The sequence below is a fragment of the Hyperoodon ampullatus genome, assembly GCF_949752795.1.
Source record: "Hyperoodon ampullatus genome assembly, chromosome: 11".
NCBI classification, from domain to species: Eukaryota; Metazoa; Chordata; class Mammalia; order Artiodactyla; family Ziphiidae; genus Hyperoodon; species Hyperoodon ampullatus.
Window position 1 is genome coordinate 46037999 of NC_136924.1, and position 116545 is coordinate 46154543.

The 116545-nt window shown below is 34.9% G+C and overlaps 1 protein-coding gene across 5 annotated transcripts; it reads right to left on the minus strand.

Moving 5' to 3' along the window:
- Nucleotides 1-5717: 5717 nt before the first annotated feature.
- ABCD2 (ATP binding cassette subfamily D member 2) lies at nucleotides 5718-84792 on the minus strand (the record flags this gene model as incomplete). 5 transcript variants are annotated; one of them, XM_079714436.1, is made up of 10 exons in its annotated part: nucleotides 5718-5937; nucleotides 15524-15649; nucleotides 32510-32594; nucleotides 42613-42758; nucleotides 65613-65758; nucleotides 69446-69540; nucleotides 70274-70442; nucleotides 73265-73386; nucleotides 82169-82346; nucleotides 83857-84792. In XM_079714436.1, the coding sequence occupies 10 exons, from the start codon at nucleotides 84790-84792 to the stop codon at nucleotides 5718-5720; spliced, it is 2223 nt and encodes a 740-aa protein (XP_079570562.1). The 5 variants fall into 5 exon arrangements, with proteins under 5 accessions (XP_079570562.1, XP_079570563.1, XP_079570561.1 ...); XM_079714437.1 differs by having other exon boundaries at nucleotides 73265-73380; nucleotides 82166-82346; XM_079714435.1 differs by having other exon boundaries at nucleotides 82166-82346.
- Nucleotides 84793-116545: the final 31753 nt, after the last annotated feature.

Here is a 116545-nt window from a genome sequence, read left to right on the forward strand (position 1 = left end):
TCAACCATTTTTATTACTCTTGAATTGTCAATATCTGTATTGCAAAAGTTCCCATTACATTAGTTTCCCAATAAAATGTCATCTGATTATAGGACTTCTTTTGCCTCACCCTGTGTGAGTTCTGACACATTTCTAGTGTAAACTTGGCTAACTTTATACATCTGCATAATGTCTAGACCCAATACATTTTAAGTATTAAGCTTAATATATTCAATATGTAAAAATTAAATAATATATTTGATATATAAAGTTGTCTCCTCTTTTATACAGATCAAGCTGTAATTAAATGATAGAGCCAAGTGAATATCATTTAGTGTTTAATATTTCATTGCCTCATTGATGCCTTATCTATTTTATAGGCATTAAATTTCATAAAAATACATAAGGTGAATACTTAATCACCGTATCACCTACATTAGAACACAAGTACAGAGATAAAGCATATAATTTTAAATATGTTTAACTCTGGAATCCTTGTCTATTTACTTTTATAATTATTGGGGATTTTTTGGTTGTTTTTGTTTTGCTTTGTGTTTTGCTTTTTAGAACTTTTCTGCTATAGTTATCTTCATTTTGTGTTAACACGAGAGAGATGCTTTTCATTGTACAAAACTGGCTCACTTTACATGGTTTGAACTTGAGAAGCTCATATTTCTCAGGTTTCAAGACAACATGCTAAATGTATGGGAGCACCTACTGGTGAAGGATGATATAGTCCTACAGACTGGTTTTATTGGACCTTGTAATTTAGACCAAGTTGGAGGGCATGAGGCTTATGAAGCCCTTAAGTGTATAATCAAGGGAATTCTGTTGCCAAAAAATGCTTATTGCTTAAATATTGCAAGAGAGTGGTCTTAGGCAGAAATATAAGAACTGAGAAGACACTATAAAACAAATATACCATTTAGATGGGACAACAGTATCTAACAGGCATAAACTTGTTTAGTATTGAGGTTCTAAAATGTTTCATGAGGGTTGAGATAAGGTTTGTCTCCTTCACTTCTGAATCCCTAGCATGGTAACTGGTACCTTGAATGTGTCAATAAATATTTACTGAATTAATAAATGTTAACCGATTTGGAATTTCTTCCTCAAAATATCTGAAAATTTGCCTTCTGCTCTCCTTCTCCCATAGGACCATATCCATCGTTCATAATAAAAACAAGGAAAAATATAATTTGTGTGACAAATTTCCTTTTTAGATGAAAAAAAAAAAAGCTTCTTTTTTGGTTAACCAGAAACCCTGAGACAGTTAAAAAATATACTACAACTTTAGAGTTAAAAACTGTAATAATGAAAAATGACCTAAACTAATTAAAAGGAAGATGATGGGGAGTTGCAAAGGCTTTGTAATCAAATATTTCTAGGTTCAAATTTCAGCTGTATAGCTTAGTAGCTGCATTAGGTTGGATGAATTGCTTAACTTCTCTGTTCTCACTTTCCTTTTTTATTAGAGTTTTGTGAAGATTTAATGAGTCAATGTATATGCGATGCTTTGTGCCTACTTGGTAAATGATGAATAGCAGCTAATGAATTTTTCTCTGAATGAAGGTACTCATTCTCCTAATTTTCAGGGGACCGTAAGCTTCTTGGGAGAGGGACCATATTTTATTCATTCCTAGAACATAGCACAGTATCTGGCATAAGTTGGTACTTAATAAATAAATGTGTTGAATTAATAAAGAAAATAAATATTTAAACAACTATTTGGTGACTACTGTGAACAGTACTTGACAAAATTGTGCATCATACAACTTGTAACTGAAGTGTATGTAGACACCCAACAGAATCATTTAAAATATAGAAATAAGATATTTTCTATCACTGGAATAATCTGTAATTCCTTTGATTAATCAAGATTTTTTCATGATGATTTAGGAACTCACAAGTAATGCTGAGCTCAAATAACTGCATACTGGATGGAGACTATATTATAATGTATTCACACCATAACCACATTGTAGCTTAGCCACATAGTGATTTTTACCATTAAGGGCATTTTTCTCATTTGCTTTCATTAATACTACTACTCAACCCCTGCTTATAAGTATAGATAATTGGTTTTGAAAATTTCACAATAAAAACTGTAAAGCCGTTTTGTACTTGGTAATCAGGAAAGGCACCAGCAATGAAGAAGGGATGCTTTTAATAAAAATATTTTATACATCCACCTGAAAGTTCTCATGTGGCAAACATTACAACTCTTAATCATACCTAAACATAAATAATCAGACCTGTAAATACTCTGGGTTATGTGAAAGTACTTTACACTTCTAAATGAAAATAATTTTGCCCATAAAGTAGTTATATCAAAGACATCTCTTTTAATCAATGGTTTAATAACCATTACCATTTTATGCATATCTCAAAAGTGTGTAACATTCTCTGGATCAGTGTTCCAATGTGTAACAAATTTTTCTAGGCTTATGGAATCAAAAAACTATTCCAAACAGGTTTTAATAAGCTAAAACTATTGCCAAATATGAAATTATATTTGGAAGCAAAGTTTCAAAAAAAACTAACATGTTCATTTATACCTTTACTGGAAGAACAAAATTTGACACAAAAAACTAAATTACTATCAAGGGAAAACCATTCCCATTGGAAACAAATGTAAACTCGGATTGAATTTCAAGGTATATCATTCTCCTTGAGATTAATGGAGAAAGATTTTTACACATTATCTTGTCAACAAGAATGCACACTATTTTAGACTCATGCTTGGCATAACATTACATGCTGTAGAAATGTAACACAACATTTTCATAGAATGCAACTTATTTTCCAAGTTTATAAGTTAACCAAAAAAAGCACATTTAAAAATCAAGCTCTATAAACTTACAGCTTTTTTTGACCAAAACAAAACAAACGGAAGTCAAAATAATTGGGGCAAATAGATAACATGGTAAAGCTTGTTTGAAAATTGAAATATTCTTTCTTTTTTCCCTTCCTCATCTATATTCAAAGATGGCTACTTCATTTCTCAATCTTGTCACATTTTTCACAAAATATAACTATAAGAATAGTAAAATATGGTATACTCATTGGACCATTTTGTAAACAGTTAAATGAAACATAAATACAAGTTCAAATTAAAGATTTTTTTCCCCTGCAAGTTAAAGGATATTGGTCATGGAAGAAAATTCAGAAAAAAAAAAAAAAAAACAGGCACAAAAAAGCGCAAGCAAAACATGTTTCTCTTAGAACTTTAACATTTAAACTGCAGTGTGTATAGCTTTTAATACAGAATTTTAAACACCCTTGAATCCTGTACATTATAAATCATGAGTTCTTTACTTCAGCCAGTTGGTAGGATATATTAAGTAAGGGCTAATTAAAAATATAATATTTGTTTTGGCATTCTTTTCAAAGTTTCAAAACACAATATGTTGGTTCCTAAATGCTTTATTTTTCAAATTAAGAAAATTAAGGCATAAAAATTATGTACATGTTTCAAATGAGGACTTTTCATTTTCTTCTTATACCTTTAAAAATTAACTTAAGCTACTTGCTCCAGAATTTCCCCTACAGCCATATAAACTGAATAACTGCTAATATAGAACTTAGATTAATGAATAATTTTTATCAAGTTTAAGTTTTGGTTCCATGCATTTTTTTTTAAACCTTTGATGTCTGCCTCACTTTTCTAATAGGAAGTAGTAGTAACTGACAAATGAATAAATGAACAGCTAATGATACTAACAGAAAAACTTAGATGTACTGGTTTTGATTTTATATTACATTCCTTCACATAAGGTGGTTACATTTATTGATAATTAAAAATGTCTTAGCATGGAAGAACTGAAAATATGAAAATGTCATGATTCTATTACATGTTCTATTACAAGCATCATGAATGATATCCAGGTACTCTACCAACTGAAAAAGTCTGAGAATCACTGACTTAGCATCTATTATGGCTGTGTCTAAATATGCAAATAAAATCCTAAACCACTAATAACAGCATTTCCATTTTCCCTGGCCTATCAACATGGTGGCATACGCAGTAGGAGATTAAAATGGTAGTCCTGGCTTTCATACTTCCAACTCCAAGGCAATCGAATATATAAGATTTATTTCATATGACTATTCCATACAGATTCTTTCTCATTATGGTCAATAAATATTAAATTGATTTATAACACAATTCCCCTTCTGAATGCTGGCTGTAGGGGTACATTAATATTGCATATGAGTGCATAGCTGCTGAAAGATTTGCTAACTTTCCTGCCCTATTTTATTTTATTTTATTATTTTTTTGCAGTATGCAGGCCTCTCACTGTTGTGGCCTCTCCCGTTGTGGAGCACAGGCACCGGATGCGCAGGCCCAGCGGCCATGGCTTATGGGCCCAGCCGCTCTGCGGCATGTGGGATCCTCCCAGACCGGGGCACGAACCTGTGTCCCCTGCATCGGCAGGCGGACTCCCAACCACTGCGCTACCAGGGAAGCCCTCCTGACCTATTTTAAACCACAGATCAATAACCTTTCCATTTTGTACTTAAATTTCCATACCTTGTAAACAATAATCAAATAACACTAACATTACTAAATTTATTCTTTTCAACATCTCATCTAACTTTTATTGCTATTATAGCCCAGTTGAATTTCAAGGATAATACTGAAAATAGCACTGAACCAGGGAAACAGGGGAAATTCATTTGACCGCTGGATCTGCCCCTAAATAAACTGCATGATTAGGGCAAATCTGAGTGTCAATTTTCTCAAAAGCAAACTAGGAAAAAAAATATTTGCCTCAAAAGTTTGCCACAGGATTAAAATTAATTGATGTAAGTGAGGATTGTAAATTATAAAGTACTATTCCAATGCATGTTATTACTACTATGATTTTGAAAATCCCTCTATTCTATTATAGCACTGCTATTTTCAAAATGTGGTGGACTCCTCCTTTGGGGACAAAAACAAGCTAAGTATTTCTGGACAGAATTTGCGATATATAATCCTTCCAAGTAAAGTAACAGGCTGAGACAAACATTGTTTGGATACTCCTTTTCTGTATTGGCAATTCTCTTTTTAAAATGAAAGTTTATTAACAAATATGTAAGATTCTCATTAAAATGAATATATGTGCCCATGAGATGCTCAAAATCTAAAATTAAAAATAGGATATTTTGTACATATAAAAGAAGTATAGCCATGCTTCTTTCTTTCAACCACTGCCATTAAAAGAATTTCTTTCATATTGAAATTATTTGTCAAACTGTTAGAGGTTTTGTACACAGGTTTAGTTGACCACTAGCAATAAAGGAACATGAATTCTAGCTGTTAAATCTAAAAACCATAAATGGATAGAAATGTTACTCAAACTTCTAATTTTATGTACCTTGTTTCAACCCAAACACTGCTCTTAAGTTGTCAGTTCTCAAGATATGTCCCATGTTTGTTAAGAATTTCAGACACAACACATACACATTAGCAAATCTAGTATTCATCATGAAGTTGCCTAGAAAATCCTGTTTTACATGTGAATCAGGCTTTCACTAGAAATTAGTATAAGCCATAATGACTAATCTTACATAATGCATTTGTTTATTTTCTTCTGAAAAGTCAGATCTTACATTTCCTTGATGCTAAAACCTTATAAAACATTTCTTGCTGTCTTTTTTTCCTCTGTGCTTAGCTTAACACAATGCATGCCCTATAACAGTGTCTCTGAGCCTTTAACTAAAAATTAACTTTTAAAACATGTCAAAATAAATTAGGATGTCTCATCTTCATTTTTTATTGTTTTCAGCACCGAGTCTTCTCCCAAAATTTTACATAGTTCATTGAGTCTCTGCTGCATTTTGGGAATTCCAGCTAGCTGAGATTCTAGCTTTTGTTTTTCTTCACTTAGTGTTAAACGAATAGCAGTGTCCAATTGTTCAAAGCGCCAACCTCCTTCACCATCAAACTGTAATAAATGAGTGTGGTATTTCCTGCATAATCAAAATGAAATAATATTATTAGCAATAATTACAAAAAGCCATTTTAGTTATAGATTTATCATGCTAATTGATATCCAAAGGCAAATTTTAAGTAAGGTGCCTATTTTACATTTGATTTTCAAGAATCCCTCAAGAGGTAAAATATTGTGATTTTTTTACTCCAAAAGTCATTAGTCTAGCCTCTAGGAAATTTTATTGCTTGTATTAAATTAATTTTATATTGTGAATATACGTGAATTGCAAAGGAAGACATACTGTTGCATCTACTTATATTCATAGCCCAGTATGAATAAATATCAAAGCATACTTAGAATGGGAATAAGGAAAGGAAGCAGAGGGAAGAAAGTAAAAATTTTAAAGGCTATTAAAAGATAACTAAGAAAAATAAAGGAAATACAATACCAATTCATTAGTACACTATCCTTTGGGAATGAGTTAGTCAACATAAGTAAAAATTTCTCAAAAAATAAAGTTTTAAAACATTAAAAAAAATGAACTGATAGAAGTCTTCAGCTATCAATACTTCCATGCTTTCATATAATTTAATCTCTTTTCTCATGGCTCAAGTTCATAATTAGGAACTTCAGAGAGGTATAGAGATGACTTTATTGATGAGACAGAAGGCAGTTCACCTTCTCCTAAATGAAGGCTAAGGTCACCAATCTCTGACAGAGCTGTCCTTGCATGGCTGAGCCACTGCATTTTGTCACTATGCTGAAGAGGCACATGTTCTTATGTGTCCTCAGTTTTTTCTCTTACAGTTTTTCTCACTTCTTGCTCTCTTTTAAGCTCTCATCAGTCATTATTTACTATGATCAGTGGGGGTATATCAAGTAGCTTTTACCTCCATTTTTAAACTGAGATATGATTCATATACCATAAATTCATCCTTTTAAAATGTAAAATTCAATGATTTTTGGTATATTTACAAGCTCATGCAACCATCAGAACTATCCAATTCCAGAATATTTTCTTCACCTCAAAAAGAAACCTCATACACATTAGCAGTCCCTCCCAATTTCTCCTGCCAACCACCAATCTCCTTTATGACTCTATGGATTTTTCTGTTCTGGACATTTCATATATATGTACTCATATAAAATGTGGCTTTTTGTGACTGACTTCTTCCACCCAACAAAATGATTTCAAAGTTCATCTAGTTGTAGTGTTTGTACTTCATTCATTTTTATGGCTGAATAATATTCCATTGTATTACACATTTTATCCATTCACCAATTGATAGAAATTTGGGTTTCATCCCATTTTGTTTGGGTGGTTTTAACATGCTGTAAGATGGGGAAACTAAACTAAGTTAAACTATGTCTAAAAGAGTAAATATCATTCTCAAGCTGAAGGCTGAAGTTCACATGTTTGATAACATATGACAGAGATTAATCTTTTCCATATTCTTTTGAGTAACTATCTTTAGGGTTTTAAGTTTTCCAAAAATTTGACCTCACAATGGGTGGTACCTCACAAAAATTAAATTGAAAACAATGTATTCCTAAATCAGGGGAAAAAATTTAAATGTGACAAAAGTGCTATTAAAATATGAGAGCTAAAACAAAAGTAATGGAAAAACAAAAGAAGGATGGTGATAAGAGAAATAATAGTAAAAAAATCATTTTGTTTATTTCATTCTCAACTTCTCTTGGGCTTTCCTAACCTTGGGGCTACAACCAGGAACAATTTTAGAACACAGTAGTTCAGAACTTGAGCAACTTCCATCTTCAATTTATGTTGTAGGTTTGGCTCATCACTCTGGTCCTACAACATTATTTGGTTTTTACATGGGGGAAGAAACTGTATAGGTGTTTCATGACCTGATATTCAAAGGTGTGTTCTATATTATGGGCTAAAATAATATTTCAGAGTTTATCTTAGTCAGAGGAATTTAAAAGAAACTACTATTTTAACAGAGCCTCATTGGAAATAATCTGCAGACATTCTACACAAATAAGATAAAGCACTGGATAGTGATAATTATAAAATTGTAATTATATTCAGGAATCAGATAATTTAATAAGCTTCTATAATTTTTGACCTCTTCTGATACTGGTATTGATTTTCATCTTTACAATCAACAATTACCCATTTGTTGTTATGGAGGAAAATATAATACATATTTTCCTCTTCTGAAATCTTTTCAGGGAAAATAAGAATTTCATGTAGGAACAAAGGATAATCAGAAATAATAGATTTCTACAACCTAAAATGACTAAACTATTTCATAAAGCAGAACTAATGCGCTTTTCAGTTTACGGGGAAATATACTATGGGTAGCTGCAATTAAAAACATGTTTTTCTTGTTAGAAAGTATAAAATTTGATTTTATTATTTGTTTAAAAAATTGTCCACTACCTACCTATTTGAATGGACAAAATCCAGAATACTGACAACACCAAATGTAAAGCTGTGGACCAATAGGGACTCTCTTTCATTGCTGGTGGTAATGAAAAATGGTAGAGCTACTTTGGAAGACAGTTTTGCAGTTTCTTACAAAACTAAACATACTCTTAACAGTATGATCCAGTAACTGAATGCCTTGATATTTACCCAAAGGACTTGAGAGAACTCATGTCTGCACAAAAACCTGCATATGAATGTTTATAACAGCTTTATTCATAATTGCTAAAACTTGGAGGCAACCAAATGTCCTTCAGTAGGTGAATGGATAAACAAACTGTGACATCAAAACAGTGGAATATCATTCAGCACTAAAAAGAAATGAGCTAGCAAGCCTTGAAAAGACATGGAGGAAAATTAAATGACTATCATCACCAAGTTAAAGAAACCAATTTGAAAGGCCACATACTGTATGGTTCCAGGTATATGACATTCTGGAAAAGGAAAAACTGTGGAAACATTAAAGATGAGTGGTTTCTAGGTGTTGGGGAAGGAGGGATAAATAAGCAGAGCACAGAGGATTCTTAGAGCAGTGAAAATATTCTACATAATACTATAATGATAGATACATGTAATTATAAATTTGTCCAAACCCATAGACTGCACAACACTAAGTGAAGCCTAATGTAAATTATGGACTTTGGATGATAATGATATGTCAGTATAGGTTCATCAATTGTAACAATTATACCACTCTGGTGGGGGATGTTGATAATGAGGGAGGCTATGCATGTTTGGGCAGAGAGTATAAGGCATATTTCTGTTCCTTTCAATTTTTTTGTGAACCTAAAACTAAAAAAAAGTCTTAAAAACAACAACAACAACAAAAACCTCTTTGTTCTTAAATTAAGAAAAAAATGGCTGAATATGCTTCCAGTGCCTCTTTAGGCTACTTGAATAGGAAATAAATGACAGGAAGGCATAATAAACCCATTGATAGAAGTCATAAAAACACCAGGACTAAGAGCCAGAAGGGACTCAAGAGTTCTTCTGGCCTGGTTCCACAGGCATATGTCATGACTGTCTTAAACCAGTTCCTGTTGGTTTTATCCAAGGGGAAATCAGAGCAATCATACTCATTGACATGGACTCTACCTCATCCTGGACTAGATACAGACTGCCTCTGGGGAGACTGGCAAATCAGGGTCCTATCACTCCAGATGCTAATTAATTCTTTAACAACAGAGAGACAAACTACAAAATTCCATAGAAGGGGTCACTTCATGAAATCCTCTATTTTTAGGTAAACTATCTGAGGAAAGAAAAATATGAAAAATCTGAATGTTTAAATAAAGTGTGAAATAGATTATTATCTTCTCTATAGAAGTAGAATTCAGTCAAAGAAGTTTGAACAGTTAAAGCCTGATCTACATGGAATGCTCAGCTTACTCACAATTTTAGTCTAGGTTTGAAGTCATGTATATAATGACAGCTTTGGCATATATGTGATCAGCCAAAGCATATAGAGTCCATTATATAGTTACTAACATGTCAAAGGAAAAGATTTTGATTTATGAAATAGAAATGCGAATGTAGAGAGTAGAACGCAGGGTGAATGAAAAAGTGTTTTTATGATTTATACATGAGATACATTTTGAGCTCCTTATAATACATAGAGCAATATAGTAGAGTATAGGGAGTATGATCATAGTAAATTATTTTTCTCATTTTTCTAGCTCTCAGTTTCTTCATCTGTATCATGGGAGTAATTAGACTACCTATACTCTATAGTGTTGTTATTAGGCTTAAATAAAATGAGCCTGGAATAGAATAGGTGCTGAATCAGCATTAGCAACTATTATTATGATGATGAATCAATAAAAAAGTAGGGGAATGATAAAAATGTTATCATAATTTTTTAAAAAGGGAAAATACCATTAGGTTTTTTTTTTTCTCCTGCCCATTTTTGGGTTGGGTTGTTTTTTTTTTAATATTGAGCTGCATGAGCTGTTTATATATTTGGAGATTAATCCTTTGTCCATTGATTCATTTGCAAATTTTTTCACCCATTCTCAAGGTTGTCTTTTTGTCTTGTTTGTAGTTTCCTTTGGTTTACAAAAATTTTAAGTTTCATTAGGTCCCATTTGTTAATTTTTCTTTTTATTTCTATTACTCTAGGAGGTGGATCAAAAAAGATCTTGCTGTGATTTATGTCAAAGAGTGTTCTTCCTATGTTTTCCTCTAAGAGTTTTACAGTGTCTGGTCTTACATTTAGGTCTCTAATCCATTTTGAGTTTATTTTTGTGTATGGTATTAGGGAGTCTTCTAATTTCATTCTTTTACATGTAGCTGTACAGTTTTCCCAGCACCACTTATTAAAGAGACAGTCTTTTCTCCATTGTATATCCTTGCCTCCTTTGCCATAGATTAGTTGACCACGGGTGGGTGGGTTTACCTCTGGGCTTTCTATCTTGTTCCATTGATCTATATTTCTGTTTTTCTGCCAGTGTCATATTGTCTTGATTACTGTAGCTTTGAGGTATAACCTGAAGTCAGGGAGTATGATTCCTACAGCTCTGTTTTTTCCCCTCAAGACCGTCTTGGCTATTCCGGGTCTTTTGTGTCTCCATAGAAATTTTAAGATTTTTTTGTTCTAGTTCCATTAAAAATACCATTGGTAATTTGATAGGGAATGCATTGAATCTGTAGATTGCTTTGGGTAGTATAGTCATTTTCACAATATTGATTTTTCCAATCTAAGAACATGGTATATCTCTCCATCTGTTTGTATCATCTTTAATTTCTTTCAGCTGTGTCTTATAGTTTTCTGCATACAGGTCTTTTGTCTCCTTAGGTAGGTTTATTCTTAGGTATTTTATTCTTTTTGTTGCAATGGTAAATGGGAGTGTTTCCTTAATTTCTCTTTCAGATTTTTCATCGTTAGTATATAGGAATGCAAGAGATTTCTGTGAATTAATTTTGTATCCTGGTTCTTTACCAAATTCATTGATTAGCTCTAGTAATTTTCTGGTGGCATCTTTAGGATTCTCTATGTATAGTATCATGTCATCTGCAAAGAGTGACAGTTTTACTTCTTCTTTTCCAATTTGTATTACTTTTATTTCTTTTTCTTCTCTGATTGCTGTGGCTAGGACTTCCAAAACTATGTTGAAAAGTACTGGTGAGAGTGGACATCCTTGTCTTGTTTCTGATCTTACAGGAAATGCTTTCAGTTTTTCAACATTGAGGATGATGCTGGCTGTGGGTTTGTCATATATGGCCTTTATTATGTTGAGGTAGGTTCCCTCTATGCCCACTTTCTGGAGAGTTTTTATCATAAATGGATGTTGAATTTTGTCAAAAGATTTTTCTGCATCTATTGAGATAATCATATGGTTTTTCTTCTTCAATTTGTTAATATGGTATATCACATTGACTGATTTGCGTATATTGAAGAATCCTTGCATCCCTGGGATAAATCCCACTTGCTCATGGTGTATGATACTTTTAATGTGCTGTTGGACTCTGTTTGCTAGTATTTTGTTGAGGATTTTTTTTTTCTTTTTTGTGGTACACGGGCCTCTCCTGTTGTGGCCTATCCCATTGTGGAGCACAGGCTCTGGACGTGCAGGCTCAGTGGCCATGGCTCAGGGGCCCAGCCGCCCCACGGCATATGGGATCTTCCCGGACCAGGGCATGAACCCATGTCCCCTGCATCGACAGGTGGACTCTCAACCACTGTGCCACCAGGGAAGCCCTGTTGAGGATTTTTGCATCTACATTCATCAGTGATATTGGTCTGTAATTTTCTTTTTTTGTAGTATTTTTGTCTGGTTTTGGTATCAGGGTGATGGTGGCCTCATAGAAAGTGTTTGGGAGTGTTCTTTCCTCTGCAATTTTTTGGAAGAGTTTGAGAAGGATGGGTGTTAGCTCTTCTCTAAATGTTTGATAGAATTCACCTGTGACACCATCTGGTCCTGGGCTTTTGTTTGTTGGAAGATTTTTAATCACAGTCTTAATTTCAGTGCTTGTGATCAGTCTGCTCATATTTTCTATTTCTTCCTGGTTCAGTCTTGGAAGGTTATACCTTTCTAAGAATTTGTCCATTTCTTCCAGGTTGTCCATTTTATTGGCATAGAGTTGCTTATACTAGTCTTTTGGGATGCTTTGTATTTCTGCAGTGTCAGTTGTAACTTCTCCTTTTTCATTTCTAATTTTATTGATTTGAGTCCTCTCCCTCTTTTTCTTGATGAGTCTGCCTAATGGTTTATCAATTTTGTTTATCTTCTCAAGGAACCAGTTTTTAGTTTTATTGATTTTTGCTACTGTCTTCTTTGTTTCTATTTCATTTATTTCTGCTGTGATATTTATGATTTCTTTCCTTCTACTAACTTTGGGGGTTTTTTTTTGTTCTTCTGTCTCTAGTTTCTTTAGGTGTAAGGTTAGGTTGTTTATTTGAGATGTTTGCTGTTTCTTGAGGTCGGATTGTATTGTTATAAACTTCCATCTTAGAACTGCTTTTGCTGCATCCCATAGGTTTTGGATCATCGTATTTTCATTGTCATTTCACTCTAGGTATTTTATGATTTCCTCTTTGATTTCTTCAGTGATCTCTTGGTTATTTAGTAATGTATTGTTTAGCCTCTATGTGTTTGTGTTTTTTTATGGTTTTTTTCCCTGTAATTGATTTTTAATCTCACACAATTGTGGTCAGAAAAGATGCTTGATATAATTTCAATTTTCTTAAATTTACTGAGGCTTGATTTGTGACCCAAGATGTGATCTATTCTGGAGAATGTTCCGTGCACACGTGAGAAGAAAGTGTAATCTGCTGTTTTTGGATGGAATGTCCTATAAATATCAATTAAATCTATCTGGTGTATTGTGTCATTTAAAACTTCTGTTTCCTTATTTATTTTCATTTTGGATGATCTATCCATTAGTGTAAGTGAGGTGTTAAAGTCCCTCACTATTATTGTGTTACTGTCCATTTCCTCTTTTAGAGCTGTTAGTAGTTGCCTTATGTATTGAGATGCTCCTATGTTGGGTGCATATATAGTTATAATTGTTATATCTTCTTCTTGGATTGATCCCTTGATCATTATGTAGTGTCCTTACTTGTCTCTTGTACCATTCTTTATTTTAAAGTCTATTTTATCTGATATGAGTATTGCTACTCCAGCTTTCTTTTGATTTCCATTTGCATGGAATATCTTTTTACACCCCCTCACTTTCAGTCTGTATGTGTCCCTAGGTCTGAAGTGGGTCTCTTGTAGACAGCGTATATGTGGGTCTTGTTTTTGTATCCATTCAGCGAGCCTGTGTCTTTTGGTTGGAGCATTTAATCCATTCATGTTTAAGGTAATTATTGATGTATAAGTTCCTATTACCATTTTCTTAATTGTTTTGGGTTGTTTTTGTAGTTCCTTTTCCTCTCTTGTGTTTCCCACTTAGAGAAGTTCCTTTAGCATTTGTTGTAGAGCTGGTTTGGTTTGGTGGTGTTGAATTCTCTTAGCTTTTGCTTGTCTGTAAAGCTTTTGATTTCTCCATCGAATCTGAATGAGATCCTTGCCAGGTAGAGTAATCTTGGTTGTAGGTTATTCCCTTTCATCACTTTAAATATGTCATGCCACTCCCTTCTGGCTTGTAGAGTTTCTGTTGAGAAATCAGCTGTTAAACTTATGGGAGTTCCCCTGTATGTTATTTGTCGTTTTTCCCTTGCTGCTTTCAATACTTTTTCTTTGTCTTTAATTTTTTCCAATTTGATTACTATGTGTCTCAGAGTGTTTCTCATTAGGTTTATCCTGTATGGGACTCTCTCAGCTTCCTGAACTTGGGTGGCTATTTCTTTTCCCATGTTATAGAAGTTTTTGACTATAATCTCTTCAGATATTTTCTCGGGTCCTTTCACTCTCTCTTCTCCTTCTGGGACCCCTGTAATGCGAACATTGTTGCATTTAATGTTGTCCCAGAGGCCTCTTAGGCTGTCTTCATTTCTTTTCATTCTTTTTTCTTTATTCTGTTCCTCAGCAGTGAATTCCACTGTTCTGTCTTCCAGGTCACTTATCCCTTCTTCTGCCTCAGTTATTCTGCTATTGCTTCCTTCTAGTGTATTTTTCATTTCAGTTATTGTACTGGTCATCTCTGTTTGTTTGTTCTTTAATTTTTCTAGGTCTTGTGAAGCATTTCTTGCATCTTCTCGATCTTTGTCTCCATTGTTTTTCCGAGGTCCTGGATCATCTTCACTATCATTATTCTGAATTCTTTTTCTGGAATGTTGCCTATCTCCACTTCATTTCATTGTTTTTCTGGGGTTTTATCTTGTTCCTTCATCTGGTACATAGCCCTCTGCTTTTTCATCTTGTCTATCTGTCTGTGAATGTGGTTTTGTGTTCCACAGGCTGCAGGACTATAGTTCTTCTTGCCTCTGCTGTCTGCCCTCTGGTGGATGAGGCTATCTAAGAGGCTTGTGCAAGTTTCCTGATGGGAGGGCCCATTAGGTTTTATGAAATATTATTTATAAAACATTTTTGTTCATTTTTCCTTAAAACAAAGCAAAAAAACCCACACTTTTTCTTTCCTGTGCTTTCTCCAACTTAATCATTTGGAGGGATATCAAGTTGTGATATTTCTTTTTCCTGGATTTTTAAAAAAGAACTAAAAAGGTGATGTAAATTATATAAATATATTCTTTCCCAGTGTATGCTATAGAATAATGACTGTTTCAGTTTTTAAAAATCAGTGGATTTTTCTACTTCCTTTCAGAATTATTGGAGTGTGATGATAATTTTCAAAAAATTCATTGTTATAATGTTAGGTTTGGGGTACCTTTTGTTCTTCCATTACTTTTATTTTAGCTCTCATATTTTAATAGCAGTATTTTCACATTTCAATTTTTCCCTTGACATGGAAATACATTGTTTTCAATTTAATTTTGGTAAGGTCCCACCCATTGGGTGGTCAAATTTTTGGAAACCTTAAAACCCTAAACATAGTTACTCAGAAGTATACAGAAAAGATCACTAATCTCTGTCATATGTTATCAAATACATGAACTTCATCCTTTAGCTTGAGAGTGATTTTACTCTTTTAGACATAGTTTAACGTTAACAGAAATACAGGCAGAAAATAACTGAAATGTCTTATGCTCTATAGTAAAAAGTTTGGCAAAGTTATTCTTTCAGAAATATAAAAAAATCATCTATCATAAATGAGCATTGGAAACACTTACCAAAGAGAAGGCCTGTGTGTTATAGAAAGTAAGGAAATTCCAGCCCATTTTGCAGCCTGAAATATCTTTCCTTCAACATCAATGCTGACAGCGCTGGTGCATTCATCCAGCAACGCATATTTTGGTCTTAAAATAAGCACAAATACATTAAATTTTTTCATTTTGAATTGTAAATCTTTCTTTGGGCAATATGAGCTGCAATGTTAACAATTTTAAAGGAGAAAAAGATAAAAATGACAATATTAAAGGTGATATAAATAATAAAACAAAAAAGCAGTCATTACCCTTCTTCAGACTAGAATTTCATATTCTTCTTAGATTTTACTTTTTAAATTAATTTTTATTGGAGTATAGTTGCTTTACAATGTTGTGTTAGTTTCTACTGTACAGCAAAGTCAATCAGCCATATGTATACATATATCCCCTCTTTTTTGGATCTCCTTCCCGTTTAGGTCACTACAGAGCACTGAGCAGAGTTTCTTGAGCTATACAGTAGGTTCTCATTAGTTATCTATTTTATGCATAGTATCAATAATATATATATGTCAATCCCAATCTCCCAATTTATCCCATGCCCCTTTCCCCCTTGGTGTCCATATATTTGTTCTCTACATCTCTTCTTAGATTTTAAAATAGATTTTTTGATTCCTGCTCATAATACAATATGCTTTATTGCAAATGGGTGAATCGTGAATATGAGGCAGAGGAAAAATGAGACAGCTTACTGAATGCACTTTCCTGCAGCATGCAGGTTCATTCTTGGTGACAAGGTTCTGACTAATTAACACAAAAAATACATTACACATAGTAGCTAACTATCAAACAGGTCACAACCCTGTTGGCAAACATTTATTGAGAAGATAATTTTATGAACAATGTGAGTACCTAATCACAATTAATGGAATTTCATTGATCCAAGACCCTGCAAAAGTAAGTACGTTTAATCTGACAAATTTAGAGTAGGAATTTAACCTAGTAACTTTGAGACCATTTTCTTAAGGAAAAAAATCAGTAAATATTTTTCTGATTATACTCAACAATTTTTTTTTCCTAGCTCAATTTTTACTCTGGAAATGATTGTTTACTACTATCAGAGGCACCTATCATTTGCCACCATTTCCTTCTGATAACTCTCTCCCTTTCATTTTCACCCCACAGCTCTTTATCTTTTTTCCTTTCCTCTGTCTTCTTTCAAGCCTGTCTGGACTTATTTGGTACTCAGTAGCATGACTTAGTTTTGTTAATGGGACCAAAGGTCAACTCATGCACTGTCATTTATTGTTTATTTCAAGGTTGAAAATCAGTACCAAGTATTTACCAGGACAACTTCCTCTGAAGAAATTCTGATATTTTAGAATAAATGACAATGAAAGTCCAGGACCAGATGGCTTCACAGGAGAATTCTACCAAACATACAAAGAAGAACTTAAACTGATCCATCCCAAACTCTTCCAAAAAGTTGAAGAGAACACTCCCAAAGACATTCTAATGAAGCCACCATCACTGTGATACCAAAAGCAGACAAAGACATCACCAAAAAAGAAAATTACAGGCCAACAACTTTGGTGAATGTAGACACAAAAATTCGCAAAAAAATTAGCAAACCAAATCCTACAACACATAAAAAAGATCATACACCACAACCAAATGGGATTCATCCCAAGTTCACAAGGATGGTTCAACATAAGCAAATCAATCAATGAGATACACCACATCAGCAAAAGAAAAGATAAAACCACATGATCATATTGAAAAATGCAGAAAGAGCATTTGACAAAATTTAACATCCATTCATGATAAAAACTCTTACCAAAGTGGGTAAAGAGGGAACATATCTCCACATAATAGAAGCTAGTTATGACAAACCCACAGCCAATATAACACTCAACAGTGAAAAGCTGAAAGCCTTCCCACGAAAATCTGGAACAAGATAAGGATGCCCACTCTCCCTCTTCTATTCAATATAGTATTGGAAGTCCTAGCTATAGCAAGCAGGCAAGAAAAAGAAATAAAAGGTATCCAAATTGGAGGAGAAGAACTGAAATGAATTCAGCAAGGTAGCAGGTTACAAGATTAATATACAGAAATGGGTCGTATTTTTTACACTAACAATGAAATATCAGAAGGGAATGCAAAAAAACAATCCCTTTCAAAATCACAGCAAAAAATAAAATAAAATAAAATACTCAGGAATAAACTTCACCAGGAAGTGAAAGACTTATATGCTGAGAACTACAAAATACTAATAAAGGAAATTGAAGATAATTCAAAGAAATGGAAAGGTATCCCACGTTCTTTAGTGTTAAAATGGCCATAGTACACAAAGCAATCTACAGATTTAATGTGATCCCTAACAAATTACCCATGACATTTTTCACAGAACTAGATCAAATAATTCTAAAATTTATATGGAACCCTGGAAGACCCAGAATTGCCAAACAATCCTGAGGAAGAAGAACAGAGCAGGGGGCATAACCCTCTCAGACTTCAGACAATATTACAAAGCTACGGTAATCAAAACAGTGTGGTATTGGCACAAAAACAGACATATGGATCAATGGAAAAGAGAGCCCAGAAATAAACCCACATGCCTATGGACAATTAATCTTTGACAAAGGAGGCAAGTATACACAACGGGGAAAAGACAGTCTCTTCAGCAAGTGGTATTGGGACAGTTGGACAGCTGCATGTAAATAAATGTAATTAGAACACACCCTCACACCAAAAATAAACTCAAAATGGCTTAAAAACTTAAATATAAGGCAAGACACCATAAAACTACTAAAAGAGAACACAGGCAAAACATTCTCTGACATAAATTGTACCAATGTTTTCTTAGTTCAATGTCCCAAGGCAATAGAAATAAAAGCAAAAATAAACAAATGGGACCTAATCAAACTTGTAAGCTTTTGCACAGCAAAGGAAACCATAAGCAAAACGAAAAGACAACCTATAGACTGGGATAAACTATTGGAAAATGATGTGACTGACAAGGGCTTAATTTGCAAAATATACAAACAGCTCCTACAATTCAATAAAAGCAACAATAAAAAAAAACCCAATTGAAAAATGGGCAGAAGACCTAAATAGACAATTCTCCAAATAAAACATACATATAGCCAAAAGGCACATGGAAATATGCTCATCATTGCTAATTATTAGAGAAATGCAAATCAAAAATACAATGTGGTACCACCTCACACCAGTCAGAATGGCCATCATCAAAAAGTCTACAAATAATAAATGCTGGAGAGGTTGTGAAGAAAAGGGAACCATTTTACACTGTTGGTAAGAATGTAAATTGTTACAGCCATTATGGAAAAGAGTATTAAGTTTCCTCAAAAAAACTAAAAATAGAGTTGCCATATGATCCAGCAATCCCACTCCTGTGCATATACCCAGATAAAGCTATAAGTTGCAAAGATGCATGCACTCCTATGTTCATAGCAGCACTATTTACAATAGCCAAGACATGGAAGAAATCTAAATGTCCATCGACAGATGAATGGACAAAAATGAGTACACACACACACACACACACACACACACACACATACAGACTGAAATATTACTCAGCCATAAAAAAGAATGAAATAAGGTCATGTGCAGCAACATGATGCAACTAGAGCTATCATATGGATATGATATATGGAATCTAAAATATGACATAAATGAACCTATCTGTGAAACAAACAGACTCATGGACATAGAGAACAGACTTATGGTTGCCAAGGGGGAGGGGGTTGGGGGAGGGATAGAGTGGGAGGTTGGGGTTAGCAGCTGTAAGCTATTATATATGGAACGGATTAAGAAAAAGATCCTACTGTATAGCACAGAGAACTGTGTTCAGTATCCTATGACAAACCATAGGAGAGGAATTTTTAAAAAAAGAATGTGTGTGTGTATATATATATATATATATATATATATATATATATATATATGTGTAATATATTTATAACCAAATCACTTTGCTGTACAGGAATAATTAACACAACATTGTAAATCAACTATAAGTCAATAAAAAATACATTGTAAAAAATAAAATAAATGACAATGAAAAGACACAAATTGAAACCAGTATTAATTTCACATTCAGCATAATTAATTATTTAGCACTGCAAACTGTTTTTCTATGATGGACTTGCTTATCAATAAGGTCCTGTTACCTACTGGGGTGGGGGAGGTATAGTCGGGGATAATAGATACAGGAGTCAAAGCCAACTTTAACACTCCATTTTACTTTAATATCAGCTCTCTAGGCAAAGAATTAAAAGATCACTGCAGGTTCCCCTTGACAACAGAAATAGTTTTGCGGGTTAGCTTTTGGTTACTGTTGTGGTTTAAGTATTAAGCATTATTTCTGTGTCTCAGAGTTGATTTCTGTTTGTGGATTATTTTCATAAGTGGAAACGAGGGAGAAGAAAATGAAGTATAAAACAGAGAGGTTTGTAGTAAAATTTTCCTTTTTCTATAAATCCCTTTTCAGTAATTAATTTACTTATTGTATTGTATCTTATTTTTTAGAGTGCATTGAGCTAAACAGAAGAGATGCCATTTTAGAATTAGAAAAATAGTATATTTCTTACCATCCATTGTCATAGCAACCCCTAGCCTACCAGATGTAAGATGTATCAAACACTTTGTTTACTTGGTGAGACAGGCTGTGTGTGTGTGTGTCTGTGTGTGCACATATGTAAATATATTAAGCAATGGCTGTATGCTGAAACTGATATAATGAAGTAAAACATTAGATAACATTGTTTCTCAGATTTTCCTTCCATTCTCTTTTGGTGCATCATCAGAAGAGTGAGCCTTGAGAAGGATCTAGTCTATCCACCATAAGAAGGGACTTTTCTGGTGATTCTTTAAACATTAAAATTAAAATCCTCTTGGTCAAGGCCTGTTGGACCAGAGTGGCTTGGCACAACCATGTGGCTCATAGGGTCTTGGTGCTCTGGCCGGGTGTCAGGCCTGAGCGTCTGAGGTGGAAGAGCCAAGTTCAGGACATTGGACCACCAGAGACCTCCAGGCCCCACATGATATCAGTTGGTGAAAGCACTCCCAGAGATCTCCATATAAACGCTAACACCCAGCTCCACTCAAGGACCAGCAAGCTCCAGTGCTGGACACCACATGCCAAATAAATAGCAAGACAGGAACACAACCCCACCCATTAGCAGAGAGGCTGCCTAAAATCATAATAACTTCACAGACATACGAAAACACATCACTGGACGTGGTCCTGCCCACCAGAAAGACAAGATACAGCCTCATCCACCAGAACACAGGCACCAGTCCCCTCCAACAGGAAGCCTACACAATCCACTGAACAAACCTTACCCACTGGGGGAAGGCAACAAAAACAATGGAAACTATGAACCTGCAGCCTATGAAAAGGAGACACCAAACACAGTAAGTTAAGCAAAATGAGAAGACAGAGAAATATGCAGCAGATGAAGGAGCAAGGTAAAAACCCACCAGACCAAACAAATGAAGAGGAAATAGGGAGTCTACCTAAAAAAGGATTCAAACTAATGACAGTAAAGATGATGCAAAATCTTGGAAATAGAATGGAGAAAATAAATAAAAGAAACATTTAACAAGGACCTAGAAGAACTAAAGAGCAAACAAACAATGATGAGCAACACAATAAATGAAATAAAAAATTCTCTAGAAGGAATCAATAGCAGAATAACTGAGGCAGAAGAATGGATAAGTGACCTGGAATATAAAATAGTGGAAATAACTACTGCAGAGCAGAATAAAGAAAAAAGAATGAAAAGAAGAGAGGACAGTATCAGAGACCTCTGGGACAACATTAAACACACCAACATTCTAACTATAGGGGTCCCAGAAGTAGAAGAGAAGAAGAGATATTCTTCTTCAAATATTCAAAATATTTGAAGACATTAAAGTGGAAAACTACCCTAATATGGGAAAGGAAATTGTCAATCAAGTCCAGGAGGTGCAGAGAGTCCCAAAAAGGATAAATCCAATGAGAAACATGCCAAGACACATATTAATCAAACTATCAAAAACTAAATACAAAGAAAAAATATTAAAAGCAGCAAGGGACAAGCAACAAATAACATACAAGGGAATCCCCATAAGGTTAACAGCTGATCTTTCAGCATAAACTCTGCAAGCCAGAAGGGAGACGCAGGACATATTTAAAGTGATGAAAGGGAAAAACCTACAACCCAGATTACTTTACTCAGCATGGATCTCATTCAGATTTGACAGAGGAATTAAAAGCTTTACAGACAAGGAAAAGCTAGGAGAATTCAGCACCACCAAACCAGCAATACAGTAAATGTTAAAGGAAATTCTCTAGGAAGGAAACACAAGAGAAGGAAAACACCTACAAAACCCAACCCAAAACAATTAAGAAAATGGTAAGAGGAACATACATATCGATAACTACCTTAAATGTAAATGGATTAAATGCTCCAACCAAAAGACATAGACAGGTTGAATGGAAACAGAAACAAAACCCATATATATGCTGTGTACAAGAGACCCACTTGAGACCTAGGGACATGTACAGACTGAAACTGAGGGGATGGAAAGAGATATTCTATGCAAATGGAAATCAAAAGAAAGCGGGAGTAGCAATTCTCATAACAGACAAAAAAAGATTTTAAAATAAAGACAAGAGACAAAGAAGGACAATACATAATGATCACGGGATCAATCAAAGAAGAATACAACGATAGTAAATACTAAAGCACCCAACATAAGAGCACCTCAATATATAAGACAAATGCTAACAGCTGTAAAAGGGGAAATCGACAGTAACCCAATAATAGTAGGGGACTTTGACACCTCACTTTCACCTATGGACAGATCATCCAAAATGAAAATAAATAAGGAAACATAAGCTTTAAAGGACACATTAAAGAAGATGGACTTAATTGATATTTACAGGACATTCCATCCAAAACAACAGAATACACTTTCTTTTCAAGTGCTCATGGAACATTCTCCAGGATAGATCATATCTTGGGTCACAAATCAAGCCTCTGTAAAGTTAAGAAAATTGAAATAGTAGCAAATATTTTTTCTGACCACAACGTTATGAGACTACATATCAATTATAGGAAAAAAAACTGTCAAAAATACAAACATATGGAGGCTGAACAATGCATTACTAAATAACCAAGTGATCACTGAAGAAATCAAAGAGGTAATCAAAAAATACCTAGAAACAAATGACAATGAAAACACGACGGCCCACAAAAGGCCTGTATGCAGAGAATTATAAGACATTGATGAAAGAAATTAAAGATGATACAAATAGATGGAGAGATATACCATATTCTTGGATTGGAAGAATCAATATTGTGAAAATGACTCTACTACCCAAAGCAATCTACAGATTCAATGCAATCCCTATCAAACTACCTCTGGCATTTTTCACAGAACTAGAACAAAAAATTTCACAATTTGTATGGAAACATGAAAGACCCCAAATAGCCAAAGCAATCTTGAGAATGAAAAACGGAGCTGGAGCAATCAGGCTCCCTGACTTCAGACTACACTACAAAGCTACAGTAATCAAGACAGTATGGTACTGTCACAAAAACAGAAAGATAGATCAATGGAACAGGATAGAAAGACCAGAGATAAAACCACGCACTTATGGTCACCTTATCTTTGATAAAGGACACAAGAGTGTACAGTGGAGAAAGGACAGTCTCTTCAATAAGTGGTGCTGGGAAAACGGGACAGGGACATGAAAAAGTATGAGATTAGAACACTCCCCAACACCATGCACAACAAAAAGCTCAAAATGGATTAAAGACCTAAATGTAAGACTGGACACTATAAAACTCTTAGAGGAAAACATAGGCAGAACACTCTATGACATAAATCACAGCAAGATCCTTTTTGACCCACCTCCTAGAGAAATGGAAATAAAGACAAAAATAAACAAATGGGACCTAATGAAACTTCAAAGCTTTTGCACAGGAAAGGAAACCATAAACAAGACCAAAAGAAAACCCTCAGAATGGGAGAAAATATTTGCAAATGAAGCAACTGACAAAGGATTAATCTCCAAAATTTACAAGCAGCACATGCAGCTCATGCAGCTCAATAACAAAAAAACAAACAACCCAATCCAAAAATGGGCAGAAGACCTAAATAGACATTTCTCCAAAGAAGATATACAGACTGCCAACAAACACATGAAAGAATGCTCAACATCATTAATCATTAGAGAAATGCATATCAAAACTACAATGAGATATCATCTCACACCAGTCAGAATGGCCATCATCAAAAAATCTAGAAACAATAAATGCTGGAGAGGGTGTGGAGAAAAGGGAACACTCTTGCACTGCTGGTGGGAATGTGAATTGGTACAGCCACTATGGGGAACAGTATGGAGGTTCCTTAAAAAACTACAAATAGAACTACCATATGACCCAGCAATCCCACTACTGGGCATATACCCTGAGAAAACCATAATTTAAAAAGAGTCATGTACCAAAATGTTAATTGCAGCTCTATTTACAATAGCCAGGAGATGGAAGCAACCTAAGTGTCCATCATCAGATGAATGGATAAAGAAGATGTGGCACATATATAAAATGGAATATTACTCAGCCATAAAAAGAAACGAAATTGAGCTATCTGTAGTGAGGTGGATGGACGTAGAGTCTGTCATACAGATTGAAGTAAGTCAGAAAGAGAAAGACAAATACCATATGCTAACACATATACATGGATTCTAAGAAAAAAAAAAAGTCATGAAGAACCCAGGGGTAAGATGGGAATAAAGACACAGAACTACTAGAGAATGGACTTGAGGATATGGGGACAGGGAAGTGTAAGCTGTGACGAAGTGAGAGAATGGCATGGACATATATACACTACCAAACGTAAAATAGATAGCTAGTGGGAAGCAGCGCATAGCCCAGGGAGATCAGCTCGGTGCTTTGTGACCACCTAGAGGGGTGGGATAGGGAGGGTGGGAGGGAGGGAGATGCAAGAGGGAAAAGATATGGGAACATATGTATATTTATAACTGATTCACTTTGTTATAAAGCAGAAACTAACACAGCATTGTACAGCAATTATACTCCAATAAAGATTAAAAAGAAAAAAAACACGACAGCTCAAAAGCTATGGGCTGCAGCAAAAGCAGTTCTAAGAGGAAAGTGTATAGCAATACAATCCTACCTCAGGGAACAAGAAACATCTCAAATAAACAACCTAACATATCACTTAAAGGAATTAGAGAAAGAAGAACAAATAAACCCAAAAGTTAGCAGAAGGAAAGAAATCACATACATCAGATCAGAAATAAATGCAAAAGAAATGAAGGAAACAGTAGCAAAGATCAATAAAACTAAAAGATGGTTTTTGGAGAAGATAAACAAAATTGATAAACCATTAGCCAGACTCATTAAGAAAAAGAGGGATAAGACTCAAATCAATCCAGAATTGGAAATGAAACAGAGAAGTAACAACTGACACTGCAGAAATAGAAAAGGTCATGAGAAATTACTACAAGCAACTATATGCCAATAAAATGGACAACCTGTAAGAAATGAACAAGTTCTTAGGAGAGCACAACCTTCTGAGACTGAACCAGGAAGAAACAGAAAATATGAACAGCCCAATCACAAGCACTGAAATTGAAACTGTGATTAAAAATCTTCCAAGAAACAAAAGGCCGAGACCAGATGACTTCACAGGCGAATTCTATCAAACATTTAGAGAAGAGCTAACATCTATTCTCCTCAAACTCTTCCAAAATATAGCAGAGGGAGGAACACTCTCAAACTCATTCCACGAGGCCACCATCACCCTGATATCAATACCAGACAAAGATGTCGCAAAACAAGAAAACTATAGGCCAACATCACTGATGAACATAGATGCTAAAATCTTCAACAAAATACTAGCAAACAGAATCCAACAGCACATTAAAAGGATCATACACCATGATCAGGTGGGGTTTATCCCAGGGATGCAAGGATTCTTCAATATATATAATTAATCAATGTGATACACCATATTAACAAATTGAAGAAGAAAAACCATATGATCATCTCAATAGATGCAGAAAAAGCTTTCAACAAAATTCAACACCCATTTATGATTAAAACCCTTCAGAACATAGGCATAGAGGGAAATTACCTCATCATAATAAAGACCATATATGACAAACCCACAGCAAACATTGTTCCCAATGGTAGAAAAATTAAAACAATTTCCACTAATATCAGGAACAACACAAGATGCCCACTCTCACCATTATTATTCAACATAGTTTTGGAAGTATTAGCCACAGCAATCAGAGAAGAAAAAGAAATAAAAGGAATCCAAATCGGTAAAGAAGAAGTAAAGCTGTCACTGTTTTCAGATGACATGACACTATACATAGAGAATCCTAAAGATGATACCAGAAAACTAGAAGGAGTAATCAGTGAATTTGGTAAAATAGCAGGATACAAATGAATGCACAGAAATCTCTTGCATTCCTATACACTAATGATGAAAAATATGAAAGAGAAATTAAGGAAACACTCCCATTTACCATTGCAACAAAAATAATAAAATATCTAGGAATATACCTACCTAAGGAGACAGAAGACCTATATGCAGAAAACTATAAGACACTGATGAAAGGAATTAAAGATGATATGAATATATGGAGAGATATACCATGTTCTTGGATTGGAAGAGTAAACATTGTGAAAATGACTATACTACCTAAAGCAATCTACAGATTCAAGGCAATCTCTATCAAACTACCAATGGCATTTTTCACAGAACTAGAACAAAAAATTTCACAATTTGTATGGAAACACAAAAGACCCCCAATAGCCAAAGCAATCTTGAGAAAGAAAAACGAAGCTGGAGGAATCAGGCTCCCTGACTTCAGACTATACTACAAAGCTACAGTATTCAAAACCATATGGTGCTGGCACAGAACTGGAACTATAGATCAATGGAACAGGATAGAAAGCCCAGAGATAAACCCACACATGTATGGTCACCTTATCTTTGATAAAGGAGGCAGGAATGTACAGTGGAGAAAAGACAGCCTCTTCAATAAGTGGTGCTGGGAAAACTGGAAAGCCAAATGTAAAAGAATGAAATTAGAACACTCCCTAACACCAAACACAAAAATAAACTCAAAATGGATTAAAGACCTAAATGTAAGTCCAGACACTATAAAACTCTGAGAGGAAAACATAGGCAGAACACTCTATGACATAAATCACGGCAAGATACTTTTTGACCCACCACCTAGAGAAATGGAAATAAAAACAAAAATAAACAAATGGGACCTAATTAAACTTAAAAGGTTTTGCATATCAAAGGAAGCCATAAACATGACAAAAAGACAGCCCTCAGAATGGAAGAAAATATTTGCAAATGAAGCAACTGACAAAGGATGAATCTCCAAAATATACAAGCAGCTAATGTAGCTCAATATCGAAAAAAAAACCAACCCCATCCACACATGGGCAGAAGCCCTAAATAGACATTTCTCCAAAGAAGATATAAAGATTGCCAGCAAACACATGAAAGAATGCTCACCATAACTAATTATTAGGGAAATCAAAATTACAATGATGTATCACCTTACACCAGTCAGAATGGTCATCATCAAAAAATCTACAAACAGTAAGTACTGGAGAGGGTGTGTAGAAAAGGGAACCCTCTTGCACTGTTGGTGGGAATGTAAATTCATACAGCCACTATGGAGAACAGTATGGAGTTCCTTAAAAAACTAAAAATAGAACTACCATACTACCCAGCAATCCCACTACTGGGCATACACCCTGAGAAAACCATAATTCAAAAAGAGTCATGTACCACAATGTTCATTGCAGCACTATCTAGGATAGCCATGACATGGAAGCAATCTAAGTGTCCATTGACAGATGAATGGTTAAAGAAGATGTGTCATATATATACAATGAAATATTACTCAGCCATAAAATGAAATGAAGTTGTGTTATATGTAGCAAGGTGGATGGACCTAGAGTCTGTCATACAGAGTGAAGTAAGTCAGAAAGAGAAAGACAAATACCATATGCTAACACATATATATGGAATCTAAAAAAAAAAATGCAGAACAGGAATAAAGATGCAGATGTAGAGGATGGACTTGAGGACACAGGGAAGGGGTAGGGTAAGCTGGGATGAAGTGAGAGAGTGGCATGGACATATATATACTACCAACTTTAAAGTAGATAGGTAGTGGGAAGCAGCTGCATAGCACAGGGAGATCAGCTCGGTGCTTTGTGTCCACCTAGAGGGGTGGGTTAGGGAAGGTGGAAGGAGACGCAAGAGGGAGGGGATATCAGGATATATGTATACATATAACTGATTCACTTTGTTATACAGCAGAAACTAGCACAACATTGTAAAGAATTATACTCCAATGAAGTTGTTTAAAAAAAGCAAAAAGTACCCCCCAAAAATAAAAATAATAAAATTAGTAATCCTTTTAAAAAAATTAAAATCCTCTCAAAAAGAGTATACAACTTTGATACTTAATACTCCTTGCCAAAGTTCTCCATTTTAGTTAGCTCAAGTGTTCCACATTACAGCTCAAATCTTGTTATTAACCCTTTGAGAATGAGGGGAGGCACTTTCTCATTATTATACTTTTCCTTCACTCGATTTTTAAAAAATTTTACTTTAAAAAAATTTATTTATTTTTGGGTGCATTGGGTCTTTGTTGCTGTGTGTGGGCTTCCTCTAGTTGTGGTGACCTGGGGCTACTCTTTGTTGCAGTGTGCGGGCTTCTCATTGCGGTTGTTTCTCTTGTTGTGGAGCACAGGCTCTAGGCCTACAGGATTCATTAGTTGTGGCAGGTGGGCCCAGTAGTTGTGGCTTGCAGGCTCTAGAGGGCAGGCTTGTAGTGCACGGGCTTATTTGCTCCACGGCATGTGGGATCTTCCCACACCAGGGCTCGAACCCGTGTCCCCTGCATTGGCAGGTGGATTATTAACCACTGTGCCACCAGGGAAGCCCTATTTTTACTTTTTATTGAAGTATAGTTGATTTACAATGTTGTGTTGATCATTGCTGCACAGCAAAGTGATTCAGATACACACACACACACACACACACACACACTTTTTTTTTCCCCTTCAGCCACACTGCGTGGCATGTGGGATCTTAGTTCCTTGACCAGGGATCAAACCCGCACCCCGTGCATTGGAAGCATGGAGTCTTAACCACTGGACTGCCAGGGAAGTCCCTATGTACATATATATATATATTTTTTTGCAGTATGCGGGCCTCTCCCGTTGCAGAGCACAGGCTCCGGACACGTAGGCCCAGAGGCCACGGCTCACAGGCCCAGCTGCTCCGCGGCATGTGGGATCTTCCTGGACTGGGGCACAAACCTGCGTCCCCTGCATTGGCAGGCAGATTCTTAACCACTGAGCCATCAGCAAAGCCCCTATACATTCTTTTTTGATATTGTTTTTCATTATGGTTTATCACAGGATATTGAGTACAGTTCTCTGTGCTATATAGTAGGCCCTTGTTGTTTATCCATTCTATATATAAAGCTTACATCTGCTAATCCCAACTTCCCACTCCATCCCTCCCCCAAGCCCCTCCCCGTTGGCAACTATCAGTCTGTTCTTTCTGTCTGTGAGTCTGTTTCCATTTCATAGAGGAGTTCATTTGTGTGATATTTTAGATTTCACATATAAATGATATCACGTGGTACTTGTCTTTCTCTTTCTGACTTACTTCCCTTAGTATGATAATCTCTAGTTGTATCCATGTTGCTGCAAATGGCATTATTTCGTTCTTCTTTATGGCTGAGTAGTATTCCATTATATATATGTACCACATCTTCTTTATCCATTCATCTGTTGATGGACATTTAGGTTGTTTCCATGTCTTGGCTATTGTGAATAGTGCTGCTATGAACATAGGGGTTCATGTATCTTTCTGAATTATAGTTTTGTCCAGATATATGCCCAGGAGTGGGATTGCTGAATCATATGGTAATTCTATTTTTAGTTTTCTGAGGAACCTCCATACTGTTTTCCACAGTGGCTGCACCAACTTACGTTCCCACCAACAGTGCAGGTCCTTCACTGGATTTAGCATTTCTATTTCATTTTATTTTCTTCTCAATAAATTTTGCTTTTCAACTTGCTCATCTTCCCTCATCTTTCTGTGGAGCACTAAATTCTTTCCACTGTTATAACTTTATTTTTATTCAGTATCACATTATATCCAAAATATTTTAGATACAAAAGTTTCAAGTATTTAAGTTATAGGTACTTAAAATCTCTTTAGGTTAGCATCTTTTATTAATGCCTGTTGTTTTTTCTTACAGAGCTTATCTTATTAACACACTGACATAGTGAGAAATTTATGATCATACCTTACATTCCATTATATTACATTTCACCAATTATGCTGGGGATCATATTACTGAGTATTTATGGATGAGGCTCAAACAGATTCAGGGTAATAGTGGGTGACAGCTAGTCATAAATGTCGCACTGTAAAGTTTACTCTTGAATCTCACCAAATCATCTCAAAAAGGTCATTCTAAAATGCACTTCACTAAAAATTCTGAGTTCACAAATTTTGGTTCATACTTTTTTAGCTTGCCGTATTCTTGAACTAACTGTGTCGTTATTACAAATACCATGTTATTACACAATATTTTTTCACTAATAAAATCCAGGTATAACACAAAAATCATACATATTTGTATGATTTAATTTATATGAAATTGTAGAACAGGAGAAGTAATTTATGAGGATAGAAATCAGAACAGAAATTGTCTACAGAGAGATTTGCCTGGAAAGGGGCATGAGAGACTTTCTATGGTGATGGAAACATACTTTATGTTAATTGGGATATTGGTTACATAATGTATATACATTTGTCAAAAGTCATAGAATTGTATACTTAAATACATTTATGTATTTGGTACATAAATGTTATAATAATAATAACACTAATGATAATACTAATAAATAAACCCTGGCTAGCAATTACATAATAGTACACATAATAGCATACAAAATAAAAAGAGAGATATAGGGAATTCCCTGGCAGTCCAGTGGTTAGGACTCTGTGCTTTCACTGCCATGGGCCTGGGTTCGATCCTTGGTCAGGGAACTAAGATCCTTCAAGCCGTGTGGTGTGGCCAAAAAAAAAGAAGAGGGATATAAACTGCAGTATACTGTATGAAAGTAGTTACATTAAAAAATAACAACCAACTTTTGTATACCAAAATAGAGAAAAAAACTATACCAAACTTTTATGTGTTACAGGTAGTACAGGTAGTGAGACAACAGATTTTTTCTTATTTTTACTTATCTAATTTTCTACTTTTATAAAATAAACATATAATTATATTTAATAAAGTTGTTTAAATTATTTTTAATGATAAATATTTTATGTTATATTCTTACCGAAAAGGCTGACCCTAAATATAATCAAGGTTTTAGCTCTAATTTCCAGTTTACAAGACAAATAGGAGATTGAGGAAAGAGGTAAAGGGATCTCATGAGGAAGGAATCAGATCAATCTAGAAAGGACAACATTCTTACAGGACAACTGACCCAGTTTCTTTAACAAGTCAATGGCATAAAAGATGGGGGAAGGGGACAGAGGCAGGGAGAAGAAGAGACTCTTTAAATTAAAAAATAATTAAGAGATATATAACAACAAAATTCAGTATATAAAATTTGTTTGTATCTTGGTTTGAACAAACCAAGTATAAAAAGATATTTTTGAGACAATCAGGGAAAATGAATATGAACCAGGTATTAAATGATTTTAAATGATTATAATCAAATTTTTAGTTATGATTATGACATATTATATAAGAAAATATCCCAATATTTCAGAGACTGATGCCAAAGTATTTAATGAAAAAATTCCATGATTTTGGATTTGCTTTAAAATGCTTCATAAATAAAAAATAGATAAATCAAGTGCTGTATTAAATCAGTGTGATGAGAATACGGGGTTCATCTTACAATTTTCTCTTCTTTGATGAAGTTGTAATGGTTTTTCCATAATAAAAGATTTTTAAAAAAATTGGTAGCCATCTTGTTGCTAAGTGTTTAATGAAGCTTACTTGATAATTTTTTTGTGTGTGGTTTTTATCAGCTTTTAAATGTTCCCTATGAAGTTATTATTGCTTCCACTGGAGCTTCTTCAAGAGTATGGCATATGCCCCAGCTTATGGTCTATTCAGGCATTCATGTACATAACTCTTGGGCTTTTTTGCCCAAGATATAAGTATTAAAAGTGAGTAACAACTCAGGTTTTCATTACCAGAGGCCTAATGTAAAAAAAAAAAAAAAAAAAGGGGGAATTTATTTTTCACAGAAGAATAGGACAAAAAAGAAGAATAAATCAGAAGAGCTTTAATACTTATTTCCAATGTCTTATGTTTGGTACCTTGAATTCAAAAGGCTATGAAGCTGGTTGCAAATAGAAAAGTTTTATCAAGAGAAATTTTTTCCTGCATCTCTTTATTTCTGAGTCCATGAAGACTTAGGCTGGCTAGTTCCTTTTTCCATTGGATATGCCTCTGATTTTCAAAGAGGAGAGCACTACTAAGTTTTATAGGCTAGTGAGTGGTTAGAAAGTTAATTTAGCTTGAATTTAATAATTTAATTGAGAAGTATTACTGAATGTCTACCTCCTGTGTTCACAACAGTATAACAGTGGTTATGTATTCTTCACATTTTAAAATTAGTAATAATCCTACTTTCAAACTTAGGACATATAAAAATTTAATTTTGTCATCTAACATTACTCAACAAAAAAATTTTAAAAATACTTGGAGATTTCTGTCACATTAAAAAATAACCTAGGAAATTAGAAAACTGTAAATTCTAAGCACTAGTTTTTCAGAAAAATATTTTCAGACTAAAGATGAGGGCACGGAATCCTATCCAAACATTTTTTGGTTACAACAATGGAATAGTCATTACTTGAGTATAATATACTTACCTATGATAAAACATGCGAGCCATGCCCATTCTTTGCTTTTCCCCTCCTGACAGGACATCTTTCCAGTCCATAACAGCATCCCATCCTTTAAAATATATATAAGTATATATTTTATAAAGCATCTTTTAACTAAAGAGAGCATCTTTTACAGTTTTTATCTAGACAAGTGATTCCTAGCAAGTTTAAGTTATTAACACAAAGAACCTGATATTTCTCAGAAATGCTTGGATAAGCTAGAGAGTCTTATTTTTAAGCATTTTATTTTAGATTTGATATTTTTTACCAGTAATAATTACTTACATTGACAAAACGTCTTCTAAGAATTCCAAATACTGACACTGAAAATGTGTTTGTTCCTGAATATCTCCAAAGAGTTGATAGACTTATTTTGGAGGGTGGTGGGAGAAAAGATCAACAGATTTGCATAGGCTTACTGCAAAGTCTACAAAGGGTATGACAGGAGCTAACTTAAATGGTTTCCATCTGCCTGGCACTTTATATGAGTTTTCTCATTATATATCTCACAACGTTATTAGGTAGCTATTATTAGTTTTATTTTATAGGTCGATAAGCTGAAATTCATGGAGAAATTGATATATCAAATTTTACACAGCTATATATTAGAGCTACGATTTATATGCAGGTCTATTTATATGCAGGACTTTCTGTTGGCTATTTATTTAAAAAGCAAGCCTTCTATTTTTTTTTTAAATAGGTTAGATCAATACATACTGATATAGAAACGTACTTAAGAGTATTTTTTATATGGAAAACCAAATTGCAGAATTGTGTGTGTTTGTATACAGTTGACCCTTGAACAACACAGATTGAACTGTGAAATACTTATATAGGTATTTTTTTCAATAGTAAATACTACAGTACTATACAATTTGCAGTTGGTTTAATCCACAAATGCAGAATGGCAGATATGGAGGAACCTTGGTTAGAGACAGCCTACTATAAGTTATATGCAGATTTTTCGATTGCCTTGTAAAACTTTTGAGTTTAGTGGAACAAAGGACATGATTTATATAAAATTAAAGTTTCCTTTGACTCAAATACTTTTCTCTTTTGCCTTCTCAGTTGGCAGGGGGGAAATTTTTTAAGCCCAGAACACTTCTCTACTGTATAGCAATCTGAATCTATTTTTCAAATCCTCACTTATGTTTCATAAATGCTATACAATTAAGTCATAGAGAAAATTTTCTTTCTAGAAGCAAGAATTTTCACTAGAAGCAAGAACACATATACATATATAAATTATGATTGCATTTCTGTAAATAAATACACATACACAACCTCTCTGGGAATAGAATTATGAGACTTTTACTTTCTAAGCTATACATTTTTATAATATTTGAAAATTTTATTATTTAAAAATTATTTTATGGCCTTTCTTAATTTTGTAATAAGAAGAAAACGTTACTTAGAAACAAAACCATGGGGCCTATTAGGAAGACAGCCATATCAAGTATTTTTCTGAAGTGGGAATATCATAAAATGGAGCAGACTAGGCAAAACCTGATTTTCAAAGAGGAAAATGACTGTCAAAACTTCACACACACACACACACACACACACACACATATTTCCAAATTCCAGAGTATTCAAGGCTTAATTTTTCCATTTGGAAAAAATCCAGGCTCTTTGCTTTCTTTATTCTTCCTCAGATGAACTTTCATCTTTATTAAATTTTCTAAATAAACTTGGTCAAAGGGAAAGGAAATAAGAAGTAGAGTTTCATTGTTTCTTGTGCCCTGGATTGAAAATAAGATTTTCCCTGTTTCCCAATGATACTCCCCAGTAGGGACCAATGTTCATTCTTGGGCAAACTTCCAGGAATTTTCTATCTATTTAAAACCATAGTTTTATATTAGGAAAAAACAATCTCTAAATGCCATGTGGTTCAAAGTTCTTGCTTCTAGTGAAAACTGTTGAAATAAAATTTTCTCTATGACTTAACTTTATAGCATTTATGAAACATAAATGAGGATTTGACAAATAGGTTCAGATTGCTACACAGTGGAGAAAAATTCTGGGCTTTAAAAAATTTCCCCCCTCAACTGAGAATGCACAAGACAAAAGTATTTGGGTCAAAGGAAGCTTTAATTTCATGTATTTAAATAAATCATGTCCTTTGTTCCACTAAACCCAAAAGTTTTAGTAGGCAATATTTCATGATCAGAGAACATATAAATCAAAACTCTAAGTCATAATATCATCTTTGATGTTGAAATGGTGAGAATAAGTCAGCTAAGAAGTGAACAGTTTTCCTGCTTCCTAAAGATGAACAAACTGCTTTAGTTCACGTCTATTCATTAACACTTTTACTCCTTTCTATCTTGTAATATCTTTGATGAAATAAAACATAGTTTTAAAATCCATCTTTTACTAAAGCAAAGAATATCTCTAAGCAAAGTGTTAGCTAATCTTACTAGAACTTCAGCAGGCTTCTTCCAGAGTAAGTGATGCCCTTGCAAATTTAAATGCTTTCCTGCTTTGCTTTAAAACACGTTTCATGTTTTAAGGACTAGGCAAGTAAAGTGGGTTTCCTTAGCGTTTGTTTTTTTTATGTGTAAGGATATAGCAAGTCTTATTAGCATCTAAGAAGCTAAGATAGCATAACGCAGTAGCATAGCCTAATATAGAATATTGACTTTCAAGTCCCATCTGTGTTTGAATCCCTGTCCCACCACTTGCTGAGGGCCCTGGGTAAACTACTAAACTTCTGAATTTCATCTGTAAAAGGAAGTTGGTAAAACCCACATCATCAGGCAGTCACAAATATTAAACAGGATGACACTGTAAATTGCTTAATATGTTATATTCTGCAGAGTAAGTACTCAATAAACCATAACAATTACTATTACATTATTAAGGTTAGAAAATTATTAAAAACAGTTCCAGAATTTCTTTTGACTTCTAAAAGGATAGAATATCTCATGTTTATTATAAATTTCTATTCAGATTGTTCGATTTCAAACTTACCCAAAATAACTTACCCAAAATTAACAGGCAGCTGTTATTCAGCCACAGTGTTTTAAAACTGGGGAAAAGTTGACCATATGAAACAAAAAGAAAACCTTCTTTCCATATTTACAGCACTTATGAATTATGATATTATAAACACAATAAAATAAATAGAATAATGCCTCTTTTACCTAACTCATTTGCTTATTGTAAGGATCAATAAAGTAATACATGTGAACTTTCTATATAAAATATCAAGTACCATCACACAAAGACAAAATATCATGGTATCAATATCAACTAGTTCTATTACCTTTAGCAACTGATTCTTACACATTTACTATGTGCCACTGTTCTAAATACTTTACATACAGTCTAATTTAATCTTCACAGAATCTTTATAAGGTAGATATTTATTCCCACTTTAGAGGTGAAGATACAGAGAACAGAGCTATTTAAGATTTTATTTCAACATCTTTATTAGAGTATAATTGCTTTACAATGTGTTAGTTTCTGCTGTATAAGAAAGTGAATCAGCTATACGTATACATTCATCTCCATATCTCCTCCCTCTTGCGTCTCACCCCCCACCCTCACTATCCCACCCCTCTAGGTGGACACAAAGCAGTGAGCTGATCTCACTGGGCTATGTGGCTACTTCCCACTAGCTATCTATTTTACATTTGGTAGTGTATATATGTCCATGCCACACTCTAACTTCATTCCCAGCTTACCCTTCCCCCTCCCCATGGGCTCAAGTCCATTCTCTAGGTCTGTGTCTTTATTCCTGTCTGGCCCCTAGGTTCTTCAGAACCAATTTTTTTTTTTTTTTGGATTTCATATATACGTGTTAGCATTCGGTATTTTTTTTTTTTCTCTTTCTGACTTACTTCACTATGTATGACACTTTCTAGGTCTATCCACCTCACTATAAATAACTCAATTTCACTTCTTTATATGGCTGAGTAATATTCCATTGTATATATGTGCCACATCTTCTTAATCCATTCAACTGTCGATGGACACTTAGGTTGCTTCCCTGTCCTGGCTATTGTAAAGAGTGATGCAATGAACATTGTGGTACATGACTCTTTCTGAATTATGGATTTCTCAGGGTATATGCCCAGTAGTGGCATTGCTGGGTCATCTGGTAGTTCTATTTGTAGTTTTTTAAGGAACCTCCATACTGTTCTCCATAGTGGTTGTAACAAGTTACATTCCCACCAACAGTGCAAGAGGGTTCCCTTTTCTCCACACCTTTTCCAGCATTTACAGTTTATAGAATTTTTGATGATGGCCATTCTGACCAGTGTGAGGTGATACCTCATTGGAGTTTTGATTTGCATTTCTCTAATGATTAGTGATGTTGAGCATCTATTCATGTGTTTGTTGGCAAACTGTATGTCTTCTTTGGAGAAATGTCTATTTGGGTATTCTGCCCATTTTTGGATTGGGTTGTTTATTTTTGATATTGACTGCATGATCTGCTTGTATATTTTGGAGATTAATCCTTAGCAAATATTTTCTCCCATTCTGAGGGTTGTCTTATCATCATGTTTATGGTTTCCTTTGCTGTGCAAAAGCTTTTAAGTTTCATTAGGTTCCATTTGTTTATTTTCGCTTTTATTTCCACTTCTCTAGGAGGTGGGTCAACAAAACCTTGCTGTGATTTATGTCATAGAGTGTTCTGCCTATGCTTTCCTCTCAGAGTTTCATAGTGTCTGGCCTTACATTTAGGTCTTAAATCCATTTTGAGTTTATTTTTGTGTATGGTGTTAGGAGAGTTCTAATTTCATTCTTTTACATGTAACTGTCCAGCATTCCCAGCACCACTTATTGAAGAGGCTGTCTTTTCTCCATTAGATATTCTTGCCTCCTTTATCGAAGATAAGGTGACCATATGAGTGTGGGTTTATCCCTCGGCTTTCTATCCTGTTCCGTTAATCTATATTTCTATTTTTCTGCCAGCACCATACTGTATTGATTACTGTAGCTTTGTAGTATAGTCTGAAATCAGGGTGCCTGATTCCTCCAGCTCCATTTTTCTTTCTCAAGATTGTTTTGGCTACTAGGGATCTTTTGTGTTTCCATAAAATTGTGAATTTTTTTGTTCTAGTTCTGTAAAAAATGCCATTGGTAATTTGATAGTGATTGCATTGAATCTGTAGATTGCTTTGGGTAGTATAGTCATTTTCACAATGTTGATTCTTCCAAACTAAGAACATGGTGTATTTCTCCACCTGTTTGTAGCATCTTTAATTTCTTTCTTCAGTGTCTTATAGTTTTCTGCATACAGGTCTTTTGTCTCCTTAGGTAGGTTTATTCCTAGATATTTTATTCTTTTTGTTGCAGTGGTAAATGGGAGTGTTTTCTTAATTTCACTTTCAGGTTTTTCATCATTAGTGTATAGGAATGCAGGAGATTTCTGTGCATTAATTTTGTATCCTGGTACTTTACCAAATTCATTGATTAGCTCTAGTAGTTTTCTGGTAGCATCTTTAGGATTCTCTATATATAGTATCATGTCATCTGCAAACAGTGACAGTTTTACTTCTTATTTTCCAATTTGGATTCCTTTTATTTCTTTTTCTTCTCTGATTGCTGTGGCTAAAACTATTCTGAATAATAGTGATGAGAGTGGACAACATTGTCTTGCTCCTGATCTTAGTGGAAATGGTTTCATTTTTTCACCATTAGACAATGTTGGCTGTGGGTTTGTCACATATGGCCATTATTATTTTGAGGTAAGTTCCCTCTATGTCTACTTTCTGGAGGGTTTTTATCACAAATGGGTATTGAATTTTGTCGAAAGATTTTTCTGCATCTATTGAGATGACCATATGGTTTTTCTCCTTCAATTTGTTAATATGGTGTATCACATTGATTAATTGCATATATTGAAGAATCCTTGCATCCCTGGGATAAACCCCACTTGATCATGGTGTATGATGCTTTTAATGTGCTGTTGGATTCTGTTTGCTAGTATTTTGCTGAAAATTTTGCATCTATGTTCATCAGTGATATCGGCCTGCAGTTTTCTTTCTTTGTGACATCTTTGTCTGGTTTTGGTGTCAGGGTGATGGTGGTCTCCTAGAATGAGTTTGGGAGTGTTCCACCCTCTGCTATATTCTGGAAAAGTTTGAGAAGGATCGGTGTTAGCTCTTTCATAAATATTTGATAGAATTCACCTGTAAAGCCATCTGGTCCTGGACTTTTGTTTGTTGGAAGATTTTTTTAAATTTAATTTTATTTATTTTTTTATACAGCAGGTTCTTATCATTTATCTATTTTATACATATTAATGTATATATGTCAATTCCAATCTCCCAATTCATCACACCATCCCCACCCACCACTTTCTCCCTGTGGTGTCCATACGTGTTGGAAGATATTTAATCACAATTTCAATTCCAGGGCTTGTGATTGGTCTGTTTATATTTTCTATTTCTTTCTAGTTCAGTCTTGAAAGGTTGTGCTTTTCTAAGAATTTGTCCATTACTTTCAGGTTGTCCATTTTATTGGCATATTGTTGCTTGTAGTAATCTCTCATGATCCTTTGTATTTCTGCAGTGTCAGTTGTTACTTCTCTTTTTTCATTTCCAATCCTGTTGATTTGAGTCTTATCCCTCTTTTTCTTGATGAGTCTGGCTAATGGTTTATCAGTTTTGTTTATCTTCTCCAAGAACCAGCTTTTAGCTTTATTGATCTTTGCTACTGTTTCTTTCATTTCCTTTGCATTTACTTCTGATCTGATGTGTATGATTTCTTTCCTTCTGCTAACTTGGGTTTTTTTTGTTCTTCTTTCTCTAATTGCTTTAGGTGTAAGGTTAGGTTGTTTATTTGAGATGTTTCTTGTTTCTTGAGGTAGGATTGTATTGCTATAAACTTCCCTCTTAGAACTACTTTTGCTGCATCCCATAGGTTTTGGGTCGTTGTGTCTCCATTGTCATTTGTTTCTAGGCATTTTTTGATTTCCTCTTTGATTTTTTCAGTGATCTCTTGGTTATTTAGTAGTGCATTGTTTAGCCTCCATATGTTTGTATTTTTGACAGTTTTTTTCCTGTAATTGATATCTAGTCTCATAGCATTGTGGTCAGAAAAAATATTTGCTATGATTTCAATTTTCTTAAGTTTACGAAGGCTTGATTTTTGACCCAAGATATGATCTATCCTGGAGAATGTTCCATAGCACTTGAGAAGAAAGTGTATTCTGTTGTTTTGGATGGAATACTATAAATATCAATTAAGTCCATCTTCTTTAATGTGTCCTTTAAAGCTTATGTTTCCTTATTTATTTTCATTTTGGATGATCTGTCCATAGGTGAAAGTGGGGTGTCAAAACCCCCTACTAATATTGTGTTACTGTGTATTTCCCCTTTTATTGCTGTTAGCATTTGCCTTATATATTGAGGTGCTCCTATGTTGGGTGCATTAATATTTACAATCATTGTATTCTTCTTGGATTGATCCCTTGATCATTATGTAGCGTCCTTCTTGTCTCATCTTTATTTTCAAGTCTTTTTTGTCTGTTACAAGAGTTGCTACTCCAGCTTTCTTTTGATTTCCATTTGCATGGAATATCTCTTTCTGTCCCCTCAGTGTCAGTCTGTATGTGTCCCTAGGTCTGAAGTGGGTCTGTTGTACACAGCATATATGCAGGTTTTGTTTCTGTTTCCATTCAACCAATCTATGTCTTTTGGTTGGAGGATTTAATCCATTTACATTTAAGGTAGTTATCGATATGTATGTTCCTCTTACCATTTTCTTAATTGTTTTGGGTTGGGTTTTGTAGGTCTTTTCCATCTCTTGTGTTTCCTGCCTAGAAAATTTCCTTTAGCATTTGTTGTATACCTGGTTTGTGGTGCTGAATTCTCTTAGCTTTTCCTTGTCTGTAAAGCTTTTAATTCCTCTGTCAAATCTGAATGAGATCCATGCTGGGTAAAGTAATCTGGGTTGTAGGTTTTTCCCTTTCATCACTTTAAATATGTCCTGCCTCTCCCTTCTGGCTTGCAGAGTTTGTGCTGGGAGATCAGCTGTTAACCTTATGGGGATTCCCTTGTATGTTATTTGTTGCTTGTCCCTTGCTGCTTTTAATATTTTTTCTTTGTATTTAATTTTTGATAGTTTGATTAATATGTATCTTGGCATGTTCCTCATTGGATTTATCCTGTATGGGACTCTCTGCATTTCCTGGACTTGATTGACAATTTTCTTTCCCATATTAGGGAAGTTTTCAACTGTAATCTCTTCAAATATTTTCTGTCTCTTTTTCTCTTCTTCTTCTGGGACCCCTATAATTAGAATGTTGGTGTGTTTAATGTTGTCCCAGAGGTCTCTGATACTGTCCTCAATTCTTTTCATTCTTTTTTCTTTATTCTGCTCTGCAGTAGTTATTTCCACTATTTTACATTCCAGGTCACTTATCCATTCTTCTGCCTCAGTTATTCTGCTATTGATTCCTTCTAGAGAATTTTTTTTTCATTTATTGTGTTGTTTGTCATTGTTTGTTCACTCCTTAGGTCTTCTAGGTCCTTGTTAAACGTTTCTTGTATTTTCTCCATTCTATTTCCAAGATTTTGGATCATCTTTACTCTCATTACTCTGAATTCTTTTTTAGGTCCACTCCATATTTCCTTTTCATTTGTTTGTTCTGGTGGGTTTTTTAGCTTGTTCCTTCATCTGCTGTATATTTCTCTGTCTTCTCATTTTGCTTAACTTACTGTGTTTGGGGTCTCCTTTTCACAGGCTGCAGGTTCATAGTTCCCATTGCTTTTTATTGTCTGCCCCCAGTGGGTAAGTTTGGTTCAGTGGGTTGTGTAGGCTTACTGGTGGAGGGGACTGGTGCCTGTGTCCTGGTGGATGAGGCTGCATCTTGTCTTTCTGGTGGGCAGGTCCTGTGTCCAGTGGTGTGCTTTGGGGTGCCTGTGAACTTATGATTTTAGGCAGCCTCTCTGCTAATGGGTGGGGTTGTGTTCCTCTCTTGCTAGTTATTTGGCATGTGGTGTCCAGCACTGGAGCTTGCTGGTCCTTGAGTAGAGCTGGGTCTTAGCGTTTATATGGAGATCTCTGGGATCGCTTTCACTGCCTGATATTACGTGGGACCGGGAGGTCTCTGTTGGTCCAATGTCCTGAACTCAGCTCTCCTACCTCAGAGGCTCAGGCCTGACACCCAACAGGCACACTGAGACCCTGTCAGCCACACAGCCAGGTACGTGGGAAGTTTCTTGCCTTTTGGGAAGTCTGAGGTCTTCTGCCAGTGTTCAGTAGGTGTTCTGTAGGAGTTGTTCCACATGTAGATGTATTTTTGATGTATTTGTGGAGAAGAAGGTGACCTCCACGTCTTACTCTTCCACCATCTTGAAGGTCCCCCAGCTATTTAAGACTTGATTCTAGAACTCTGACTTTGAAGCTTACATTCTTAATTACTGTACTACCCTGTTTCTTTTCATAATGTAAATGGGTTAAAAAATAAAACATTAAACCCATGCAAAATTTAACCTAGAATTCTAGCTTGCTATTTCATTAGTTTTTTTAGGCTATCAAATTATATTTTTCATCAAGTTATTTGAAAGTAATTCTGTTTTTTGAAAGTAATTCTTTTTTGAGCTAATATGTATAACTGTTATTCCTACTTTTTCAAATGTATGTTTTATGTTGAAATACTACAGTACAGAAGTTTCTATGTTTTATCTAATTCTCTATGTGTTGCTTTAGAGAAAAAAGTGTATTGGTAAGACTGTGGGTCTGAAAATAAATAAGTTTGTGATACCTACTTCTCAAATTATTACATTTAATGTAAGCTGAGAGCTTGACAGGAGAATATTTCTGTCATGAACTTTACATAGATTTAGATTGACTATGGCCTCAGGGACACATGTACATTAAAATATGACCCCCTCAAAAAAACTGTTTTCAAATGCTAGCAGCAGACTTAGTAAAAAGCTTAGTGTGCTGCATGAAATATAACATAAGCAGAAAAGAGCATGTCAATAATGGAAAAGCAACAAAAGCTGTAAACTCCATCTTTACTTATGTGCTATGTTCCAACAACAGCATACGTTCAAATTAAACCCAAGTTTATTTTTTAAAAATTAATTTAAATACATGAAAAAAACACAAATTATAGACCTTACCTCCTTCTCTTTGAACTATATGATAGAGGTGAACATTATGTAGAATACAATCTAGATCGTGGTCTGTATAGCCTTTATCATGCATGTCATCTACTGAATCTGGATAAATGACTTGATCCCGAAGACTTCCAAGAGACATGTACGGCCTGTAAAACACCAAGAACACAAGAATCTTAGTACAAAATCAGTTTAGTTTACTCAATGTGACATTCTGGTGGTCTGAAAACTCCAGAGCAGACTTTAAATACCATATTTCTAGGATTATATTTATTACCTGGTGATGAGTATTTCTCTCTCAGGTGTGGCAGGATAAAACACTGTTATATTCATGTAAAAACATATAGAGACATAGCCACAAGAAAAGTTTCTACAAGAAATACTTGGATGTTTTCAGCAGAGAAATACATACTTGTTCTGTTGTATTTTATAAATGTTGCTTCTGTATTTCATCTAAAACTACTTGGGTTAAACATAAAATTTGAGGTTTTGACCCAGCAATGTGAACAAACAAAACTTAAAAAGTATCATTCACAATAAGAGAAATGCAAATTAAAACTATACTGAGGTTCTTACTTATCACATTGGTAGAAGTTCAAAAGTTTGACAACTCACTCAATTGGCAAGTCTATGGAGACACAAGGAACTTTCATACAATGTGGAAATGCAAAATGGTACAACCCTTTGGAGAGAATTCTACAAACAAATATATCATGTGGTCTTTGACCCACTTCTAGGAATTTATTTTAAAGATATACTTCCAAAAATACACAACCATTCACAAAAAAATTTGTAAAGTTATCCATTACAGCATTCTTTGTAATTGCAAAATATTGAGAACAACCTAAATGTGCATACGAAGGAGACTGACTGAATAAACTATAGAACCTGAACTATGCAGCTATAAAACAGGATGTAGAAGATCTCTATGAATTGATATAGGGTGATTTACATAATATATCGTTAAGTTGAAAAGCAAAGTGCAAAATAGATATACAGCTGGGTTTCTCAACAGTGGTATTATGGAGATATTAAATCAGATATTAAATCAGATAATTCTTTGTCACTGAGGTATATCCTGTGTATTATAGGATGTTTAGTGGAACACTTGATCTCTACGCACCAGATGCTACTAGCATCCACTGCAGCAGTGACAAAAAAAAAAAGTCTCCAAATATTATGTTGTCCCTTTAGGGGACAAAACCACCCCCATTTGATAGAACCACTAATATGTAGTATACCACTTCTATGTAAAATGAAAGCAAAATAAGAAAATATACATCTGTCTGCTTATATTTACAAAAGGAAACAGTAAACCAGAAACTGACGAAATCAGTTACCTATAGGAGATGGGAGGAACAAGGCAGAATAGATAAGGGAGTGAAAAGACCTCTTTAAGAATACATTCTATATAGTTTTTACTCTTAGAATCATGTTAAAGTGTTATTATTTTTTTTAATTTAACCAGTAAAATGAAGGAAGAAACCCTAAAATTGAATACAAACAGAAACAAATGAACTGAAAAGTATATCAAATGAATAACATAACCACATAAAATGGGGAGGAGGGACTGATTCAAGTAACTTTCAAATTTGGTTACATAATTTCAGTTGAAAACCAAAAGAACCACAAAGAAACCTTAAAACTAATTGTTCATGTTTCTTGTTGCTATAGGCGTAGCAATTCTGAAACTGTGTTGTAGGATTGACCAAGTAAGTAAATATTTTAATAACGTTAGGAGGTAAGGTTCTCCCTGTGGAAGAAGGAAGATACAAATATGAAATGTGGGAAGGTGAGAAAAATATACTGTAATGTTTAATTTGAATTAGAGTATCAGCATGAATTCATAATTTTTTGAACAAAAATCTATTTCCTCGTTCTGTGTACATTTGCTGCATCCTGATACTATCCTTTGAGAAGGTCACAACAGCATTTAGGAAGTATAGAGGGTTGAATTGTGGACCTCAAAGATATGTCCAAGTCCTAACCCCTATTATTTTTGAATGTGATCTTATTTAGGAAAAAAAAAAGGTGTTTGCAGATGTAATTAAGTTAAGGATCTTGAGATAAGATTATCCTGGATTAACCAGATGGGTCTTAAACCCAATAAATACCTTTAAAGAAGAGGAAAAACACAGGGCGGAAAGTCATATGAAGACAGAGGCAGAGATTGGAGTTATGCTGTCACAAGCCTGGCATCACTGGAAGCTGGAAGAGGTAAGAAAAAAATCTCCCCTTGAGCTTCCAGAAGGAGGGTGGCCCTGCCAACACCTTGATTTTGGACTCCTGGTCTCTAGACCTGTGAGAAAATAAATTTCTGTTGTTTCAGACCAGCAAGTTTTTGGTTTCAGTAGATCTTGGAAACTAATGCAGGTAGTATTATTGCAAAAAAAAATGTGTAAACTGTATTGTATCATTAGGAAGCTATCAGATAAACCCAAATTGTGGGACTTTATGAATATACAACAACAACAACAGTCCTGCACTCATTACAAATATCAATGTCATAAAAAACAAAGAAAGGCTAAGGAATTCTTTCACATTAAAAGAAACTAGAGCAACATGGCAACTAAAATATAATGTATGATGATGGACTGAGAAAAACAAGTTATTATAAAGAATAGTATTATGACAATTGGCAAAATTTGAATGTGGAAAGTTGTTGGAGGAGGTAATCAAGAGGACTTCACTGCCAGTTGACCTGTGAGCTGGACCCAGGCAATCTGACGCTCCAACCCCCTTCCCTGACCTTGGAATGTATGCTCAACCCACAGTTCCCACAGCCGCTAACTATTTTCAAGGACACAGAGTTGAGGGAGCAATGTGGTGTTGAGACCATATGGATGGTATACATGACCAAACCCCATTAAGGCCTCTATATAAACATTTAAGATTCTGGTGGATAGAAGTGGAGAGGCTCATCTTGAGGCTGCCCATGACAAGTCTCAAATGTAAATTCCCTTGCTTATTAAACCTGCCATCCACCAATCTGGAGTGGTCTGCCTCTTTCTTCTGTCTCTTCTTGCCCTCTGTGTACAAGGGCCGGTTTGAGAACCAAAAAAATTATGTTCAGATAATATTATATCAGTGTTAATTTTCATGAATTTGATCATCACACTATGTCTATGTTAGAGGCTATTCTTGCTCTTTGAAAATACTGTTCCTCATTGAGCAACATGGGTTTGAACTGCATGGGTCCACTTATACATGGTTTTTTTTCAATAGGAAATATTACAGTACTTTACAATCTGTGGTTGGTTGAATCTGCAGATGTGGAACCGTAGATATAAAGGGCCGACTATAAATTATACATGGATTTTCAACTGTGCTGGGGTCAGCGCCTCTAACCCCTGCATTGCTCAAGGGTCATACACCCTAAAGAAGTTAGGGGTGAAGATTTATTTATAGCAACTTACTTAAAAAAAAAACAATGTGTGTGTGTGTGTGTGTGTGTGTGTGTGTGTGTGTGTGTGTACAGAGAGAGAATTAAAGGTTTTAAATACAAACTGTGTTTGTAGATCAATTTTCTACCTGTTTTCCCATAACATGCAAATGATTTAGTTGAAGGATAGATAGCACAAAAATTTATTTTATAAGAGATTTAACTAATATTTGAAAATCAAAATATTTATATTTCAATTATACATATATTCATTCATGTAATAAGATTTTCAATGGAGTCTTCGCAAATATAAGGAATCTCTAGTCATATTTTTTAAATTGAGATATAATTCACAGTATAAAATGCACCCTTTTAAAGTGTAAAATTCAATGATTTTCAGTATATTTACAAGCTCATGTAAATATCACCAGTATCTAATTCCAGAACATTTTCTTCACCCCCAAAAGAAACTCCATACCTAAGAGCAGGCACTCCTAGTTCTTCCCTCCTACCAACAACTGGCAATCACTAATTTACTTTCTGTATCTGTGGATTTGCCTATTCTGGAAATTTCACATATTTTCATATGTATGAATCACACAATCTGTGGTCTTCTTTCTGTCAGCATAATATTTTCAGGTTCACTCATGTTGTAGCATGTAGCAGTATTTCATTCCTTTTAATATCTGAATTAAATTCCATTGTATGGATACACCATATTTTGTTAATCTGGATATTTCAGTTGTTTCCACTATTTGGCTATTATGAATAGTGGGCATACACCTAGGAGTGGGGCATATGGTAACTCTGTTTAGCTTTTTGAGGAACTGACCAATTGTTTTCCCAAGTGGCTGCATCATTTCTAGTCACTTTTCTTCTACCATATTCCATATGTCTTCTCCTGCTCTCTGATTTTCTTCCCTCTCCAGTCTAACCATATATTTTTTAAAAACAGAATTAGGACAAAAACTTATTTGTTTATTTCCATCATTTTAAGCATTTATATAATATGATGTTATCTTAAATTAATATCTGGTAATAATTACAGTAGCATAAAATAGATACTGACCATCAGGGCCAGTGAACAATTTTTTAGTCGGTATCCTGAGACTACTAAGAAGAAATACAAGGAAATATTAGGAGTCAATACTTTAGCTAACTTACAAAGTGATGCCAGTTCCAACTTAATGTAAATCAGAAGTATAGATACCCTTAGCATAAACCCCAAATATAATTCAATCCACAGAACAGCCATGACACAATACATAACTGAGACTGCAATGATTAAAATACATCTGAACATTCGTTTCAATGGTGTTTCTACAGGATTCCACCATAAGACTTGATTAACTGGAACTATTTGATGAAATTATATTTTATATCTACATTTCAGGGAAGACAGTATAGAGTCATGGTTGTGATAATAAGCTTTGGAGAGGTGGTTCTGGACTGGAATCCCAATCTCACCATTTACTAGCAATGTGACCCAAATTCTGAGCTATAGTTACATCATTTGTAAAGTAATTCACTTTACTGCATTTGTTATGAGGATTAAATGAAGCAGTAGGTTTTTTTTTGTTGTTTTTTTTTTTTTTTTTTGCTGTACATGGGCCTCTCACTGTTGTGGCCTCTCCCGTTGTGGAGCACAGGCTCCGGAGCGCAGGCTCAGCAGCCATGGCTCGAGACCAGCCGCTCCACGGCATGTGGGATCCTCCCGGACCAGGGCACGAACCCCTATCCCCTGCATCAGCAGGCAGACTCACAACCACTGCACCACCAGGGAAGCCCTGAAGCAGTAGGTTTTTATAAAGCAATGTAGAGCACTTGGTACAGTACTACAGGCATGTAGTAGGCATTCATTAAACCATTATGGAGACAAAAAAGTTCATTTCAACTTAATTATCTACCTATGTGAAAGGGCAATATCTTAAAAGAGAGCATAAGTTTGTTTTCTATGTCTGTGTGTCTGTTTGTATTTTGTAAATAAGTTCATTTGAAAACAAACTTATGGTTACCAAAGGGGGAAGGGGAAAGTGAGGGATAAATTAGGAGTTTGGGATTAGCAGATACAAGCTACTATATATAAAATAAATAAACAGTAAGGTCTTACCATACAGTACAGGGAACTATATTCAACATCTTGTAATAACCTATACTGGAAAAGAAAATGCCACACACCTATAGTCAATTTATCTTTGATGAAGGAGGCAAGAATATACAATGGGAAAATGACAGTCTTTCAGCAAGTCGTATTGGGAAAGTTGGACAGCCACATGTAAATAAATGAAGTTAGGACACACCCTCTCACTGTACACAAAAATAAACTCAAAATGGTTTAAAGATTTAAACATAAGACATGACACCATAAAACTCCTAAAAGAGAACATAGGCAAAACATTCTCTGACATAAATTGTACCAATGTTTTCTAAGGTCAGTCTCCCAAGGCAATAAAAATAAAAACAAAAATAAACAAATGGGACCTAATCAAACTTACAAGCTTTTGCATAGCAAAGGAAACAATAAACAAAATGAAAAGACAACCAACAGAATGGCAGAACATATTTGCAAATGATGTGACTGACAAGGGCTTAATTTCCAAAATATGCAAAGAGCTCATTGAACTCAAATACAAAACCAAACAAACCCTAGCCAAAAATGGCCAGAAGACCTAAATAGACATTTCTCCAAAGAAGACATACAGATGGCCAATAGGCACATGAAAAGATGCTCAAAGTCACTAATTATTAGAGAAATGCAAATCAAAACTACAATGGGGTACCCCCTCACACCAATCAGAATGGCCATCATTAAAAAGTCTACAAATAACAAGGGCTGAAGAGGATGTGGAGAAAAGGGAACCCTCCTACACTGTTGGTGAGAATGTAATTTGGTGCAGCCACTGTGGAAAACAGTATGGATGTTCCTTAAAAAACTAAAAATAGAATTACCATATGACCCAGCAATCCCACTACTGGTCATATACCCTGAGAACACCGTAATTCAAAAAGACACATGCACCCCAATATTCATTGCAGCACTATTTACAATAGCCAGGTCATGGAAGCAACCTAAATGCCCATCGACAGATGAATGGATAAAGAAGATGTGGTACATATATACAATGGAATATTACTCAGCCATAAAAAGGAACAAAATTGGGTCAATAGAGACGTGGATGGATCTAGAGACTGTCATACAGAGTGAAGTAAATCAGAAAGAGAAAAACAAATAACGTATATTAACTCATATATGTGGAACCTAGAAAAATGCTACAATGAACCGGTTTGCAGGGCAGAAATAGAGACACAGATTTAGAGAACAAACGTATGGACACCAATGGGGGAAAGTGGCAAGGGGGGTGGGCGTGGTGGTGGTGGTGGTGTGATGAATTGGGAGATTGAGATTGACATATATAAATTAATATGTATAAAATGGATAACTAATAAGAAACTGCTGTATAAAAAAAATAAAATTCAAAAATTCAAAAAAAAAAAAAAAGATACATGAACCCCTATGTTCATAGCAGCACTATTCACAATAGCCAAGACTTGGAAACACCCTAAATGTCCATTGACAGATGAATGGATAAAGATGTGGTTTATTTATTCCATGGAATACTACTCAGCTATAAAAAAAATAATGAAATAATGCCATTTGCAGCAACATGGATGCAACTAGAGATTATCATACTAAGTGAAGTAAGTCAGAAAGAGAAAGACAAATACCATATGATGTCATTTATATGTGGAATCTAAAATATGACACAAATGAACCCCTCTATGAAATGGAAACAGACTCACAGACATAGAGAACAGGCTGGTGGTTGCCAAGGGGGAGGGGTTTGGGGGAGGGATGGAGTGGGAGGTTGGGATTAGCAGATGTAAGCTTTTACATAAAGAATGGATAAACAACAAGGTCCTACTGTATAGCACAGAGAACTATATTCAATATCTTATGAAAAACCATAATGGGAAAGAAATAAAAAGAATGTATAGATATGTATGAATGTGTGTGTGTGTGTGTATATATATATATATATATATATATACATATATATACATATATATATATATCTGAATCACTTCAATGTACAGCAGTAATTAACGTTGTAAATCAACTATAGGTCAATTTAAAAAAGAATATATATGTAACTGAATCACTTTGCTATAACCAGAAACTAACATAACATTGTAAATCAACTATACTTCAATTTAAAAAAAAAAGAAAAAAGCAGATACAGAAGAATTTCTATTTAGCCAGCTAAAAGTCATGTGGTTTTATTCCCATAGTAAATTTTTATTATTCTCAACATGATTAATAAATAATACATAATTACCTAGATTTTAGAGAGTATATTCTGTTAAACACTTAAGTATCTCGTTTACCCAGAAATATTTCTTTTAGTAACTGGAGCACCACTTAGTTCACTGCAGCAATTTATGGGACCTCAAAGGTATCAATATGCATAAGGCTGCCAAATGTTTTCTTTGTAAAAGGAATTTGAAGAAGCAAAACTTTGTAACTTCTAATTGGGAGATTGGGATTGATACATATACACTATTGATACTATGTATAAAATATACAACTAATGAGAACATACTCTATAGCACAGTGAACTCTATTTAATCCACTCTGGTGACCTAAATGGGAAGGGAATCCAAAAAAGAGGGGATACGTGCATAGGTATAGCTGATTCATTTTGCTGTACAGTAGAAACTAACACAACATTGTAAAGCAACTATACTCCAAAAAAATTTAATTTAAAAAACTTTGTAACTTCGGGACTTCCCTGGTGGTGCAGTGGTTAAGAATCCACCTGCCAATGAAGGGGACATGGGTTCCAGCCCTGGTCTGGGAAGATCCCACATGCCGTGGAGCAACTAAACCCGTGTGCCACAACTACTGAGTCTGCGCTCTAGAGCCCGCGAGTCACGACTTCTGAAGCCCGCGTGACACAACTACTGAAGCCCGCGCACCTAGAGCTGGTGCTCCGCAACAAGAGAAGCCACCGCACTGAGAAGCCTGCGCACTGCAACGAAGAGTAGCCCCGCTTGCTGCAACTAGAGAAAGCCCACACACAGCAGCGAAGACCCAACGCGACCAAAAATAAATAAATAAGTAAGTAAATAAATAAACAAATAAAATTGATTTTTAAAACTTTGTAACTTCTTTAAAAGATTCATTTAATATTATTTATGACTTCTTTATGACTTCTGAAATCTGTTAATTCTCTTTGATGAACAGATATGAAAATTTATCTCATAAAAACTCTTAATTATAATTAAGTTTTGCTTTGCAATGCTTAATTTCTTATTGTGTTTATAAGCCTAATAATATGTAGAATATGCATTCTCAAAATTTTAAAAATAAAAACAGAACTAAAAGGAAGACACTCTTAGCTACTAAGTTTTAAAAAATTGAATCAGGAAGAGATTTAAATTAAATGTCTACATAATTTGTTATTTGATTTACTGTTACTCAAAATGATTTAATAGAATATGAAAATTGCTATTTTGAAAATTTATGTGAACGGAATATTGATGAAATTATATAAAAATATTTCATAAAAGTATATATTCATTAAGGAGCCAAAAATATTGCTTTATTAAAGTTCCTTTTTTTCTCAATTGTTTTATGATCATGTGAAATGGTAAAAATAACATGTTCTATATGTGTTTATTGAGGTACATAGCAACTAAGGATACTCTAATAATAGATTTTATTAATATAATTATTTAAAAATACTACTATAAAGTTACAACTGAATTCTCTGGAAAGGCTATATCAAGGAAATTTGGGTTGATGTTGAATCTATTTGAAAGCACAAAAAAAATGGAGGACCCTATATCCCATGTTTATATGATTAGTTTGCTTGTGATCCTTTCTCCTGCTCATAGGCCTGGAATTTAACATTTTAAGTTAGCTCAAGTTTCTCTAGTGCTACCACAGTTATACATAATTGATAAGGACTTAAAGTACTCTTTACTAAACTTTCCTTTCTAGATATATAGACCTATTCAGATTATCTTCTAAATATTTCAGGTAGATCAATTACCATGTCACTTGCTCTGGCCCATCAGAAAGTATAAACGTAGTCCAAACAACAAAAGAAATAGATTGCTTACAATTAGTAGATATCAAAAAGATAATGTTATCTAGTTTCAATTTATTTTCTCTAAGTAAAATCCAGAATTACCTGTATTTGTTGTGGAAAAGATATTGGAATAAAGCTACAGGTGTCATACTATAATTTAGATTATCATTATTTGAGCAATTATCAAAATTTCCTTTGTAATCTGAAATTACTTTGAATGCATCTATATTTAAAACTGTTAATTATAATAGTAAAATTAAAGTAAAATTATTAGAGATCAAATCCACTCCCAGGGATTATGGCTTTTTACAGTTATATTACAATGTCTCAGGGTACTTCTATAATTTGTATTATACTGCCTACTTTTCTATATTAAATATCTGACAATATATGATTCTTGGCAAAATGTATTGACATTTATTAGGGTTTATACTATTCTCTCTTTTCCTCTTTAATAGAGACAAAGGAGGAAGAAGAAAGCACTGAGAAATGTTAGCTCTGTACTTGAAGTCTTTGGAATGATCACCCAAAATGCTAAATATTTCACAGTCATCTAGAATTTAATTGTGAACAATATTGATAAAAATTTTACAGCAATACTCATGTATTTAAGGCATGAGATGTGTTAAGTTTAAGAATAAGGTACAGCTAAGTACTGCTGTGTTACCATAGTAATAAGTTAGCAATCTGAAAGCCATAAAATCTAGCTATTAATAATTCATATAAATGTACATTCTGGAACCAATCATGTCATCAGAATTTTTTCATGAACAGCAACAATTAGATTTGAGTCCTCAATGCATAAGTCACTCATAATAGTCTTAAAATAAATATGTAGCAAAAAAGAAGAAATTCCCAACTGAAAAGATATACTTACCATTACTGAAATTACATTTCTAAGATAAGATATTTCTAGGTACCAAAGGAGATATGTGCACAGCCTTTTAAGAGCAGGGACTGTGTTTATTTCCAAGTAGTAATAAAAATACTGTTAGTGTAATAATCAAAGTACTCCCAAACTGGGAAGAGTGCAAACTTTTTAAAAGTCAACTTTGTTGTATTTATCATTATATTAGATTACTGTATGAAATTCCTGATATTTGACCTACAAAAATTGCAATTCCATTTGGTTTAACCTAATAATTGACTCATAAAATAATGAAAACTTTTATATGCAAAGGAAGATTTTTCCATTATCATTTTTATAAATTAGCCTATAAAAGAGTTAAATATGAAAAAAATGTATCCTTAACATTTTTCCAAGTGATAAATAAAAATTAAAGCAAAAAATAAAAAGCTATGGGAAATCATTTTTATATTTATAGATCTTTTAGAGATTTTTAAAAACTGAACTGTACCAATTAATACACAGGAGGTACTAAAATGTATAGTTTATCATTCTGAGCCAATTGTCCAAAGATATTTATGCAAAGTTTACTTGATTTGAATCTAATAGAAAGCAAAGGAATAGAAGTGAATTAGCTATAGCAATACTACTGAGCCTTATTCGTGGCTAAAATAATTTCTTTTAAAAAAGATATGTTAAGTGACACATATTTATTGCCATCACAAAGAAGATTCTGTGACATACCTAGTGCAAGCAAGAAAATAAATAGTTTGCTTCCTAATTAGTATAAGCCAGACCAATTTGGCAGTAGAAACCAAATCAGTGGAGATGTTCATTCACTCATTTATTAAATCATTCATCAGACATTCATTGCACAGTTACAGTATGCCAATAGGTATAATACAAACTTAGTAGAATACCCCCAGTGCTGTACAGAGTGCTGTACAGAGATATGCCCTTTCTAACTTATATTCTATAAAGATTTATTCAACAGTGACTCAAAAAGGGCAAAATCTGTTCCAGTGACAACTCCCTCTCCTCAAGTCCAGATTTGTCTAATTTGGGGGCAACAAGATCAGTGTATGTATAAACTTTTAGGTATGGGGCTCCATGAGTATGCCTGGATTAAGCCATATTACATTTTTCCTTTACTACAGTGCCCTTTCAGATCAACATTCCACTCAGGCTAGCCTGCATCTTACTTAAGTAAATACACTCCTTGTCCTTCAGAGGCTCTCCCTATCTCGTTTTGGCACCTAGAGATTCATCAAAAAGTCCGAAAGCTAGAGACTCAATAGAAAACAGTCATCAAGATATCTAAAGTAGCACGACCCCATATTCTCATGTACGTCCTTTTCCAGATCACACCCTCATTTTTTAATCTGAGATCTCAGGCAAAAAGAAGAAAAGTAAGTATCACACCAAAAATTCTTTACTGACTATGAGGGCACCCTCTCTTCCATGGAGAAAGGAGGCAAATTAGGTCTTCTAGCCACCTTTCTGGTCTCATGTGCTTTCTGGTTCCTTAATAGTCATTATCTAGTTTTAAATGTGTGGATTAAAAAATGCTGTTGTACAACATAGTTCTCTTATCCCTCCTAAGAGGAAATCCTGGATTTGGAAGGCATTCATAAAGAAACAATTCAAAAGAAAGTTCATATTTTAAAATATCTACAGAACTTATTTGACGCAGGCACATCTTAGCATGCAGTACAGTTGTGGCAATGCTGCTGTTACCAGTGTTATTTAAGTATTCTGTCCATTCTGCTGAACTTCCTAACACAAAATACAGTCTTTGTTGCAAAAGATAATCTCTTCTTTTGACAACTTAAAGGGTAAATAATAATTTTTTATGCCATAATGCATCATGAAAATTAAGATTTGCTTATTTTACATTTCTGCAAGAAGTCTGATTTAAAACTATGGGTATATTTTTGAAAGATTATTTTATATTTTATAGAGAAATAGATTTTAGAAGAATAGGAAAGAACAGAGAACATATTCTAATTTGAAAGTGATTTTAACATAGTTTAATTTAAATGAATTTCACTTTTACACAAGAATATAGCTTGTTTCACATTAACATAAATGAATGACAGCCAAGTATCTGTGCTAAACTTTATGCTAAAATTGGCTTGGATTGCCCTATACCCCAAGAATTATAAGGACCTCTGCTTCCAAACAATAGCTTGATATTAGTACAGATTCAGCATACCAACCAAACAAACTTAACTGGTGATACTCACTTTCAAGGGCAGGCAGGAGAGTAGTAATTTTTCAGGAACATGTACCCTGCTGCTAGCAATAAGCAAGACAAAGTGACTTTAGAGTCAGACACACCAAAGTTTAAGTGCTGGCTCCAAAATTTATCAGTGGAATGACTTCAACCTCTCCAAGTGTTCTCATCTATAAAATAGGGATACTAACACCAACTTTATGAGTTGTCATACAGAAAAATCAGAAACATGTAATATATGTAAGCAGTGACTAATATATAGTAATTGCTTGTGTTAGTAGTACTAGACCAGAGATGCTCAGCCTTTGCTCAAGATGCCCTAGGATCCACCAATTATCTCAAGAGGTCATAAGACTGTCAAAATAAAAATCAATATTAATTCACCTTATTTAAAAAATACATAACCTATATCGTTAAAGGGATGTGTGGAAATGCCATCAAAGAAAACAATGGATTACATGTTGGCACTTCTAAAAGATGAGATTTCATGTCATAAGCTCTTCTAAGAGAAACAGTTGAAGGATATAGAAATTTTTGGAAGTGAATGCAAACTATAAAAGAATGATAGTTTGTTATTCCCCATATATTTGGGACAGTGTTAGTGAATCTTTTTATTTTATTAATTTAGATTAAGACTGTCTGAGAAAAGATTTTAAGGTCAAACTGTAGGGCTTTTTTTTTTCTACCTGAGGTAGATGTTTTTAATAAGATTATTTTATTAACCTGCAATGAGAGGCAGTGAATACAGAGGATTTGTATCCCAAGATTTGGTGAACTCTGACCCTGGCTTTAAACTGGTGTGCAACTCTAAGTGTTAAAGTTTATAATCCCTTTGAACTCAAATTTAATCATTTAAAATAATCTATTTAGCATGACATGCAGAGAGTGATCAATAGGTACTGTTCATATGTTAAAAGATAGAAGTAATGTTATCTATATTTAATTCTCTGTACAATCTAATTAGTCATGCTATTATTCCTGTGTACAACCAAATTTAGGATTTTAATGTTGTATTTAATTTAAAACTATGATTCATAGCTACTTTATCTATTAAGCAGCATTTACACTTAGTCTAGAAGATTAAGTAACATGATACTTGAATATAATATCTTGTGAATGAAGTAGTTAGTAAATAAATACTGAGCTGATAATATGTTATTTATAATTTCAAATATCTTCTGACCAAAAAAAAAATGAGTGTTGTAGAAACAAGTTACTGTCTTCTTTTGCTATGTTTTTCAAGAAGCACTAATAGACTAAAATGTTTGTTTTGTTTTGTTTTGTTTTATATTTTTATTAGTTTCTGCTTTATAACAAAGTGAATCAGTCATACATATACATCTGTTCCCACTTCCCTTCCCTCATGCATCTCCCTCCCTCCCACCCTCCCCATCCCACCCCTCCAGGCGGTCACAAAGCAACAAAGCACTGAGCTGATCTCCCTGTGCTCTGCGGCTGCTTCCCACTATCTATCTACCTTACGTTTGGTAGTGTATATATGTCCATGCCTCTCTTTCGCTTTGTAATAGACTAAAATTTAACCTGCTAAGATTATGTCATTTATTCAAAAAGAGGAGATGAGCTTCTTAGGTGGATACTAGGGAAAGGGCAGACCCCCAAAGCACTAGAGAACTTTAAAAAGTAATTCAAAGAACTTCAGCTGAAAGAACATCTTAGGAATGATTAAGGACCTAGGGGATGGATGCTATTATCTTCAGTATGTACCAATGACATAATATTAATAATAAATAATTGCTTTACTCAGCTTGGTATATTAGAAGGAGGGTGGACAGAACAGCCCTGCTTAGAAGGAAGTATCCTAAGAACAAAAACAGAAGACTCATGCTTACTTGAATCTGTGGCATTTCTGCTCTACTTAGACATTTGAGAAACATCCAATTTATGACAATTGTTAAAATTCTAACTTTCAAAACCCAGGTCAAGTGACACGCTGTTCTACAATATTTTTTCTCATTTTGAATATTTCTATAGCATTTCTTGTCTTTCTTGAGGCATTTATCCTGGGTTTTATAGGACATAGTTGCATGTTTTTGTTTATAACCAAATTAGACACAAACACACATTGAGAGTGACTGTGTCTTTCTTTATTCAGTATCCTCTAAAGTATCTTCTAGCAGGGAATTAATAAACATTGATTAAAAAAAAAAAGAGTAGAGCATTGACAAAGAATAAAGTACAGTAATTTTCCCAAGATATGAAATAAAATATCCCTACTATTCCACCCCCATTTTTTTCTTTTCTTTTCTTTTAAAAAATGCTTAGTCAAATTTAATTCAATCCTTATAATCCTTTCACTTTCTTAACCTTTTACTTCTCATACTTCAAAGTCAAGTACGGGCAGAAATGTGTACAAATTATCTTTTCATGCAAATATGTAGGAAGTCTGAATCTATTTTAGATCTGTTGGCCTTAGTGTAAATATCTGGGCATAAAGTTTACAGTAGTAAGAAGATCATGGTTAAAATTTCTGTCCCTAGATATTTCTACCAAGAAAGGGTAGTGACAGAAGGAACTTTGGAAACAGAATTACATGGTGGGTTGTTGCCAAACTGGAGAATGTTGCTGGGGAGAAATATGTGATGTATACAACTGATACCCTGGAGAGTTTTTTTTTTTAAGTAGTACAAAGGAACCCGAGATTTTGGTGCCTTTTGTCAGTAAACACCTATTATCTTCTGTCTTGCTTTCTGCCCTCCCTTCCATCCTCCATCCCTTCCTTCTTTCTTTCCTTCTTCGCTCCTTCCCTTCCTCTCCTTCATGCTGTTTCCCCAACCCCCACCAAATGTTTCAATTTCCCATTTTGGTAAGTGTTAGCATACAACAGTATTTTGTTAGCAAGTGAACTAAACAAATTAAAGATTGGGCTTCAGGGATTCCCTGGTGGTCCAGTGGTTAAGAATCCATCTTGCAATGTGGGGGACGCCAGTTTGATCCCTGGTCGGGGAATTAAGATCTCACAAGCCGCGGGACAAATAAGCTCGCAAGCTGCAACTACTGAGCTCATGTGCTCTGTAGCCCACGCACAGCAACAAAGAGCCCGCATGCCACAATTACGACCAGACGCAGCCAAAAAAAAAAAGAGGCTTCAGAGTCTTTAATGGCTGAAGACAGAGATGTACTAGGGAATTACTAAATGACTAATGAGCCATAAATTTGTGGATTAGTGAAAGCTAGAGCAGGAGATCATAAATCAACCTTTAAGTGGTTAAGACAAAGTGCACCAAGAACTGACAAAAGAAATTCAGGATCTGTATTCAAGTGTAAGAATTTTCCTGAGGGTCAGATGGCTAATACAGTAGGGAACAATGAGTTTCAGCTATCAGTTTAAAAAGTATAGTCACATTGCTCAGGAAATTCAGTCTCAAACAGCCTAAGATTGCCAAAATAGTTTAAGAACTATCTGAGCAAAACTAAGAATTTTACCATCTACCATCCCAAATAACTTTTTATTTGTATTCTTGAAACAAGGCCAAGATTTTCTTTTATCTGGTTCTCATTATTAATATTGCTGAAGTAACAGAAGATATTAACTGGGAAAATATTGAGGTGATTTTACAATTTCTCAGGAATTCAGGTTTCCCAACTTGAAACTGAGCCATAGCAGCTCTTCAAATTCTCTGAAAATTTCATTAAAAAAATAAGCAGTCCCAATATACTTAATCAGAACATTTTTTCCCTCAGTTTACTTTTTCTTCTGTACACTACATGACATTATTAGAAATCCATTTTAACAAAACCCACTCCTTTTTCGCCAGAAAAATAACAATTAATTTACATTTTATCATTGCATAAAGAGATTGATCCTCTACCAAGAAGTCTTTCTATCATGAAAAGTGAAAACAGGGGGATTATTATAAAGGTCTGTTTGTGACTTATGAAGTTTATTCTGTAGGTACATAAGACTCAATTCTATATTTAATTTACAGTTTTTTTCTGCCAAACTAGTACTTAACCTATATTCTATTGTTATAAATTAATGCAATAAGATACTAGATAATATTCATTAATAAGAATATCCTAAAAAGAAAAGTTTAAGATTACCTACTGACAAATATTTTGAAATAGGTTGTAGCAGCTTTCTTTCTTTTTTTTTTTAACTTTTTATTTTATATTGGAGTATAGCCAATAAACAATGTTGTGATAGTTTCAGGTGCACAGCAAAGCAACTCAGCCATACATATACATGTATCCATTCTCCCCCAAACTCCCCTCCCGTCTATGTAGCAGCTTTCTTTTAAATCATAAAGACACATAAGATTATTTTCAAACTTTTTTGAAAAAATGAATAGCTTTTATTTTTTTTTAATTTTATTTTATTTTTTTTGCAGTATGCGGGCCTCTCACTGTTGTGGCCTCTCCCATTAAGGAGCACAGGCTCCGGACGCGCAGGCTCAGCGGCCATGGCTCACGGGCCTAGCCACTCCGCGGCATGTGGGATCTTCCCAAACCGGGGCACGAACCCGCATCCCCTGCATCGGCAGGCGGACTCTCAACCACTGCGCCACCAGGGAAGCCCTGAATAGCTTTTAGAATACTAGATGTAAATACTATATTTAGGCTCTCCTAGTTTACATATACATTTAAATAAATTTTATGCTCTTTTGAAAGATATTGGTCCTATAGGATTTTAAACAAATACAAATTTTCATGTTTCTAGAAGCTTTATAATCAAGATAAAATGACTTTTAACATTAATTCTTAAAAAAAAAATTAAGCCTTAAAAAATAGACTTTCATTCTCATTTTTCTTAACTAAGTTGTAGTTGACCTTTTGCCTAGGCAAGAGTAAATTTCATAATTAAGAAAAAGTTTCCTAGTGATTTATGTTTGTTGCAAAATAACATAGGTCTCGTGAGGGCAAAGACTAGAATTTTTGCACTTTTTTTTTCTTTATTTTTCCACTTTTAAAAACTGTGGTAAAATACATGTAAAATAAAATTTACCATATTAACCATTTTTAAGTGTACAGCTCAGTGATATTTTTTCCAGGTTTACTGAGATAAAGTTGATGTATAACATGGTGTAAGTTCAAGTTATAAACATGTTGATTTGATATTCTTACATACAGCAAAATAATTATCACCATATTGTTACCTGACACTTCTATTACTCACATAATTACCACTTTTTTTGTGGTGAGAACATTGGTCTACTCTCTTAACAACTACCAGTATATAATGTGTTATTAACTCTAATCACAATGGTGTGTATTAAATTCCTTGAATTTATTCAACTTCTAACTGTAAGTTTGTACTCTGGACCAACATCTCCCCATTTCCCCCACTCTCCAGCTCCTGGTAACCACCACTCTACTCTGTTTCCACAAGTTCAGCTTTTTTAGATTCCACATATAGGTGATATCAATACAGTATTAATCTTTCTCTGTCAGACTTATTTCACTTATGTTGTCACAAATGTCAGGATTTCCTTTTTCATGGCTTAAGAATATTCCATTGTATATACATACATACCACATCTCTTTCTATTCATCTGTTGACAGACATTTAGGTTGTTTTCATATTTTGGCTATTGTGAATCATGCCTCAATGAACATGGGAGTTTAGATCGTACAGCAGTTCTCTTTTTAATTTTTTGAGGAAACTCCATACTGCTTTCTATAGTGGCTCCACCAACTTACATTCTCACCAGGAGTTCATAGGGGTTCCCTTTTCTCTACATCCTTGCCAACACCTGTTATTTCTTATCTTTTGAGATTAGCCACTCTGACAGGTGTGAGGTGATATCTCATTGTGGTTTTGACTTGCATTTCCCTGATGATTAGTGATGTTGAGCACCTCTTCATGTACCTGTTGGACAATCTGTATATCTTCTTTGGAAAAATGTCTATTAAGATCCTCTGCCCATTTTTAAACTGTGCTTTTTTTTTTTTCCTATTGAGTTGTATGAGCTCCTTATATATTGTGGATATTGACCTCTTATCAGATATAAGACTTGCAAATATTTCCTCCCATTCCATTGGTTGGCTTTTCATTTTGTTGATGGTTTTCTTCACTGTGTAGAAGATTTTTAGTTTGATGTAGTTCCACCTGCTGATTTTTGCTTTTATTGTTTGTGCTTTTGGTGTCATATCCAAAAAATCATTGCCCAGACCAATGTCAAGGAGTTTTTCCTATGTCTTAAGAGTTTTATGGTTTCTGGTCTTACATTTAAGTCTTTAATCCATTTCAAGTTCAGTTTTGTGAGTGGTGTAAGACAGAAGAAGTCCAATTTCATTTTTCTGCATGTGGTTATCCAGTTCTGCCAGTACCATTTATTGAAGAGATTATCCTTGAGTAGTCTTGACTCTCTTGGCAAATATTAATTGACCATATGCAGGCATTTATTTCTGGGCCCTCTATTCTCTTCCATTGGTTTATGCCTATTTTTATACTAGTACCATACTGTTTTGATGACTATAGCTTTGTAACAGAGTTTGAAAACAGGAAGTGTGATGCCTCCAACCATGTTCTTCTTTTTCATGATTGCTTTGACTATTCAGGGTCTTTTGTACTTCCACAAAAATTTTAGGATTGTTTTTTCTATTTCTGTGGAAAATGCCATTGGAATTTTGATAGGAATTGCATGGAACCTATAGATGGCTTAGTGCAGTATGGACATTTTAATAATATTAATTATTTCAGTCCATGAATATGGGATATCTTTCCAATTGTTTGTGTCTTCTTTAGTTTCTTTCCTCAAAGTCTTATAGTTTTCAGTGTATAGGTCTTTCACTTCCTTGGTTAAATTTATTCCTAAGTACTTTATTGTTTTTGATGCTATTGTAAATGGAATAGTTTTTCTTTATTTCTTTTCAGATAGTTTGTTGCTAGTGTATAGAAACACAATTGATTTCTGTATGATGATTTTGTATCCTTCAACTTTACTGAATTCATTGATTTGTTCTAAATGTTTTTGGTGGAGTCTTTAGGATTTTCTACATGAAAGATCATATTATCTGCAAAGACAATTTTACTTCTTCCCTTCTGGTTTGAATGCCTTTATTTCTTTGTCTTGCCTGATTGCTCTGTCTAAGATTTCCAGTACTTTGTTGAATGCGAATGGTCAGAGTGGGCACCCTTGTCTTGTTCCTGATCTTAGAGGGAGAGCTTTCATTCTTTCACCATTGAATGTGATATTAACTCTGAGTTTGTCAAATGTGGCTATTATTATGTTGAAGTATGTTCCCTCTAGATCCAGTTTGTTGAGAGTTAATATTATGAAAGGATATTGCATTTTGTCAAATGCTTTTTCTGCATCTGTTGAGATGATCATATGATATTTGTTTTTCATTCTATTAATGTGGTGTATCATATTTATTGATTTGCAATGTTGAACCAACTTTGCATCCCAGGGATAGGCTAAAGGCTCATCAATATTATCTTTACAAATAATCAGTTCTTAGTTTTATCGATCTTTTCTATTGGTTTTCTGGTTTCTATTTCATTTATTTCTGCTCTTCTCTTTATTATTTCCTGCCTTCTGCAAAGTTTGGACTTTATTTGTTGTTCTTTTTCTAGTTCCTTTGAGATGTAAAGTTAGGTTTACTTGAGATCTCTTTTTTTCTTAACTTATTGCTATAAATATCCCTTTTAGAACTGCTGTTGCCACATCACATAGGTTTTCATATACTGTGTTTCCATTTTCATTTCTTTCAAGATATTTTAATTTCTTCTTTGATCCACTGGTTGCTCAAGAGTGTGTTGTTTAATTTCCACCTATTTGTAAAATTTTCAGCTTTCCTCCTGTTATTGATTGCAAGTCTCATGTTGTTATAATGGGAAAAATTCTTTGTATGATTTCAATCTTCCTAAATTTGCTAAGACTTATTTTGTGTCTTATCATATAATATTCCTAGAGAATGTTCCGGGCATGATTGAGAAGAAGTGTATTCTGCTGCCATAGGATGGAATGTCTGTATATGTCTACTAAATCCATTTGGTCTAAATATTGGTTCAAGTCCAATATTTCCCTGTTGATTTTCTGTCTGGATGAACTGTTGAAAGTGGGGCACTGAAGTCCCTAACTATTAATTTATTGCTGTCTATCTCCCTTCAGATCTGTTAGTATTTGCTTAATATATTAAGATGCTCTGACGTTGAGTGTACATATATTACAACTGTTATATCTTCTTGATGGATTACCCCATTTTCATTATATAATGACCTTCTTTGTCTCTTTTTAGCAATTTTGGCTTAAAATCTAATTTTTCTGATATAAGTATAACTATCCCTGCTCTCTTTTGGTTTCCATTTAGATGGAATAACTTTTTCCATCCCTTCACTTTCAGTCTATGTGTGTCTTTAAAGCTGAAGTGAGTGTCTTATAATGTCTTATAATGCAAATAAGTTGGGTCTTGTTTTTTCATCCATCCAGCCATTCTATGTCTTTTGATTGGAGAAGTCAATATATTTACATTTAGACTAGTTATTGACAGGTAAGTATTTACTAATGCCATCTTATTGTTTTCTGGTTGTTTTGTCTCTTGTTCCTTTCTTCCTCTCATGCAGCCTTCCTTTGTGAAATGGTGATTTTCTGTAGTGGTATGCTCTGATTTCCTTCTCTTTATCTATTGTGAATCTACTGTAGGTTTTTGTTTTCTGGTTCCTATGAGGCGTATATAAAACATCTTGCAAGTTTTACTCTCCCCCTTTTATGTTTTTAATGTCATAATTTTCCTCTTTTTATATTGTGTATTCATTAATAAATTGTACTAATTATAGTTATTTTAATACTCTTGTCCTTTAACCATTATACTAAGAGTTAGATGGTTAACACACCACCATAATACAATATTAGAGTATTATGAATTTGACTATATATTTACATTTACCAGGGTTGTATATTTTCATATGTTTTCCTGTTACTAATTAGCAGCCTTTCATTTCAATTTGAAGAACTCCTTTCAGCATTTCTTGTAAGGCAGGTCTAATGAACATGAATTCCCTCAGCTTTTATTTGTCTGGGAAAACATTTCTCCTTCATTTCTGAAGGATAACTTTGCTGATTATGCACTTTCTTATGTCTGAGAAATGTCTTTTATTGCTCAGGGTATAGCTATATTCAAGAACTGTATCTATATTATAAATGAAATCTAAAATAGCAAAAAATAAAAAAATTTATGTATACAATTTTATCTGCATTAAAAGAGTAGATTCTATGATGTAACAGAATATTTCCTCATGATTTTATGCTTTAAAACCTAAATAAGAAATTAAAATCGGTCTACTTAATGCATTAATGTCTGAAACTTAAACTTTGGCAGTATTATTTAGTTTTCAGATCCAGAACATTTCCCAAAAGGATTCTAAAGCACGGACAGAAAGAGATAATGATTCTGCTGTTACAGATGTTATCTATTTTGTGTTAAATATAAGTATTCATAGCACTGCTCACATCCAATATTTTTTTACTGGCAATACAGTTCTTCATCCTTCTACACTTCAGATAGTTTCCTACTACTCTGATAGGTCTTACTTTAAAGAAAAAGTCCCACAAAGCCTCATCCACATAACTACAACATATGATCTAAAAATTAGTCCAGTGGGCAGGGCTGTACAAACACTTTCTGACAAAGGAAAAAGATGAAGAGAGATGTGATAGCACCATACTTGATGTAACTTTTATACTTGCTCTTGTAATATAATTTCAGCATAGGTGCTCTATTAGGTTCCACAGAATAGTCCTCTAACACAATAGGAGTACTTTTGTGACGTCGACCTAACCCAGGGTGATGACAGATGGAAAACTTACTGGGTCAGATGAATTTAATTTTAATTCTCTTTAAATTTAATTTTCTCTCACCCACAATGAATATTCCAAATTTTCAAGTATAACTTTCTGTTTAGACATCTGTAAATTGTTATGAAGGAAGATAGTTAAAAACTTCAGAAGAAAAATGTTCCTTTAAATATTTCTATGCTTACTTTTACACTCATTATTAGAGTAAAATATTTTTAATTAAGGTAGTTTCAAATCATTAATTAATTATATAACAGAATTGTGATAAAGATTATTTCACAGAGGCTCTTAAAACATAATTGAACAATTTTAGAACATATGAATGTATGCAGCTTGATGGAAAGACTAGTATACTATCCAAGAACTATTAATTTTTTGTGAGAAGAGATAATCTGACATCTAAGGCAATATACTTACTCTTTGGAGTAGCCTGCTACTCCTTGAGACTAACATCTATAGTCTCTGAGTGTTCATTACAATGACGTGAAAATGAAAAGAATTGTTATTATACTGGAAACTATTATAATCAAAGCAGTAATAAAACTTTTTAGGATAATTTTTATTTCCTTAACTGCATCTCTCAATAAAAACATGCTTAAAGATTACCTACAGAAGAGCTTAAGGAATCAAGATAATTCAAAAGCAAAAGGAAATTGTTCATTGTGATATAAGAAACTTTACCTACCTTTGTGGAATATAGAACATATGTTGTGGAGGTGGTTTATATAGGATTCCTTCATACACAGGCCAGAGCCCACTTAAAATTCTGAAGAGAGAACTTTTCCCACAACCATTGGGACCAGTTATCAAAAGATGCATTCCTTCTTCTACCTAAGGTAAGAAATAAAATTAGAAATTACAATATGTAAAAATGGTTTCATTTGGCAGCATTTAAAAGGGATTTTTTTTAAAACTTTCAAACACATGATAACCTAGGATGGGCAAGGAATCAAAGAAAAACATATCGGGATTGAGACCATCAAATCTGGCTTTTGACTACGCTCTGACGCTAAAAGCATCATAAAATGATCCAATTCCAAAGAAATGGATCTTCTTCAAATGAGCACTGACTTCCCAAAATTTTCATTGAGGTCTTGCCATCACATACTACACAAATACATAGGAACATAACCACGTGGAAATAAGAAATTGTAAAAATTTAATTTAAATTAAAATAGATTGAATTTATTTTATTTATATTAATATTTGATTAAATTTACTTCAATTAAGATACAACTCTGTTGTATTTGTAAGTTGGAGTTCTACAAGTCAGCTGGGTTGTTTAATTCAGTAGTCTGAAATGTTACAGAAATCACAAAAGCCCATAATGAGAGACATAAAATGATTCTAATTTTGGTTTATTCACAGATGGAGAAAATATGTTTAGGAAATTAAGACAGAGACAAGCAAGAAGACTGTAATTTAGTCTTATGTCTAGGGATGAATTAAGCTATTTATCGATTGTTGATTGGATGATTCTCTTAGAATCTTTCAGCTTACTTATCATTTAAACAGTTAAATTTCATGACTTCTTATTCCACCCAATAGGATCAGGAAGTTGTCAATGTGCTATCTTAAAGGTATTGTAAGGGTCAAGAAAAAGGAACATTTAAAAATCTGATTTACTTCTAAGAACAAATGATATTTTATAATCAGTGACTAAAAAATGAATATAGCAGGGCTTCCCTGGTGGCGCAGTGGTTGGGAGTCCGCCTGCCGATGCGGGGGATGCGGGTTCGTGCCCCGGTCCGGGGGGATCCCGCATGCCACGGAGCAGCTGGGCCCGTGAGCCATGGCCGCTGGGCCTGCGCGTCCGGAGCCTGTGCTCCGCAACGGGAGAGGCCACGGCAGTGAGAGGCCCATGTACCGCAAAAAAAAAAAAAAAAAGAATATAGTATAAAAGTACGAGAGGTAGAAATTTACAGTATGCCTGTATATGTAGCTTTGTACAGTATAGATACAAATATCTAAGGTCCATGATGTAGAATACATTATGTTGAAAACTCAAAGGTGAAAGAGCATTATATTACTTGTATTATGTCAGTATAAGGAACCATATCCATGTATATCCATTACTCATTTGCTGTGTATAACATAAGCTAAAATCTTTTTGCTGAAAGAATGCGGTAGGGAGAGGAAGGGGGAAGGGAGGAAGGGAAGGAAAAAAAGGTTGATATGAAGGTTTGATAAAAGAACTAAGAATGTATGTAATAAATATATGTAAAGCAAAAATGGTTCAGATCTATATTCTAAGTAATTAGTCATTTCCTCGGCAAACATTGATTGAATATCTAAATGTGCTTGACATTCTTCTAGGCACAGAAGATACAGTGCTGCTCAAGACAAAGTTCCTGTTCTGTGGAGCTTACATTTCAATGGCAAAGATGGCAATAAACACGTGAACAAAAAATTAACTAGTCATAAATGCTATTATGATAGCAAAAAAGGAAGATGTGTTAGGGAAAGATGGTGGCATTGTGAGGTTGGCAGGGGAAGGGGTCTTCTTTTGATTAGGTGGTCAGGAAAGTCCTCTTTGAGGAGATACCATTTTGCCTTAGCCTGGTGACAAGAAGCAACAAGTAAGATCTGGTGGAAGAGCATTCCAGGCAATAAAGATAGCTACCACAAGGACATAAGACAGGAGCAAGCTTGAGTCTATAAAATCTGACCACAGATATTTTTTCTCCCTAATTGTAGGCAAACTGAAATGCCATTTTGATAGAATAAAGTTAAAAAAAAATCCTGGGAAGAACCCAGAATGGGTTTTGTGATTTGCTCTGCTCTTTCAGTAGAGAGAGGATTAAGAAAGTTTAATTTTGTAGAAGCATAAACACTTTTCAAAAGATGTTTTAAAGGTATGTGCCATGGCAAAAGGTATATAAACAAAATATTTAATAGGGTCATTCTCTACTAGGAATTCTCAGAAATTTAACACATTTTGAGTCATAATAGAAGACTTTTCTACATTCATATCATTTTTTAGCATAAGTTTTCTGATGTTTAGTAAACAGTGTGAGGCAAAAGAATTCCCACATTTACTGAAATTTTCTTCTCTAAATGGTTTTTTAATTCCAAAAGGCTAACATAAGAACGAGAATGTTTTCCTCTAGAAACCTGTTTATTTATCAATCCATGCAGAGGAAACAAAATTTTCTATTATACTTTGGGGACCTGAGACTTTAAATAAAACTCCCTGTCTGACTCAGAAATAAATAATTATCATAAAAGTATACTATATTAAGATATACCATTGGAGAACCTCAAAATTTATGACACTTTCACTAGATTAAGTATTTTAAAATTCATTTTATATAAAAATATACTGAGCTCTGAATTTTTTCACAGAAAGAGTGTTATGTGTCCACAATAATGTATTTAGTTAGTAGGTGGGAGAATTTAAGACTCTTCCTCTATTTAATAAATGGAGCAACAAGAATTGATATTATGAAACCTAACCTGATGAAAAACCTCTATAAAAAGTCATACATTAAAAATTGCTAAAGTATTAGCAAATAGTTAAATACCCCATGTAGGCCTCTTCAAAGGCTTTATTTTAAATCTACTTAAGATTATGCTGCATCATTAGCACCTTATTGCTACTCTATAGGTCCATTAATGGAAAAATAGAGCCCATCCAAATTGTAGTTAAAACACAATTTCTCTTACGTTTATTAACTCAGAATTTCTCCCTGTTCAGTACTTCTTATCCTCTTCCAGCAGGCTTATGCATTTTCAAATACATCTTTAATAATTAAACCTAGACTAAGGTCCATATTAAAATCATTAAATGCACATATACGGTCATGTTTCTAATTCTGTTATCAAGTCCAATCATGTCATTGTTTGAACTACGCACAGATAACTCCATTATACTTATCAGCAAATTATTTTGTACTTGGATTCCAAAATGTGTGTTTGAATTTTACAATACTTTAAATCAGGGTCTCAGATTTATTAGCTATTTTTGCACCTTAGTTTTTGTAATCAAGACAGAGTATTAAATAACAAATAACTATTATTCTCAACAGAATTAAAAACTAAATTCCAATTCATGAATCTTCTGATCATTTTTTTCCTAATAGAAGATGTGATTATTGAAGATATAAATTAAATTTAGAGAATGTAAACTTGCTGATGACTTCTCTCATATTTTAGTAAATATATAACAATATAGGCTTGTATTTTTTGAGTAACTCCTATAAGGAAAAAAATAAAATGTATTTCCAGATATTAATTTCTGAAGAAGTTTCCTATTGTTCCCAAAAGTTACTTTGTATAGGCTCTCAGTGTACTCTAATTTTGATTTTCAACCAGGCCATAAAGCAGTAGAAATCAAATTTTTCTTTCTCTCTGCTTTCTGAGGAAGTAACTGCTTCTGTAATTGAGCCTCTGTGCATACCTTGATTTCCCCTCCTTTCCATATGCTCCTCCAAGTATTTAATATAAAGCACATGAATTCTGAGTTGTTTTGTATTATTGTGTTGGCAACAATCAGAAGATTCTTGAATATCATCTTACTTTGAAGTTTAGCTTGGAAGCCACCACTTCTCCCGTTGGTGTAATTATGGGAACATTTTCACAAATAATTCCATGATCCACATCAATAACTTTTCCTATAAGTTAAGGAAAAGTTTAAGTTTCAAAAGCTATCATGTGTTATTGCTAATTAAATAACTTAAAGTATAATGTAGCATAACAGATAAATTCACTATAAAGATAATTTACATTAATGAATCATAGAAATAAATGTAAATATAGATATCTATATCTAAAGAAAGTCTAATGTAAATTTGCACATTTTGACATATCTATTTGGAAAATCTTTCTCAGAAATATTATTTTACTGTAATATGATGTTAATATCATAATGAGAGCAAAGCTAAACTCTATCTGGTATAACCCAGCCACACTGTTTATAACTACTTATTTCTCTCAATTAAACTTTCCTATAGAAAAAAAAACACAGTTGAAAAAAGGAAATTAAGACATAGAAAACTATAATTTTTAAAACTATAATAACCAAGCCAAATGATAGAATGATGGAGAACAGTATGACATTAGCTCTAATTCTGTTATTTGAATTTTAAACGCAAACAATTCATTCTGCCATATGTGCAGTTTCTAAAAATAATTCTAGACATTTTGTCCTAAATAAAAGTAGCATAATATTTTTTATGGTAATATTAGTCACTACTCCTCAAAATGCAGCACTAACTTTAGGAATAACTGTTTAAATAACTAAATGTTGGTTTCTTACATCTGTTCAAAGCTATCTTCTAAAAAACTTTGGTTCTGTTGTTAAACATTTAAATATAGAAAAAATATAAAAACATTTGAGTTTAATACCTTTGATTTCCAGTGTCTCACTGAGGGGTAATTCTACGTTAACTCCACTCTTGCTATGGTTTTCAGACTCTTGCAAGACAGCAGTTCTCTTATAAATGCCTCTTTTAACTTCATCAAAGACCCAAAACATGTTGTATACTCGAGCAGTATAGCCTGCTAATTCAGTTATCTAAAACCAACATAGGGAGATAAAATAGTATACTCAAGACAGACTTTTAAACAAATGTGCAATCATATAAGCCTCTTGATTTAATGTTAAAGATCCTATTTTATTATACATGAAAAGTAGATAGTATATCTGATAACTAAAACCAGTAACACTAAAAAACTTATCAAGAAAGCAGCATAGCAAGTCGACAGCTTAAGTTTGATTGGAATTAAAAAACACATAAAAATTATTCATTCAAGTCAGGGTTCAAAGCGAAATGTAAAGACTTCAGAATATTAGTGAGACTTAAAAATCTTTCAATCAATTTTCTGATTTGGCCCCCGTTTGCATGAAAATTTGATTTCCAGAAATTAGAAGGTTTGTGAAAAGCTTAAATCCATTCAGTGAAATAATGATTCTTTATTTTGATATCTTTTTTCAATTAAAAATAGAAGATTTTAAATAGAAGAAAAATGCATATTTTTCTTATTATGAAATGACATTTCTGAGTCAAACTGATTGTCAAAATTCCTAAGTTTGGCCAGAGAAAATACCCCTGCTAGTGGATACCAATATTGGTGTGAGCTCAGTGAAAAGCTTTAAATCCTTTTCAGTCCAAATCCCACAAAATTCAGCTTCTTTTCAAGCCAAACATGATTTATATGCCCAAAGAAAAATATTAAGTATGACTTTTTTTCTAGATGAGATTATAAGATGAGATAAATCTCTGCTTTAGTTCAAAAGGCTCAATAGAGTGGTATCTTGCTCCTATTCTGCCAGTTGTCCAATTTAGGTTGAATCTCTGTTGCTTTTCTATTAAAAGAACACCTTGTTATCAAGGTGACTCACCTGAAAGGTGACTCATGGACTGTCAAGACCATCTTTCTCAGTGAAAAGGAAGCAACAAAAACCATTCCCTTACAGAACTGTTTAGTAGGAAATTGGTATCAATAAGCAAGGCATGTCACTAATAAATGTCTCTTAAACAATAAACTATGGACTAATACATTACCAACATTGTGTAAGATTTTTGTGTGTGCAAAACTTAAACAGTGAATGAGCAGGTATTATTGTTAAAAGCCTTCTACCACATGTCTCTACTGTGTGAGAGGTCTATAATTAGATTAGTATTTCATTTCTATATATTAATGTTATAGCTATTATATAGGATAATTTCTAAACTGTTATCTAGAAGAATCTCTTGAGTTCCCAAGTAGAGGAAATCAGAACTAAGGATTAACAAAATATAGATCCAAAAGAAACCTAAGTAAATATAGTTGCATTAAAAAAACCTGAAACAAATGAGGAGGTCAATTAAAGAAAGGCAGGAGGCATTGAGTTAGTAGACCAGGATGCAGGGATGAATGGGCAAAGAGTGTCAAAAAAAAAAAAAAAGAAATGAGAACGTGACTGTGGACAAATTACTTTCAGATATAAGACAAGGGGGTTTGTCTAAAAAGAAACCTTGTTCCCTCTAGAGCTAGTGGAGAATCCATGATACTTTCATGTGCTTTCACAGGAGTAATAAGATTCTTTAGAAGTAAAAGTTCTATGATTCAATGCACATACAGGCAAAACGAAACAAAATGCAATAATTTCTTGTGTTGGAGACAATCTAGAAAAAAGATCTGATATTCTCTCTATGACTTAGATAGCAAAGTGTTTGAATGTGAGATATATAAAATTTTGATTTCTCATTTAATTTTAATAATAAGTAATTTATTAGCTGAAAAAGCTATCCCCAAAACTGTGTCTCCAGATTATCAAAATTACTATTTGAAAAAAAAGTTTTAATTGAGTTGTCTTGCTTTGTGGCCCTAAACAACTGGTTTTACCTTTTTTTAAAAAAACCCAATTCAATAAATCAGTTGTTAAATGAGATTGAAAAGTTTTGTCAGCAAATCACAAACTTTGCAACTATCTTATATAATTTATCAAAGGATAATTTAATAGGTAGCTAAATTTATAATGATGCTCTGGCAATTTATATTGATACACAAGCCACAAGAGTAATTAGTAGTGAGAATGACTGTCCATGGGAATATTATTTAATATCTGAATTGAATAAAGTGTTTTTTAATCTTAACCCTTTGTTATCTGTAGGTCTTATTACCATTCTCTCAGCAAATATTTACTGACCATATACAATATTCCAAGCATTAAAATAGATATTAGGAATGTAAAGATGAATAAGATAGTTCCTGCTTTCCACTCAGGGTCTTACGCAAAAGATAGATAATAATAATGTGGTAAAGCACCAGATGTACTATGAACACAGAGAAGGAAGACCCTGACTCTGCAGGGAAGTCAGAAAGAAAGTGGAATCACAAAAGGGTTTTTTATACGTGGTTGGTAAGGCTTGACTTGTCCTGAAGTATAAGTAAAAGTTTGCAAGGTATATAAGTAATATTATTGGCTAACACTTATCAAAGTGCTTACTATCACAACAACACTACAAAGTCATCACTATCATTATCCCCATTTTACAGGTGAAGAAACAGACAGAAACAGGTAAAGTTCATATAATTTGTAAATACTAGAGCAAGAATTTAGATTTAGGCACTCTGGCTCCAAAACCCATACCAAAGGACCTTTTAGTAAAATTTAAGAGCAAATATGTCACACTATAGACAGAAAAAGGAGTTGACAATTGAGAGTATAAAAACTGAAAGGTATTAGCAGCAATAGACTTGGGAGTTGTTGTCCTTTATCTTGATTATACTCAGCAATTTTTGGTAGAGAAAAGCTGTTTCCAAAATAATAAACATATGTGGTAATTTACATTTTTGCTTCATTTTCATATATCTTAGTTTAATCAAATTGATAACAAGAAATGCAAGTACCTCTTTGTATGAAGACATAATCCTTTCAATAGCGTCAGCTCCAGAGGCCAATAAATTTCGAGCAGTGGTAAACGCTTCTGTCCGCTCACTAACCATAGCTTGCTTTCGATCATCCTCTAGATCTAAAAGCAAATTACAAAACTGTTGAATTTTTTAAGTAACTAAATGTTTTGTTTTGTACTATGAGACTGTGACTAAAACAACCATATGAAAATTTTTCATTAGTATCAGCAATTTCCTAGGAATTAATGAATTATTTTAAAAATAGTGTTTGTACCAGATTTTATTTAAATCTTCCTTTGTCTTATTATTTTTCTAGAAGGAGAGTTAGAAGAATTAAATCTATAGGAATTAAGACTATTTTAATTTAGCATTCTTTCAACCCTTACCAAAATCAACGTCCTGCCCTTATTAGAGCTAGGAAATAAAATACTACTGATTCAGTCAATAAAATACCATTAACTACAATCTAAGCTAATATTTCTAGTGTTATTTCTTTAATAGAAATGCAAAGTAGCTGACCCTCATAATCTAGCTCTGTCTACCTGTTTCAACTTTCACCCTAGAGTTTAGCAACACCCCAACCATGCAATATTCTGCTTACTCTCTGGTATTTGCATATATAATATTTTCTGACTTTAATATACTTTCTTTTTTGCCAAGCTCTTTCTTAAAGAGTTAACTCTTTAGTACAGGTTTTCCTGGAAACACTTGTCTGGCTTTTCCAGTGGACTATAACTTCTTTAAGGGGCAAGACTGTATTTTATTCATTATTCATAGTACTCACCAGAGTGTCTAGAACACAGTACTCCTTAATGTGTATTGAATGGATGGATGGATAGATAGATAAATATCTTAAATTACTGTCAATGCAGAATTATGGTTAAAAGCCAGAAGTCAGACCAAGTTAGAGTCCAGACTCTACTACTTAATGGCAAGTAGTAAAGTTAGTAGAGCAAGCCACTAATCTACTCCATGCTACTTTCTCATGTGTAAATGAGGGAAATAATAGTATATCTCAAACAATTCTATCTCAGAGGGTTGTTGTGAGATTTAAAGGGGAAATACAAGCAAAGTGTTAGCCTAATCCAGAGTTTATAATAATTGCTCTTAAATGTTAGGTGTTATTATTTTCTCTAAGTGTTATTGTTATTATTGCATATCTACTCCATTTAGTATTATTCTTTAAAATTATTCTCTCCAGGTCATTACTTTAATCTTGGCATCAATTTGATTCTCTATCCAGTCTTTCTATGGACTATCACCAAAATTCTAAATTGAAAGCTGTAAACTAATGAAGAAATTAGAATAATATAAATAGCCATGGGCCCACTTTGTTATTTATTTTGCTTGGATTTATCTCAGTGAAAAGGGTTTTTTTTTTTTTTTTCTCCATGACATGCAAATATTTAACATGTGCCCTGCTACAACTACCGGATACTTTCACCTTTACTTGGTCATAGACAGCTCAGCTGAGTTTGAAAGGGATCCATGCATAATATAAGGTAAAATTCACTCAGCAGATATTTACTGAACAGCAGGATTTACAAGAAATTAGGCAAGGTGTTACAGGATATGCAAGGATTAAATGTAATTTTCAGATTCTTTCCTTAGGAAGCTTACAGTTTGATAGGAGAAAGAAGACAAGTTCCCAAATAACAATGCAGGGCAGCCTATGAGGAGAGTTAATATGACACATTTGAAGGATGCAAAAATAATTTCTTTCTGCAAGAGACAAGAAATACTTCATGGAGGAGTAGACTGGGAGTGAGGCCTTAAAGACTGCATACAATTTTAAAAGATCACAAGTACAGCATAAGCAATGTCTCAAAGAAGGGAAATTTCAAGCAATGCCAATTGAATAATAACCTCATCAAGTTACAGTATGGGTTGGTGTTAAGCACTGATTTTACTTGAGTATCAGAAAAACCATGAGTTTATGGGGACCTCCTAGCTCGAGAGTTAAGTACTGCTCTAGAGAACTATCTTTAGTTCCCTTGAAGTTAGTATGTTTCCTTGAAGAATGAAAAAAGAAAGGCTTTGAGTGTTAGTATAAGTGATGAGAGAAAGACCTGAATGGCTAAGTAGGCTGGGAACAGAATGTAGATATTCTTAAACACATTTAAATGTGTGATAAAATTTAGATAGCCACAAAAAATTAACAAAGGATTCTCAGCAAGCTACCAAAATAGTGACTGCTGTATCAGTTAAAGTGCTAAGAATAGTTTTGGCTCAGGGAATGTGGCTGATGATCTAAAATAATTATGGGATTTTATGAATTTGGGTTAAAAGGGGTTTGAATAATAGCTTTCACTGATAGCATCATTAAGAAGAAATAAAACTGATCAGAAGCAAAAAGAACCACAATACTGCAGCTTGTGAAACAAAAAACACATTCACAGAAAGACAGACAAAATGAAAAGGCAGACGACTATGTACCAGATGAAGGAACAAGATAAAACCCCAGAAAAACAATTAAATGAAGTGGAGATAGGCAACCTACCAGAAAAAGAATTCAGAATAATGACAGTGAAGATGATACAGGACCTCAGAAAAAGAATGGAGGCAAAGATTGAGAAGATACAAGAAATGTTTAACAAAGACCTAGAAGATTTAAAGAAAAAACACCTAGAAGAACTAAAGAACAAACAGAGATGAATAGCACAATAACTGAAATGAAAAATACACTAGAAGGAATCAATAGCAGAATAACTGAGGCAGAAGAACAGATAAGTGGCCTGGAAGACAGAATGGTGGAATTCACTGCCATGGAACAGAATAAAGAAAAAAGAATGAAAGGAAATGAAGACAGCCTAAGAGACCTCTGGGACAACATTAAACACAACAACATTCACATTATAGGGGTCCCAGAAGGAGAAGAGAGAGAGAGAAAGGACCCGAGTAAATATTTGAAGAGATTATAGTTGAAAACTTCCCTAACATGGGAAAGGAAATAGCCACCCAAGTCCAGGAAGCATAGAGAGTCTCAGTCAGGATAAACCCAAGGAGAAACATGCTGAACACATAGTCACCAAATTGAAAAAAATTAAAGACAAAGAAAAATTATTAAAAGCAACAAGGGAAAAATGACAACTAACATACAAGGGAACTCCCGTAAGGTCAACAGCTGATTTCTCAGCAGAAACTCTACAAGCCAGAGGGAGTAGCATGATATATTTAAAGTAATGAAAGGGAAGAACCTATGACCAAGACTACTATACCCGACAAGGATCTCATTCAGATTTGATGGAGAAAGCAAAAGCTTTACAGACAAGCAAAAGCTAAGAGAATTCAGCACCACCAAACGAGCTCTACAACAAATGCTAAAGGAACTTCTCCAAGCAGAAAACACAAGAGGAGAAAAGGACCTACAAAACACCCCAAAATAATTAAGAAAATGGTAATAGGAACATACATATCGATAATTACCTTAAATGAGAATGGATTAAAAGTTCCAACCAAAAGACACAGTCTCACTGAATGTACACAAAAACAAGACCCATATGTATGCTGCCTACAAGAGACCCACTTCAGACCTAGGGACACATACAGATGGAAAGTGAGGGGATGGAAAAAGATATTCCATGCAAATAGTAATCAAAAGAAAGTTCGAGCACCTATGCTCATATCAGATAAAATAGACTTTAAATTAAAGAGTGTTACAAGAGATAAGGAAGGACACTACATAATGATCAAGTGATCAATCCAAAAAGAAGATAAAACAATTATAAATATATATGCACCCAAAATAGGAGCACCTCAATACATAAGGTAAATGCTAATGGCTATAATAGAGGAAATCAACAGTAACACAATAATAGTGGGGGACTTTAACACCTTACTTACACCAATGGACAGATCATCCATACAGAAAATTAATAAGGAAACACAAGCTTTAAATGACACAATAGACCAGATAGCTTTAATTGATATTTATAGGACATTCCATCCGAAAACAGCAGATTACACTTTCTTCTCAAGTGCACACAGAACGTTCTCAAGGATAGATCACACTTTGTGTCACAGATCAAGGCTTGGTAAATCTAAGACATTTGAAATCATATCAAGCATCTTTTCTGACCACAATGCTATGAGATTAGAAATGAATTACAGGGGAAAAATCGTTAAAAACACAAACACAAGGAGGCAAAACAATATGTTATTAAATGATCAAGAGATCACTGAAGAAATCAAAGAGAAAATCAAAAACTACCTCGAGGCAAAATACAATGGAAATACAACGATCCAAAACCCATGAGATGCAGCAAAAGCAGTTCTAAGAGGGAAGTTTATAGCTATACAAGCCTACCTTGGGAAACAAGAAAAATCTCAAATAAACAATCAACTTTACACCTAAAGGAACTAGAGGAAGAACAAACAAAACCCAAAGTTAGGAGAAGGAAAGAAATCATAAAGATCAGATCAGAAATAAATGAAATAGAAACAAAGAAAACAATAGCAAAGATCAATAAAACTAAAAGCTGGTTCTCTGAGAAGATAAACACACTTGATAAATCTTTAGCCAGACTCATCAACAAGAAGAGTGCGAGGACTCAAATCAATAAAATTAGAAATGAAAAAGGAGAAATTACAACGGACACCACAGAAATACAAAGCATCATAAGAGACTACTACAAGCAACACTATACCAATAAAATGGACAACATGGAAGAAATGGACAAATTCCTAGAAATTCCAAGACTGAATCAGGAAGGAATAGAAAATATGAACAGACCAATCACAAGTAATGAAATTGAAACTATGATTATAAATCTTCCAACAAATGAAAGTCCAGGACCAGATGGCTTCAAATGTGAATTCTATCAAACATTTAGAGAAGAGCTAACAGCCATCCTTCTCAAACTCTTCCAAAAATTACAGAGAAGGAACACTCCCAAACTCATTCTGTGAGGCTACCATCACCCTGATACCAAAACCAGACAGAGATACTACAAAAAAAGAAAATTACAGACCAATATCACTGATGAATATAGATGCAAAAATTCTCCACAAAATACTAGCAAACAGAATATAAAAACACATTAAAAGGACCATACACCATGATCAAGTGAGATTTATCCCAGGAAAGCAAGGATTCTTCAATATACACAAATCAATCAATGTGATACACCATATTAACAAATTGAAGAATAAAACCAGTATGATCATCTCAATAGATGCAGAAAAAGCTTTTGACATAATTCAACACCCATTTATGATAAAAACTCTCCAGAAAGTGGGCATAGAGGGAAACTACCTCAACATAATAAAGGCCGTATATGACAAACCCACAGCAAACATCATTCTCAATGGTGAAAAACTGAAAGCATTTCTACACAGATGTGGAAAAAGACAAGGATGTCCACTATTATTCAACATAGTTTTGGAAGTCCTAGCCACAGCAATCAGAGAAGAAAAAGAAGTAAAAGAAATACAAATTGGAAAAGAAGAAGTAAAACTGTCACTGTTTGCAGATGACATGATATTATACATAGAGAATCCTAAAGATGGCACCAGAAAACTACTAGAGCTAATCAATGAATCTGATAAAGTTGCAGGATACAAAATTAACACACAGAAATCTCTTGCATTCCTATACACTAACAATGGAAGATCAGAAAGAGAAATTAAGGAAACAATCCCATTCACTGTTGCAACAAAAAGAATAAAATACCTAGGAATAAACCTACCTAAGGAGGTCAAGACCTGTACTCAGAAAACTATAAGACACTGATGAAACAAATCAAAGTGGACATATATACACTACCAAACTAAAATAGCTAGTGGGAAGCAGCCGCATAGCACAGGGAGATCAGTTCGGTGCTTTGTAACCACGTAGAGGGGTGGGATAAGGAGGGTGGGAGGTAGACACAAGAGGGAGGAGATATGGGGATATATGTATATGTATAGCTGATTCACTTATAAAGCAGAAACTAACACACCATTGTAAAGCAATTATACTCTAATAAAGGTGTTAAAAAAAAAAGATGACACAAACAGATGGAGAGATATATTATGTTCTCGGATTGGAAGAATCAATATTGTGAAAATGACTATACTACCCAAAGCAACCTACAGATTCAATGCAACTGAAGCACAAAAAGGTTAAATGATTTGTCCAAAGTTACAGCCCAATAAGCAAAAGAGCCAGCATTTGAACCCAGGCAATCTGATACCAGAGCCTGTATAGTAAGAATGTAATAAATATTAACCATTGGTTCCACCTAAATTCTTACTATTTGCCATGGACTGCTTCAAGGCACATTATAATTTCATAACAATTCTGCAAAATATATATTATTATTCCTATGGTTAAGAAAGGAAAACTGAGGCATATAAAGTTTCTGTAACTTTCTTAAGGATGGATAACTACTAAATAGCAGAGCCAAGATTTGAACAGTGGCCTGTTTCTTCCTTTACTCTTCTCTTTCTTTCCTCTTTTCTGCTTTTTCTCCATTTCCTCTTTGCCATCCCTCTTATTCATCCATTTTTTCCATCTAATTTTGCATTAAAATATGTTCTATCATGTGCTTAATTTATCTCTAATGTAAGAGACAACTCAGGGCGTAAGTATAAATTAAGATTGAAGACTAGATTAGGATAGATAGTATTTAATTCCAAGACCTAAAGCCTCAAAGATAATATCATTATCTAAAAAAAAACTTAATTATTTTGTCTGTGTAAAATGATAAGTTAGTGTTTTCATGTGGTATGTCATCATAAGTCAAATATATTTCATAAATACATACATACAAACATTATAAGCATACACACAGTAACCTTAGAAATTATAGAAGATATCAAAGCACACTCTCTTAATATTATCATATGAATTCATTTTATTCTTCTATGAAATTCTTACATTGCTTTTCTTTTTATAAAATTTTCTTTTGAAAAGAAGCTTTAAGAATTATTTTGTTTCACTTGCATCAATGTGATTATTATCACAATTTCAATCTAAAATTTTAATGCTGTTTCTTTAATTTACTATTGTATTTTCAAGATTTGTAGGATTTATTTTTAAATATCTTATTACATCACCTACAGAACATTGTTAGATTGTTTGTATACATTGTTTACTTCTTATTGCTCTCTGTGGGTTTAATTTGTCACCATTAATAGCTGAATTTTCTATGTTCTATGTTGAATACTCCAGGGTTTTCTAATAAGACCAGTTCTTCCAAAGACTAACAGAACAACACCATAATTTTGTCACTGGGGTAGTTTCTAATACACATTATACATGAAACTTTTAAAATATCCATAAACTGATGGATAGATATTCACTATGAATATCTGACAATTTTGTTAAATTTCTTAGTAAAACTAATCTTAAGACCATACATTTTTGTCTTTTTTTCTCTAATACTCTTTTGAAAAAGCAATTTATTTTATTTCATTATGAAAGGATTAAATCTAAAAATACTAATAATGCTTTTTTCAATAGAAGCTTTTTAAAATGAATTTTGAAAACATTAAATAAACAGATAAAATTCAGTTTTCCTAGTGGTCTAAATACACCATTAGACAGTTGAGTTGCACAGTACATTTGGTATATGTATAGCACTTACCACAAGGGATTGACAAATCCTACTTTACCAAAATGAACAATTTTAGGTTAAGAGTGACTCAAATTTGACAGGTGTTTTTGTGAGAATTGGTAAAGCATTAAAGCACTGTTTTAATATATTAAAGCATATGGTAATTTTTTACTTGTTTTTATTGGATGACTTCAAATAAATAACTATTAATACTTAATTCTACACCAAAAACAACTGTAAAATAGTGTGAATTCTGTTACATTTTTCTTAGTGTTGCCTTTTGTTTTCTAGGCAATAATTGTCACCATGTCAATGTTCTTCATACATGCTCTTGATACATTATTCTACTAAATCCTCACCACCCCACTCTGAAGTAGCCTTTCTGATTCTCATTTTACAGATGAGGAAACTGAGGTTTAGACAGTTTAATTAACATGACTAAAAGGACACAGACAGAAAGAGGGAAAGCAAAGACTTGAGCAAAGCTCTGTCTCACCACAAAGCCCATGTTTTTGTCTAGCTCCTTCAACACTAAGACCAATTTTGGTCAAGTGGTTTTTAAAGAGGAGGGGGAATATTTTACTTTGGAAAAAGAGAGGAAAATGCTGCTTCTTTAATTAATCCCCCTCTGTCCTGCCAATTAAGACCCAAACTCCCATCTCAAGTATTACATAACATTTTAATATTGTCCTCCTTGTCTTTACCTTTCTTAGTTGTTCCAAAGGATGAAAAATGTTGATAAAAAAAACCACTGGGACAGTGGTAGGATAGAATTAGACCCCTGAAACTTGACAATCCCTATCCCCACAATACCACCAAATAGGAGGTTTTCTATATTACCTACAAGTAGAGGAGACCTTGTTACATGGCATGAAGCTCTCCCTGAAACAGTATTATTAATTGTCTAATGTAGTCAACCAACTATTCAAATCTCAAATCAGGGCAGATCTAGTTATAGAATATTTATAGACTAAATGCATGCTATGTGCAGAACTGAAATTTACAACACATGTGGAGACTTTCTATTATACTCCTTTTGAGGGTATTAATTTGTGTTGAGTTGAACTGTAAACTAGAGAATCATTCTATATTAGGCAGTATAATTAAAATTGCTCAAGATCAACTCCCAAAAACACTACATCAGAGGTTTCTGAAATATCATGGAACTGTAAAGGTCTTTTGAGTCACTTCTTTCATATTGCTGGTCTTATTACTGGATGTTGCAAAGTCTGCCATTGTTTCTGACCATTAAGGACTATAGAATGATGGCTACACAATTCACTGACATAACTCCAGCAGTGACACCTTAAAGAGAAATAATCAGAAACATATATTTAATATTAAACATAAATGCCATTACCACCATCTGCAAAGCCAGTTGCAGTGATAATAGGTAGAGCCACCATAATTAGTCCACTGCTGCTCCAAACATACTTCATCAAGAACTGCTCTATCATGATGTACCACAAACGTTTGGATAAAATGAGGTTCATCTGATTTGCTAAAGCTTTGTAACTTTTCTGGAGTTGCTTCATTTCTACCTATGGAGAGAAAAAGAGATAAGAATTAACCTAGTATGAACTATAAAAATAAATAATGTATGTTTGAGGACTTTCTTTAAAGATAATTACATATTATTTTGTTTTACTTAGTATACTATTACCTGTGATTCTAACAACCAATAAATACAGATTAATGTCAGAATTAGTCATTATTTAGTTGTAATCACATCTGTATTATTTTTTAAATGTCTGATATTCAGTAAATATAATGTTAAATATAAATATATACAAGTGATTTATACTTATGTTTTCAAATTTATATGTATAAGATGTTAAAATTAAATGATATTCCATAAGACATGAATAAACAGAAACTTATCCATTTTGATTGCAGCAAAAATATCTGAAAATAAACACATGACATGTATATGTGTAATTAGACTCCACTTTTGAACTAACTCAATTTACTAGGTTTTGTCTTAAATGCAAGAAGCCTACAACATGCTATAATTTATATCACTGAGCTCAGTGATTCAAGAATGACATAAATATTATTATTACAACATATTAAGCCAATTTTCAAGTGGGAATAGAAGTCCTAAATTTGCTTTAAATTTTCTTCTTCAGATTGGTACTACTATAAAATTTCTTTTTTTGTTGTTATTGATGATGTTTCAAAATTAAATAATTCTGCCTTTTAATTATAATACCATTTCAGCTTTAGAATAACTTACTATTTCATTTGCCAAGTCATTTGTATTAACATTTCAGATGCATCACCTTAAAAAGTCTTTAATGTACTGCAAGTTTATGTAATCAGGTTAACTATTTAAGGGACCTGCTTAATGTTGAAAATCTTTAATATTTAAAAATAACATTCTGGAACTCCTTTTTTCCTCTTCATCTCTAATCTTAGCTTTTCCCTCTAAGCTAGACAAAATTTCATTTCACTACCTTTTTTTATTTGTGTCAAAATATGGTACTGAACATTAAGAGTAATGGAAATGCCATTTGTAAGCCACTCTCCTGCACTTCTTAGAACTGAGGAACTCCATCATGGACCAGGCATGCAAAACTGTCACACCTGTCTTTCATATGAAAGCACTTTTTTTTCTCTTGATAAACAAACAAACAAACAAACAATACCATCCTAAATTTTCCATCTCAGTGGAAGTATGTTTACTTAGTTTCTAAACATATATTTTCTTCAATGTTCTAGGACCATCTACTTAGGATTTCCGTTTTAAGAAAATGCTTTAGAGATAATTCTGAGCATATTTGGATAACTGAGACTAAGTAGACTTTTTTAGAATGCTGAAAATGTTATTTTCATGAAACTTTAGAAAAGTTTGCACTCTACCTATAATTCTTTAACAGCTTGTGATTAAAAAGGGTAATGAAGCATATATTTTAATACAGGTTTGACTGTCATAAGAATCTAAAACCCTAAAGAAGTGGGTCCATCAACAGTACAACAGATGGTATCTAGCACTGCAGTGGCAGCTTGAACAGTCTCACATTTCACCCGTCACCTTAATTTCTTTCTTACCTTATGTCCTCTGTAGAAGGCAATTTCTTCAACATTGGCTATAATTCTGGAGTGCACATACCGCAAATAGCCTTTCCTATGAGCTTCTTCAGCCACCAATTTACCAAATTTGGGAGAGCAGGCTTTTAACACTTTAGCAGTGGCATATACCACAAGCCCTGCTAAAAGGGTGGGCCCAATTGGGCTTGCTCCTCTGGATGTAGCAGTCTTGATGAGTGTATAGGAAGTCAGGATTACATCTAAAATAGGTTTGGTCAGATTGGAATACAAGTGAGCCACAGACTGAGAGAACATCATAATATCTTCAGTAAGAGACTGGTCAGGGTTTGCCAGCCTCCCATCCATATTGATCACCTTATAATAAGTCTGATTTGTAAAATAGGTTTCATAAGCATAGTTGACTAGGCGAGTTCTGAAGGCCAAGGCCAATTTGCCCTCTAGGTACCTTATTGCACTGTTGACAAAGGTGGCAGGGATGGCAATCATAAGCCACTTGATTAATTTGATGATGAAAGTCCGAGGCTTCTTTTCCACAATGCTTTTCACGATTTTTCCATCCAAACCAGCTACATAGATAGACAGAAATGTTCTTGAGATTAGAGCTACCGAGTGGAGGCAGAGCCATCCTGTCTCAGTGGTCACAAGTTTTGGGAAGAGAATTTTCCGAAGTTCTAGTAGCTGTTTGAAAAAATCTGCATTCACTCCAGGAGAAGGTTTTTTACAAGTGGCCTCGGTGCAATGCAGTATTTCTCTATTCTCTGCAGCCGGGTAAGCTTCTTTTTTCTTCCAGTGGCCAGATTGCTTTAAACGCTTGCCAATGATGGGACAGAGGGTTTTCAGAGCATATGCTGCAGCCACCACGCAGGCAGCCCTTTTAGCAGTCCTCGATCTGGTCCATTTCACTCGATCAGCTGCTGCATTCAGCATATGTATCATTTTCCCAGTTACCCAAACCGGCTTCAGAAAGAATTGGTTTTAAAAGATCATGCTCCCCGGGAATCCCAAGCAAATGTTTCAGAAAGTTCTATAGCGTTCCATACTCTGCAGCGTTTCTCCTCTTCTGTTTTTTGTTTTTATTTTTTAAGATTTTGTTCTGTGACATGCAGCACAGCTCAGACTCCACTGCGTCTACTGGGGATGATTCCCTCAGAAGCTCAAGCTGCACCAAGCAGCCCCAAGCTCCTCCCTCTCAGGCCCCTCATTGGCTGTAGGGGCGACGGGACCCCTGGAATCCTCGCTGCTTTCCTTTGAACCTTGAAAATGAAGAGAGAGCAAAACGAATTACATCCTTAAACAGTTCAGAGAGTTAAATGCCTATTTTTGGAGAGGTCGAATCAGGGCAGCTGCTGGCGACAAAACCTGCCCTGGCGACTGAGCATGCTCAGCGTCACTTAGAAACCCACAGAAGTTTCAGAAAATACATCACTTCTCTAAGGTTTTAGCAGATACCACAGAGGAAGAGCAAAAAGAAAGGGAGATTTCTAAGAGCTAGAAAACGAATGAGCGAGGAGGAACTGAGGAGATGAGGGAAGAGGGACAAGAGGATCAACATATAATGAAAAGGGTATGGAATGAATCTGAAAGGGAGAGAGATGAAAGTGACAAATGGGAGGGGCACTGGAAAAAAACAAAGTATCAAGTACTTGGATCTGTTTTTCTGCACTCCTCCCTCCCCCATTAAATTTTTTTTCCGTCTCTGTAATTTCACATGAAGTCCCGGAACCTATCAGACAAGTTTTTTGTAAATAAATTTTTTTTGGTAAATAAATAGATTTTTTGTAAATAAATATTTTGTAAATAAATTTTTTTGTAAATAAATAGGAGATAAGTCTTCTGTATAATAGAAAATAATTATTTGCTATGCGTCCATTCCAAAGTTTACTTGTCCTTATAATGAAAATCTTCCAGCCCCTTAATTGCTATTTTTAGTAATAGAGATCTGATGCATTGGTGATTATTTACAAGGTGACTATTAAATAAATGAGAGCAGTGTTTCACTTCTAGCACCCCCTTATGTCCTTTAGAGTTGTTACTTAGAGGTATGTTACTTTATAATCAAAAGTTAACCATTTGGGAATCAAACAGGGGTTAGATGGTAGAAATAGCTTCTCCAGGATCTTACCTTATTTTGCAACAGTTTTTGTCTTTTGTAAGCTTTTGCTTTGTTTGTTTTGTTTAGGTTTACAGATAACCTCCTGGCTACTTCCCATTTCCATTTTGATTATTTGATAAAAATCAAAAGTGTTTTAAAAAATTCTCTACATCTCTAATGGAGAACTTAACTGCTAAACAGTCAAGCAAAATTTTAATATTTTAAAATATGTAAAAGGCATGTTTTTAGGCAAAGATGAGTTATTCTCAAAAATGCAAAAACATTTTTGTTTCTCCACTGCGCCCGTTCCCCCATACACAACACACACACATTTCTAGTCAGTTGGAAGCCTGGGAAGATATGCATTAAACTAGAACAGAGGTTGGCAAATTACAACCCAAACATTGGGCCACATTTGTCCCAACACCTATTTTTATATAGCCCATGAGCTAAGAATAGTTTTTATATTTTAAAAATGGCTGAAAATATATCAAAAGAAGAATAATATTTTGTGACATGTGAAAATTATATGAAATTTTTATTTCAGGGTCCATAAATGAAGTTTCATTGGAACATAGCCATACCCACTTATTTACTTATTGTTTTTCAAGCCACGCCCATTTATTTACTTCTTGGCTTTCAAGCCACAGTGGCAGAACTGGGTAAATGAAATAGAGCCCGAAGTATTCATTATCTGGCCCTCAAGAGAAGTTTGCCAAACCCTGTGCTAGAAAATAAAACTTGCCTCAGTGTTGTGATCTTCATTATTCAGTTTATGGTGAATAAAGAACTACCCTCACTTTTATTAGTAACCATATTCTTAAACTTTCCAAACTCCTCCTTTTCCAGGTACCTATATGAGTTCCAAGAATCATCACAGATCTCTTTTCATTTGTTTGCATTCAATTCAGCAGATTTACTAATACATGAGTAGCAAATTCATGCAAGATTCTTTATAGCTGGCCATATTAGCACAGTAATCTATCATTCCATTAAGACTTTCTAAGTCTGTACATAGAGATCATAGTGTCATAGTGGTTATTTTCAGAAAAATTTTTGTTCCTAATCTCATGCTTTTCATGTGTCAAAATAAGGCTGCCTTACATTTATAAATTTTAATTCTTTATGTCACATCTCCTGACTATGATAGGACATGTGGAGGGTCAGGATAAACTTAACTGGGGGTGGTAGGAGGATGTTCAGCTGGCAGAACATGATACACAGAGGGATGCATGGGTCAGAAAGCAGCTGGCAGTCAAGAGAAGTGGCCTGCATCACTGGCATAGGACAACAAGATCAGGGGAGGAGCAGGGCAGTGGGAAATCTAGAAGCAAAGAAAATTAGAGACCTAAATATGCAGGCCTAAATATGTAGGCAGGTCAGTTTACCAACTGGTAATGAAGCTGGGGTACAGGAAAAAGCTTTTAAAGCCTGGAGTGAAAGCCTTGTTAGACTGAGGAACTGGGTATAAAGAAAATGATCAAGAAGAGAAATTTGGTTGCCAGAAATGTGGTACAAGGAAGGTTGAAGTCCAGTTACTAGAACTAGGGAAAAGGTCAATATAAGATTTAACTTGTTGTTAAGCCACTAAAGTACAGGCTTAACTATCACCACTTAAATTCCACACCCACCCTTTATCCCACCCTGCCCCCAAGGGCCAGGATTGATTTGAGCATCTGAGACTAGGCTCAAGCCTTCAGGAAAGGCAGAGATGATAGAAAACCAGATAGGTAATTCCAGTTGGAAATATATGCCATTTAAATAAGAAACTATGAATGTCAAAGTACTTCTTTCATTTTTTTATACTGGCATGATGCAATTAAAGCAACGATAATGTTAATTTAATTTGAGTTCCAAACTAGAGAAAAGGGAGGTGGAAAAAAAAAATCACTGCTTACTATAGTAAACATAGTTCAGTCTAATTTCCACTCAAGCTTGTCAAGTTTACATGTTTTTATATGGGGAAGTATTACAATTTTCTTCAGAGGGGAGAAATAATCTTAGACAAAGATATTGAAAGTAAATAAAAATTAAAAATAAGCAATGATTATTAAATTACTCTGTTCTCAAGTGAGATACTCTCAATGTCCGTGTCAAAGTGGATACTACCAATGTCCATGGAAGAGCAGGATTAAATACATTTTATATATGTTAGAGAACATATACACATATTTACATATATTAGGAAAACTATATGATTTATAAACTGTAAAATGTAAGTAATTTTTTATAATAAAGAGATCTACATATACAGGTATGTAAATAAAAATATATATCATGTAGATAATATATGCTTGTGTGTTTAGGTAGTAAATCACCAGAAAGTAAATAATTTTTAGTAATAAAGATAAATTAAGGTTTAGGAATTTTGGATGGATTTCCTTTTCAACAAATGCTAAATATTTTATCAGTGCTGTATTTCTTTCTTGAACAGTTTCCTGACCCAAGAGGTTACCGAATGGCCCTCTGGCCCTAAAACAGCTCAGTCTTTGACTCTTATTATCTATCAGTCATGCTAGCCTTATTCATGTGAGGCATAACATTGATGATGAGATCTTAAATCAACATTTCAGGTGTTACAAATAACTACCTAATAACTAGTCTTATTTTTTAGTACTTCACTGAATTTTTGTTATAAAAATCAGTATTTATATGATTACACAAGATGTCTATCCTGGGACATAATCCTATTTTAGGTACTATTTCCTAATGACAACAGAAAACGTATTATATTTGAAATTATGAGATATTCCCTAGGTTAAAATGTGGAAAATAATCATGACAATTGGGAAAAAAAAAGTATTTTGTGCATTTGTTTGGGATAAGAGATTCCTAGTTTCTAACCAAAATATCATAGAACACTTTGTAAGATAAATTTTTGTAAGGATATACAAACATAACACAGATATGAATAGCAAAACCCAATTTTTGTTTTGAGGTTTTTTTTCAGTAAGGAGTTTAAAGTCTTTGGGCCTTTACAGCTAAATTAAGTTTTGATGAAGGTCTCTCAAAAAATAACAAAATATACAGAATAATCAATTACTATGGTGCAATGTTTCTAATAGACAACTGTTTACTGAATATTAAAACTACAAGTGAAAGATTTTAAAGGATTTGGAGAAAGAGTGGTAAGTGGGAAAGGAAACATTATCTTTAGGATTATGGATCTATAACTTTGTCCTCTTTTTTTCTCCACCAAGTCTGGTCTTTGACCTGAATGAAAAGTCTGAAACCAATACAGAACTAAACAAAATTATGGTGCAGGTGGTTTGAAACACTAACCCTGTGGCCATAATCCGATATTCCATTTACTTAGGTTTCCCTTGCCTGAGCTGTTAAATCTGTGTTCTTCCTCCTTGAGGCGGGCTGACTGCTTCCCCAGAGCTTCGCTTGCGGCTCTGTCAGGATACGTTCTCCGCAGAAACCGCAGAGGCTGTCGGGAGGCCCGGAAGCAGCCTAACCCAGGCCGCAGAGCCTGTCGGGAGGCCCGGAAGCAGCCTACCCCAGGCCACAGAGGCTGTTGGGAGGCTGGGCCATACTCCCTGGAGCCGAAAAGGGGCCATCTGAGGCCTAAGAACGTGTCGCTCATCCCAAGACGAAGAAGTCAGAGCAACAGCCTGTCGCGACCCCGGTGTCTTCTTGCTCCGAAGTTCTGAGGAGATGAATTGGGTCGGGGGATCCCGGTGAGTTGTGCTGCTGGAGCCTCAGACTGTAGCATTTGAGTCCCTGGACATTCATTCCCATAATGGCGCCTCTTCCGTTAGCCCTGGTGGGGAGTGCACAGACTTAGCTGGAAAGAACTTGTCAGGAGTGCGTCTTTCTTTTTTTTTTGCGGGCTTCTAACTGTTGTGGCCTCTCCCGTTTTAGAGCACAGGCTCTGAACGCGCAGGCTCAGAGGCCATGGCTCACAAGCCCAGCCGCTCCGCGGCATGTGGGATCCTCTTGGACCGGGGCACGAACCCGTGTCCCCTGCATCGGCAGGCGGACTCTCAACCACTGCGCCACCAGGGAAGCCCAGGAGTGCGTCTTTCAATCGTTATCTGAGATGGGAGATCCTAGCACCAAGTCTCTATTCCTAAACCAGAAGCAATCCAGCTTCTCCCCGCTGTGTTTCCAAAGGCTTCACGGGTGGGGCTACTTTCCATGCGGTTCTCTGCTCACCTTGTGTCCCGCGTCCTCCTCTAATGAGGTCTCTGAGCACCTGAGCCCTTTTCTGCCTTCTTCCCGCCCTGCCCCTCTTTCTTGGGAGGGGTTTCTTTTAGGTCAATATATAATCGCATGAATTTGCAAAGTATTATGGAAGAGGACATTCCTTGCGGCCCTTAAATACATTGATGGGGGGGCACTATCAACCATAAAAATCCAATATAGGTCGTTTTAAAGTGAGGTAAAATAAATAGTTTTTACTTTAATAACTTACAGAGAATTTACAATCTACTTTGTATTTAGGAGTAATCACATAAAACTTAATGGGTTGACAATTTAGTTTTATATAACCTATTCATTGCTATTGACCTTGAAGTCCACTAGGATGGAAATCATGTGGGCCTATAATTTCATTTGATCAAATTCCTTGATGAAAAAAATTGTTTTGATTGAAACTCTAAGCCATTAAATACAATTTTTTTCACAAGAAGACCCAGGAGAGTGGTATATGGTTAGAATATAACACATTTAAATTCTAACAAATTTGTAAGAGGAAAGACAATTTTTGTATTCACCAAATATTGTAACTGTGCCCAGTAATTTTAGCAGGCACATTTATCCTGTTGAAGAATATGTTAACATTTTATTTTAGAAATTCATCTTGATTATTCCTGGCTAGTGTTCTACCATCAAACTTCCACTTTGGAGAAAAGTGAAAATTCATTTACAGGCTTCACAAGATTTAGTTGATATATGATTATAATTTCATACAATTTGATTATAATATTTTCTAAAATGTGAATATTAAATGAGCTATGAAGTCATTTTACAATTGCTTAAGCATTTAATGTGTTACATTTTTTTGTGTGTGTGGCACGCAGGCCTCTCACTGCTGTGGCCTCTCCCGCCGCGGAGCGCAGGCTCAGCGGCCATGGCTCACGGGCCCAGCCGCTCTGCGGCATGTGGGATCCTCCCGGACTGGGGCATGAACCCGTGTCCCCTGCATCGGCAGGCAGACTCTCAACCACTGCGCCACCAGGGAAGCCCTAATGTGTTACATTTTAAGCATGAAAATGTAAAAGTGCTATTCTTATTCTGTTATATATCTCAAACTTCTGGTTATTCAGGGAGTAATATTTTAGTTGCTATTGGGAGGATGTAAAAGCAGTAAACCACAGGTAACGTGTAGTCAAAGACTGTGTTTCTCAAAGTGAGGTAGTGCTGTACCTGGAGGTATTAGGTAACAGGGGGCTTAAGAAACCACAGAAGAAACATGACACATCTCCTTGGAGCATCAGATCTCCTCGGAGATCAGAGAAAAATATATTTAAAAATTTAAACTAACATGGATACATTATAGAGCAAAATACAAAACTCCTGTGAAATTTTAAGATACAATATGTAATTTTAAATGAATTTTCTTGTGCATGGTGGGGGTGCAGGGGGGTGAATGGGCTCCTTAGGGTCAAACTGCAGATTTGTAATGAAAAGATGAGTACCTCCACTTTCTACTATAATAGTTGACAAGATTAGTTGATCATGGCATCTGATCATGAGACTCTAAAGGGCCTCAGAATCCCAGACAATGCTTAGTAATCACTAGCAGCTGATTGGAGCTACTATAGAATAGAAATTTTAATTCTTATCCCAGACCATCCTGGAGTACTTGTTTCTTTCCCTCTGATGTTAGGATGGTTTTGTGGTTGAAAATTTTGGGAACTGTTAGGAACTTAAAATATAGACAAGTGAAATAACTGGAGAACATTTACAGAGTTCCCTCAGAACAACTGCTCCCTTATAACATTCAACATTAAGTATTCAACAAGTATATTTTTACATGCCTACATGTTTAGGACATTGTTAAGCTGTATGGGGGGATTCAGAAGTGAAAAGATATAATTTTGGCCCACAAAAAGAATATATGGTAGAATGGTGAGATTAGAATTAGGTAAATGACTATAATACTAGATAAACAGCACTTAATGTATAACAAGCACTGTTCTAAGTGCTTTTTGTATATTAGCTCATTTACTCTTAACAAGAACCCTATGAGGTATGTACAGATGTTATCCCCATTTTACTGATGGGGAAACCATTAACGTTAAGTGACTCACCCAAGGTCACCTAGCTAATCAGTGACAGAGTTAGGATTAGAGAACAATGTGCTTAACCACTACACAGTGCTATATAGAAACATGTGTATTGTAAAAGTGGTCTGTGGATAAATAAAGGGCTGCGGATATTTAGAGAATTGAGAAACAGGAAATTATGTTAAACCTTGAAGGATAGCAGAACAGACACCACAGAGAAGCAATGAAATACAAGTTCTTAAAAGTTGAAAAGGATGTGAGATAAATAATCGATCAAGTTGGAGACCTAATCTTTAGCAAGAGTTCTTAGAAGAGATGGATTGGGAGGGGAGGTATTAAAGAACTTGACAGGATTATTTGGCAGACAGTGTGGGGAGGGGGTCTGCATAAGGACAGGAAAACACTTAAGGGACTATACCTTTTTGTCAAGGGAATGAATGAAGCAGGCTCTAGCAAGTTTATGTTTTGGTCATAACAACTTGATTGTATACCTTAAACTGAGGGAGAGTATTCTTGTATATTATAGGCACCTGATATATGTTAAGTTTAATTACAGAATCATCTAATAGGAGCATCTTTATAGTTGCAAAGGTCTTTACAGTTTTTCTTGGCATTTGACTTTTTGCTGCTCTTCAGTTCAGGGACTCTACCAGTTATACATAAAATGTCTTTTGTGAGGGAAAGGGCTAGCAAAGAAGTAAGCTTCCCTTATTTTCCTTTTTAAATTACTTAACTTGGTTTGCCTTTAGTGTTATGGTTTGTGGACATCTTTGCAAGATGTCATAACATTTCACTTCAAACAAAGTCTCATTTAGGGTAAAGACATTTGATCTAAGCTGAAACTAATTTATACATCTCTGCTAGCAGTTCCCAATCTACTGTCCCTGAAGCTTGCTAATCAGTGATAATGGCAGGTTTTTCAATTTAAGGACTGTTCTAAAATTATATTCCTCTTAATTTTTTTGATTTTAAAGTACCTCTCCCCCTTTAAGTCCTCTCTTGACAAAATTAAAATATCAGTAATTTGTCAGTCTTACCAATTAAAAAAATATTTTTATTTGGGAATCATTGACCTAGAACTCTAATTTTTGTTTTATACTTTTTACAAGTCACTGCTGAGACCCTGTATTTTCCTAGTCAGGTTAAGGTGTAAATTTGAGAGAGGTCAGGTATAAGCACTGATTTTTTTAAATTTGGAAAAGTTTCTCTTTTATTTTCCTTATTATTTATTGATTGGTGACTTGTTTCACTAAATTCATAGCCACCTCGGAAATGAGGGTGGTAGGATAGAGGAGAGGAAGTAGAATATAAAGATGTAACCAGTCTTTGGGCCAGAATATGCTATTCAGAATGAGATCGCCTTTTTATAACTTAGATTGAAGAATGTGACCAGTGTCATAAGGAAGACACAGATTAAAACCTTGTTTAAATTTAGGTGAGGTAGAGGTTTGCCTTTGTAAATGTAGGCCTAAAATGTTCACCTGTACAAAACATTTGTTGAATGCTATGCACCAGGTGCTATGCCAGGTCGGGGTACAAAATAACCGAAATTTTGTCTCTTTCTGATAGATTTATAGTTTATCAGGGGGAGGGGGAATATGACATGCTATTAAGCTTGAAAATGTTTAAGGTCAGAGGCCAAACTATGTGGTTTAAAAAATAGATACTGTGAATAATAGTAGAACATAGGATAGTTTTAGATAGAGTTTGGCAAATCAGAAACAAGGATGAAAGAAAGTTCAGATGGAGAAAGACAAAGAAGAAAATAAACATTACATAACTAATTGGAGATAAGATTATATATTTAAATATTTTACAGTGTGTGTGGTATTTGCTTGACAGGTTGAAAGACAGACTGAGAAGTTGAAATTTGATCTGCTATTGAAGACTCATTCAAATTCAGAAGTAACGCAATGAAAGTGGTATTTTATGACTATTTGTGATGTTAGTGGTGTGTAGGTTGGAATATAGCAAGGAAAGACTCCAAGATAGGAATACTAGTTAGGATTCTGCTTGGGGGGGAAAAGAAACAACTAATACTATTTTTTCATTTTCCGATATGACTGTATATTCTCCAAATCAAATCAATACCAGTGCTAACTCCTTTTTAGGTACTGTGGGCTACGTGAATTTGGGTTAATTATTAAACCTCTGTACAGGGGCAGATCCAGGTTGTAAGGAGCCCTCTTTATGGAAAAAAGAATACAAAATTGTGACTACAAAATTATGTACAGGGCTTGGAAAGGGCATGCATATTCAGGTGAAGTGCCCTGAAGCTTAAGCTTTACAGTAAATTGTCTTCACAGTAAATTAACCTCTGTCTCTATACATCTCTTTCTTCATCTGTTAAATGGGGATAATACTTAAATGTACAGTGAACATCATCTCAGTTGCTTGGGACAGTCATGGTTTATGCCTGTGGTCCTAGTGGCATGCCCAGTTCAGCTTTGGTCTTGGAGGTTTTTTGTTTTGTTTTGTTTTTATTTTTAATTGAAGTATAGTTAATTTACAATGTTGTGTTAGTTTCTGGTATACAGCAAAGTGATGATTCAGTTACACACATATATATACACACACATACATATTCTTTTTCATATTCTTTTCCATTGTGGTTTATTATAGGATACTGAATATAGTTCCCTGTTATACAGTAGGACCTTGCTGTTTATTTTATCAGCACTTGCTGATAAAATTAAGTGTGCTGGGACATGAGCAGCTTGGAGCAACTAACTTGCTGCATTGGGTGGGCAGTATTTAATGCTGCTATCCTTGATGGCCGCTTGTTGTACCAGCTAGTTGTACCATTGCATGCTAAGGTTGGAGAGATTTGTCCAGCCACCATGGCTGGGGTTGGGAAATTTTAGATCAGGTGTCAGTGAAATATCTATAAGGAATGGGGGCCTTTCAGTCCTGTGATAGAACATACAAAGAGTAGTAGGACTGTTGCTGCTGTAGTGGTTTTGCCAACAATTATTTTCTTTTTTATATTTTTTGGTAATGCTTTTATAATCTTTTTTGCATCATGGAGCTCAAATAAAGAAAAATAAATACTTAATGACAAATTAAGTTCTGATATTTTGTTTTTCAGTTAAGTTGATGTGAATCTGTAACTTGTGTACAAGATGTGTGCCAACACTTATCATCTCTCATGGTTATGTCATTGACCACATGACAATCTGAAGCTACAAACCTACTGAAAAGCAACAGGATTTACTTTCAGATATAGTAGTTATTTTAAGGCGATTATAGCTGCAGACAGTAACTTGACACATGGAACTGAAGAACATTAAAGATAAAATTACTTCTGCAATAATAATATGAATACAAATTTGATGGATCATAGCATCATGGGTAAAACAGGATTCTTACTAAATTATGTACCTGTGTAGCCAAGATATACCTGGAATTGGTTGTGGTTTACATATATTTCATAGTTGCATCCAAAGAGGCTTTATATTTTACCAAACAGAAGCTGCACTTGTCACAGTTTCAAACAATTTTATATATGCACAGTTAATGTAACTGAATTACAGTGTTTTTGAGACAATAGTAATGTTGAATACAAAAAGAATACTTCGGCATGTCATTAAAAGCTTTCTCTCTTTGCTGCCTTTCCTTAATTGAATTTCATGAACATTTGAGTCCTTTAAGAATTACTTTATAATATAATCAGTCTGTTTGTCCTACATTGTTATTGAACATTTTTGTAAGCAAGTCCTCTAAATTTTGATGACATTTTGTTCAAACAGTTGGAAATTTTTATTCAAAGTGGTCCCTAAATGGAGGGAAAAAACTTCAACTTTTGAAGGTTTTAGTGAATTATAATTATTGAAAATAATGTTTTTAAAACTTAATTGTGAATAGCCTGAAATATACATCTATGTTGGGGTATCATTCACATTCTAAAATCTCTTCCACTGTGTGACTCAAGAGATGGCGGCTCATGTTTATCATTACAGCCTGTAACTGTGAAACATTGTTTTCTGTGTGAAAATACTATAAGAATTCAGGCTCTTAAGAACTTACTTTTAATTAGCCTCTGTATTCTGAGTATTAGATGGATTTCTGCCTATTGATTTGCCAAATTTTTTTCACAATACTTTACCTTTTGTAATTCATACATCTAAAAACTTTTTTCTTGTATTACAAGAGAAGAATTTATTTAAAGCTATAATATTCTAAAATATATCATTACTATTCTTAATGCATCAGGTAGACCTGCTTTAGTTTTGTGGAAAGCCAATGTAAATACTTTTTCTAGGCTAGTTACTGCCCTGAATCTTAATAAGTCTGCTAGCTAACAGTGCTAGATTATGATGTTTTAGGTTAATATTAATTTCGGTGTAAGACGAACCATAAAATATTATTTTTCATTTTTTAGTTATTGTTCCATTAATTTTGTTTACATTTTCCACTTTTAATTACATGTAAGGTATTATAAAATTTTAACAATCTAGAACAGTTTCTCTTGCATGGTATCATGCCACTGAAAAAAATAAGCAGCAAACTAAAAAGCAAAACAAAATAAAAGAAACAAAAAAGAACAATTTAAGACTGACAATTAAGGCATAAGACACCCATAGTTTTTAATCCCTAATGTAGTTTCAATATATCCTGCATATTCCATGTAAAATGTACTAAAGTATTCTTTTTGATATTACTTTGACAACCTTATTACTTTCGCCATTTTTTTTTTTAAAGAAAGTATTTCTTTAACATTTCCTTTAAAGCTTTTTCTATTAGAAAGAATAGCAAGGGGCAGAATGCCTTGATACATTTCTGTAGTCAGCATGGTTCATTTTTTTTTTTAACATCTTTATTGGGGTATAATTGCTTTACAATGGTATGTTAGTTTCTGCTGTATAACAAAGTGAATCAGCTACACATATACATATATCCCCATATCTCCTCCCTCTTGCCTCTCCCTCCCACCCTCCCTATCCCACCCCTCCCTGTGCTATACAACTGCTTCCCACTAGCTTTCTGTTTTACATTTGGTAGTGTATATATGTCCATGCCACTCTCTCACTTTGTCCCATCTTACCCTTCTCCCTCCCCATGTTCTCAAGTCCATTCTCTGTGTCTGCGTCTTTATTCCTGTCCTGCCCCTAGGTTCTGCAGAAACTTTTTTTTTTCTTACATTCTATACATATGTGTCAGCATGTGGTATTTTTTTTTCTCTTTCTGACTTCACTCTGTATGACAGTCTCTAGGTCCATCCACCTCACTACAAATAACTCAATTTTGTTTCTTTTTATTGCTGAGTAATATTCCATTGTATATATGTGCCACATCTTCTTTATCCATTAATCTGTCGATGGACACTTAGGTTGCTTCCATGTCCTAGCTATTAAAAATAGAGCTACAATGAATATTGAGGTACATGACACTTTTTGAATTATGGTTTTCTCAGGGTGTATGCCTAGTAGTGGGATTGCTGGGTAGTATGGTAGTTCTATTTTTAGATCTTTAAGAAACCTCCATACTGTTCTCCATAGTGGTTGTATCAATTTACATTCCCACCAACAGTGCAAGAGGGTTCCATTTTCTCCACACCCTCTCCAGCATTTGTTGTTTGTGGATTTTTTGTTGATGGCCATTCTGACTGGTGTGAGTTGATACCTCATTGCGGTTTTGATTTGTATTTCTCTAATGATTAGTGATGTTGAACATCCTTCATGTGTTTGTTGGCAATCTGTATATCTTCTTTGGAGAAATGTCTATTTAGGTCTTCTGCCCATTTTTGGATTGGGTTGCTTCTTTTTTTGATACTGAGCTGCATGAGCTGATTGTAAATTTAGGAGATTAATCCTTTGTCAGTTGCTTCATTTGCAAATATTTTCTCCCATTCTGAGGGTTGTCTTTTCATCTTATGGTTTCCTTTGCTGTGCAAAAGCTTTTAAGTTTCATTAGGTTCCATTTGTTTATTTTTATTTTTATTTCCATTTCTCTAGGAGGTGGGTCAAAAAGGATCTTGCTGTGATTGATTTACGTCATAGAGTGTTCTGCCTATGTTTTCCTCTAAGAGTTTTATAGTGTCTGGCCTTACATTTAGGTCTTTAATCCATTTTGAGTTTATTTCTGTGTATCGTGTTAGGGAGTGTTCTAATTTCATTCTTTTACGTGTAGCTGTCCAGTTTTCCCAGCACCACTTATTGAAGAGGCTGTCTTTTCTCCATTGTATATTCTTGCCTCCTTTATCAAAGATAAGGTGACCATATGTGCGTGTGTTTATCTCTGGGCTTTCTATCCTGTTCCACTGATCTGTATTTCTTTTTTTGTGCCAGTACCATACTGTCTTGATTACTGTAGCTTTGTAGTATTGTCTGAAATCAGGGAGTATGATTTTTCCAGCTCTGTTTTTCTTTCTCAAGATTGCTTTCGCTATTGGGGATCTTTTGTGTTTCCATACAAATTGTGAATTTTTTTGTTCTAGTTCTGTGAAAAATGCCATTGGTAGTTTGAGATGGATTGCATTGAATCTGTAGATTGCTTTGGGTAGTATAGTCATTTTCACAGTCTTGATTCTTCCAATCCAAGAACATGGTATATCTCTCCATCTTTTGTATCATCTTTAATTTTTTTCATCAGTGTCATAGTTTTCTGCATACAGGTCTTTTGTCTCCTTAGCTAGGTTTATTCCTAGGTATTTTATTCTTTTTGTTGCAATGGTAAATGGGAGTGTTTCCTTAATTTCTCTTTCAGATTTTTCATCATGAGTGTATAGGAATGTGAGAGATTTCTGTGCATTAATTTTGTATCCTGCTACTTTACCAAATTCACTGATTAGTACTAGTAGTTTTCTGGTAGTATCATTAGGATTCTCTATGTAGAGTATCATGTCATCTGAAAACAGTGACAGTTTTACTTCTTTTCTGATTTGGATTTCTTTTATTTCTTTTTCTTCTCTGACTGCTGTGGCTAACACTTCCAAAACTATGTTGAATAATAGTGGTGAGAGTGGCCAACCTTGTCTTGTTCCTGATCTTAGTGGAAATGGTTTCAGTTTTTCACCATTGAGAATGATGTTGGCTGTGGGTTTGTCATATATGGCCTTTATTACCTTGAGGTAAGTTCCCTTATGCCTACGTTCTGGAGGGTTTTTATCATAAATGGGTGTTGAATTTTGTCAAAAGCTTTATCTGCATCTATTGAGATGATCATATGGTTTTTCTCCTTCAATTTGTTAATATTTTGTATCACATTGATTGATTGCATATATTGAAGAATCATTGCATTCCTGGGATAAACCCTACTTGATCATGGTGTATGATCCTTTTAATGTGCTTTTGGATTCTGTTTGCTAGTATTTGCTTGAGGAACTTTGCATCTGTGTTTATCAGTGATACTGTAGTTTTCTTTTTATGTGACATCTTTGTCTGGTTTTGGTATCAGGGTGAGGTGCCCTCATAGAATGAGTTGGGGAGGGTTCCTCCCTCTGCTGTATTTTGGAAGAGTTTTGAGATGGATCAGTGTTAGCTCTTTTGTAAGTGTTTGGTAGAATTTGCCTGTGAATCCATCTATCTGGTCCTGGGCTTTTGTTCGTTGGAAGATCTTTAATCACAGTTTCAATTATATTACTTGTGATTGGTCTGTTTATAGTTTGTATTTTTCCTGATTCAGGTTGTGCTTTTCTAAGAATTCCTCCATTTTTTCCAGGTTGTCCATTTTATTGGCATATAGTTGCTTATAGTAATCTCTCATGATCCTTTGTATTTCTGAAGTGTCAGTTGTTACTTCTCCTTTTTGATTTCCAATTCTGTTGATTTGAGTCTTATCCCTTTTTATCTTGATGAGTCTGGCTATGGTTTATCAATTTTATCTTCTTCATGATCCAGCTTTTAGTTTTATTGATCTTTGCTATTGTTTCCTTCATTTCTTTTTCATTTATTTCTGATCTGATTTTTATGATTTGTTTCCTTCTGCTAACTTTGGGGTTTTTTTGTTCTTTTTTATCTAATTGCTTTAGGTGTAAGGTTAGGTTGTTTATTTGAGATGTTTCTTGTTTCTTGAGGTAGGGTTGTATTGCTATAAACCTTTCTCTTAGAACTGCTTTTGCTGCATCCCATAGTTTTTGAGCCATCGTGGTTTCATTGTCATTTGTTTCTAGGTATTTTTTGATTTCCTCTTTGATTTCTTCAGTGATCTCTTGGTTATTTAGTAGTGTATTGTTTAGCCTCCATGTGTTTGTATTTTTTACTGTCTTTTTCCTGTAATTGATATCTACTCTCATAGTGTTGTGTTCGGAAAAGATACTTGATATGATTTCAATTTTCCTAAATTTACCAAGGTTAGATTTGTCGCCCAGGATATGATCTATCCTGGAGAAAGTTCCATGAGCCCTTGAGAATAAAGTGTATTCTGTTGTTTTTGGATGGAATGTCCTGTAAATATCAATTAAGTCCATCTTTTTTAATCTGTCATTTAAAGCTTGTGTTTCCTTATTTATTTTCATTTTGGATGATCTGTCCATAGGTGAAAGTGGGGTGTCAGAGTCCCCTACTATTATTGTGTTACTGTTGATTTCCTGTTTTATGGCTGTTAGCATTTGCCTTATGTATTGAGGTGCTCCTATGTTGGGTGCATAAATATTTAAAATTGTTATGTCTTCTTCTTAGATTGACCCCTTGATCATTATGTAGTGTCCTTCTTTGTCTCTTGTAATAGTCTTCTTTTCTTTTTTTAATTTTATTTTTAAAAAAATCTATATTGGAATATAATTGCTTTACAATAGTGTGTTAGTTTCTGCTTTATAACACAGTGAATCAGCTCTACATATACATATATCCCCATATCTCCTCCCTCTTGTGTCTCCGTCCCACCCTCCCCATCCCACCTCTTGTAATAGTCTTTATTTTAAACTCTATTTTGTCTGATATGAGAATTGCTACTCCAGCTTTCTTTTGATTTACATTTGCATGGAATATATCTTTCCATTCTCTCACTTTCAGTCTGTCTGTGTCCTTAGGTCTGAAGTGGGTCTGTTGTACACAGCATACATATGGGTTTTGTTTTTGTATTCATTCTACCAGTCTATGTCTTTTGGTTTGAGCATTTAATCCATTTACATTTAAGGTAGTTAACGATATGTATGTTCCTATTACCATTTTCTTAATTGTTTTGGGTTTGTTTTTGTAGGTCTTTTCCTTCTCTTGTGTTTCCTGCGTAGAGAAGCTCCTTTAGCATTTGTTGTAAAGCTGGTTTGGTGGTGCTGAATTCTCTGAGGTTTTGCTTGTCTGTAAAGCTTTTAATTTCTCCTTCGAATCTGAATGAGATCCTTGCTGGGTAGAGTAATGTTGGTTGTAGGTTTTCCTCTTTCATCACTTTAAATATGTCCTGCCACTCCCTTCTGGCTTGCAGAGTTCCTGCTGGAAGATCAGCTGTTAGCCTTATGGGGACTCCCTTGTATATTATTTGTTGCTTTTCCCCTACTGCTTTTCATATTTTTTCTTTGTTTTAATTTTTGATAGTTTGATTAAAATGTTTCTTGGCATGTTTCTCCCTGGATTTATCCTGTTTGGGACTCTCTGCACTTCCTGACTTGATTGACAATTTCTTTTCCCATATTAGGGAAGTTTTCAACTATAATCTCTTCAAATATTTTCTCAGTCCCTTTTTTTTTCTCTTCTTCTTCTGGGACCCCTATAATTTGAATGTTGGTATGTTTAATGTTGTCCCAGAGGTCTCTGAGACTGTCCTCAATTCTTTTCATTCTTTTTTCTTTATTCTGCTCTGCAGCTGTTATTTCTACTATTTTATCTTCTAGGTCACTTATACATTCCTCTGCCTCAGTTATTCCCCTATTGATTCCTTCTACAGAATTTTTTATTTCATTTATTGTGTTGTTCATCATTGTTTGTTTGCTCTTTAGTTCTTCTCGGTCCTTGTTTCTTTTTTCTTTTTTTTTTTTTTTTTTGCAGTACGTGGGCCTCTCACTGCCGTGGCCTCTCCCGTTGCGGAGCACAGGCTCCAGACGCACAGGCTCAGCAGCCATGGCTCACGGGCCCAGCCGCTCCACGGCATGTGGGATCCTCCTGGACCGGGGCACGAACCCATGTCCCCTGCATCGGCAGGCGGACTCTCAACCACTGCGCCACCAGGGAAGCCCCTTCTCGGTCCTTATTAAACGTTTCTTGTATTTTCTCCATTCTATTTCTAGGATTTTGGATCATCTTTACTATCATTACTCTGAATTCTTTTTCAGGTAGACTGTCTATTTCCTCTTAATTTGTTTGTTCTGGTGGGTTATTACCTTGCTTCTTCATCTGCTGTGTATTTCTCTGTTTTCTCATTTTGCTTAACTTACTGTGTTTGAGGTCTCCTTTTCGCAGGCTGAAGGTTCATAGTTCCCGTTATTTTTGGTGCCTGCCTCCAGTGGGTAAGGTTTTTTCATTGTGTTTTGTAGGCTTCCTGGTGGAGGGGACTGGTGCCTGTGTTCTGGTGGATAAGGCTGGATCTTGTCTTTCTGGTGGGCAGGACCACGTCCGGTGGTGTGTTATGGGGTGTTTGTGAACTTACTATGATTTTAGGCAGCCTCTCTGCTACTGGGTGGGGTTGTGTTCCTGTCTTGCTAGTTGTTTGACATAGGGTGTCCAGCACTGTAGCTTCCTGGTCATTGAGTAGAGCTGGGTCTTAGCATTGAGATGGAGATCTCTGGGAGAGCTTTTGCCATTTGATATTATGTGGGACTGGGAGGTCTCTGGTGGACCAATGTCCTGAAGTTGGCTCTCCCACCTCAGAGGCTCAGGCCTGACACCCAGCCGGAGCACCAAGACCCTGTCCACTACACAGCTCTGAAGAAAAAGGAGAAAAAAAAAGAAAGAAAAAAATAAATAATATAACATAATTAAAAAATATATGTTATTGAAGATTAAAAGAAATAGAAAAGTAATTTAAAAAAAGAAAGAAAAAAGAAGAGAGCAACCAAACCAAAAGACAAGTCCACCAATGATAACGTGCTAAAAACTATACTAAAAAAAAAAAAAAAATGAATAGACAGAATCATAGGACAAATGGTAAAAGCAAAGCTATACAGACAAAAATCACACAAAGAAGCATACACATACACACTCACAAAAAGAGGAAAAGGAAAAAAAAAATATATATTTATATATATTAAAGAAAAAGGGAAGAGAGCAACCAAATCAATAAACGAATCTACCAATGATAAGCTCTAAATACTAAATTAAGATAAATATAAAACCAGAAACTAATTAGATGCAGAAAGCAAACCCCAAGTCTACAGTTGCTTCCAAAGTTCACCGCCTCAATTTTGGGATGATTCGTTATGTATTCAGGTATTCCACAGATGCAGGGTACATCAGGTTGATTGTGGAGATTTAATCCACTGCTACTGAGGCTGCTGGGAGAAATTTCCCTTTCTCTTCTTTGTTCTCACAGCTCTTGGGGTTCAGCTTTGGATTTGGCCCCGCCTCTGTGTGTAGGTTGCCTGAGGGCATCTCTTCCCTGCCCAGACAGGACGGGGTTAAAGTAGCAGCTGATTAGGGGGCTCTGGCTCACTCAGGCTGGGGAAAGGGTGGGGTACGGAATGCAGGGTGAGCCTGCGGCGGCAGAGGCCGGCGTAACATTGCAACAGCCTGAGGCATGCCGTGTGTTCTCCCGAGGATGTTGTCCCTGAATAACAGGACCCTGGCAGTGGCGGGCCACACAGGCTCCCGGGAGGGGAGGTGTGGATAGTTACCTGTGCTTGCACACAGGCTTCTTGGTGGCTACAGCACTACCGTTAGTGTTTCATGCCTGTCCCTGGTGTCTGCGCTGATAACCGTGCCTCACGCCTGTCTCAGGAGCTTGTTTAGGTCGTTCTCTGAATCCCTCCTCCTTGCGCACCCTGAAACAATGGTCTCTTGCCTCTTAGGCAGGTCCAGATTTTTTCCCGGGCTCCCTCCTGGCTAGCTGTGGCACACTAGCCCCCTTCAGGCTGTGTTCACGCAGCCAACCCCAGTCCTTTCCCTAGGATCTGACCTTCAAAGCCTGAGCCTTATCTCCCAGCCCCCACACGCCCTGGCAGGTGAGCAGACAAGCCTTTCGGGCTGGTGAGTGCTGGTTGGCACCGATCTTCTGTGCGGGAATCTCTCCTTTTTGCCCTCCGCACCCCTGTTGCTGTGCTCTCCTCCGCGGCTCCGAAGCTCCCACCCTCCGCCACCCACAGTCTCCGCCCGCGAAGGGGCTTCCTAGTGTGTGGAAACCTTTCTTCCTTCACAGCTCCCTCCCACTAGTGCAGGTCCCGTCCCTAACCTTTTGTCTCTGTTTATTCTTTTTTCTTATCTCTACCCAGGTATGTGGGGGAGTTTCTTGCCTTTTGGGAAGTCTGAGGTCTTCTGCCAGCGTTCAGTAGATGTTCTGTAGGAGTTGTTCCACGTGTAGACGTATTTCTGAGATATTTGTGGGGAGGAAGCTGATCTCCATGTCTTACTCCTCTGCCATCTTGAAGGTCCCTCCCAGCATGGTTTTATTTCTTTCTGTATCTGTCTCTCTCTGCCCCTCCCTCACTCTCTCCCTTACTATTTTCCCCTACCTTCCCTCAATTAACCATTTTTACACCTCTCTGTTTTACTTTATTCTTTTTGCTTAACAAAAAATAACGTAACAAATATCTATATTCTGTCTTCATATAATTGATAACTTGTAGTGTTTTATGAAGAGGTTATGACCTACTGATTTTCTTTTTAGTATGTAGCTATAATGTCAACTAATAGTGTTCATTCAGACTTTTATTGAAACAGATGGTTGCAGTATGTGACTTTAAAAATCCATTTTGTAGAATGAAATAATAATTGTTAAAAGGATGAGCCTCATTCCCATTTCCCCACTCCCAATTCTCTGGTAGTTAAAATTTCAAGGCAATATTAGAAAAACTCTTAAAGTTATTTTTTATAAAGTACATAAAAATTTCATGAAGAAACTGGCTTTTGAACGGGGTCTTGAAGGTACTGAAAGTTCTGAATAAAAAAATGTGGTGGAAGAAGTATCTATATATGAAGAGTAGCATATATTTTATTTTTTTAAACATCTTTACTGGAGTATAATTACTTTACAGTGTGTTAGTTTCTGCTGTATAACAAAGTGAATCAGCTATATATATACGTATATCCCCATATCCCCTCCCTCTTGCTTCTCCCTCCTACCCTCTCTATCCCACCCCTCTAGGTGGTCACAAAGCACCAAGCTGATCTCCCTGTGCTATGCAGCTGCTTCCCACTAGCTATCTGTTTCACATTTGGTAGTGTATATGTGTCAGTGCTACTCTCTCACTTCGTCCGAGCTTACCCTTCCCTGCTGAGTCCTCAAGTCCATTCTATGCATCTGTGTCTTTATTCTGTCTTGCCCCTAGTTTCTTCAGAACCATTTTTTTTTTAGATTCCATATATATGTGTTAGCATACAGCATTTGTTTTTCCCTTTCTGACTTAGAGAAGCATATATCTTAATTTGGTTGGGTGTTGGAATACATGAAGTGGAAGAATGGAAAACAAGGTTGAAATCTAAGTGATGGACAGGCTATGGAAGTCCTGTCCCTAAATAATAATCAGTGCTGCATTTTATTGTGCTTACCATTATAGTAAAATATATTGGAGAATATTTGCATAAAATCCAGGAGACTTTAAAATATAAATCTGGTAGTTAGGTACATATTTAATATTGCAGTAGTCAAAGTAGCTAATGACTTCTGGGGATTCATATTTTGTATATGGCAAGGTGTTTTAATTATGTGGACTTTTTCTTAGATATAAAATTCCACATAATTTCCCCCATTATTTAGGGGTATTGTTCTCCCTTTTTTTCCATCTTTATTTTTCTCTAGCTTTATTAAGTTAATAATTGACAAATAAAAAATATAAGATATTTAAAGTGTACAACATGATGATTTCATATATGTGTACATTGTGAAAGTAATCCCCTCATCAAGTTAATAACTATATCCATCACCTCACAGAATTTTTTTGAATTTTATTATATTTATTTTTTATACAGCAGGTTCTTATTATCTTATTTTGTACATGTTAGTGTGTATATGTCAATCATCAATCCCAATCTCCCAATTCATCCCACTACCACCAACCCCCCCCCACCACCTTCTCCCCTTGGTGTCCATACGTTTGTTCTCTACATCTGTGTATCTATTTCCGCCCTGCAAACCGGTTCATCTGTACCATTTTTCTATGTTCCACATATATGCATTAATACACGATATTTGTTTTTTATATTTTTGCCTTAATTCACTCTGTATGACAGTCTCTAGATCTATCCACGTCTCTACAAATGACCCAATTTTGTTCCTTTTTATGGTTGACTAATATTCCATTGTATATATGTTCCACATCTTCTTTATCCATTCATCTGTCAGTGGGCATTTAGATTGTTTCCATGACCTGACTATTGTAAATAGTGCTGCAGTGAACATTTGGTGCATGTGTATTTCTGAATTATGGTTTTTATTGGGTATATGCCCAGTAGTGGGATTGCTGGGTCATATGGTAGTTCTATTTTTAGTTTTTTAAGGAAACTCCATACTGTTCTCCATAGTGGCTGTATCAACTTATATTCCCACCAGCAGTGCAAGAGGGTTCCCTTTTCTCCACACCCTCTCCAGCATTTGTTGTTTGTAGATTTTCTGATGATGCCCATTCTAACTGCTGTGACGTGATTCCTCATTGTAGTTTTGATTTGCATTTCTTTAATAATTAGTGATGTTGAGCAGCTTTTCATGTGACAGTTGGCCATCTGTATGTCTTCTTTGGAAAAATATCTGTTTAGGTCTTCTGCCCATTTTTTGATTGGGTTGTTTCTTTTTTTATATTGAGCTGCATGAGCTATTTATATATTTTGGAGATTAATTCTTTGTCCGTTGCTTCATTTGCAAATATTTTCTCCCATTCTGAGGGTTGTCTTTTCATATTGCTTGTAGTTTCCTTTGCTTTGCAATAGCTTTGAAGTTTAATTAGGTCCCATTTGTTTATTTTTGTTTTTATTTCCATTACTCTAGGAGGTGGATCAAAAAACATGTTGCTGTGATTTATGTCAAAGAGTGTTCTTCCTATGTTTTCCTCTAAGAGTTTTATAGTGTCCAGTCTTACATTTAGGTCTTTAAGCAATTTTGAGTTTATTTTTGTGTATGGTGTTAGGGAGTGTTCTAATTTCATTCTTTTACATGTAGCTGTCCAGTTTTCCCAGCACCACTTATTGAAGAGGATGTCTTTTCTCCATTTTATATCCTTACCTCCTTTGTCATAGATTAGTTGACCATAGGTGTGTGGGTTTACTTCTGGGCTTTCTATCCTGTTCCATTGATCTATATTTCTTCTTTTGTGCCAGTACAATATTGGCCTGATTACTGTAGCTTTGTAGTATAGTCTGAATCAGGGAGTCTGATTCCTCCAGCTCAGTTTTTTTCCCTCAAGACTTCATTGGCTATTCGGGGTCTTTTGTGTCTCCATACAAATTTTAAGATTTTTTTGTTCCAGTTCTGTAAAAAATGCCACTGGAAATTTGATAGGGATTGCATTGAATTTGTAGATTGCTTTCGTAGTATAGTCATTTTCACAATATTGATTCTTCCAATCCAAGAACATGGTATATCTCTCCATCTGTTTGTGTCATCTTTGATTTTTTCATTAGTGTCATAGTTTTCTGAATACAGGTCTTTTACCTCCTTAGGCAGGTTTATTCCTAGGTATTTTATTCTTTTTGTTGCAACGGTGAATGGGATTGTTTCCTTAATTTCTCTTTCTGATCTTTCATTGTTAGTGTATAGGAATTCAAATGATTTCTGTGCATTAATTTTGTACCCTGCAAATTTACCAAATTCATTGATTAGCTCTAGAAGTTTTCTGGTGACATCTTCAGGATTCTCTATGTATAGAATCATGTCATGTGCAAACAGTGACAGTTTTACTTCTTTTCTAATTTGTATTCCTTTTATTTCTTTTTCTTCTCTGCCTGCCATGGCTAAGACTTCCAAAACTATGTTGAATAATAGTGGACATCCTTGTCTTGTTCCAGATCTTAGTGGAAATGCTTTCAGTTTCCCCCCCCGCCCCTTTTTTTTGTGGTATGCGGGACTCTCACTGTTTTGGCCTCTCCTGTTGCAGAGCACAGGCTCCGGATGCACAGGCTCAGCGGCCATGGCGCAAGGGCCTAGCTGCTCCGCGGCATGTGGGATCTTCCCAGACCGGGGCATGAACCCGTGTCCCCTGCGTTGGCAGGGGGACTCTCAACCACTGCGCCACCAGGGAAGCCCCAGTTCTTCACCTTTGAGAACAATGTTTGCTGTTGGTTTGTGGTATAAGACCTTTATTATGTTGAGGTAGGTTCCCTCTCTGCCCACTTTCTGTAGAGTATTATCATAAACGGGTGTTGAATTATGTCAGAAGCTTTTTCTGCATCTATTGAGATGATCATACTGGTTTTATTCTTCAATTTGTTAATATGGTGTATCACATTGATTGATTTGCATATATTTAAGAGTCCTTGCATCCCTGTGATAAATCCCACTTGATCATGGTGTATGATCCTTTTAATGAGTTGTTGTATTATTTGCTAGTATTTTGTTGCAGATTTTTGCATCTATATACATCAGTGATATTGGTCTGTAATTTTCTTTTTTTGTATTATCTCTGTCTGGTTTTGGTGTTAGGGTGATGGTGGCCTCATAGAATGAGTTTGGGAGCATTCCTTCCTCTGCAATTTTTGGAAGAGTTTGAGAAGCATGGGTGTTACCTATTCTCTAAAAGTTTGATAGAATTCACATTTGAAGCCACCTGGTCCTGGACTTTTGTTTGTTGGAAGATTTGTAATCAGAGTTTCACTTTCATTATTTGTGATTGGTCTGTTCACATTTTCTGTTTCTTCCTGGTTCAGTCTTGGAAGGATATACCTTTCTAAGAACTTGCCCATTTCTTCCATGTTGTCCATTTTATTGGCACAGAGTTGCTTGTAGTAGTCTCTTATGATGCTTTGTATTTGTGCAGTGTCCATTGTAACTTCTCCTTTTTCATTTCTAATTTTATTGATTTGAGTCCTCTCACTCTTTTTCTTCATGAGTCCGGCTAAAGGTATATCAAGTTTATTTATCTTCTCAAAGAACCAGCTTTTAGTTTTATTGATCTTTGCTATTGTTTACTTTGTTTCTATTTCATTTATTTCTGATCTGATCTTTATGATCTCTTTCCTTCTCCTAACTTTGGGTTTTGTTTGTTCTTTCTCTAGTTCCTTTAGGTGTAAGGTTAGATTGTTTACTTTAGATTTTTCTTGTTTCTTGAAGTAGTCTTTTATTGCTATAAACTTCCCTCTCAGGACTGCTTTTGCTGCATCCCATAGGTTTTGGATCATCATATTTCTGTTGTAATTTGTCTCTAGGTATTTTCTGATGTCCTCTTTGATTTCTTCAGTGATCTCTTGGTTATTTAGTAACGTATTGTTTAGCCTCCATGTGTTTGTGTTTTTACGGTTTTTTCCCTGTAATTGATTTCTAATCTCATAGTGTTGTGGTCGGAAAAGATGCTTGATATGATTTCAAATTTCTTAGATTTACCGAGGTTTGATTTGTGACCCAAGATTTGATCTATCCTGGAGAATGTTCTGTGTGCACTTGAGAAGAAAGTGTAATCTGCTGTGTTCGGATGGAATATCCTATAAATATCAATTAAAGCTATCTGGTCTATTGTGTGATTTAAAGCTTGTGTTTCAGTATTAAGTTTCTGTCTGGATGATCTGTCCATTGGTGTAAACGAGGTGTTATAGTCCCCTACTATTATTGTGTTGCTGTCGATTTTCTCTTTTATAGCTGTTAGCATTTGTTAGCATTTGCTTTATGTATTGAGGTGCTCCTATGTTGGGTGCATATATGTTTATAATTGTTTTATCTTCTTCTTGGGTTGATCCCTTGGTCATTATGTAGTGTCCTTCCTTGTCTCTTGTAACATTCTTTATTTTAAAGTCTATTTTATCTGATATGAGTATTGCTACTCCAGATTTCTTTTGATTTCCATTTGCATGGAATATCTTTTTCCATCCCCTCATTTTCAGTCTCTATGTGTCCCTACGTCTGAAGTGGATCTCTTTTAGACAGCATATATATGGGTCTTGTTTTAGTATCCATTCAATGAGCCTGTGTCTTTTGGTTGGAGCATTTAATCCATTCACGTTTAAGGTAATTATTGATATGTATGTTCCTATTACCATTTTCTTAATTTTGGGGGGTTCGTTTTTGTAGGTTCTTTTCCTCTCTTGTGTTTCCTGCTTATAGAAATTCCTTTTGCATTTGTTTTAGAGCTGGTTTTGTGGTGCTGAATTCTCTTACCTTTTGCTTGTCTGTAAAGCTTTTGATTTCTCCATCGAATCTTAATGAGATCCTTGCAGGGTAGGGTATTCTTGGTTGTAGGTTCTTCCCTTTCATCACTTTAAATGTATCATGCCACTCCCTTCTGACTTGTAGACTTTCTGCTGAGAAATCAGCTGTTAACCTTCTGGGGGTTCCCTTGTATGTTATTTGTCCTTTTTCCCTTGTTCCTTTCAGTAATTTTTCTTTGTTGTTAATTTTTGTCAGTTTGATTACTATGTGTCTCAGCATGTTTTTCCTGGGTTTATCCTGCCTGGGACTCTCTGCACTTCCTGTACTTGGTTGGCTCTTTCCTTTCCCATGTTTGAGAAGTTTTCGACTATAATCTTTTCAAATATTTTCTCGGGTCCTTTCTCTCTCTCTTCTCTTTCTGGGACCTCTGTAATATGAATGTTGTTGTGTTTAATGTTGTCCCAGTGGTCTCTTAGGCTGTCTTCATTTCTTTTCCTTCTTTTTTTTTTTTATTCTGTTCTGTGGCAGTGAATTCCACCATTCTGTCTTCCAGGTCACTTATCTGTTCTTCTGCCTCAGTTATTCTGCCATTGATTCTTTCTAGTGTATTTTTCATTTTAATTATTGCATTGTTCATTTCTGTTTGTTAATTCTTTAATTCCTCTAGGTGTTTGTTCTTTAATTCTTCTAGGTCTTTGTTAAACATTTCTTGCATCTTCTCAATCTTTGCCTCCATTCTTTTTCCGAGGTCCTGGATCATTTTCATGATCATTATTCTGAATTCTTTTTCTGGAAGGGTGCCTATCTCCACTTCTTTTAGTTGTTTTTCTGGGGTTTTGTCTTGTTCCTTTATTTGGTACATAGTCCTCTGCATTTTCATTTTTTCTATCTTTCTGTGAATGTGGTTTTCCTTCCACAGCCTGCAGAATTGTAGTTCTTCTTTCTTCTGCTATCTGCCCTCTGGTGGATGAGGCTATGTAAGAGGCTTGTGCAAGCTTCCTGATGGGAGGGACTGGTGGTGGGTAGAGCTGGGTGTTGCTCTGGTGGGAAGAGCTCAGTAAAACTTTAATCTGCTTGTCTGCTGATGTGTGGGGTTGGGTTCCTTCCCTGTTGGTTGTTTGGCCTGAGGCAACCCAGCAATGGAGCCTACTGGCTCTTTGGTGGGGTTAATTTCAGACTCTGGGAGGGCTCATGGTAAGGAGTACTTCCCAGAACTTCTGCTGCCAGTGTCCTTGTCCCCACAGTGAGCCACAGTCACCCCCGCCTCTGCAGGAGACACTCCTACACTAACAAGTAGGTCTGGTTCAGTCTCCTATGGGGTCACTGTTCCTGCTCCTGGGTCCCGATGCACACACTACTTTGTGTGTGCCCTCCAAGAGTGGAATCTCTGTTTCCCCCAGTCCTGTCGAAGTCATACAATCAAATCCCACTAGGCTTCAAAGTCTGATTCTCTAGGAATTCCTCCTCCCATTGCTGGACCCCCAGGTTGGGAAGCCTGACACGCAGCTCAGAACCTTCACTCCAGTTGGTGAACTTCTGTGATATACGTGTCCTCCAGTTTGTGAGTCACCCACCCAGCAATTATGGGATTTGATTTTATTGTGATTGCGCCCCTCCTACCATCTTATTGCAGCTTCTTCTTTGTCTTTGGATGTGAGGTATCTTTTTTGGTGATTTCCAGTGTCTTCCTGTTGATGATTGTTCAGCAGTTAGTTGTTCTTCTGGTGTTCTCGCAAGAAGGAGTGAGCACATGTCCTAATCTACCATATTGAACCAATCTCTCTTTGTTTTTGTTTTTTTTTTTGGTGAAAGCATTTAAGTTCTCTTCTCTTAGCAAATTTCAGTTATACAGTTCAATGTCATCAACTATAGTTACCATAGTATACATTGGATCCTCAGACTGTAGTCATCTTGTAACTGAAAATCTGTACCATTTTTACAGAGCTTTCCCTATTTCCCCCACCCTTCAGCAACCACTTTTCTATTCTCTGTTTCTGCGTTTGACATTTTTGTTTAGATTCCACATATAAGTGTTACCATGTGGTATTTGTCTTTCTCTGGATTATTTTACTTATGCTAATGCTCTCCAAGTTCATCCATATTATTGCAAATGACATGATTTCATTCTTTTTAAAGGCTGAATGACTTTCCATTGTGTATATATATATATACCACATTTTCTTGATCCATTCTTTCATTGATGAACACTTAGGTTGTTTTTGTATCTTGGCTATAGTTAATAATGCTGCTATGAACATGTGACTAGAGCTATCACTTTGAGATATGGATTTCTCTTTGGATACATACCCAGAAGTGGTATTGCTGGATCATGTGGTAGTTCTATTTAATTTCTTGAGGAAACTCCATACTGTTTTCCATAGTGGCTGCATCAATTTACATTCCTACCAACAGTTTGCAGGGGTTCCTTTTTCTCCACATCCTCCCCAGCATTTATCCTTTTTATTTTTGATAAAAGTAATCCTAAGTGGTGTGTGGTGATAAATCATTGTGGTTTTTATTTGCATTTTCTTGATAATTGGTGATATTGAGCACTCTTTCATGTACCTGTTGGCCATTTGTATGTCTTCTTTGGAAAAATGTCTATTTAGGTCCTTTGCCAATTTTTAAGTCGGGTTATTTGGTCTTTTGCTATTGAGTAGTATAAGCTCCTTACATATTTTAGATATTGACCCCTTATCAGATATAAGATTTGCAAATATATCTTCCCATTCCATAGGTTGCCTTTTCATTTTATTGATGCTTTCCTTTACTGCACAGAAGCTTTCTAGTTTGATGAAGTCTTACTGATTTTTTCTTTTTTTCCTTATCCTTTTGGTGCCATATCCAAAAAATCACTACCAACACCAATATCAAGGAGGTTTTTTTCTCTGTTTTCTTCTAGGAATCTTATGGTTTCAGGTCTCACATTCCAGTGTTTAATTCATTTTGAGTTAATTTTTGTGTATGGTGTAAGATAGTAGTTTAATTTTATTCTTTTGCACATGGCTGTGCAGTTTTCCCAACACCATTTATTGAAGAGATTATCCTTTCCTTATTGTATATTCTTGATTGTCATAAATTAATTGACCATGTGTATGTACGTTTATCTCTGGGCTGTCTATTCTGTTCCATTCGTCTATGTGCCTGTTTTTATGCCAGTACCATACTGTTTGATTACCATAGCTTTGTAATGTTGTTTGAAATCAAGCAGTGTAATGCCTCCAGCTTTGTTCTTTCTCAAGATTGCCTTGGCTATTTGGGGTCTTTTGTGGTTCCATACAAATTTTAGGATTATTAGTTCCATTTCTGTAAAATCTTTCACAGGAATTTTGACGGGGATTGCATTGAATCTGCAGGTCACTTTGAGTAGTATGGACATTTAAATGATATTAATTATTTTAATCCATGAGCACTGAATATCTTCCTATTTAGCTGTGTTTTCTGCAGTTTCTGTCATCAGTGTCTAATAGTTTTTAGTATACAGATGTTTCATCTCCTTGGTTAAATTTATTAAGTATTTTATTCTCTTTGCTGCCATTGTAAATGGGATTGTTTTCTTAATTTCTCTTTCTGGTAGATCGTTGTTAATGCATAGAAATACAAGTGATTTTTGTACATTGATATTGTATCATGAAACATTACTGAATTTTTTCGTTGTAACAGTTTTTGGTGGAATCTTTAGGGTTTTCTATCTATAATATCATGTTATCTGCAAATAAAGACAATTTTACTTGTTCCTTTCTATTTTGGATGCCTTTTATTTCTTTTTTTTGCTCAACTGCTCTGGCTAGGATTTCCTTACTGTGTTGAATGAAAGTGGTGAGTTTGGGCACCCTTGTTCCTGATCTTAAAGGAAAAGGTTTTAGTGTTTCACCATTGAATATTAGCTGTGGGTTGGAGTGGTAGATATGGAGTCCAAACCCTTTGCTCCTCAGGGAGAAGCTAGGAGTTGGGAGTTCTCTCCCAACTGTATGGCATTGTGCTAGGGTAGGGTTTATGGTAACAGTGTGTCTCAGCCTTTCCTATTCATTTTAATGTGGAAATTTTATCATTTGTCCAATGTGCAGGAGTCACTCACCTAGTTTCTGGATCTCTTTCATAGGGGATGCTCCAAGTGTAGCTGTACATTGGGTGTGTCTGTGCAAAGAGGGAAGCTTAGGAACCTCTTATATTGCCACTGTAAGGGAACAAAATCTGCCACCCCAAAATGTCTCTTTGGCATGCAGATTATTTCAAGCTGAAAACATTCTAGGCCCAAAAGACTCAGGAAGAAACATTGACCTTCCTCCTAATTGCCTAAAAGATTTCGGATAGACGGCCTGTTCCCAGAACAGAGCTATCATCAGAGATATCTGCAAATATAGCCTAGATGTGGTGTGGGAAAATTGCCAGGGCCTACAGATCAGAGTCCACTCTGTGTCCCATTGTCTGCATGGCCCAGCAAACATTTATGTACCAAACATTTGCTTTTCCATCTCCATATGAATTACCTTTCTCCCCTTTGAAGTCCCAAACCACTATTCCCAACATTCTCTTTTGTCTTTAGCTGAAGATGGTATTAAAGGTGAGGACTTCGGGGCTTCCCTGGTGGCACAGTTGTTGAGAGTCTGCCTGCTGATGCAGGGGACACGGGTTTGTGCCCCAGTCCGGGAAGATCCCACATGCCGTGGAGCGGCTGGGCCCGTGAGCCAGGGCCGCTGAGCCTGTGCATCCGGAGCATGTGCTCCACAATGGGAGAGGCCACACAGTGAGAGGTCCGCGTACTGCAAAAAAAAAAAAAAAAAAAAGGTGAGGACTTCAGCCATTTTGGTGAATTACTCAGTTTTCCTGGATCTCTCTCATGTATACATGTTATTAAACTTTTGTTTGGTTTTCTCCTGTTAAAGTGTCTCATGTCAATTTAATTCTTAGACCAGTTATAAGTCCCTGGAAGGGCAGAGGAAAATTTCTTCTTCTCTGATACAATCTTGGTTAACCCTTGGGGGCAAAAACCAACTTTGCTCTCTTATTTTAATGTTAATCTAAGCAAAACCATTAGAAGCAACTATTAGGAATATATATATATATATATATATATATATATATATATATGTGTATATATATATATATATCTCCAACACGCACACACATAAATATATACATACAAATGCATACCTGACATAGCCAAATAAAAAATCACTTTTTGATTGTCAACTATTTTAACTTTATTGTACAACATCTCTTCAGTGGACTTTGTACCCTTTGACAGCCCAACATCTGAGCACCTTGTCTATGCCTTAGGTATTTCTCACTTTATGAATTTTGATGATAGGCACAGCCCACCTACCACTATAGAATCTGGAAAAAAAAAAACCCAGATACCTGTTTCAACCTGTTTTGCTGCTAGTGAATGGGCATATGATCTAAGCTCAGACTTTGATGTACTTGTCCTGTACCTTGAATCAGAGGTTAGTGACCCAAAGAAATAAGACCCACAGGGCACCTATTGTAGTTGCAGGCAGTTGTAGGATCTGCAACAGCATTGAGTTTTGAGGGTTAGTAATGCCAGTGATGCCAGAAGAGGTTGTTCATTTTCCAGGTGTAGAAATGGTGTAGTCAGTGGTGTCCAGTGTTCGCCAGTGCCAGCAGTGGTGTCTTTATGAGACTAATCATGGCATAATTTTGACTGTGACCCCACAGCTGCCTCGACTTCCTTGTTCTTGCCAGTTGCCAAATCGGCTTCCTCAGCCCTCTTGGCAGGTCTATTAGCTATCCACTTTCCCTTTTTTTTTTAATACCAATACTCAAAGAGAATTTATTTATTTTTTATTTTTATTTAACATCTTTATTGGAGTATAATTGCTTTACAATGGTGTGTTAGTTTCTGCTTTATAACAAAGTGAATCAGTTATACATATACATATATCTCCATATCTCTTCCCTTTGGTGTCTCCCTCCATCCCACCCTCCCTATCCCACCCCTCTAGGTGGTCACAAAGCACCGAGCTGATCTCTCTGTGCTATGCGGCTGCTTCCCACTAGCTAGCTATTTTACATTTGGTAGTGTATATAT